This window comes from Polyodon spathula, chromosome 49, assembly GCF_017654505.1.
Source record: "Polyodon spathula isolate WHYD16114869_AA chromosome 49, ASM1765450v1, whole genome shotgun sequence".
Taxonomy (NCBI): domain Eukaryota; kingdom Metazoa; phylum Chordata; class Actinopteri; order Acipenseriformes; family Polyodontidae; genus Polyodon; species Polyodon spathula.
The window spans coordinates 1585216-1698544 of record NC_054582.1 but is presented as its reverse complement, the minus strand read 5'-3'; the positions used below and the strand labels follow the sequence as shown (position 1 = coordinate 1698544).

General features: G+C 38.8%; 1 protein-coding gene across 1 annotated transcript; it reads right to left on the bottom strand.

The window, feature by feature from the left end:
- Positions 1–15391: 15391 nt before the first annotated feature.
- dab2ipb (DAB2 interacting protein b) lies at positions 15392–106891 on the bottom strand. The gene is made up of 14 exons (XM_041238459.1): positions 106751–106891; positions 51561–51735; positions 48734–48832; positions 45806–46360; positions 34642–34786; positions 30962–31106; positions 28651–28887; positions 27379–27580; positions 26654–26832; positions 25089–25956; positions 22889–23023; positions 19042–19243; positions 18032–18104; positions 15392–17012 (listed from the first exon to the last, which is right to left on the bottom strand). Exons 2-14 carry the CDS (start codon positions 51723–51725, stop codon positions 16829–16831), a joined length of 3189 nt encoding a protein of 1062 aa, XP_041094393.1. The 5' UTR covers positions 51726–51735; positions 106751–106891; the 3' UTR covers positions 15392–16828.
- Between the last annotated feature and the right edge of the window lie 6438 nt (positions 106892–113329).

Genomic DNA, 113329 nt, shown 5'->3' with positions numbered 1-113329 from the left:
GTACAGTAAAAGTATTTTTGGTAAACAATTAGACCATAAACGGTAATGTTAGTTGCACTGGGTCAATTGCAACGAACTAAAAGGAGCGTACTAACTGGGGATGATCCCGTGGTTAGTTCGGGGGATGGTACTAAACTAGTACGCAAGTTCACACCAATTACAGCGAACAGAGTAGCTCAAAATAGTCCCCAGCTGCATATTAAAAATGGTCTCAATTGCAATGAACTCAAAGTAACTGCAGCTGCCCTCTAGAGCAGTGTTTCTCAACCCTGGTCCTGGGGGCCCACTGTGTCTGCTGGTTTTCATCCCAGCTGAGCACTCAATTACTTAACTAGACCCTTCATTGAACTGATAATTTGCTTAATTAGACCTTTTTAATTGTTTTCAGCTCTTAACAGTTGCAGATTTCAAGTTAGCTGGAAGTAACTAAAGTAATGGGAATATGTGTTCTGTGAAGTTTTTTTTTTTTCTGTATGTTAGGCCATAAAAGAGGAGTTGAGAAATGGAGCTGGGTAAGTAAAAAGATCTCAAGTTGCAACAGCAGTGCTAGCCTAATAAAAGGAAAAATAATTAACTGAAAGTTTTGCCTGTTTTTTATTTTCTTTTCTTTTTCTGTCAAACCCTTTAGAGTCAATGTCAGCACTTTGTGTTTCCCACAAAGCTAGACAATGATGACTCCAAGGTGGTCCATTGAGATTGCACAACATGTTTAGCATTCATGACCTGAATAGTGCGCTGTAGTTTAGGGTATCAGCAAGAGAAAGTAACACAGAAACAATCCATCATGCAATTGTAGCAGGGCATTGGCGTCGGCACAACAGGGACTTGCGCATTCATAAGGTCCCTCATCTGTGTTGTTAAAAAACAAATCATTGTGAGGCAGCTTGTCTCAATAGGTGCCTGCCTTTTTGCACTGCACCTGGACAAATTAACCTAATTACCAGGTGCAAGGGGGTTAAATGACATGGCTGAACAAAATAAATGATGCAGGGAAAGAGCATATGGTGCTGTGTAGATGAGTGTTTGTTTGAGGTGATTTCTTTTGGAGAGATTTCCAATATTAACTGTGTTTTGAAGTTTAAGGAGCTGTTCCATTTGGACTCCAGTGAAAAGAGCTCACAGGTAAGTTGTTTTTGATTGCATTTTGCTGTCAATATTAGGTATGTTTGTGACTGGGAGAAAGAAACTTTCTCTATTTGTTGGTTGGGAGAAAAAAAATATATATGAAAAGCCAAACTTTCCAGGTTTGTACAATAGCAAATTAGGGGATGAATGCCATTGCAAAATAAACAATCCTCTCCCTGGCATACAACTGAGAAACAAGATTTCACCATTTAAATTGTTTGGCTAGTGTGACTAATGTGATTTTATGGATGGTACCTAGTGCCATTGGCAGTCAAATCTGAATCTACAGTTTCTTTGAATTCTAATTTGGGATGCAGTGCCACTTGGTGGTCATGTGTTGTAACTACGGCAAGGATCCTAATGGCATCACACACTCCATTTAAACATCCATTAAACCTTAGTGGCAGAATGTATGCCTTGGCTAGGAGCCTTGTCATGGTTAACATTAAAAAGTGTATTATCAGTTTTACCCAGGGAACTTGAAAATACATTTGTAAACAACACAACAGTACTATAATCTTTAAGAAAAAATATCTAGATTTGTTTTATGAACAGTGCAGTATTTTACTCACTAGGTGTTCTATCTTCTTATTCTGTCTTTTTTTAGTTCATGATATTATTAGATTTTTTCAAGTAGGACAAACGAGGCCTGTGGACATACTGTAGATCGTAATAAAAAAAAAATTAATTAGAAGCTGACAAGCTAGCTAAGCTTTAGTGCAGCCAAGCTGGAAACAAGAACAACTGTAAATCATCACCTTTCAGACAAGTTACTTAATTGCATTAAACTTACATTCGTTCAGAGAATGGAGTAATTGAATCGAATCAAAGTTGAACCTTTTTAGAAATTTTGGACAAATCTCTTAATAAAAAGATGGAAACGGCATTTTGTGATTTTTTTTTTCTTCGTCTACACAACTTAAGTAAAACCAATACGTCGTTTAAGTTGCAATAGCAAAGAACTTTCATTTCAGAATCGTAGAATTGCTCACAGAAGGGTTTTTCACAGGCTGCAGATTGACTTGGAGGTTGAGACGGCACCACTGACAGCACTGCTGGAGATACTGGCATCTGGATATCAATGACATCCGTCAAAAGAGAAGACGTCAAGTCTGCAGGCCTGAGTAATAGCCAGGTATTGAAAATGAAAGTCAAATAGATATTTTCTACAGCTAATTAGAACCCGGAAGGAAGATTGACTCTTACTCTCTGACTGTCATCATCATCTTCTTTCCGGGTGACATACTCATTTGCTAAATATCCTTTTTTTTTCCACTTCACTGATTCCTGCAAAACAATGGTCCTTCAGTAACTTGCCAAGAGCTTGAAATTTATGCAGACTTAGCTCCCCCAGCTGCACAGCATAACAAGCAATCCCAAGATTAAATCAATGTTCAGCTGCAATATTAACTCCTTGGTACTTTTAAACTTTCTCTGCTCTTTTGGGATTTTTTAAATTCAATGTCGGGATCATGACTTCTTGTTTGGAGGAGTGCGGGTGATTTTAATGATTGTTGATTATTTGGTCTCTGGTCCCGCCTCTCGAAGGGAGAAGGAAGCCCCCAGCCTCTGAAAGAGGAACTCCTCAGGCGATGCCAGGTCAGCAGAACCGCGACAAAGCCATGGCCAACAGTTTTAGCATCACCTTATAGAATTAACCTGAACAAAACCTGCTGAATAATGTTACGGTAACATATTGAATTACATACCGCTTTGTAAAAAACTGAGAGCAATTGAAAAATGTGACATTTTGAAATCTAACATGAAATACTATACTACTGTTATGGCTTGCAGTAGACAATATAATTTGGTAGTTGATAACATGATGTTAAATATATACAATTATTATAATTTTCTTTAATTGTCTCAATTCTAAAATTCTTGGTAATGCAAAACATTTGGCTCTAGCTGTAGGCAATACTGTTTGTCTACTTTTAATATTTTCACATTAAATAATATTAAAGTGCTCTTAATTATGACTGGTCTTTTCAGACCAGTTCAATGCTCATGACTAGCAACAAACTCGACCCCAATTTGATTTCAATGTATAACATTAAACAAAAATAAAATTAAAAAAGCATTCCCCGACCTGCCTGGAAAGTTATAGCATGCCATTTCATTCTTTTTATGACTCGCTTGTTACTTCTAGTTTGCCTGGAGGTGGTATTAGGTACATAGTTTTTGTAGCACTTAGTCAGTGTGAGTTACTTTCTTTCAAGTACAGGCCACAATTCATAGGAGTTATTAAATGGACTATTTGTTTTACTGATAGCTCTAATAAATGTTTGTAACAAACTCCCCACTCCGGTTGTAAAAATAAAATGAGAGTTATCTGTGTCATGAATAAGTAGGTGAAAATGAGTTTCTGTACATGTAAAAACTGTAAGTGTGCCATATGGACAGACAGGTAGACATCCATATACATTACCCCAGATTCTTAGTCTCAAACTAGTGGTGAAGAATGTTGTAACTAAGTTTTATCACCACTTCTATAGATATACAGCAAGTGTGATATACAGTACATAGGGGTGGTACTGAAAGACAGAAGGACTTCCCAGATTCTGATTCCTATCTTGTGCTAACGTTCCATCATAATTGTACATGTGCTTCCCCATGCAAAACTGGAAAGCGTGGCGTAAGGACGTCTCCAAACCCTGGTGCTGGGAGATAAGGTGTATGGCACTGTATGCAGTTCAGGCTTCCATGGACTAGAATCTGACTGTGGGCTTCTTCTCAGTTGTTCTAGTGTTGGCTTCTTCGTCATGCTGCTCTGAAAAGCTGATTCAGCGCAGAGCTGTGAAACCTATTGCATTTTTTAAGAGTGATATGCAAACCATGTGTCTCACGGCTTGCATCCGTGGGCTGGCACGGCATTAACGGTGGTAGAATCTGCAGACTTACCGGGTTCTGTTGCTCTGCAGTAATACGCAGTACTGTGGAGTAAAACGTTTTTCCATTTATTTATACATAAACTGTGTGAACCATAGAAGTGGGTATTGACAGAAGCGCTGGTGTTTTGTCTAGCACTTGCACAGGAGTGAGCTTACTGGCCTTGACTGGGTGAAAATAACAGAACTACTGTAATATAACATTACCACTTTCTCAGACACACACCATAGATTCCCCCTTCCTTTTTTTTTTAATCACATCTCCGACAGCACCCGCTGAGTTTTTTCCACTTCGCCATGTGATCTCCAGTACCCATTACAATTTCTATGCACATCTACTAGTGCTCTGAGCTATGTCTCTCACACAATGCTTTGATCTGTGTTTTGAAGATTCCCTTACCTTTCCTTTGATCAATTAAACTGGAGCCATGCAACCTTTTTTTCAAATTAGCTTCACCCTACTGTGTCTTCTAGGGGAGCAAGCTAGTTTTTTAAATGTAAATGTTTATATAGGTGCTAATATATATATATATATATAGATATATATAATATATTGTTATATATATATACTATATATATTATTATATAATATATATATTATATATATATATATTATATATAATAATATATGTATATATTGGTATTATACAATCATTCAGCAATCCCAAAATATAGTTCAGTGACTTCTTATATTGTAGAACTTATATTGTAGAGTATCCTCAGTAAATGCTGTTAGAAGGCATTCTCTGTTTTCCTTCAAACCTGTACTAAAGTCTCATCTTTGGTAAGCAATAAGACAGACACTATTTAGCTTAAGGTAACCCCAGTTACTATACTGTTATAGGCTCCAGCGCATGTCAGAAGCATGGCCATATTGCTTTAATTATTATGCATATCCTGTATCACTCAGTGCATGGTGTCTAAAACAAACCTGTTATTTTGCAACAATAAAGGTCTATGTACATTACAGAAATTATTGTTTTGCACTGAAAGGCATCATGAAAAATATTGTATTCTTGTAAATAACCTGTTCACTTTGCGGAAAAGTGATTATCTGCCGTATGTATTGAATTTGGGAAATGAACCGTGCTGCTCTGCAAGGGCGGCCACTTAGAGGAGAATGACTGGGACGACAAATTAGTGTCACTTTAGGCATCAGAATTCTTTATGATCTGTTTTATGAACTGTGCTGTGAATCCTTCTCATTTTAAATTAAGGCTTCTCAGATTTATTTAAATCATGCTTTTAATGTGTGAGCTTCAGTTGTATCAAATATACACAAGCGGCATGTGTCTGCCAGCAGAAGTGCAAAGTGATGGGTGATGTTCTCAGCCGCACAGAGGCACACAGTAACTCAAAAGCCTGGTCTTTTACAGCACATTAGGAGAAGCCACAAGAACAGCTATCCTGTACTAAATACAGCTATGTAGAAAATTCAACATTTGCCCACCAGGTAGCACTGTGTGCTATGCAAAAAAAAAAAAAAAAAAAAATGTTAAAGGTGAAGTGCCCAATACAGTTTTCTTTAATTTTTCCATTTAAGAACCTTATACGCCCATGTGGATAGTATAACCTGTAAATCTACATTTAAAATTAAGGCAATTACCAAAGGTATATTTTGTGTAAAACTGAAAATGATTACGGGACACTGTAAATAAAATGAAGTGTATCTATTAAACCCAACAAAAATAATAAATATGTCTAATGTTAAATCAGATACATTCTCTTAAGCTTAATTGTCACATACACTAAAGTTATACCTTAATCATGTAATGAAATGACTCTGAAATCCCACTAGCTGCAAAGCTTCTAAGGCAAGTGATGGCTTAAATAGATTGGACGATACCCAAGGCACTCCCTTCTGTGCTCCTGGTAGGCTTGCCTTCTGGTGACTTCATTCAGACAGCACTCGGTTTTCCTGTAAGGAAACTATTTTTACACCCCAAAAAAATAGGTCTTCCCTCGCTAAAATTTCACATCACACGGGAATTGCAATGAAACAGCAACTAGGTCAGTGGAGAAAGTGGAACAGAGTGCATTATTCAATTCAGCCCTTTCCTTTCATAACAGGTTACATAGGAAGTGTACTGCATTCCATTCGTAAGTGATTCTAATTGGACTCCAGCCTCAATGAAACAAAAATACGTTAACAGTTTCTCATGTAGTAGACTCGCAATTATTGTTTTGATTGGATCTTGTAATGTTGTAGGGTTAAACGCTCAACTATTTTAAATATTAAACCCATTTACGTCAGGAGGGGCTTAAGATCAACCACCAACCAAGATGTTCATTCCTTTAATCTTGCTTGTGCAGGACATTAGAAGGCTAACTAGCTTTCCCCACTGACCCACGAGAGTGCAGAGGTCAAGGCAGCTCTCCCTGCAGACCCCCCGTCCAAGACCATGAACTGAGCTGAAGTGTCCTTATTGGACCCCTAACAACATTTCATCTAAATGCCTTCATCTGAAAAAAGGCAAAGAACAAATGATGTGTTTCTAATTAATTTTTCTCCTATACTGTATATATTTTTTTCTGTTTCCTGTGACGTCCGTGATCAGGGAATATGTTTTGGAACAAACTGACAGCGCAGCATGAGGAAGATTAATAATGAACCAGAGAGGGAGAGGCGACGCGATTGTGCGAATACCCCATGTCAGGTTTTTGATGATAATTATAAGACAGAGATGATGTACTGCGATGGAACGCTGCATGTTATTCAGCTTAAAATGTCTTAAAATGTTCGAGGTATCACATATTCTGGTGGAGAACAACAGTGCATTTAAAAGCCTTTTCAACACCTTTTAAATGATAGATTTTGTGTCAACTAACAAAGGTTATGCCCTATCAAACCTAAAGTTCAGTTATCCATCTTATGTCATATATATATCTGTCATATAGCTCTCCTAGGTTTCTGATTTAAAAAAAGTGACATGAATTATTAAACAGCACTGCTATTTGTTAATATTTTATTCAGCTTATTTTCCTGCTGTTTTGTTTTTTCCAGACATAGCTGATAAAAAGGGGTTCATTTCAAAGGGCTGGCAGTCAGCTGGCTGAGGCATGTCAATCAAAATTGGAAGCAGTATCAGGTGCCCATGGACTGAGTGCCCAGTCGGTTGAATGGTGTCTGAGTGAAATTCAACATCATGACTCCAGCTGCTGTAACCATGCTCTGGGTAACCAGCAACAAGTCAGAAATGTGTCTTCCAGAACTAACATTTTCAGCAGGGGTTGACAATAGCAACTGCTTAGCAATGTGCCACCTGGTCCCTCTATTCCGAACAGATTTAGCTCAAGAAAGAATAGGGGTCTTGTTAAAACAGGTTAAAGGTCTGCACTGTACTAGGTAGCCTGTGTATTGGCTATTGAAGCCATTAGTGCAAGTTAACTTGTCTTGTCAAGACATACTCTCCCCACTTCCTGACAGAGAGGTGGGAAGAAGAAAAGGAACCAAATTTGTTCTCCAGCTGTTGCAGATGCTTGCCGACAGAGAGCTAGATCAGTGAGGGTGAAACATGAACTAGATTGGCAGCACATGAGACAGAAGCCTTTTCTATTTATTTATCAACAGTGCCGGGATGGCACAAGCAGAGGCAATACAAGCTTCCAAACCTTGCGCCACCACGGCCTAATTACACTATCCAAACCCCAGCTCGACCATATCATAACATTCAATACCTCATCATTCAGAAAATGGGTTATTACATTTACTCTCGGTGATTTGTTTCTTCATTTAATACTTAGTAAGCAATTGAGATTATTAAATAGACAACAATTTCATTGATTTCACCACGCGACTTGTGTGATTACCCCCCCCCCCCATACATTATCAGTGACTAATTAGTCTCTCCCTCCCAGGATAAACATTGTAGGAATCCTTTCAGGGTGTAATTAGCTCAACATTATGAAAACAAACAGTTGTTTGGAGCTGAACTCATCTGTTCTAAAGAGAGGGGGGGAAAGGAACAATACTTTTATTTTAAATCTTTCTCGTCCTAGTATCAATTTGCACACCACCAAACTATTCCCCACGGAAGGTCTGGCGTGAAGCTGAAGGCTTTGCGCGCACAGATTATGTTTTATATATATATGCTGTCTAGAATCGAAGCATTAATAATGTAACCCTGTATGGCTCTGTAATATTGTGCACACTGTGCAATGTACACTGAATTACCATCTCCTCTGGAAACCTAATATTTATAAAAAGGATCAAGTTACAAAAGGGGTGTCTGACAGTATGTATCATGCTTTATACTTTTACCAAATGCAATTTATTACACTACCAAGCTGCATACATGCAATAGCCAGCTCGTTGTTCACTGTGTTTATTGTTACTGTACTAAACACATTCCTTTCCACGATAGCGATCGAACGAAAGCTTGCCCTACACTTGCACCATTGAATGCTGTCTGGTGTATCGTGATTGGTCAGTCGAGCTGACACAGTTGCACCAAAATGACGATTTATTCGCGAGACGTTGCACGCATAACGGTAAGTAGATGCAACCTCGTTATTTAAAGACAGTATATTTAGTGCAGTGATATACTTTTTAATAGACCGCTGCTTTGAGTGCACATACGGACGCGGTTACAAACAAACTACATTGACAGTCATTTGACAAAGTGTGATAAGCAGGCCCCCACCGGCGTTTGCATGTTTTTGTTTTAACTTAACAAAACACGTCGCCTAATTTGTGTTTCTGTTAAACCCCCATGCAATTCATTTGGAGCTGTTCTTGTTCTAACAGTGGCGTGCCCACAGGTAGTTTAACAGGTGCCGTATGTTCATCTAATCTATACCAAACTAAAAAAGGCCTTGTGTAGTCCTTGTTTTATGTTTTTGATAGTTTAATTTCTTTAAATAATACTTTACACATTCGTCATAGAATTTCTTACTGAAGTTTGGCTTCTACAGCTGTTATCACCATGCTTTTCACTATGACGGCATGGTTCTGTTTATAGGTCAGGTTTCCCTTATTGGATTGGAACCAGATCCCAGAATTGAAGAGCAGTGTCCAGGCCAAACACATGCAGTTATTTACAGTACATCGCCTCTGCAAAAGTTAAAAAATAACACATTTCTAAAAATGCATACCCCAAACCAAATGCATGGCGTCCCGTGGTATGATCTACATAAATAATTTATCCAATGTATTTAAACTGATGTAGGGAATGGAAAGTTTGATCAAATTCTGCAGGAGAGTTTAAGTCAAAGCCGTGAAGAACAGTGGTCAGCTCTCGACTGCTTTGCTGCAGAAGCAAGGTGGGTGATTATTAATTGTTGTACCCAGACGGAGTACCTAGTGGGTATCATTTGTAGCTTTTCTTTTGCTTCTTCCAAGAGTTGACGTGTGCTGCTACATTAGACCTGTCTGTCAGCTCTTGCTTCCGGTAATGTTCTGCATCTGCCAGCTGTTTTCAGCAGCAGCTTGCCATTGTGAAAAGACACTAGCTGTTCTGGGACTTTAAAACCTTGTCAAACTTCAGCAAGATATAAAAGTAGAGCATCATAACCTGCATCCGCTGTATGCACATGTAAAAAAGTTTGACTGTCAGCCGTCATACTTTATACCCTACATTTTGACACTCTCAAGTGAAAATCAGTTCTCTAGATACGCAGGTGAAATTCTAACGTGTGCCATGTGTACTCACATATATACTGCCTTCTCCTTTATTCCCTTGATACTGGGGATATGCATCCCTAGTGGAGAACAATAAAACCAACCACTAGAAACAGGACTGACGTATAAGGTCTAGGAGAGGAATGATAACTCTATTAAACATGGTAAGGCACATAGGGTATGCCAATATAGAACGTTAGCTTTTTCATTCGAAGACACTAGTGATACCGAGCTGTTGAAAGGATTAATGCATTGTGATGTTTCTATTATCTGTGCACTCCAACATTTGCATTTTTCTGGAACAGTGATGGATCTTTGGCTGTTGACTATCTAGTCTGACACCTTCTATCTTCAGACAGCTCCAGTCTGTGCCTCTCGCAGGAGCTCATTACAGTGCCGTTAAATGAGGCGCAGGTGGTAATTCCACATAGTGTTTAATTGATGAATGATATCTCCTGTAGTTTTTTGTGTGTGAAAAAAGTGAAATATGGATGCCAAACAAAAAAGGCAGCTGTTCAGTATAGTTTTTACCTTGCTTTCTCAGGTTTATTAATTCAAGTGCTTTATAAACGACTGCGTGGGGAGTGTGCACCTACAAACATCTGGAACAAGTGTCATGAGCATCAGACTTTATTAACTTTCTAAATTCTAAACTTTCCATATAAAACAGATTCTTTAAATAACACCTGATAAGGCTGTGTATATAGAGCCACACCATTTCCAACAACTCCTATATTCAAAACGGCCTGTAAAGTGTGGTGTTTGTCAGGCTCCAGCTTTAAAACAAGTCCCAATTTCAAAGTCTTGAAAGGAAGTTTTGCAAGAAGTTCAGAGTTTTACAACTGCAAAGTGGTAAACTTCACGTTGCTCCAGTCTATGGGTAAAAGAAGAGTCTGTGTTAGCGCCGTTTCTCTATCGCAAATGTATAATTTTTTAATATGCAGATTATGCTCTTTGGAGGCAATATCTTTCTTTATGCATAATGTGTGAGGGGGCTAGGGAGATAACTAATTGGCTTCAGAATGCACTTTGCTGAATGGTTCTTGAAGAACTGCCTTGGTTAAGAAAAAAGTCAATATAAATCCAAATTTAGTGACATTAAAAGAAAAATCCATATATTAAAGTACCTCTTTTGTATAAGTGATAAAACATTCATGGATTTCCTTTTCAAAGGGGAACAGATTTGATTTCATTCATTATTTAAATGCAATATAAATTTTTCAGAACATTACTGAAGCCGGTGAAGACGATGACTGTGTGTTTTTTTTTTTTGCTAAAGGGTATGCTGATCTCATTTCTGTAGTTGCATTTTTTACAAACAATTATTAGACCCCTTTTTTTTTTAATAAATTGTAAATTGTAGCTGCTTGAAATATCTGGATGATGTTAGGTTGTGATGATGCTTGCTCCTGTTTAACTTATCTGCAGGAAACATGGGTTTCCCTTGATGGAGAAAAATTTCGATTCTGTTTCAAAAATAGGGGCAACCACTTGTCTGGTTTTGTTATGTGTTGTGATATAATTTTCTATTCATTCGAGATAGTCTATGGGGGTAGAACAAGGGCATTAACTGGACCACAGCAGCCGAATACTTCTCTACCTGCTGAGGGGCTGTAGCAGCCAACTGCTTGGAACACAAGGCAATCTAATGACAGCTCGGACGGGGGCATAGCCGTCTTCAAAATATGTTTCAGCCTGCATATCAGCTGTCCATTTCCCCATCTTTTTCTGCAGAGCAAAAGCGTCGAGAGTGCTTTATTCCAGTTGCATCTATTAGCAGAGATTTTTTTTTTTTCTAAAAAGCACATTTTGTCTGTATTGCAGCTGTGTAGTTGTTAAGTCTATCTGCCTAGTCTGTGATTAATAACTTGATTATCTTTTGTATTGATCTTTGAGTACCACATTAATACGTAGAAATAGGTTGCTCTTGTGGGGGGTAATTGCTTTTGTTGGGAGCTGTGTGTATTTAAAAAGAGCATGTGTTCATTAAAGGGTGGTATAGCTTTTAGATTTGCCTATGATGCAAGTACCGTGTGAAATGGCAGCTACTAAAGAATGCAGAATAATCTTTTCAAGGTGAGAATAAACCATCTATGACAACCATGAGTAAGCTGCTAGGTACCTAGGAGGCTGCTAGGCTATAGAGGAGATTAGGGCCAGATAGCAAGAGTAGCCCAGTGGAGCTTGATATTCATGAACAGGTTTTTATCCAGGGTAGGCTCACCAATATCATGTTTCAAGATCATTTGTTCATGCTGAGGATATGTGTGTAACAGTGGTGCAGATGTTCAGAAAACAGGAGAAATGGCACAAAGCAGAAACTTGAAATAGCTAAATAAAACTTTAATAATTCTAGCTGCAAATGTACATAAATTGCACAGCCACGTCTTTTTTTAAACACAAACAACTTTCTCTGTACATTATAACGTGTTCTTTTTCTTTTTTATGTAAACTGAAGCAAATACAGCGAAATACTTTAATTCATTTTAACATACTTACAAAAGAGATTATAAAACATACAACAACAGCTTTTCAAAAACAAGTTATGCATAACACCAGGAGCAAGGGAGAGAGGTATATCTCATGACACAGTGATGAATGTGTGTTTCTATCTAGCCAAATTTTATATATAATTTTTTTTTTTAATAGTGGAGCACTACAGTACTGTGAATCCTAAACTACAGTATACGTGAATGCCATTTACTTGGGTCTGTCCAATAGAATTCCTCACTCTACCCCAGCTTTTTAACTACATCCTTTTATTTTTTGAAAGGCTTAATATTTATATTTTTTTGATAGACTTCGCATGGGAAGACGAATGCAAAACATCCTAACCTTTAGGCAGAAATATCGTTCTTTTTAAAGCTGTACATTTGAAAACCTCCCCAGTGGGAAGAAAATAGGCAGAAAGATATTTCCAGAACTGTACAAGCCATGAGAGGGTAGTGAAACGTGACTTTCCTATAGATCTACAGTGCTCCCTCGTTTTGTTTTTGGAATCCGACATGCATGCCCAAAAACTGTGATCTACTAAAAACTAGTACGAAATTAGTACATGGACAGTATCATTTAATGTCTAAGTGGCCGAACCAGAAATGAACTGCATTCAAGAATTATCGTATTGTGAAATAATGAGGCAGCACTGTAGAGCCTTTTATTCATATTCAATTTCTTAACTTTCTTTGGATTTTTTTTTTTTGTGTGTGTGGTAAATTCAGTTTCACAAATCACAAGTCCAGTGTAATCTACAGCTAGCTGCAGTACTAGTCAGTAATGCAACTAGATGGCATCCTTATATCAGGCACAACAGCCAATCAGCAATAAAACAGCCAGTTTCAGCTTCCTCAAGCCAAGCTCGTAATCCAGTCTACTAACTGTTAGATATACCATCTCCTGAAATGGCTGGTTACAGTCAGTCTTTTGGGATTTACAGAACCTTATCATCCCGAACATTCTTTTTTTATTTTTGGACACAGAGGGCAGAAGCACAGATGCAGTCACATCTCTGTCTATAGTAGTGGTTTTGTTTGCTTGTCACCAGTATGTGGTATTCCTTCTTCGAAGCAAAACACTGAAACCTTCCGGGTTATTGGAATTCTTAATCGAGTTCTTGTGCTCAGCCCCGGTACTGATTGTTCAGGGAATATAATATCTAGATCCAAGTCCACAGCAATGGCCAAGAGTTTTGCATCACCTGCAATTTTAGGACTGAGAGATAATAAAAAAAAAAAGGAAAACAACATGAACGTAATTTAGATAGTTTATTTAACTTCGTGTAATCAGAGAAACTACAAAATAACACAAACTAGTCTCCTGGAAGCCATAATAGCAGTATAGTATTTCCTGTTTAATTTTTTTCAATATAAAAGTATATGGAAAACTGCAAAGCAGTGTGTAATTCAACGTGTTAACATTATTCAGCAGGTTTCATTCGACTTTATGAAGCAAAATTTGTTTATTCTATAGGGTGATGCTAAAACTGCTGGCCACAGCTGAGTACTTACAACTAACCTGCTTGTAACCTCACTGCATTTACAATGTGATGCAAAGCACTTGGCCACAGCTGTAGAGCAGTATCACAAACCCTACAGGCTGGAGTGAAGAGGACTTAGATGACCATATGCACAGTTAAATAGGTAGGATTATTTATAATATTAATCGTGCAGATATGTGACTATAGGGGGTACGTGTTTATATGGGACAGGGAAAATATAATATGAATACAGGGGAATCTAGTATTTGTTATTGCATTTACTTATATACCTTACATGTGCTTTTCTTTTTTGCTCTCCCCAGAAGATTCCGTTATTGATCTCAATTGTATAATTAGAACGATTTTTTAAATCTAAAAATCGATCAGTGTTTTGCTTTAAAAAATGGGTACCTGCATATCAAAAAAGACCTAAAAAAAAAAAAAACAGCAGAAGAAATGCAATTGAAACGGTCTCAATAAGCAGCATTAGAAATAACTATTTTACTATTTACAATACTTCTGTGAAATAGGTACAGTAGAAAGAAGCACAGGGAATTAGGAGTTAGGTAAAAATATTGTGGTTTTTTTTTTGTTGTTTGCTTTACATCATTCAGTTTTTTTTTCATTTGTTATATTTAGGCACATACAAAGTATGCCGCAAATTATATAGTGGTAGCTTTTCCTTCCTCACAGTTGGTAACAGAAGCTAAACCTACAGTATGACTGCCTGTAACACTGGCAAAAAAAAAAATGCATTAAAAATAAAAAATACAAAAATATAGGCGGCTGAAATGTTTGGCGTTGGTGCATTGGGAGGGGAATTGAAATGATGAAGTGAGAGAACTTTTTTTGCATTTCCAGCTTGCGTTTCAGACTGGCACTCAGTGCTAAAGTGGATAAAGAAATGTAAGTATGGATTTTGCAGCACTTCACCTCTGCTACATGAGGAGTGTTGGACAAGATTTTGTTAAACGGTGGCTCTTTCCTTTTTCTAAAGATCCATACAAGCACAAGTGCAAAATAAATCTGCTAGAAGCCCTATTCTTGATTATTACTGGATTAGCTAAACGCTCCATTCCTCTGAATGTGATCCCTGAATCTGAATCCCTTTATTTTTAAAATCCGGATGCAAACAGGGTCATCTGTTTACATAGCAGGATTGGGTGTGTCTTAAAGCAACCATGCCACTCGCAAGACAAAGAAAAAAAAGCAAATTCCACCTAAAGGAAGACAGAAATACCAGAGGCCCTTGGTCCCAGTGGCATGATGATTGTATTAATGATCTACATTCACTGCTTCTTAATTTCTCAGAGATACAACTTTGTGCCGTCTTCGCTGTAGTTGTTCAAATCTCAACTCCATTCAAATATAAAATGGCTTGCACCACACCACAAATCTTCCAGCCCCCATGTTCTGTGCGGTTTCTGTTTTAATTTACTTTTAAACAGTTGTTTGGATAAAAAGCTTTTCTGTTAAACAAAAGGTTTTGGAGCGGCAAAAGAGTGTAGAGTTTATTACAAGTGCATTAGGGCACTTAGTTATGTAAAGAGCTATAAAAGGCAGTGCTTTAAACTTTCTAATTGCACAACCACAAGCTCTGCACTGCAATATCCTCTCAGACAGGATGTCTGCAAGTGTGTCGGACGTTTTATAAAAAAATTACAAGTGTTTCTTTTTTTCATTTACAGAATATAATTATTACAGTTATGATCCATCAATAAATCAATTAAATTATATACACACTATATATATATATATATATATATATATATATATATATATATATATATATATATATATATATATGTGCACATATAACCACGTAGATCATGTTTGGCAAATGCAGTTGAAATGGATTTGAGAATCAGCTCAACCATGAATTTAAACACAATCATTAAATTAAAACTATAAGAAACTGAATTCATGTTGACAAACACTGAAGACTTCATTTGCCAAAATGTGGCTTTGCTTGAGTTTGTGTCTTTTGATTTTGCCTGTAAGAATCAGTAACCTGTTCTGTGGGCATGCTCAGAAATTCATGCTCTCCTGTGCCTTTTTTGAAGATTAACATGACAGAAAGAATGAGAATAAATAAATATTAATAACAATATGTGGCTCCTAACCCTTCACATTTCCCTTGAGCAGCATGGAGACACAGCTGAGCTTTCCCTTTTGGTTTTTCCCAGATGCAATTCATCAGCTTTTTGCACAGCTGAGAAAAATCCTAGCAAGTCCAATCCCTCGCTCACAGCACTGTTTCAATTCCGACTCGCAACTAAATGCTGTTTACACTTTCATATCATAATGCACTCAACAGCTGTAGAAAATGACAAGCAGAGACCGATAACTTCCTTAATGAAGAAAGATGGGCCGGGCTCACAGCTTTGGAACTGTTCAATTTGGCCTACAATGCATGAAGGGCTGTCCTGTAAAGATGTAAATCTGTCTGATGAGCCAAAGCCTTGTATCAAGCGAATTACAGTGTAAAACACATCAAAAAGGAGTGGCTTTCTAGCCTTAGCTGAATCAGGACTTCATTACTGCGCTCTGGATCGAGAGGCCTAAAACGCTGACGGCAACTCGGCACAATATAAAAACTCTGAGCTCTTCAAACCTCCAGCGCTACTCTTTACTCTTAAAGTTAGAAAATCCTCCAGCACTTAAGTATTACCTGGCAACCCAGTTCTGGAGCTGACACTAGGAATGGCTTATTACAGGCAGCTTATTACAAGACTTAACACTACCTACTCCTCAAAAGTAAATCTAGTACAAACTAGAACCGGTGGACTTACTTATACACAATATAGTGGTTCTTGACAAGCAGGTATTAGCATAGGTGTTCAGCTTTCGTTATATGCAGAAAGTCCTTGCTGCTTGTTCCAGGTGAATTTTCAAACCAAGCTACAGGAGGTTTATCAGTTCTATCAGCTTGTTTTCTTCTCCACCTGAAAGCATTTAGGTCCTTGATTAAAAGCCACAAATATTAAAATTAATATTTCCATTGAAAATAATGGAAATGTATATAGTTTTAGGTCAAGATTAGAATTTTTTTTTTTTTTAATCCAGGCTATTAAAATGCTATTGGCATGTTTGTTTTTTTTGCCCCCTCTGTGTATAACATGTAGCTGTTAGCAGTTCTCCGTTTTTGTTGTGTAATGTCCCATAATGCTTGGCAAAGTTTTCTTTCATTTTTTTTTTTCTTTCCCTTTGTTTGCTTGGTTATTAACAGTTGCTGCTGTTCCTAAACTCTCCGTTTTCTGTGATTTGCAGTTTCGTGGGGTTTGTTGGCGAGATCCCATTGCGAGTCTGCATGCTGTACCGCTCCTTTAGCTGTGTAAGTGCGCTCATTAACCTTGCATTTGCCGCGTCCAGAGAGGCAATGCGTTTTTCCTGCAGATAAATGAGAAACAGATGCAGGGTCAATGTGTTTAATGGTGTTTCCAAAGCAACATGTAGAGCAGATAGACTTGGCTTTGCCTCATGCTGCATCATGATCTTACGTCTGTGGTCATCATAACCATACACCCGGTAGAGCTTGTATAACCTACTCTGCCCCAGATCCAGTAAAGGTTTATCTCTTTGTGAATTAATTCTTTAGAGGACTTAAATTTCCCAAAATTAACAAGTATGATTTATGCATCTTTTTTTTTTTTAGAAGCTTTAATAGTTAGATTTGATATTTAGGCTGATATTTTTAGAAGCTACAGGAGTTTATTCAAAGCTTGTTCTTCAACCTGTATATTTTTCCTATTCATATGTAAATTCAGGGGTTGTAAATATATTCAGTTGTAAACATTTATTTTAAGATCAGAGACTTGTCTTGCCTTGAAAATGCATTTTTTTCCCATATTTTACTAATCCTTAAACTGTACTTCAGAAGCATTTTACTTTATAATTGACCTGAATTAACATTTAGAGTCAAAAATTAATTAAATTTAAAAGCATTTTGTTGCATGTCTATAAATTAGCTGTAATTCTACTTGTCTCCAAATAACCTTTTAAGTTTAATTTAATAATGTCTAATCTTACATCTGTTCAAACAGCCTTCCATGCCATGAATTAAAATACATTCATGCAGCATTTCACTTGATACAGCCACAGTGCTAAACACTTTGCAAGTCAGCATTAAACATGGTACAATGTTATGTAAATAACACAATAGAGGTTCAACAGATTAGCACTTTGTCTTGCTATTCCTCTGCATATTACACCTTGATCTGAAGAAAAGGGCTTGCTTGTACTGCACAAATATGCGGTTTTCACTGAGGTTTTATTTTTTAGACAACAATTCAAACATCCTCCCACTAGAGGGAGCTGTGTAACTGGACTTCAGTAGGGGGGGGTAGACTGTAAATATGAACATAAGAGTTCATTATTCCATAGAGAGACATACGGGTATACGACCAACCCTAGGGACAAAACTAAGTTTTTAGGGAATCCACTACAGCCTGCATTTCTGAATGATCTTTCTTTAATTCTTCTTCTACGGACATTAACCAAAAAAAACAAACAAAAAAAAAAAAAAAACACAAATTCTTAGCTGTTAAAAAGCTTCATGTTCCATTGATGTGAACAGGAACATTTAGTCCTTAAAAGTCGTGGCGGTAGCGTAATTGTAAAGTTGTTAATGTCAGTGTGCTTATTACTGAAGTTAATGAAATTGTCTCACTACTTGCACTTTGCAAATGTAAATGTGCTGCTCATTACACAACTGTTCTGATCATGCCTGGCTGTTGTCTACCAAAAAAGCACTTGGGCTTAATTTATGGTTTTACATATTCTGTAATGAAGTGTCTTCTGGGGTAGGGTCAATTCATTCATACACTGAGTAGCTACTGGATCATGGACTCACAGAGCTTGCTCTGTCTATGCAGTATATTATAGGGTGAACTACTTTGGAAATACCCCTGCACTAAGCCTCTCTCAATTTCTGCAAGCTTTGTTCTGTCTGACCATGCTGCTTGCTTTTTTTCACCGATGTCCTTAATTTAGTTTTACTCATGAAACCATTTTTGGGAATGGCATTTCCTTGCTCTGGAAGTTGCTATAATCCTGATATTTGGTAGGTGAACTCAAATGAATGAGCAGGGTCAGGGTCAATTCCTGTTTTCAAATTCTAATTCCATTTCCAATTCATCTTTTAAAATCAATTCCCATTCCCTTTTAACCAGTTCCAACACACCATTGATCGCAATTACAATTAGCAGTATTCTGTTAAAATGAGCTTCTCTCACTGGCAACAAGCTACTTCAATTGAAGTCACTGTTAATGTCAATTAAATTGGCTTCAAATGAAAGCAGAGGCACACTCACTACACTTCTTATGTCCCTAAAATATCAATTCCAATTCTTCCGAAGGAATTGAAACTAGGAGTTGATTATAAAATGGAATTGGAGTTGAGAAATGGGACCCTGACCCTCGCTCAGCGCTATACCTGCTGATGATGCCTTTCATCTGGAGCTCCTTGTCCTCCTGCTGTCTCCGGAGCCTCTCCTCCCCCTCCTCCAGCCTGGCCTGGTACTCCAGCATCATCTTCTGGGCCTGCTCCTCCTGGCTCTTCAGCCTGGACTCGTACTCCTCCTGCTTCTTGCTTGACAGTCGCAGCTTGTCCTGCAATATCGCCACCTCCTGCTGGTACTTTAAATACAAAATGCAAACCAACAGAAATTAACATTTTGCAACAATATCAACCCCAGGCTTCATAAGGCACACAAGAGAAACCTCTACATTTTCAAGTCCTAATAATTCAAACTTTCTATCTCTTCTTAATTTGTTTTTATATTTGGTGCAGAGGAATAGATTACTTTTTTACTTGGGAGGGCAATAGTGTTGGCTCCCAGTGATCTGAATCCTGATGTGTTTTCTTGTGCATAAGGTTATGGATAACAGCATTTATTGGAATCATTGGATGCAATGTAATACATGAAGAATACAAACTCCCAGTTGTGTTCTGATGAGATCCGCAGTGATACAGAAATCATACTTTTTGTCTTGATCATAACTAGGTCACTGTTGGTATCTAAAAGGTAAGGTTAGGAGTTGTTTTTTTTTTCCCCCTGTGGAAAAGAGGGGGCCTCAGTTAACCCCACAAAATCTGTTTACTGCAGAACCAAAGGCAGATGGTTAGCTTTGCATACAAATCAGGTATTGCAGTTACTGAAGCCGGTCAAGTCTGTTCATTCTCAGAATTGGAGATGGTGTTGGGGATGTAAATAAAGGAAACCTTGTAGATATAAGAACAGTACCGTTAGCCATAGCTCAAGGCATTTGGATGGAAGAACAGGAAGTAATATGTCAGCCAAAATTACATTTTGTCTTTAAAAGCTTAAAGAAAATGTTGGTCAAGAAAGCATTGCACATAAAATGTACAGCATAAACACCAACGGTTTATAGAGTCAATAAAAATAAAACTGCGCTCCAGAGGAGATTTCTCCCAGTGAAAGTGATTTTGAACCATGTCATTATTTCTTCCACTCTGCACTGCACTGCTCAGCCCTGGTTACACCTGCTCCTGGGGAATCTCACAAAAACACTTTAATAATATCTCCTTTTTTTTAAATTTAGTAATCGCCAATTGATTTTACCAGGCTTTTTTCCCCAATTTGAAATGTCCAGTTGTATTTTTAGGCTCCGCTCACCACCCCTGCGCTGACTCGGGAGCAGCTGAAACAAACACACACTGTCCTCCGTAGCGTGTGCTGTCAGCCGACCGCTTCTTTTCACTCTGCAGGCCCACCATGCAGCCATGTGAAGGATAATACATATGATTTACTTTTCAGCTAAAACCTACAAAATCATGTATCATGTTACTTGCTCCTAGTGTTGCAGCTTATGAGGCTTTCTTTGTTTAGTAAATTTGAGAATAACATTTATTTTTTGTTCTATACAAATGATGGTACTTGACATTTTGAGACAGTTTGGCTTTTTTTATACAAGATGCACCAATTTGAAACAGATTGCAACCTGTACGACTAACTTGCACTGCAGTAGAGTCTACAGAAGTAACCCAAGCCTATCGGTGATAATGTACAGTGGTTCTACCTATCAGAAAGTGCTTCAGGCACAATGCAATCATCCTTGTTGTGAGCTACTGTAATATACTGTATAGCTCTAAGCAGTAGCTGAATTGGCCAATGAATAACACTGACTGACTGTTCATTTGGTGGCTGTAAAAATAATTCCATGTTTCTGCCTTGATGAGTTTTCCTCATTTAAAACACACTTCGATATACATTAGACCATAATCCGTGGTTTACTACTTTCACATTTCTCAAGGAATCTTTTCCCCATTGGAAATAATGGACTGTACCATGTTGTGTGCTGTCTGCAATTGTTGAAAAACCCTCCATCATTCTATGAGGGGGGGGGGTACTGCAGGCAGAGAGTTTTGCATAGGGGAGTAGTATATTTGCACCTGGTAAAAAGTTGGATGCGAAATTTTGGAGGTGAGTATTGTTGGGCTGTGTTATTTGCCCTTTTTGTCACAGATGTAGTATGAAGATGAGTAGGAGACTAGAACAGCCAGATGACAGTAAAATGACGCCGCAATTTCACTACCAAATTCAAGATTTGTCTGGCTTGAGGGGTTTTGCCAAGTAAGCCAAAGGTGGTGGTGGTAGGGAAGCAATGCACAGGTAAACTATGTGTTCTCTTCTAGCTAAAATCGGATGAAAAAGACGTGTAAAATATAGAAGGATCAGCAAAAAAATGGAAAGGATAACAACCCAGCATGGCAATCTACACTGCCTGGCAAACAACACAATCAGGCCAGCAGCGCTGGCTGTAAGCAAAAAGGGACAGAAATATGTAGAACTAATGCAGTGATCCACACAGCCAATGCAGATAACGAGATAGCAAGAGATGCTATAGTATGGGGTGGCTAAGAAAATGGGAATTATCATCTTGATGAAGTTAGGAAAGTTTCCACCAATAAATGAAAACACTTGAGTGTTACTGTTTGGAGCAGTCTGATTTTCTTACTGGGCCGACCTGCTTTTCCCAAAGTGTCAGTTCATATTGAAGTTCAGTTGTTTGTTGGCTTGGGAGGTTAGGGTATACCCTGTCCCCTGTCTTTGTTTACAGGAATAGGTGGGAGTGTTTTGTGAGGACTGCAAACACATACTGTTGATCCAGAGATAGACGAAATGGACACTTGATTGTTTTTATTGAATTATCCAGTAGATCATTTAGGTCATGATTTGTGTTGACCTGTGTTGGCACAGTGCTCCTGGACACTATCATCATTCTGGCACTGCTGCTGCTCAATAGTTTCCATTGCAAGCACTAGCCAAGCTCAGACCTGATTAGCGTCAGATGGCGTAATTAGTCTCCAGGTGTCTCATTTTATACTGCTGGTTTTCTTTTTAATTTGATTCAATATTGAGTGTTAAATGACTGCTGGCATAATAATAAGTTAATAACTCCCATGAGAAACACATGCCTATGGTATGTGATGAATATCTGCAGTCTGCATATACAAATATTCTTTTCCACCCCCACATCATTGCAAGTCTGTACAGTACTTCTTCACATAAGTTGCTTTCTGAAGAATAACCTTATCTGTACATTGGTAAACAGGAGTATGGAATTCACAGCTGGCAGCATTGAGATGGCTTTTAAAGAACACCCCTGTGGCAGGGATTATTACTGTTTTGCTTTGTAGTTTTATGTAACCCTCTGCATTCTGTATCCCACACACCTCTCTCCTTAAAAGCTAAAAATTAATTGAATACATCAACTCCTTTCCGGCAAATGCAAGATACCCTTGGAACAGTTTTACATAGACAGTGGTACTGTATGTCCAGCATCTCATGTTCATACATTAAGACAGCCCTTGATCTTGGTGTTGCAAGAATGAATGAATGAATAAATGAATACAAATACATAAAATGTGGGAGATGTGTAAACCAGGACGACCATTACCTATAGTTTCTACATGGTACGAATCTACACTAGTAGTAGACAATCCTTATTAGGTGTCCTTATGGACAATCTGTTACATTGCAATGTATAAACGTGTAATACAGTGCACTTATTTGAGGCAAATCACTTAATCCTTACCTGGCCATATAACATCCTTTATAGAAATACCAGTTGGGTTGTATAATTAAATTCAGCAGCATACTAGCATTTGGCACTGATGCACATCCTCTTAAGTTTTATATCCCTATTTATTTTTTCATGATTTTTTTTTTTCTTTTTGAAAGCAGCATATTTCTATTTAGCTAACTGTTTATTTGGAGATCTCTCTTAACAGAAAGCATGTGTGTTGGTGTTTGTTACCTTGTCAGTGTGAGTGAGCTCCTCTCTGAGTTTGGAATCTGGGTCAGTCCCTTCGTGTTCTATATACTGCACATTCATATTCAAGAGCCAGGCTGCAGTGCGGTCCAGAGCATTGGGATTCACAGGGGAGGGGGCCTAGTGAGAGCAACACAACAAATACATGATGTCGCGAGAAACTGGCAAAGTAAAATAATACTGAAGAAGAGACTGGCTGTGGAATTGCTGCCCAGTACTGACAACGGCTTTAACAAACTGGTTTAGAAAAAAAAAAAAACTGTAGCTTCACAGTTTGCATTAAATCTAGGGAATATTTAATCCTGGGTACAGTCTCTGATTCTGTATGTGCAGCTTGGGGCATTTAATTGACCGCCTGGTAATTTAATGCAAAATAAACAATAGTACTTTAATAAAAGATAAAATAAAGGAAATTATATATTGAATTGCATTTTCACTTCCATACTGTGCTCTGTAAGGGCCAGGATGCAGTTGCAACTTTCCAGGACAATTGTTGCCGGCTGTGCGTTTGGTATGAAGGACTAGGGACAACCTGGCATTGCAACTTTTCTGTACGCTATTGCATGTACAGGCTGCTCGCCGGCAACCATTGCTCTAAGAAGCTGCTAACTCTTGCACCTGGACAGACCTTACAGCCCCTTTCACACTGGCTCTCCTACCAGGTCCCAACCCGGGTTCTGGCTACCCGGGTCACAATCCCGCGTAGTGTAAAACCACATACCTGGGTCGTACCGGGTCGAGCGAGACAAAATGCATGACGGCCGTTTGCAAGCCGACGAGGTAACAAACAGCCACGCCTGCGTGAAGGTATCGCTTCCGCAAGGAACACTTCTGTTTAGTATGTTTAGCCATTTCTTGTTGATTGAGACACGCCATGAGCCAGATTGCAGCAGGGATGAAGAAACATTTGCTTTAATCAACATTTGGGCTGATGGTTCAATCCAGAGAAGCTTGGATGGAAGTGTCAGTAACAAGCTGCTTCCGGGGCATTGATAGGCGCATTGTGCACTTGCACCTGTCACCCAGGTCAACCCTGCTTTATCAAAAGCAGTGTGAAATCTCGTAGCCGACCCGCATGACAGCGGGTAATGACCCAGGTAGGTTCTGACCCGGGCAGAGCATGTAAGTGTGAAAGGGGCTTTTGTTTCATAAATCCAGCCGTTAGTACTGAAATCTGTTCTAGGTTCCTAGACTACTTTATTTCTGAAATTCATCCAATCTAACTTTACATCTATTGAATATATAATAGACCAACACTGTTGTAAGGTTTCATTCTTTTAGGTGTGTAACTAAGGTTAAATGTGTGCAGAATGCTGTACAATCTGTCTTTCAGCGAATGCAATGTTCCCCTCTATACGTCATCTTAAACGTGTAAAAATGTGTAAAACAGAAAATTATCTCAAACGCCTATGCATTTTGTTTTGTGTTGTAAAGTTGTGTGCAAGGTGGCTGTGTAAAAAAAAAAAAAAAAAAAAAAAAAAAAAAATATATATATATATATATATATATATATTATATATGTGGAATTATTCCAGCTGTTTTCAAACCTTATGAATTCACTTCCTATGGAGCACTAAAAAAAAAAACACTCCCTGATGCTTGCTGTAATACAGTCTCTGAAATAGTGTGTGCGCCCTCTATTTCATGCGGCATGTGCACTCTATGTGAAACTGCCACATGCTGAGATCCACACTGATCAATGCAGAGCAAGATCTTGCTTGCTTTGCTATGTCTGAATGCTCTGCACTGCAAGCAGCAGTAGCTATTAAAGCCAATCTCACCCAAAACACAGAGCAGAATCATTTAGGAAATATTCTGTTTTTATTGAAAAGTAAAAGAATGTTAATTGTACTTTTTTTTTTTTTTTTTTTTTTTTTTTTTTTTACTTTTTTCATCTTATTTTGCACCAGGTTAGTCCATCAGCTTTTGAGAAAGGTTCGGATGAAATTAAAAAATGTTGAATGTAAACATGAAATGAGCATACTTAAAAGCTTAATGGCACCCATGGTCAAATGTGTTATTGACTGGGCAATAATTAACTGCAATTATGAGCACAATGAAGTGTAACCAAGCTTGTAACCCTTTTAAGATACACCAGAGAAAAAAGGTGGTGAGTAGTTGGAGCTTTGCTGGGGTTATAAACAATTATTGGGTGGGAAAAAAAAGCTATTCATCACAACCCCACCTGTTTGTGGATCGTCCGCTGCTTGGTCTCAGGACTGTCTCCCTTGGAGGAAGAGGACTGCTGACGCAATCTGGCTCCGCTGCCTGGCCAGTCTGGAGACGAGGACATCATGCTGCCGCTTGATGGCCTCTGATAGGGAGCCGTGTTTAACAGGCTGGGAGGAGTCCGCCCTCTAGTGACCGGAGGTGGCGGCTGGTCTATTCGACGCTGGGGGCCGGAGCTGTTCTGTCTGGGCACAGTTGGCTGGTGTGGGTTTTCCGTCAGAGAGAGCTGCCTTCGGTTGAACTCCCCGGTGCGCCTGGCAAAGTCTTCGTTATTCCCGGGGTTGAGGAAGTGTTTGTTGGCCCCCAGTTCGTCGTTGTTACTCTGGGAGCTGACAGAACTGTGACACTCTGATCCGGAGTCGGCTAGTCCCCGTGGCGACACTGGCAACCCGGCTGCCATCTGATAGACCGGGTTCTGAAATGACAGCGGTGCTAAGAGCTGTGGCCTACCCGGGATGTTCTCCGAGTTGGGGGTGGTGGGAGTCTGGCCTGCCCTCCTAATGGTCGTCCCGGCTGCTGCCGCATTGCTCTGCAGCGTCCGCGCTGACCACGCCCCACCCTGTACCTGTCCAATAGACGACTGGCTCATGTTGAGGCAGTCCCCAGAGCCGGAAGCATTGGGCCCGCTCTCTGAGCTACGGTTATCTTGTAAGTCCACCATGGAAAGGCTCTTGCTGCCATTTGGAATTTGCACATCAGGCTCATTGGCTTCCGAGTAACTGGAGCTGCGTGCGGGCGAAGACTGCACTCCCGAATTCTTTGTGACAAAAAATAGGTCCTTGTTCTCCGCGGTCGGGGAAGGTAACCGTGTGAAATCTACCAGACTGGTAAGGAAAAGAAAGGGAAAAGGAGTTTGAGAATGTAAGGAAGAATGCACAGCAAGTAAATAAGATTAACTTTATACATTATTTGTTTATTTTAGAAACTTCAAAGCGCCCAGTCTTATAAACATCGGGATTTCTTTTTTTGCTGAAACCATGTCCCACACAAGTTGCATATTGTGGAAAGCAGCTCCTTGGCCAACATGATGGGCGGGCGAATTACATGCCATGCTCTAGAAGTTTCACTGTTGCTTGTCCTTTTTAATCATATTTAAGTGCAACCCGAGTGGCATTTACAATTCCTTCTGTAGATCTGCGCAGAGCCCCTTCAAAGCTAGTTGATGAAGAGGTGGCAGGCAGTGGTTGTCAATGAAGACAATGGGAGAGAAGTTAATTAGTGTATCTGTATTGATCGCATACAACTGCTGTGCAAAAAAAAAAAAACGAACACCGTGTCAATGGATTAACAATAAAAAAAAAACTCAAATGACGATTTAACAACGATAACACATTGAGAGACTGGCAATTTATTGAAAGCAAGCTGTTGTTGCTAAGGGCAAAACAAAAAAAAAAACCTTGTAATAGAACTTGCTAAATATTCACCGTACTAATACAGGGCATCGAAAACCCTTTTTGAAAGGAACATTTCTGTCAGTTTCTAGTTACTGAACATACAGCAGATGTGTTCAGTGGCCCTTACCCAGATAAATCATTCTCAATGACCATCTTCTGCAGTCCTGTGGAGATGCTGCAGCCAGCGCTGGGAGTGGAGGCGGGGCGCTCGGAGCAGACAGATACCTGGACGCTCGAAGGGTTAGTAAGTGCTGTGTTCACGTCCCTCAGGATGCGTGGCAAGGGTCCAAGCTTGGCAGCGGTGCCCTTGGCAAAGGCAAGACAATGAAATCTTGTTAAGAGAGCTGAGCACCGTAATCTGTCCACAGTATCACCCTCATGAATTGTGATTCTAAAGATAATTAGAAACACCACATCACGTTTTGTTTTATACTGGAAACTAACATTAAGCAAACAGTTGCATGTCTCTTAGTCCTCATTTCTTTGATTGGGATGGCTACATGTTGTTTAGTTTTATACTTCTGAAGTATGTTGTTTATTAATTAGGCTCTACACGTACTCAACATGACAGCTGGGAGACGACGGAAACAAAAACAAAATGTGCTGCGTATCACAGTCTACAAAGTTAATTGCTGGAACTTTGCTTTGCAGCCAGACTTTTCTTGCTTAATCACTTATGATGTAATCTTTAGCGTTCCTTATCAACTGACCATTCAAAGGCTTTTCTAAATCATAATGCTGGGAAAAGGCAAGCCAATTGGCCACACTTTGCGTGCCCAGGTTCAGGTGTTCTCAGTGCAATGCTGGTTCATGAGAGCTGCTCAGTCAGTGTTGTCTCGCTTGCTTGTTTACCTGCTCGAGCTGTGACACCACCTCAGATAGGAGTGAGTGCAGAGTGGAGAGCTCCCGGCCCAGGTCGATATAGCCTTCAAACCCGGCTGTGTTGGAGATGGTCTCTGGGTTGGAGATCTCCAGCAGGAACCTCTGCATGTTGGTCCACTCGTGTTCCAGGAACTGGTTCATAAAGGACATGTATTCCTCCTTGTTGCCAAACCTGCCATGAGGAACTGCAGGTCAGTTCCTCTGTTTTGTACAGATACACATTAGAGCAAATCTGTAGCATGAAAAAGTAAATCACCTTGATTTACATCTGCCATGTATAAAAATGCAAAGAGGAACATACAAATATGATCAGCTTTACATCCCCCAGATTAAGATACTCTCAATCACTTGTGCTAAAGAATGTCCTTGTCACACAAGGGGCACAAGGTAGTTTAGTCTCCATGCCAATCTAGTCAGTGGCTTCTATAAAACACTGCTAAGACCACTCCACTCAATATAGACACCGTACACACTTCCTGTGTGTAGTATTTACTCAACTTATGGAATAGAACACTTATTTTAGAATGTATAAACAAAGGATCCTGGTTCATTTCTAAAACGTACATGTCGCTACTAACTTTAATTTACCTGTAAATCTTTAGAAAGAAGAGACAGCAAAGGCACATTGTCTAACAATCAGTCTATTAGCTAAGGATGACTACACCTTTATGGTAAACCTGTTTGTCCAGCTGAACTGGCATTAGTTGTTCGCTGTAATCAGTTTCAAGTGTCTAAATATACAGACTCATTGAAATGATCTCATGACATGAGGAGAGCTAGCCCTGTTTATGAGTGTTTCCTATTGCAGTTACTGAGTGTGCTGTGAAAGTAGTTTTATATGTGGCCTGCCAACGATGTAGCAAGGCTCCATCTGTCAGTGTCTTTTGCGTTTCTGGCAATTCATAACTGCACTAACCAATGCTGGTAATTAATAATATAAAGACACTTCGGCAGGATGAGCTTAAGTAAAATGGGTCTAGAACTGAAGAGAAGCCCTGAACCTCAGAACCAGAATGTTTAACTTTTCCACACTTTAACATCACTTCATTATCCAGACAGTAGAGATGGAATAAATAATCAAACTATACGATTGTTAGAACCATACAATACCCTTGCAGATTGGTGAAATAGAGGCAGTGTTGCGTTAGCTTTTAAAACCACAGGTATGTCCATATCACAAAAACAGCATGACGTATTAAAATGCAACAACACCGTCCTCCTCCTCCCCAGCTTCACACTTACTTGGCGAAGTTGGCTAAGTTTTGGGTGACCTTGGCAATGAGGGTCAAAGTGCGTGCCGTGCGGTCGTCCGGGTACTCCTGCAGGAGGCTGAAGAGCGAGGGGGACATGATGGCGGGACAGAGGAAGCGCAGGAAGAGGGAGGCACTGATGAGTCTCTCGCTGATATCAGGTCGCCTGCGGTTGCTGCACTCTTGTCTCCACGAAGCAAACACCTCCTTCAGCTCACGAGGAAACACGCTGCGGGGGGGAGCACAGCAGAGAGTCACAAACCAGTTCGAGAACAGAACAGGGTTTCATACACAGTAGACTTTTTTTTTTTTTTTAGATTTCAGAAAGTGAAAATATCACACGTGTTTTCTTTAAAGTGTTACCAGTATTGCTGAAACACCATTTGGGGTGAGCGGTTGGACTTTTCAAGGGATATCTGCTGACAGCCGTTAAATCACCTTTCTTTGCTTTCTGGTGTGGAAGAATACAGCAAGAAGACTAAAAGGAATCAATGCAGCTGCACTGCATTATCACAGACCTACCATTTTGTATGTTCCTGTTAGCGGTGTTTGATTACCGGGTTTGTCGATTCCAACATACCTGTTTAACGTAATATTCCTTTGGGTTGGCAAGCAGAATCTTGGGTTCAGTATTACCAACCTACAGCTAAACTACAAGCCCATGAAGTAGCAGCCACAATGCCTTTTACTTTCACCACAGAGACTGCTTTCCAAACAAAGGAATTGAATTATGTGAAACCGTACAGTATTTACTACATTTGTACACAGTTTAACTTCAGTGACCAATTAAATACACTACAACAAAATATGCTTTTTTTTTTTTTTTTTTTTTTTTAAACCTTTAGGGGGAACAGAAACCTTATCTTTAGAATGTGTTTGTTCAGGCATGGTTAACTGCAGATTCTTGCCTGTATCTTTTGAGGTTTGACACATTTCTGAAATCAGGATTTTTTTTATCCATTTCTACTCTTCACCTCCTTATCCTCATTCCCAAAATACAACAAAAGAGCAGCAGACAAGTCCATTTCTAACAATGACTGCTTCATATGTGTTGATTGCAGTATTCTTCCATCGTTCACCCTGCTGTGCATTTAACTATTGTGGTCTTATTTAAAGAAAAAAACACTTTCAGAAGCATATGGGACATTGCGCCTGTAAAATGCAAGCTTTCCATCACTACCAATATTAATGCACAACACAATGCCATATTAATGACGGGGCTGTCGGTAGATGTATGCGATCTGCAGAATGGGAGGTATGCATTTTTCAACACTAGGTAATTGGTTTTTCAAATCCGCACAGCAGGCAAGACAGGCAGCACCTTCTTTAATCCTCTGACGTCAGCTTGGGGACTGGCGCGTCTCAAACTAGTGCTTGTTTTCGTTGCCATGTGAAATCTAGGTTGCAATCTGAAAGGTAACATTCTCACCCAGTATAGCTGTAACAGCACTGTGCTGTCAGTAAATGGAATGTGTCATGGTTTGATTTTTTTTCTCCACCAGCACGAAGCCAGCTATTGACCTGATTTTGAAAGCTGATGTGTACTGAGCCACCAATGATGACAAATATACCAGTTAAAGTACAATAGCACTACTCAGGGCTGGCTGTCTATTAACTATCTGTCCCCTTGTACTTTCTAAGTTTATTTTTCACTGCGGAGCGGCCTGTACTGCCCCTCGAGTGAAATCAATTGCAAAACCATCTCTTCTCATCAGAAAGGTTAATATTTCCACAGCTGAGGGAGAGATCCCTGATACGTTTCAGCTTTTCCTTTACTTTAATTAGTATCCGACAAAGAAATGCATTCTGAAACACTGATGCCTTTCTGACTTTCATTCTCAAAACGAGGCAACACCACCACTCGCCACGCTGCCCAGAGTTCATCATGCATCAGCCTGCCACTCGTTCATTCCAGGGGGAATCGGTCACAGAGTAGAAGGGATATCTCCCCTTAACTTTACATGATAAATTTAAATGTTTTAGACAAATACTGTAATACTAAGATGCTCTAGTTTTATTTTTAAAACTAATAATAATAATAGTCTTATTTATACAGTGTCCTACTCTAGTACAATTTGTTTTTCCTCAGCTGACCCCAGGACACTTTTCTCCCCTGCTTGTTTACAGTTTTCTTAGCGTCTGCATTCATCATGAGGCTCCTAGTGTCAGTTTTGTTTAGCGTCGGTCCCTCTTTTGTGGAAAGTGTGCATGTCTGCAATTTCTGCAGTCCCTGTGTGCGGGAAGAAGGAGCGTCTCTGTGAGCGTTCGCTTGCAAGACGTGTTTCTGAATAGACAGTAGCTACCAGTAGGAGTTGATGATCTTGCAGAAGGCCAGCTCGCAGCACATCTTCAGGTTGCTCTGGTGCTCAGGGAGATCCCCGGAGGAGCATTTGCTGGGGTCCACCTCACAGTTCTCGTCTGATTCGTACAGGGCCTTGATGAACTCACCTTAATGAAAAATTAAACACACTGATGAACCTGATTAGGGTTTACATTATTCACATTATCAATACGACAGGGGGGGGGGGTGATAGCTTACCGCTATTCGATTTAATTTTTTTTTTTGCCAAATTGACGATTAATATCGACGTTTATTTTTTTAAAGAATTTACCGGATCTTTATTTTTCCATTCAAGCAGAGAATGGGTGAATTCGACCGTTATGCTTTAAAACAAACAAAAAAAACATAGACTTTTTATGCCATTAAGAAACGTCTTATTTAGCGAAACCCCTTTATCATATTCAACATGCAACAAAACCATAGTTACCAATATTCTAATTGAAATGACGTTTGGTCACAGCAGAGCTATACCTTGATATAGATCCTACACATATTTATATTATCTGATTCTTTGACGCAAAGAGTTCACTACATATGGCTAGAATCCATACTACTCACGTACTGTAAGAAGACAGCGGGCTTCTTGATTCAAGTGCCCCCCTTGAAAATGGGATGCATTCCTCAAGGGTTCTATCCTGCTTAAATACATTTAAATTCAGGGGCGCTGGAACTAGGGGTGCTGGGGGTGCGAAAGCTTTGCACGGCTTCCATCATATACAAGGGTTACAGTTTTGTTCAATGGCTTTCAGCACCCCCACTTTAAAAATTGTTCCAGTGCCACTGTTTAAATTTGAAAAGTGATCCGCTACCCTCACCACACACTATTGGTGACAACGAGAACAACTGATTTTGCCCGAGTCAGTCTCTGTCTGGTTTAATACCGGGTGACTGGCAGACATTAAGGACTGCACAGCATTTCCCTGTAAAGAAACTTTCTACAAGGCACTCGGGGGACCTAGAAGAGGACAGAAGAACATAAAACAAAACCAAAAAAATTGAATAAAAATCAATACAAGTATAACGAAAGTGATGAAATGCTAGTCACAAATATCAGTCAATCTTGGAGCTTGACTCGCTTAAATTATTCAAAATCTCATTTCAAAAGGTGCTAATTCTTTAGAGTACATGTATTAAATATGTATGCTTCCAGCATCAATATTCTTCTCACTCCAGTGATATCGTTTGTAGAAGGAGGAATGTCAGATCGGGTCACACCGTAAAGTGCGATTCAATTTGCAGAAGGTTACGTGGGTACCAAAGTGGTAAGATGGTATAATGTGAGGGTGATCTCCTATTGTATGAAAGGTCTGGAAAGCGCTGGCATTCCCTTAGGAACAGATGTTCCGCAGTGATGTTTATCATATTTGCCAAACAACAACCAAAAAAAAAAAAAAAAGTTTAGGAATTTCAAATATTAAGAAGCAACAAATCGTGGGGTTTACAAGAACACTTTACTTTCATGTAATTATTATTATTTTTTTTTTTACTTGAAATGGAATAAAAAGCTAATAAATGCAAATCCTTGTAAATCTCAAGGGAAATGCTTGATGCTTGTAGATCTTATCAGCATCTATCCAAACATATATTTGGGTGATCTTTTGGAGTCCCCCCCACGCAAGTTATTACAGCCTAAACTTGGTATGAATAGCAAAAATAAAAATTTCAAGGGAGTCTATATTGCACCCAGGGTGATTTTTTTCAGGTCAAGGTCCCTTTCTCACTTTAGGTTGACCTTTGCAAGGTCACGGGTCGATGGGGACATTTAAAAAAAATAAATAATGGCTATCATTCTGAACTCAGCATGTCAGAAAACCCCCAGGTGAATTTTTCTAGGAAAAGACAATCAATGGAATGTCCCTTTTCTGGTTGAGTTGGCGTGGAATGACCCAAATCAAACTTAATCTAATTACATTTGCTGTTATGAATGATCAAATTCTGCCTCAACATCACAAGAAGTGTCCTAAGATCCATAGTAAAGGATCAGCCCCAACCCTCCACCCCGCTCCAAACAAACCTTATTTATGGTATGCAGCAGAACTTCAGCTTCAGTCAGAAGAAGAAATATATTTAAAAACGTTCTTCTTAACTGATCCTATATTCTTGTATAATCTATTCTCAAGCATGCGACTTTAATCAAAAAAATATAACATTGTACTTCCCAGGCCCCTCTTTAATCATCCTCTTGACACACTCATTCAGAATATATAATAAGGGGTTCAAATAAACCTAACACCGATGATTAAACCATCACATCCCAGATCGGCGGTATCAGAGGGACTAATCAGAGACCTAAGTAACTCCAGTGTTCCACATCATGATCAAGAGCACACGCTGTCTGGGAGTGCAGAAGGGGAGTCTGATTATATGACGAGGCTACAGCGATCCCGCATTGAGTGATTTTGATATGTTTTCTATTTACGTTTCTGTTTTGCAAGTCTTCCAGATCTACTGTCGATCCCAGGCTCTTGACATTGTGCTGGCCCAGCACAATGAAACACGCCAGGCTGAAGGACAGGCAAGCCTCTCCCCTCCCCTCCCCTCCCGCTTTCAATAAATACAAACATGTTCAGTTCCGGTAGCGCTACAGCACGTGGGATAATGTATTCCTACAGAGCAAAATTATTTGGGTCACCGCTTAATCTTTTGTAAATGGTTACAGGGAAACCAGCCAATTGAGCGGCGCCTCCTGGGAACTCCTGTCCACAGTTGGCTGTGGAATGGCCCAGACTCGAACCAGCGATATCCAGGCTATAGGGTGCATCCTGCACTCACGCACAGCGCTTTTACTGGACGCGCCACTTGGGAGCCCTTATCAGCTCATAATTTTGAGTCAAGTTATACAACTTCTCCATAGTTATAGGTCTTTCACACATCCCTTTTTTCTCCTGTTTTTTTTGCATGCTGGCTTTTTACATTAGTCATACAACTGCTCTCTCCCACAATAGAGGGAAGGCTTAAATAAAGTCAATTATCAAAACAGACTGTATACAGGAGTAGGGAAGAACACATCTTATTGATAAAACATTTCCACTAAAAAACATAATAAAACCACTAATAATACTGATGTGTGTTTGAACCCTTGTCACTGTGTGACATTTCAAAAAGCAAAGTGAAATGAGAATAGACTTTAACCACAATTAGATGGTTTATCTCTATGAAATTAATCTTTTCGGGGTTGCCCGGAGTTGTAAATGTACGCATGTATTTAAAGTACCCCCATCAGGCTATTTAGCTTGTATTTGTTCTTAGGGTGAAGGGACTTCTGGGTATTGAGTTAGAGGAGAACAACTATAATACTCCATCCTCAAGGACTGACGAGACTCCTGGGAGTAAGCAACCTAAAAATAAATTCAAATTACAAAAAGAAAAAGAAAAAGGGCAGCCAGACCACTGCTAGTTTGTTCTATGACACTCGGAAGAATTTATTATTGTTTTTCTACAACATTAACCTCCAGGGCTATCTTCAAATGTCACCACGTACAAAGGCAGGAAAAGATTAAATCATAATCTCCGTCTGCAGAAGAGTCTGTCTGTTTACGACTGGTCTTTTTTATCTACGATTTCCATTTCTCCTTCAGCGCAGTGGCTTTTAAAAGATCGCTGTATTTTATTTGACAGGGTCTGTGTTCTGCCGGTACATACCAAGTGCGTCTTGTAGGTATTTCTGTCCAACCAGTTTGAGATACTCTTCGATGGCTTTGGTGGCGAGGGTGTTCTCTCTGAATATGAGATGCTCGTTGTCACCGCAGCGATCGACCTCAGACATCATCAGATCTGTCAGGAAGTCCTGCAAACGGAATTGAAACAGAGCAATGGATAAGAATTCCTGCTTTTTTCTTGCACCTTAAACTCAATGCATTTAACAAAAAACATGCCTCTCCAACATTGTAAACTCCAGATCCTACTGCATCCAACCACGTTGTGTATCAATTAACCCCGATGATTGTATTAACGGGCTACTTGGGACTACTGCTCATTATTGGGTATTCCTGATGTTTGGGTAACAACCTGTAAGTATCATAAAAAGGGAATTCCTAAAGTACTGTAGCATTGCTGCTTTACAATGTACAATAATTTTTTGTTTCAATTGGAATACCATATACAGTAGGTTGACAATAACCCTAAAAAAAATAAAAAGTTAAATAATTTGCAAGAGCATGCAGATTAAAACTGCATTACATGACAAACTAGATTAGACAGTAGCAATGGATGGAACATAAGGGAAGGAATCTGGTACTACATTCCCCATTAATCGCATTCACTTTTAACTTTTTACATCACACACGCGGGTTGGCAAGCAAATATAGAACACATACACATTTCAGAGAAGACACCATGGGGGGGCTGAAAAACCCTACCGAATGTTTTAGCTAAACAATTTACCAACATCTGCCGTTTCATATACTTGGTTGAAGCCTGCATCCCAGTTAAAAGCCCTTGCCAATTATAATGACAGATGATTAGCACTAGCTGTCCGTTCCATTTCTTAAATACCAAAAGATGAAGAATCAAATTTAAAAAAAAAATCGATGGCACGTTTTTTTGTTCTAGGTATCCAAATGGGAAACTATATAAAAAAAAAAAAATTGTATACATTATGAAAGAATTGCAAAAGAATAAAACAAATTAAACATACAGTACAGCAGCAATATAATTGAACCTGTGTTAATAGTATGTACTGCTGCCTACCTTCAAACTTTCCCACTCCCATACCATGCCAAACAAACAACCCCACTGACCTGGCCCCCCTTGTTATCCCATTGCTCAGAAACACGACAGCAGGGGGCAGGCTCAGCACACTGGGGCAATGTCAAGCAAGACAGATTGCAGAGAGAACTGAAACGGCAATGTTGCAGAGGTGACTGAAGAAGACAGAGGTATTGAATCAGAGCACACACATACAGAGGGTCCAGCTAATCTCCCCAATAGGAAAAGGAAACACAAACACATTTGTTTAACAAAATCAGCAGTAGATCGGATCATACCCAAACGCGATCCGGAGGGTGCAGAAGAGGCTGGAAGGCTATGCTAAAAGTTTGCAGAAGAAAATGAACATTGTATGTGTTCACCATATAGTGTGTGAGAGACAAAGAGACAGACAGACAGACAGATGGACACGGGGCCGCGCTTTAAATATAAGACGTGCTGCTTGCACAGAGATGGAAAGATATGAAATATAAATGTGTTTGCATTTAGCAGGACTCTTGCAAGTGATTTACAGCAAAGTACTGTAAACCAGCTGGTACACATTGAATACTGAAATTGATATGAATAACTAAATACATAAATACAGGATGTGTCATGAAAAACCATGACATTCGGTATTTATGTCACGGGCGGACACAGTGATAACAAACGAGCCATTGGTTAACCATGTTTTCAAATGATTTATTTAAAGATTAGTTTTAATGGATATTTCCATACTATATTCTGTAATCTATTCTAATACTGAGCTTTTCATTTCAATCAACAATCTGAAATAGTTTTTCATAAATAAGCACGATGTTTAGCACGATCAGTTGTGCATCTTTACGGGTAAAAGCTAACCTGTTCTCCATGCCAGGAGTTCACTTGGTCCCAACGAGACTAGACCTTTCGTTGATTGTTTTGCATGTGTATCGTAATTAGGTCGGTTTTGCACATGTTGGTAAAAATGTTCCAGTGATAATGTCAGACCAATTATACAATATTTCAAAGCCAATGATGTCATTGTTGGATGTCCTTATCATTTGGAACTGTGTGCCAAGGAGAACTGGAAACACAGTTCCAGTGCCAACAAACAGCAGCCATTTAAAAAGTAATGGCACAAGAGGGACCGCTCAGTACGCTCCTCCCAACATAATGGCATAAATGTCCTGTACAATCAAACTGGAAATGGGGCAATGCAATAGACCTGTATGGAGAAATCCTAGATTGCAGCTGTGCACCAACTGTAAAGACACAATATCAAGTATGTAGCCGCCTGGAAGGATTTGTGACCGTTCCTCATCTTCAGGGAAGTTGCATGCAAGTCTGTTATATAAAGAGTCATCACAGATGCACCCTCTAACCAAGCACCTACCATCTGGCTTAGTCTGCCATATATAAAATCTTGCCCATTGTGACAAAAACTCACTTGCAATAGCAGCTTATATATAGCATAATTATGTTTACACAGCAGTGCCTGCCACGGTCCAAACCCCGGATATATTTCAACAAGCTGTTGACAAATAGAAACTTACATTGTCTTTATTTGATGAACAGACGGTAGATAATTTAAGACCGCTGCTTACAATGTTTGTTCATAATACTCTGTGCTAATAAAACCCCAACAATTTCCACATTAATGTCAAGTCTTGTAAACAAAATGATCCATAACTGTTACTCAGTTACAGAAAAGCAAGTTTCAGCTGAGAGAGGAATGAAAAAAAAAGTCAACAAAAACAGAACATCCCAGGGGTTCACCTAACAGCGAAAACTCATAAGCTTGTGTACATGTTATTGAATTAAATTTAAAATGAAATAAAACGCACCGACCTCGAGGCAGGCAGAGGCTTTCTAATTTTACCAGTCTTCAAGCTGTTGCCTTCAGATCCAACGCTAGTTCTAACAGATCACAAGAGTTACAGAATATATAGGGCTGAAAACTCTTGTCAGTTAATGTTTTAATATGCGTGTTCACAGCGACAGGCTGAAAAGAGCCATTTGTAAGGCTATTAGAAATATCCCAAGAGGCAATAAGTGGGACCCCAGGTAGGGGACAGAACATTACACCACGCTAAGATGTCTTTAAACTAGTTTGAATGTTTTAATTAATGTTTAGCAGATTCTACAACAGGAAAAATATAAATGCTGACTTAAAGCACAGCATCTGTCAAAAGCTATGTCTCTTAATTTCCATTTTGTATAACGGCATTAAACCTTGCAAAGCAGCAGGTGACTCATACAGTATATTCAAATTGCGTTAAAAGTCTAATCTGGGAATAATTTAAAAGAAATTCCATCGTGGGTAAAAATTAGCACAGAATCATATGGTATTACATTATATTTTAATAAAATTAAAAAATATTGCTGCAATTAAAAATAATAATGCATTTACAGGATTTGGTGTTTTATGACTTCTGCTAGTATGTTTAAACAGCTGTTTCATACATAGTTCTGCATTTGAATACACTTTGCTATGAAAAAACTAACAAAAAAAAAACAACTTCTCATTCGTGTACCTTGTATTTGCCTTCAGTCTTCAAAACGGAAAACGCTACCTCACAACCCAAACCCCACAACGTCTATAAATACATTTCAGCATGATGTGTCTGCACTACATCTATATTTTATAGCTCATTTCCTGCAACGAACATGTCTGTTGCATTGACTGTGTATCTTTATAACTCTGTTCACTGCTTTCCCCAGCTAGCTCTCTTCACAGCCCAGCGGTGTGGCAGTGTCTCCTAATTAGAAGCTGCTGACCTTGGCTTATACTGGTTTCCAAGCAGCCTCATTATAGCAAGAGAACAGAATTCACGCCTCTTCATTACCTAGAGCCTTGCTAATGGCTTCCCATGATGAATTCCATTACCAATTTGCATCGCTTGAAACATACAACACTACTTAGGTACAGCTTTATTTCTTATTACACAACTGGAAGACAGAAAACGCACCGCGTTCCAGTTTTAAAAGCTGGATTAAGAACACAGGATCTGTGTTTGGTAATTAAATCCAGTGCAATAATGTTGAATTAAGGAAGACTGGTATGGAATAATGAAATAGTCTTCTTAGTACTGTATAATTAGAACGTTATCCCTTCTTTGCTATGCCCTGTTACCTCAGCAGTGGGAGGTGGCTTTGTGCTACGTGCTCATGTGTTTTAATGTGACATTGCAGTTTGAAAATGTCCTCTCGCATCGGATGTTCAAATGTCATTTACAGAACTGCAAAGCAGCATCCATTGAAGATTTAAGTAGGAAAGTGTTATACTGTGGAATCGGTGCATTCATTGATTTTGTTCCTATGGAGGAGCATTCTGTAGCCTTCAGACTAGGCTTCCATTCGAAAAGCCCATGGGCGCATTACACCACCAAAATCTGTATGGGAATCTGCAGCATCTGTGTTACTTCTCAGTCTTCTTGTATGAGATATTTCAAAAACAATCAATTATTTCTTTTACGGCATTAAAATCTGCCCTTTTATTGGTCCTGTCTTCTCTAATGCACCCTGGAGTAGGCTATAATTGGCTTTTTGAAGTAGAAAGGTTAAGGATTGCCAAGGGATTGTCTTTATCAATACAGAAGAGTGGTCACTTTCATGTACAGGGGGGTTAACTCCAGTCCAGACTGAAAGAGCCTGATAAACAGAGGATACTTCGTGAAGGTTCGAGAAGTAGTTATTCCGCTAATACGAACTGCAGAATTACCGACTAGCTCCTAAAGGGACAAGTGGGTTGTTTACTGCAATCCTCACGACGGAAATAAACACAGCATGAAGTATTCGGTTTATTTAATAAACAGCTCTTCGCGACATTGCAGTGCGTCCAGTCATTTGGATTCTTTGTTCTAAACAGGGTAAAAGGATCATATATAGCATTAGGCACAGCATCTTAGATTTGTTTTTAAACATATCAGGAAGTCAGTAGCTTCTGCTGCATTTCGCTTTTAAACCTTGTAGACAGAGAGTTCAGTGGTGTAGGAAATGGATGGAAAATTACATTACAAAAAGAGTCTATTCCTGGGCAGCGTCACACTCTGTAAACTATCAAATCAAATCTATATAAAAAAAAGCCAATTACTCGGGCACCTTACCCTAAAGGCAACGCTTTCCCCTGAATGATGCCTCATAGCGTTTAAACCTCACCCTGCACTAGAGACTTTAAAACGTATTAAGACCGACAAACCAAGCAGGAGCTGTGTTCTGCTTCCTGACTCAATAAGGGTTGTCTGATGCATTGGGCTGGTTTAACGCTCCCTTTTTTCCAATTTTAACAACAACCATTCTATTGTGGTCCTGTGTATCACAACTTCCCTGACTGGGCTACAGAAGACAGAACATGTCAGTCAGATCTTTGAAAATCTGGAGGGGAAACCCATACTGTATGTCTTTGAGAAACGTCACCTTAATAATACCCTCAAAAATACTGGGCTGGATTCTCAAAATTGGCATTCTGATCATGGGTATTTTTTCAGAAAGGAAAAAATGAATTTAATAAAGTTACCAAACCAGCAATACAATGAAAATGTTCTGTCTGGAGATTCTTTAACATATATATATTTTTTTTTTTCGAATTTTCATCAACGTAAAGAGATGCTTACAAAGATTACATAATATAGCCTTGTTGCGTCTGTAAATCACATGCACAGACTAAACTATTTTGTTGCAGAGAGATGTCTACACAGCTGAAGCTAAAGTTTGTTTTTTATATATATATATATATATATATATATACACACACACACACACACACACACACACATATATATATATTACCAGCAACCTGCTGAAGCAAGCGAACAATTCAGAAATTGTTTGTGCAAAAATGCCAACCAGTGCTTACGCTGAATGTTATAAAGAGTACAGAATGTATTACTGTCTCTGTATTTTTTATTATTGTTCAGATTTCCTTTTTGCCCTCATAGGCACTCTCTGCTCTGAAACAGTAAAAGTATTTCAGTGTACCTGCTTGGGTTCTACTAGTGTCTCCTTCAATACTCTGCTGGATAGGTTCACATCTATAGGGAAAATATTTCACGTCTTCCATTATATTGCACCATATATTAATAGTATTGAATTAGCCTTTACATTGATATTATTAAAACTGCTGTGCGATTAATGTTTTTCTTTCTCAGGATTTGAAGTTAATGAAGTGCTTTAAAACTGTTTTTGAGATTAACGTTAAGAGGATCGATCTGTTGACTATAATCTACTTACCAAGGGATCATTAGCGCAAATCTGCTTCCACGCAGGTTTTATGTTATTTCTTCTTCTTTCAAGTCAATGACCTCGGCACAAATGCAGTTGCTAATGAAATATTTCCTCGTTAGGAAAACGCAATCTTAACACGAAACAAAGATATTCTCTTATTATTACCAAAGAATGAAACAACTAAGCAGATTTTAATTTGTGAGAAATGTGTAAATTGAATGTTATGTGCTTATCCATTTAGTACAAAAGTGAATCTTATTAGACCTAACAAGAACACAAGAAGCCAGACCACTCCGATCACGGTACCCAAGAGCAGTGGGACTTGGTCAGTACCGGGATGGCTCACTTGTGAGGTGAAGTCCATTTACTCCCGAGGGTACAGCACATATCACACAACCTTGTGATCGCAACCTGCTGCCTCTCTCTCTCAATGCTCCACTCCCAGCTGGAAGCCAATAACTGGCAAATAAGAACATACCACAGTTAGCTTTAAAAAAAACAAAAAAAAACACCAGCAGTCCGTGATATTTTTTGTTGATCATTACATATTATTGTGATTAAAAAAATAAACCGCTATGTTGTGAATATTTAATACCAATCGCCTCAAGCTGCTGAATTAACATGTGTAAGACCTCCACTACTTATTACAATACATTTGTCTTCCTACAATATGATTAAAATGAGAAATAATTGTGGATCTTTCGGAAGACGTGTAATTATATTTTGCGGAAAGAGATTGTGATTATTAATCACTAGTGAGTCAATGAGAAAAACAGTGACTCCGTTTCCTGTAATTAGTTAACACTGGTCCAATTATGTGCATCGTGGTATAGTTTGAGACTGCGTGCTGCAAACTGCATATTGCATGTTAAACAAACACTAACACAGCTTTTAATGCTTGCCATGGAAGAAGGCTGTGCAATGTAGGAAGCATTCTAGCAAACATGGGTTGTATTGGGATGTAATTATTTATTTGACGTTGTGATCTTCCACAGTTTTCATTAGCAAGCAGGATATTAACTCGGCTTTCGTTTTTTCAGCACATGTCAATTTCAAATTACATTTTACACTTTCATTCCAATTTAAAGCTAGGATATTGTGGGATGCTTCAAAAGTTAGTCAGAGGTTCCTATGTATCGTAAATACAATGACTCGCTCGCTAAACCATTCAAATAAATGAAATGCATGCTCTTAGAAGAAAGGTTTATCTAGTGGGTACTGTGCTAACTCAGTAGCTGGGTATACTGTCATCTATGCTTTTAGTATTTTGCTCAAGGGCTTCTGTATGAGATATTAAGTATTTAATATCCTGTAGGCTGACTGGAAATATGAGAGACCTTGGGGTTAAAAAAGCACTACATTTGTTTTTTCTTTTTTTTGAAATAGTGAATTCATGGCAAACATTTGCTGCATATCTTTTGTACTGAAAAAAATGTGCTCATTTCATGTGAACCTCTGAAGGAGTAATTCAAATCTGAAGAGCGGAGCTAAACATTTCTGACATTCCACTGGAAGTCAATGTCAAAACGACCTCACCTCTGAACGGGCCTAGTCAACCAGCATAGCTGCTTACAACTCATTAGAGGCTGGAGCGACAAGAGGAGATTCTTTTACCAACATTGTGAATATGTGAGAAGGAAAGGCAAGGTCACCTCATAGTGAAACTAAACTGGGATTGAATATGTATCAGGCTGCAAATAGACACATTTTAAGGTATTTTATGTAATTACTAAAGTAGTTAAGAGCCCTACTCAACATATAGGCCGCCGTTTCGGCTAGTGTCTTCCATCAGTGTAATTTTTTTAAGCTATCCAAGCTGTTCACAGATGATAACAAAAATCTTGTTTCTCGCCTCTTCATAGTTCAACACACAAGCTTATTCGGAAAAGTAAACCCTTGCTTCTGATGTGAATAACACATTCGAGTTGCCATTACTATCCTGACAAAACCGACACTGGATAAGCAACGGACGCAATATTAATTTCAAATGCGTTTCCTTTCTTATGTTTGGCTGTTTGATACTGTGTTAATGAAATCGTTGAACCAGCAAAAGTATTGCACGCGGCTGTTTGGAAATTCTTTCTCATCAAAATAAATTCATTAAATCGACCAATCAGTCAGTCTTCAACTGTTACAACTGTGGAGTTTTTTCATACACCGAAGCACATGAAGAGCTTTACATAGCAAAGGGATGACAGTACAAAAGGTGTCAGGTCTAGCAAGATGCAACATGCATGCATGGATGTGTGCAGTAGTTTATATAATATCTATTTAACAGAATGCTTAAGCCCTGTTTCCAAACGTTTGATTGTTAAGGGCCCCAAGCCCCTCAACACACCTACATATCGTCTAGCTGTGACATTAAGGATGCCCGATTTTATTTCAAATCTCAAACCTGTCAGGGCTTTTATTACAGGAATATGTTTCAAAGGGAAAAAAAAAAAACATTATTTTTGTGAGGGTATTTGCACAGCTTCAGTTCAGTAAAGACTGAAGTGTTGAGGAGCTCCTGGATGGAATACTAATATCTGTGAGATAAACTCGATTAGTCTGAAGGAGCTTTAATGGAATATAAGTAATCAACACTGGAACATTGAAAACCACATTACAGCTTAGAATAGAAGACCCCATTAAACCACGCTGGGACAGACGTGCGGCAGGCAGGGTTTAGTTCCATGTCTGGATCTGAAGTCAAGATTGGAGCGCTTGAACGTTTGTAGGTTTTTATCTGAGTCTAATTAGCCACTCCAACAAGCCTTTGTGCTGTTGTGTTATTTATTAATCATAACAAAACCTAGTTATGCAAATCTTATTTCAATCTCAGGTCCTAGAGGAGCCTGCCAGAGTCCAATACAAGTACATATCCACTGCACCACCAAGACAGAAAATCCATCCTCCAATCTACAATAGAATATGACGATTCCTCAACACGAATGAAGTAGTCAAATTACCTTAGATGTAATACAATAAATAAACAACAGAGCTTTGATTTCTATTATGGTCAACAAAATACGACAAAAACAAAAAAAAACCCGCATGAACAAAGGGTAACTGCTGAAGAGCTACAGGAAATTAACAAAACCATCAATAACCTCCATGCTGGGTGATAGCCCTTCTTCACCCCACTGCATGATAGGCTGTTGTATTCAGCAACTTCCAGCTACCTTAATTAAAGCCCTGCAGTGCAAGCTAAATATCTCAATCAGCAAAATGAATCAATGACCTATTCATTGTAAGTCTGTTCTTCAGATATAAGTGGGAATTTAAAGAAACAGGTGTTACTTGCATTGACAATTCTTTCGATACGCAAATCTTAACAATGACACCTGGTTTTATTCCTTCAAATATCCACTTACACTTCTGATGTCTTGAAAGCCAGCGTTTGTATATCAAACTGATTTCTACAAATCCAATAGGCATTCGCTTGGTTACATAGCAGTCTACAGCTAAATTAGCACCGCCTAAACATATCCAGTTTTCTGCTGTTTAAGAAGGATGCAAATTCTTCTTCAGTGATCAGGTTTCTGAGCAGTTTAGAAGATGGAAAAGGGTGGATGGGAACACCACTTAATAACCACGAGCTATCAGTGACAGAGTAGGGTTTGTATTACATACAGCATGGCATTGTTATTAAGTCAGCTTTTTGAACCTATCATTAATATACCGCTATCTGCCTACTACACATTTGCTATTAAAATGATGGTCTTGTAAGGCATTCTCATCTGAGAAATGACTATATCCTTGGCTTTAAACATGCTATCAGATGTTCCCACAAATAATCTGTGGAGACCCATAGGACATTCCGCACCTTACAAATTGAATTTTGATCACCGTGCTTTAGCATGCAGAATGGTTCAGCCTGGAACGACCTTCTGATTGTCCTTACTGTAAATTGCCATACGTGTCAATACATCAGCGGATGCAGGCTGTCATTGTGTTTGAGAAGCTGCGGGTTGACTCTCACCTGGCAAAGGCATCCCCGTAGCTCTCATTAAAAGTTCTTGCTCTTTAATTCCTGGTAATGCCCTCTGTGTCAGCTTATTGCTCATGTAGAATTACTCAATGCTGCTGCTGCATGGAGTGATGAAGCCTGTCTAAGATAATTTATCCTTGTATAATACTTGAACAGAATGAAGCATTTGAAAGCCACATAACAATCCTTAGACACAAGGACGCTTTTATGACCCCACTTATTTTAGATGTTTAGGCAGCTTGTTGGTGTTTCCTGTTGATTTCTGGGGTGGGGGAGCAGGCTGGCACCTAGACAGTTTTTTTTTTCTCCCTATGCAGCTAGCTCCTGCCAAGTAAATGATTAATTCCCTTATATGGGAATCGCTGAATGGAAACTAATTTTCTACTAGCACAAGCGTGCTGTGTATAAACGCAGGGTATTGATGGAGTATTGTCCAAAAGATGAGGAAACCTTTTCATTGAGTGAGGTGGCTCCCTCATAGCACCGCATTACCCTTGATTAGACAAATATGATTACCTGGGGGAAAAGGCATACACACCAGAGCTGACCAGCTAATAGTACAGATATTGAGTTTTTAGAAATGTAACATATCCCATGAAAAAGAATTTTTTTTTTCTGAAATAGTGTGATTTCTAACAGCTCTCAAATACAAATACAATAACAATACATCTCTCAGAATTACATATAAAACATATATTTCTGGTGACTTTAAAATGTAATTTCTACTGTAATATGAAAAAGATAGCTCATGTACATGTTGCATATCTAGCTAGGCAAACAAATACCGTACACTCAAACATATGCAACATATTTGTTTTAAACTGTAAGCAGGCATCCACTACATTTTCATGCTATCATTGTCCTGCACACACACAGCCTACTGTAATATTTTTACACATTAATGAGGGATTTTAAAAACAGCTGCTTTGCTACTGAGCTCACCTTGGCTTTCCCAGTGCTCTGCAGGATATGCACCAGCGCGGAAGCCATCTCCTCCTTGTTCTTCACACTGAGCGCGGGCTCCAGCAGGGCACACAGCACCATGTAATTGTTGGTGATGTACTCTGCAAACTCCTTGTACAGCTCCATGGGTAGGATGCTCATGCTCTGATAACGAGACTTGATGCGGATCATGGGCCCGGCCGACTTGCCCTTGTTGGAGTTGGGAGTGCTCACTGGGTACCATTTCTCCATGAACTGCCGGCCCGTTACCGCGACGATGGGAATGTTCACCAGCCCCACGTAGTTGTTCTTGTCCTTCTTTTTCTTTTTGTCCGTCTCCTTGTACAAGTGCACAGTGATGCTTTTGACCGAGGGCAGGTTGTTGAACTCAAAGTGTTCACCCCAGAAGACGTTATCCGTTTTCAGCTTGCAAGTAGTCCGTGCATAAAGTGTGTCGTCCAGGCACAGTTCGCAGAAGTATTTCTTCTTGGCAGGCAGGTCCTTGGCTTCGATGATCCACAGCTTCAGCATGTTCTCCACGCGTCTGCTGTTGTCCTGGCGGGGGGGACACGACAAAAGAATAAATATTCATGTTTAAAAAAAAACACAATTCAGAGAGATTATGGAACCAACAAAACACCAAATTTAAAGGAGCATTCATCAATGCTTTCAAATCTGTTACTTACTTACTTACTTACTTATTAGGAGTGGATATGCCACAGCAACAACATCTAAAATGCGCCACAGTGACTATCTGCCCTGCCTACTTTATTATTTCAATAAAATGTAAATCTTTAGTCTTTTTCCTTTCATTGGAAACTTTTGAAAACCAAAGAGCCTGACATGATGTCCGATCAAAGCTCTTGGATTAACAAGGAAAAAACTTTTTGGTAGAATGTACTATCATATTATAGACAGAGAGAATGGAGTGCAATTTTAACTTAGATTGGAGTAATGCATCATCCATGACATGTTAATTCAATCATAACAAATCACTTCCCCACACTTTTTCTCTGTATGTGGCATTACTTTTTATTTCATTAACTTTTTTTTTTACTCAAAAAACATTTTTTCCAAACTTAAAACTGAACAATTTTTTTTTTTTGTTTGCATACTTTTGTTAAAACCCAAAACAGTAGTATTACCGTACAGTAAATATGGACTGCAATAGAAATACTCCTCAGTTAGAAGGAGATTGAGATGCAGAGTTGTAGGGAGCTGTGGCATTTTCATTGTGGTTAAGTAGCACAAACTATGAATCTGTGTCATTCTGTCACACAGGCCACTCATACAAACCTATGCTATTGGCTTTTTCAGTGACAGTATGGACAAGGCAAGCCACGACACCTTCACAGTATGACACAGTCCAAAGAGTTATGGGTTATTTTCATCAACTTATCTGTAACCTTGTCATCAAAATATCACCCTTTAATGGTGCTTTACTGTCAAACGGTCCCATTTATTTTCAGATAGAAACAGTGATGCACTTTTTCCTAGAGACCTTTTTTGTTATTTATGTTTTTTTTTTATTACATGTAGATATCCCAGCAGTTATATTAGATTCTTGGATCAGGCATTCAAACAGTATATGCTATTAAGCATGAGTGACTCCATATGCTTGGTAGTGAATGATAATTACTTCTAAAGACCCAAACGGTTATCTTGAGGAGAAGAAAAAAAAAAAAAAAAAAACGGATTTCTGCAGAGATTTTTGCAGATCATGGAAACTATAATAACCTAGAAAATGGAATCCTCTTTTAATTAGCCTGAAAGATGAGAGATGAAAAAAATTCTTCCGACTTAATAGCCTGAATTTAATTTCTTTTTCTAAGAGCAGGCAGTCCAAATATGACAGCATCTCCAGTCTCGATGATCTGGTCTGTCTGTCTGTCCGTTTTATATATTTACTAATTGTTTCACTGGAATATAAACGTTTGCTCTGAAAACGCTTTGATTTGTGCACTACAGGGTCTGCTATAAAAAGCTGTCATGCGGTCAAGGGCAGGCAGGATCACGCAGGGCCAGTAAAAAGCATTCAAAGCCGGTGCGGCCAACAGACTGAGATAAATTGCTCACTTTCCTTATCATATTCGGCATCATGAGATTCTTTTAAAGTAAATAGACCCATAACTTTTTAAAAGGCTGAGTATTGAGAGCACTTATAAATTGTGTAAGTCAACACTGCTACAAACTGAGGAAGGATAGGCGGTGGTATGGGAAATGTAAGCCTTGTCACCATGCAGCTCTCAAAAGCTCCCTATAAAACTCTCCAAACCGGAGATTACAACACACCTCATACTCAGAACTTGATAAAAGGATTTGTTTTTATAACCGCATAAAATCAGTTTAACCCATTAAGAATGCTCAATGAGAAATGGTTGCATACCAGTGTATGTTATACATGCCATTTGTGTTCAAAAGCTTTGATAGGTCTTTAGCTATCTGGCTGGTTTCTGCTGACCTCTCTAGTCTTATATAGAAGGACAGCTCCATTGTGAATGGCTTCATGTACAGAAAAATCAAAATCAAAAGATGTATACGGTGCTTTAAAATTTCTCGACACGGTGTAAGCCAAGGTAAGCGTAAAAGAATGCATGAATAAACCTGAAATATTCCATTAGAACCTCTTGCTGCTGCTAGTTTTTTTAAATACTGTGAACTTTCTAAAATATGTTCTCCGTTTACAGGGCAGCGAGAATATGGAGTGCGTTAATGAATAAATCTTCTCTCCTAATTGATTAGGCGAACCGTTCCAGTGGTAATTGGTCTATTAATATACAAGTGAGATTGGGAAACTTAGTTCATCGCAAGAGAGAGGCTTCATTCAATTTATGAATTTTTATCCCTTGAAAATAATAAAGGTTGCAAATAGAATTGAGAGGCACATCAAAAACCAGCTCGTTTTAATGAGCTCCTGCTTCACAGTACCTTGTTTGGGTGCACAGCCCTTCTCAGGTTTTCCATCCATTTATCCCGCTCTGCTGCAGATCGACAGGAAAAGCACTTGCTTCCTGTAGAGGTTGACACCTGTACATGGAAAAAATGAATCGTCATTGCTGACCAACTGTTTGGGAAAGCTTTGTGTATTGTACATTTTTTTTGTTTGCCATATGAGTTTTGCAGCATTTGCACTAAACAATGGGTATGTCTCATCAGATCGAATGGCTTGTGATGAAGTTAAATGGAAAAGTGAGAAAGATCAGCATCGTCGTGCATCATGCACAGAGGTTAAAACCAATGTGGCAGCAAGAACGGTGATTGAACTTGGAGAGAATCACAACTTTGCAAATATATACAAGCTCCCTTCACAGGAATGCAGAAAAACAAAACCAAAAAAACACACACACAATTTATGTTTACTTTATGACTGCATCCCATACTGTAAAGTAGGTACAGTCAGTCAGAAACATCAACCTGTTTTTTGTTTTCTCAATTTAAAAAATTAGAAACTTCTCAAGTGCTTGCATTGATGGATTCGGCTACAGGTACTACACAGCACAGACAACAGGGTGCTCTGGTCTCAATTTACAGCACTGTGAATCACAGCACCGAACCCATCTGGCAACTGGCTTTACTTTACTAGTTTCCTAAATCTCACCCAATATAACTTTCTAGGGGTGAGGAATTTCCTACTTTAAGTTCACAAAGATATACCTTGATTTCAGTCAAGCAGTAAATGGAGTTCTTGACGAGACTCAAAACAGAGTACAGGATCTGACTGTTCAGAGCGAAAAGTGTAGAACTTGATTTCTGATTTTTTTTCCTGAGCAATTCAAGCTCTGGTTGAGCTTGCAAGGGGTTTGACCCTATATTTCAGCAGATCATTTCGATTTCCAAAGCTCACGGTATGTAACTAAATCCCCTGGGACGCAGTAGAGAATGTGATGTGCCACTGTTAAACTGCAGAGCAGACTCTTATACCCAGTGGCCCGATAAATAATCGGATGACTTTGAAATGGTTTTTGTTTCTTCTAGCAAGGCATGTTGAACTGAGGGAGCCCAAATCAGTACAGCAGAATGGCTACAGTCTTTAAATTCCCTCACAGTCAGGTACTTTCGCCTTATCACCGAGTGGGCTCTTCAATCCTTCTGTTTGGAGTATTTCAAGCTTGTTGCTGTTTTATCAGAAGCATGTTATCTCTTAACCCTAGTTTAACAAATCCATGGCAGGTGTCCTGATTATTCCGACTGTGATGAATGGTTAATTATTAGCTTAACATCTCAATCACTACGACAGATCCCATTAAAAAGCTCCCGTGGTTAGTTTGACCCTATCTGTGGTTACCCATGTAACCACACTGAAGTTTAACTGCCTTTGATTCTCAAGGACATGCAAGCAGTTAACTTATTTATGCTTTTGCAATGTAATAATACACACAAGTAAAGATTCGGATAGTTGGCAAAGCTTAACAATCATTTATTTGAAGATTTAGACATCATTTAAAACTACATGAACATAATTTAGATATTTTATTGAACACAATGTAACCAAAGAAACTACAAAATAAAACCGCACAAGTCTACCAGAAGCCATAATAGTAGTACAGTATTTCATGTTAGATTTTGAAATGTCATTATTCAGCAGGTTTCAGATATAATTATTTAAGATGATGCAAAACTTTTGGCCATAGCTGTACACCTGTTTGTTTATTTGTAGTTACATCACAAGTACATGCTGGGCTGACAGCTATGTGGCGTTGTCTTGTTGCAAAGCTATTTTGCATGTCTGTTTATTATTTCGCCCCAGTCTTAACAGGAGGGCGAAACTCATTTATGTTGTTCTCCTCATGGGACTTTGCCACAGCTCTGCGCTGTAGATTTGCTTTAATGTGTTTCTGTGGAGAATCCCAGTGATTAAGTCTCTGCCAAACAATGTGCTGAAATGCTTTACAGAACCACAAAAGAGAAAGAAAATAAGATGCAGTAGAAAGATTACAAGGGAAGCATTGCTGGAATATAATACTATACGTTCAGTTGCTATACTAAATACATTTTTATAAACCTTTTTTTTTTTGTGTGTGTGTGTCTTCATAACTAAAGCCTTGACAGTAAAACAAACCGATAATTTGCCTTGCTGTACTGTATGCTGATAAATGCATTGCTGTCAAAGTCATTACTGGTAACCAGCTCTATGAATATGGTCTTAATTGTCACTAACTTTAAAACAAATACATTATTTAAATGAAGCTTTGTTTGTCTGTGGAGGCTTGTATTGCTGTAATGGGGTTCTAGGGCCTTTACCTACAGAACTACACACAGCAGATGTACTGAAACTCACAGCTGCTGCAGGTATTAAGATGTGTATGTTATTCATTTGTTTAAATACATGTAAATACTGTACTTCTAATTATGTTTCTCTGGCTAATTAAATGAAACTATATCACTGTCCATCCTTTTCTTATGATGCAAATCTTTATTTTACTGCATGATTGTATGTGTTTTAACCTTTAGTGTTATATTTGAAATGTATGCAAATGACTTGTTTGCCATTTGCTTTAACCTGCTGTCGCTTAGGACCACCTTCAGAAAGAATCAGACTTACTGCAACTGTAAAGAGAGTTCTAGACTGAAAGGCTTGTCTCCAGACCCCCCCCCCGAGAGAAATGAACCTCATTCATGCTGCTGCATTAGCCATGGCCTTCCTCAAAACAACATTTTCAAAGACTCAGGTTCACACTGGCTTACCTCAAAGAAACGCCTACTCTTTCTCCTCTTCTCTTCTTGAAGTTAACTTGAGTAAGTACGACGACGTAACTCGGTACCGGAAGGGTAAGGTTTTGTTGAAGTAGTCCTGTCCCAGAATACTGCTGTGCACAGGTTTGATTACAACCTCCTCCTCCATACTGAGATCCAGGGCTTCTACAGCACTGCTGGGGCTGAGCAATGACTCGTGGGACCGTGATTCCTTCAGCCTCGGCATTAGATGTGATCTGAACAAAGCAAAACAAAAAACAGATTGGAAATAATGGAATGAGTGCTCTTATCCCTTGTCACACATGTACAGTGTTTCACACACTACGAGTCTGGTATTGTAATGAATCCTGTAAATATATCAGGGAAATACTGGATGTTGTGAATTAACTTATAAATAACAATTATACAGAAATGTAATATGTACAGGTGATCTTAGACCTATTTGTAATGTCCAGCTTCAAACTGAAACATATGTAACTGGCATCAGCCCCTAGTTTGGTATTAGAATAAGTTTTGCAGCCAGGTTTCATGGTGCAGATAGAAGTGTGGCATTTGATACTGTATAACTAGTGCAGAGCAGATGGGTTGTTTTCAGAAGCTAATGCAGCTAGGATGCAAGTTGATAATGTGAAGTCGCTTAGAAACTGGCTGTAGGAGGCTCCTGACTGGCGCTTCCAGTAAAGGCAGGCCTGCCTGTGAGCAATTCAGAACTGCGTGGCCCTCTGATGCTGTAGTTCTGTAACGGCTTCACGGCAGGCTTGCAGAGTGAAAAAAAGTGATGGCACTCCCTTCGGAGGACGAGAGTGCTCGTCTTCATCTGCTGAGTTACTGCAGCTCATCCAAGATAATGACATGTCACCATCTATCTATCTGTTGTGTACAAAATGCATAGTTTGTCTCTCATCATCGACCGCTTCACTCCAAGGTTGTAATCAAAGACCTAGACAGTGACTCCTACTGTGCATTGCAGCCCCAAACAGATTGATTACAGTAATGGTCATATTAGACTGACCTGATGATATATATTGTTCTACACTAAACAGAAATTATATAATATTTAGATTTTAATAAACATTATAAACCGATTCTGAACTGCAAAATGACTGTTATTTCTAGATAGCCTCGCACTGTTTTAGTTTTATTGATTGATTTTACAGAGTACAATACCTACATTACAGAAAGGCTTTTTAAAAGAAGCAATATGTATGTAAATCAGGTACGGTATGGTACTTTTAGGGCTTTACAGTTTTTAACTGAAAATGGCATGAAGTCTTTGGAAATGCACTTCAATTGCCGTATTGTCAGACTGTATTTTCTCATTTGCAAGCAAACAAACCGTGCAGAGAATCCCGGGTGAGAGTCTACAGTTGATGGAAATGACAATTCTCTTTCCCACTTAGTTTGAATTTGTCATACTCTCAAGATCAAACAGCTAAAACAACATTTCTTTTGATAAAAGTGTCAGTCTAAACTTTTAACTCAGCAGTCTATCTATTTAACTGAACAAATCAAACTATGCTGAAAGGCTTCCCCTTTACCCATAATGCTTGCTACATATAATAACATTAGTCTGATTTCTTTTTTAAATATTAAAACATGTTTTACATTTTTTCTATGCAGCCAACTTTAATTTTTTATTTTATTTTATTTGATCTAGTCCCAGACTCCCTGCAGGCTGCTACATGTGTAAATATTCAAAGTTTTCAACAGACAAAGATGGGATTCTTGGAACTAAGGGACAATCCCAGCACAGTGGCTGCTCCACACTCTCTAGCTGTTCACAGACCAATATCTACTGCAGACTTATCTTCCTACTTTCTTAGTTTGTCAGTCGTACCTCCTGTTTTTAATTCACACGCACAAGACCTGTGATCAATAATGGATTTACAGTATGGAAAACATCAATATCCAAACTCTAATTAAATACATTGTGAGTTGTCTCAAATCGGATGTTGAATTTAGCTGGACTTTTTCCCACTGGCAAACATAAGCTTAGAATGTTACTGTCAGTTTCGATTTAAAAAAAAAAAAAAAAAAAAAAAAACCCTAACCTAACCAAATCTAAAGAACGTGAACTGTTTCCCGTTTCTGTACATCCCCAGTTCTGCAACATAGAAAATGCAATGAACCAGTTTAAGAACTAATCTCTGTTGATGCTACTGCAGCACAAATAATTAATTAAAGACATCCTATTTTCTCAAGGTTTATTTTTTTATTATACAGAAAGGAAAAAATAACCTAGTGTACTATTTTTGGTTTTAAAACCCTAAGAGGCAGCTTTAGAACCGAGACCACATTGTAGTTTAATAATGACATACGGTACTCTACAGCCAGAAAGCCATTCCCTGCATTGGAATGTGAGTATATGGAGGAAAACAGCAGGGATTTCAAAATGATCAAGACAGCCATGTGCTGAAACTCTCTGTTTCAATTAAAAAATAGCCATGTTGCAAGGCTAACACTTTGTAAATGTTACAATTACAATCCAACGGGAAGATAAAACGAGAAAAACAAACCGCCCTCGCCATTCTTGATAACCATTTCGATCTTTTAGTCTTACAGAAAAATCTCATGTTAAATGTTCAAAACTGCAGAATCCGTATAGCTTGTATTAAACAGTTTTGTACATTTGCCTACGCTGTCAATGTGGTATGTAGAGTAAATGAATAAGCCATGCAATATAGACACATAAAATACATATTCCAACTTCAACTTATATTTCTGTCCAGTCATAAAAACAGCACTAAGAGCAACTAGAAATAGGTTCAACATGCAAGCCTATGAGAGAAATTCGTAACTGCATTGGAAAGCATCTGCTTTAACTGCTGTTTGAAAGCTGACAGAAACTGCACTTGCTTTTAGGTTGTGAACAGTTCTTTTTTTATTTTTTTTCCCCAACTGGTTAAACCTTTAAGTGTAAAAGGTTAACTCGGGAATTACTCTAACAAGCATAATCAAGTGCCAAGGCAGTGGAAGCAGCCATTTAACTAAACTCAAGTGTGGCTGATGAGTTGAAAATGACTACATTTCTACAGCCTCCTTCATTTTCAAGCATCACTTTGCGATAAGAACAGAAGAGAGCAGGCAAGATTGAACAAATGCCCTTATAGTCAAATTCCAATTGTTTAAACACTTTCAAATAGGCTGAGCAAGGGCATAGTATAAGAAATCAAGGGTCTAAATCCCACATGAAGGTGCATATTGGGGACCGAGCAAGATTTGTAAATTCTGCACTAAAAACACATCTGCTGGGGGTCTTCTTTTAAAAGTAATATACTGTACATTTGAAAGTTGCCTCCCTCAGGAAATGTCTGGAGAACAGGAAACACTTATAAAGGTGGTTCTTAAGCCTAATCAATTTTTCTTTCTTTCTCTATTTTTATTACATTGCTTGGCTGCTGACCTCATCTCCCTCCCCAGTTCTTGTAAATTCTCTTGTATTAATTAACCCTGAAGCAAAGAACAGCAGTAGCTAGTTTACAAACAGCATAGCCCAAAAATAAGCTTGCTCTTTGAGAAGACAGTCTCTGAACGCAAGAAACAACACTCTACCAGCAGAGGAAAGGACTAGAATTGAGAAAGTGTCAGAACCGCAGCGAGAAGGATCTTTCTCGTTCTTTTAATATATATATTTTTCACAGAGTGCCACGATAGCTATTTTGCCCTCATATATTCATGTGACTGCAATCCATTTGAAGTATCACAAGCCCAGCCTTAAAGTATCACCATCGCAAATTAACATTTTCACACATCATCTTACACCATGCACTGTAAAAACAGATGTTTGTGAATTCAACATAAAGCTTAGACAGATTAACAAAATAAGCATTGCTATGTGTAGTATAAAACCACTGAAATTGGTTTAATTTATAAATATCAATGAACAGTAGTACTAGCTAATACGTTGACGACTAGAAGTCTGTATTAACTAGTGATCAGTTTTATTCGAGTGCATTTCACACCTATGTTTTGCAGTACTTTTGAGAGCTCCTCTGCCAAATTCGAAGGCCTGTGGGAGGCTGCTGGGAATCCAATAATAACAGGATATTGAATAAAACCAGGGAGGAAAAACAGCAAAAAATGAGGCTAAATAAACAACAATCCAACATATTCATGTTACTGGTTTATCAAAATGGAAATGCTGTATGCTCACAAGACAGTTGTTTACAGTTTGCTGTCAAAAAACAAACAAAAAAAAAAGAAGTAGAACAACTTGTTTTATAGCTGGAAGGCAGTACTTTGAAGCATACGCATCAATACATGCCAGGCTGTAAAAGCACCACACCCACACTGTACAGCCACTGTGTTTTACAGGCAAATTCTCTGCTAATCCATGGTACTGCAGCTGTGTCGCATGCAAAGCTGCAAACTGGTCAAGGTAATTAGATGCATCTGAAAAAGTAATTTTTGAATCACTCTTCTGTATTATTTTTTATATATATATATATAATTTATTCGTAATGCAAGATTTTACATCTTCATTGATTCTGAATTCCTGCACTGCTGTATTTTAATTACACTGTAATTTTAATTACAGTGTCACAAATCTCATACAGTAGGTCACTTCTCCTACTTTACAAGCTTCCGAATCCAGCGCTTGTCTGCCTCTTCAGAAGAACTGAACCACAGATTCCGAGTCTTGGTCAGAGGGTTGAAAGTTCATCAGCAAACGGCTCATTAGTTGTCCGTCTCCCCCTCCACTTACTGTGTAGGCAGGAGTGAGATGTGGCTAATTTGCACTGGATTTGCAGGGAGGGGAAAGCGTTTCACCACCAGCTGTGATGTGACCTGCTGAGTCATGTTTACTTTTATCGTCGGCTGCGTGTTTATGTTGTATAATTAAAATTAATTAAAGCTGTACTAACCCTTGAAAACAGTCGAGTCATTTATAACACAGGTTTTATTTTATTTTCGGAGTGGACCAGCTGCAAGGTATGCCTGAAGCCAGGTACAGTTCTGTGTACTGTAAATCACAATGAACAACAATCCTTCTACAACGATGTCACAGGCTGGGTGACCTGGATGCAGCCAAGCACCTTAAACTCGCATTTGCTGCTCAAGTGATTTGCACAGCATCCTAAATACGTTCAATTCACATTAATGGACACAACAGCTTGGCAAAGCCCAGAGGAAGTAAACAGTAAAATAATTATATAATTATCTATCTATCTATCTACCTATCTATCTATCTCTATCTATCTATCTATCTATCTATCTATCTATCTATTTTTTAATTTCTTTTTTTTTGGATGTACACAAAAGGTTTAAATGATTAAAACATATTTTATTTCAGGACGTTTCAGACAAAAGCCTTATTTATTTTTTTTTTTTTTAAAGATTCATATTGTAGCTACAATGCTACAAAAATATGCTATTGTCCAAGTAACAAATCACAATGTGATGTCGCTGAAATTCACATAAATTGTGTGGTTGGAAGATACTCACACAATAAATAAAATGTACCTGACCTGCACGTTCTCTCTAGTTACTGCACTGTTTCACAGTTTAGACGTCTCCAAAAAGCAGGTTGATTCTACCCAGCTGGCTTCAGGATGTATGTCTGCCGGGAACCAAAACGGTTTTGCTTGTTTTGTTACACAAGTAAGATTTTACAGGGACATGTCTAAATAATAATAATTGCATTTGAAATATCGCAATATACAGTAAATATAAATATAAAAGTCCTGGGTAGCCGTGTTACAAGTGTCTGAGGGACAGACGCTGACGAGAGAAATGCAATCTACTGTACCACCAGCAGTGCCCTGACCTAGCCAGCAGTCACACTTCCTCATCATCGCCTCGGCACATCTAATTAAATTGGACTTATCATCACAATCCATAAACCTCAGGTTTGAGTAGAGTGGAGCCGACTGCACAGATCTCTCTGCCTCATCCTGACCTCGCTTCTCTCAGCTGCTCGGAAAAACCTCATGTTTTTATCAAGGTGGGAGAGTCTATTGTAGGGGGGGGGGTGGCTTTGAACCACTGTGACTGCTCGGGCTGTTAATTAAACAAACAAGTTTCTGAAGACAAGGGCACTGCCTTCAGGGAGTGATGGCAATAAGGCAGTGAAGTATGACCCAGATGTATAAGGACAAGCTAGATGCAGCATAAAGACTGAATGGGAATTTTTAACTTATTATTATTATTATTATTTAGTTTATTTGGCAGATGGCTTTATCCAAGGCGACTTACAGGTATTACAGGGCAATACAAGACTACAGTGCAAAAAACAATATTTAAATACAGTATAGTTTACAGTAAGTGCAAATACTACTAGAATATAATCTGAGATAAGAAGTAATAAATTAGGATTAAAACTATTTGTATCATTGTGTTTGTGACACCGGGTCGGCAAATGTCATATGACAACGTTTAATGTTTTGTTTTGTTTTTTGGTTGGTTTTAATTTTATCAGCATCACACTTAAACTAGCTCTAGAAAAATCTGAGGAATGATATACTTGTCCATAAGCATTTTCTGATCATTGGAACAACTAGCATTTAAAATTTTAGTAATACAACTATTCCTTTGCTAGCTAAAAACCGGTAAACCCACACTGGCATTCACACTAAACGAATCGTGTCTTACTGAACTGCGTGATTAGAACGTCTCCCTTGAGTTCGTATTGTCAGAACACATGATTCAAGCTTAGAAGTGACCAGACCTTTTATGCTACCTTTCAGTAGCAATACGAGAGTGAGCCAACTTGATTCAAAATCCCATGTGTATTGCAACCAATCGTTTTAAGTGTGCTCAGCGGCAGAAGAATCCAAATCGATGCAGACTGTCCAACAACAAAAGGGGGTGTTTCTTCTCATGGGGGTTACACTTTGTAATGGCTGAGTGATCTGAAACGTGACAGCCAGCTATTGCCAGTGGATGTGCTGCCGTTTACTCTATTCATTGAATCTCGCGCAGCAGCGGATCGCACTTTTAGAAAATAACAGAAAGGAGAAATTAATTCCGAGCAAGCATGTACACAAACACACCCGCGGAGCTACAGAAACCACACTGTGCGCCTTGTAGTGGATTCCCTGAACGCCTACAATATATTATACTTATGGTCTCTCAAGCATACTCTATTGTAAACAGGTTGACCGTCATGGAAAGAATGCTTCCTACAGTATTGCAACCCATTGAAATAATACAAAAACATCTCAAACTTATATATATATATATACACACACAAACAGCAATGTCTCTGTGTGGTGGAATATTGGCACTAGTAGAAATGACTGAACCAAAGGTGAAAGCCAAAGTCTGTTTAAGCTGTACGATTGTCAATATAACCTATTCACAGACACTCAAGGTGCTATAAATCTATTATATACTGATGTATTATTAATTTACAAGTTACCTGCCTTTATTATTTCATTGATAAGAGGGAAAAGGTTAGTACGCTGATTTACGCGGTGGGTTGTGATACCACCGTTTTGAACAGACTTTGCAGTTGAATGGAATTCAGAGAGGTGTCTCAGGTCTGCTTTTTTAAAGCAGGTCAACTCTGCTGATATGGAAAATAAAGCTGGTAAAAACTGAAGGGGTGAGGCTGATGTCATGAATAGGGTTTCTCCATGGTGTGTCGTGGAATACAGAAGACATGCGCTCTGATTGGCTCAGAGATTCTGAACAGTCTAGAATTAACAATAAGGACCACCCACTTAGTTGTGATGACTGCTTAAATGTCCATGTTTGGTCCTCACATCACATTGCTAAAAATACAGTTCTGGATGTCTACTGCAGCATTCTAAATAGATGTATGAGAACACTATTTTATATGTCTTGGCGTCAGCTAAAACCACTGCTGATGTCATACACTATGAAAACATCAACGCATTTCTTCGTTTTCCGGTAAGGCTTTAATGAAAATACGATTAGCCCAGTGCAAGCTCTATTTGCTAATATAATTATAGACGAAAGTGCTGAATCCACTCTAGGATTGATCTATTGTATCATAGACACCAAATCAATGCTACGTTTTTCAGATTTGATAAGATGTTGAAATGGGTAATACGCCTGTTGCTGTAGTATATATTGCATTCCTGACTGTTCTGTAAATGACTGCATGTCAATAAAGAAAAGGGCTCATTTCAAAAATAAGAGTCATCATCTTGTTACAGATGTGCATTCAACAAAGAGTTGGTAATAATAAAAAATGATTAAACAAAACAGAGCATTATTTTATATGTTAATCAGTTTAGATGACATCCTTTAATGTGTTTTAAAAAGGACACAATGGAGTAAATAGCTCTGCCAATCCAGCCCAAATCGTCATTAGCATGTTTTTTCTTCAGATTGCAAAAGAAATGCACCCCATACAGCTACCAAACCAGCAAGAAACACCATTTAACGTAAGGGCTTGAGAGTCGCCTAAAAGCGATTTATCCTGTGAATAAGACATGTAAATAGTTTTCCATTCAGACAGAGATTGTGCTAATGACAGTTTGCAGTAAATAGCTTTGAGAAACAGTATGCTTATGAAAAGCGTTGGGGTCCTTTGTTAGAATATTCAATTCAGATAAGTATTATTAATAGACTATAAAAATATAGTACACTGCACCAAGACAGAGGTATACTGTATTTGTATGATTACCATTGTTTTATTTTTTACACACTTCTACCAACTGGAACTACACTGTACTATATAAGAACACAGATAATCAAACTGGGGTAAATTAATATATATCATATGCTGTGCTAGGAGTATCTGCTCTACCTACATATTTCAATATTGTATCCATTCACTTCTGTTGTTTCCTTCCTTCAGGGAAATACAAGCTACTTCTTTCAGACCTGATCGACTGGACAAGCGGGTTGATGTTACCTTCAAATTACAGGCTTTTTCACTTGCACGCTAGACAATGGAGTCCCTGATGTAGAACATCAGTTTTTAATTAGAGCTACCTTCCACCAGTGCAGATCATTGATTCCATATCTTGTGTTGTCCAACAAAACACCTTCTCTCTCTCTCTCTCTCTCTCAACTGCACACCGAAGGGCAATTTCCAAATGTTATAAAAATTGCGGGAGAACAACAATCCCAGCCACGGTCCATTTATTATATTGTTAAATTGTGCCTGCTGTAGTCAGGAGCCGCTGTATTTGACGCTGACCCCAGTCGACAGAATCTATTTCAGATGCCTGGAGTCGCTGCAGGCTGTTTAGTATCTTATTCTTACAAAGCGTGGAATGGAAGAGGATTTGGAGAGGCGAGGTGCTGTTGCAATGTCTGCGTTTCAGGCCAGACTGATGTATGATACAGATGTGATATAATTTCATACAATACCCACGCAAAAAAATTATTTTCCCAGGGAAAGCACAAGCAAGCTTTGTACGATAATGTACTTCTGTAGTACAGCTTCCTGCAAATTTCTTAATTAAAGAATGCACTTTAACCAAAATATCACGACAAGAATCCAGAATCTTTCTGACTTTTTAATACAGGACTGGGTAGCAAGCTTGCAACAATCTTATTCTTGGAATAGTCTGATGACACTCCCTTGTAACAAAACTGCATCCGTCGTAAACAGTTAATTATGCATATCACTCTGAGCTAGACTAATAAAACATAGCATCAAAAATGCTCTAGTTTTAATGCTTTTCAGAGATCAATAAGCAACTCACAACTGTGATACAATCCAAAGCCCTCAGCATTATCTATAGATAATGACCTTGTAGAGTCTATGTAGTGCCCTTGCTTCTGAATGGGATGCTGAAGTGCCCCAGTGCAGTCGTTACCTAAGGAAATAACCTTGCTTTTGGATTTTACTGCTAAAGAGATAACACTCTAATCAGGTGGACATTATGAACCTGTCTGCTGGGTGCAGAAGATCGTATCTGTTGGTGCTCAGATTATTCTGGCTTCTAGTAGGAACTGATTTCCTACAGTCTTTAAATAAATCAGACTTTTGTGAAAGGGGAAAAAAAAAATACCAGTTCCGCAAAACCAGACACATTGAAAATATCTAAAAAAAAAATACTAAGAATGCACATGCACAGATCTTTGTCTGAATCCATAATCTATAACAATATATGATCAAACCTACAATATTAATGACCTTAAAATGCAGCCATGCTTTGGTTTGGAGGCAAGGAGTGGTGGTGAGCAGTTTTTATGTAATCGTCTTTATTTGCAGGATAGTACCCTGCCATATGGAAACAAACTGCAGTCTGGGATGCCAATAAGCTGTATTTTGACCAAAGCTGTTTTGCATGTAACTTGCAATTATTTTATTTGCAAATACAGATCTGCAATGTGCCTTCTTCCTTTACGCATTAGCTTTGCTGATGGCAGGAAGAGTACCGTTGGCTTTCACACGACCCATAACAGTGTGTAGTGCCTCTGCCGATGTTGGCTGCAGTGATTATTCAGCTGCTATGCATGTCTATTAAAAAGTTTAATATCAAGAGTGCCAACTATAGAGAATTAAAAGTACTGAAAGATTAAAAAAATACCTAAAGCAATTAGAAAGGATTTAACGTTGCAGCAATCTGCTTGTGCGCATCAAAAAGAGCAGATGGGATTGCAAAACACAGCAAAGGTCTGTGCGAAACATCAAGTTTAATTTAATGAATCTCAGAGGAATTGAGAAGCTCACAGCAAAGTTGCCCCCCGCCCCCCAAAAAGTAAAGATATTTAAGTTTTCCGGGATGTTCTTTCCTTCAAGCTGTATGTGCATCTGCCAGCTGTCAATTAAAGTGATTCTCCTGCACAGCAGGACTAATCAAACTACTTTCTAACATCAGTTACAGCTGAACAGAATACAGAGACAAACCTCTTCTAGTAAAGTACAATATGATATGCGTTTCACCTCCCTTCAATATAACTCCTTAATAAGATTTGTCAGAATTCTTTCCTTCTTGCAATATTATTAAAAAAAAAAAGGCCAAGCTAACGAGTACTTAAAAACACATGCTGTATCCAATAAGTGATATATTTCTTATACACCAGCACGGTCACAATCACAACCAATCAGTGTGCTTGACCCCAGATGGGTTGTGAAAACCTGTAATCTGTCCTGGAAGAATGGGAAACAGATAGAAAATGCTTACAAAATAGTAGAGAAAAGATGGAAACTAAATGAAGGGATAAGTTGCTGATGTATGGATGACAGTGATCATGGATTGGAGAATGGGGTTTTAGCAAACATTAGCTGTCTTAGCTGTCTATTTTCCAGGAAGACTTTCATCCAACATCAGATGGGTATGACTATATTCCAATTATGTCTTTTGGACAGAGTGTAAATGCATAGTTTGATAAGTAAGGGGGTGAACGCATGGTGATCCCGGCTGAGTCGCCTTACAGTCATGGTGGGAGGAATATCACTTCTCCCCCTTGTGCCTCGGGTCCTGCAAGCTGTAATTTTGACTAAACTCAAGCAGAAACCAACTTCAAAGCAAAACAATACATTTCTGTCTCCTGCCAGTGTGCTTGTCACTTTGGAGTTTGTGGTGGCTGTCAAAAGCATAAAGAAAAGACATTGAAGACACTTGATGAATTAGACTAATGAGCATTCCAAGACTCTGATACTAGTTATAGGGAGCTGACTAATGTACAAAGAGGTAAGAAAAACTAAATAGCAAATCCATTAAGTCACTTACAGTTAAAAACAGATGGCCTGACAAAAGCAGGCAACGCTATTTTAAATGTTATATTCACGTACAGTGCAGTGCTAATTCACACCAGCAGGATTCTTTAGAGACAGCTCATGTTGCCAGACACTGACGGAAATGTTTCTAACCAAACCGGTACATAGCAGCAGTCAGCTCAGTGACATGTACTGTTCTGTTCACCATCGGAGTGATCTGCCAACTACAAATAACTTTGTTTTCAATATCACACAGTCATTCAACAGCCTCATTTTCCATGGATTTTAATGAGGAGGGTTGGAGGGGGGTACTTTGAACATTTTGGAACACATTTATCCTACATATATATTACTGCACACAACTACACTGCTCCAATAAGACATATTATAAGGGGCTGTATTATTACTCCTTAACATGTTTCAACATTATCACACATCAGTAGATGCACTGAATTGGGGAAGTGGTGTTTTACATGTACGAGAATCATCTAGAACTCTAAAAGTGTGCACTGGAAAAATTCAATTACTGGAAATAATTTCCATGGCTGCTTATTATTATTTTGGAAGATAGAGGTTTACTACTGCCTTGTGAAAGGAAAAAGGTGCTTTTAAACATTGTGAAGTACTCTGTCGCATTTTAATGGGGGCAGGAACTGAGTAACGTATATAATTCCAAAAGTCCAGTGTAAATCATTTCTCTTCAACCTTGAAAAGCTTCTCTCAAAAGAAGCCCCACAGGACAAGGACAATTTTTCACTAATCAAATGTTCTTTTAAAAAGCAGAAACATCAATGCACAGGCTCTCCTAGATTGTTACACAGAGCTAATATTAAACCTCATTCACAGTTTCTCTTTAAATACCTCATTCAAACAAAGAAATAATGAAGGAATTACCCAAGCATACAACAATAGCGAGAATTAAATTAGGAGAAAGTATTGGTTGAATCATTTTCAGAAATTTGCTGGAGATGTCATTATGTATTATCAGCAAAGCAAATACCTGACATGCCATTTATATTGGAAACCAATTATCAGAGGGCTTTTTTTATTTCTCAAATCATGCATTTGCTCAATGCTGGTATGCCTAACATCGGACGTACTGCATTGTCTTTCTGCTAAGAACCAGTATTGACTTAATGAATGTGCATGCACAGCAACTGCAAACAATGGAAGTGCCATTAGCCAGGACTGGCAGATTCTACAATGTGCCGATCTATATTGTACACTAAAGCTATCCTGTCAAACGTGCATCATGGAAAATTTCTGGGGCTGTAAGAAACGCTTCATAAGGGATGTTGCATTGCCCTGTGGATTCAGCGCTGTGCGAGTCACAGACAGAGACACATAAGCAATCTAAGGATGAGCGGACAGAGTTAATCATCTCTAGTCTTCAGTCCGGCTGAATTTCACCATGCCAGCAGAGGCAGAGAGCAGAAAGAGTGTGAGTGTGCGGAACAGTGTGGGCCCTAATAGAACCGATATAGAGTTTTCAGGGTCTTGCAGAGGGCTTCCCTGCCCTGGTCCTGGGTACGCCCATGTGTCCTCTACTTTTCATTTCAACTGCGCTCTCAATGACGTTACTGTAGCTATAGCATTTTATAAGTAACTTGAACTCTGCAACTTTTTAGGAGCTGAGAACAATTAAAAAGGCAGAATTAAGCAAAGTATTCATTCAGTTAAGGGTCTAGCTGAGTAATTGAGAGCTCAGTTGGAATGTAAACCAGAAGACACAGGGGGTCCCCCAGGACCAGGGTTGGGAAGCCCTGGTCTAGCAGCTAAAGGGATGATGAGAATATTGGGGCACCAGGGTGGAAACTGAGCTCAGGAGCCCTCCAAGTTCTTTTTTTTAAAGTAACATTTTAGTATAATTTTATAATGATCAAGTTTACTTTAGATTGAAACAAAGTGGCATTATGTATGATATGATATTAAATTATATAACAGTATACAGTATATCCCTGGGATTTAATATATTTTTTTTTAAATCACCCATAACTATAAACACTAAACGCTAGATACTGTACAGTGTATGTAGTAATACTGGTATATATAGTTTTATTTATTCTACAATTCTATGAAAGACGCTATTATTAGAATGATGCTATGATGGTTCTAGTTTTTATTACTGACAATTGAAACCCTACCTGGGCAATAATTATCAGTTCAGGGTTAGGAGAGAATGGCAGCACAAGGATAAACCGTTGGGATTGTGATAATTGATTTTTTGTTCTGTATTTACATTTGAATTGCTTTTTTTTCCCCCAGCTCTCTCGTCTCCATTTTCGATGTTCCATTTAATCATTTCTTTTAAATACACCGCTTAAACAAACATGACTAGAATGGCTGAGCATTCCTAGCACTGTCAAACTCCCAACATCAAAAACAAAAGAACTGTGGGGGAAAAGCGATTTCCAGAGGAGAAACACTGACTTTCTTTTTAAAAGCAGTGGCCAAGTGTGGAAACAATACCCTGCCTGCTCTACACTTTTGCAATTGTAATGCTTTTCACTTCCTGTTCGTTTGCATGCACTATAGCTTGTTTTAATTTGGCCATGCTGAGAGGATATAGGCTAGTTCTCCCTCCGGATCTGGTTGACATTACTGGCCATATAGACTCCCTGAGAGTGGCCTCACTCTTTGGTCGCTTCTAAAAACAAGAGGTCTCCTGCCAGCTTTTCAAATTGACACAAATCACATCCCAGATCTGAATAGACAGCCACACCGAGGAGCACGTTCACTGAGATTGTGATCAAAGACCGCTCCACTTTGTTTTACCTCGTTGACAAACAGATTTAGTTTTTGCAAGGCAGCAACTTTAACCCTCCCCCATAAGGATATCTTTTGACCTTTGTCGGATCTCAACCAAAATGGAGGTTTTACCACATGACCAATCAACAGGATATAGCAACCTGATTTCTCTAGAGAATGCTGTGATTTTTACATGTTTGCTAGTATAGTATGTGCAGAAATGTGGACAGTGTGGCTAAAATAGCTTCTCCTTTAAGGTATTTTTTTATTTACTTTTTTGAGTGCCATTTAACTGCTAATACAATATAACTGCTGAATTTTACTATATGGGCTGAAAGCCAAACTTGCTTATTGAGAGGGACTTCATTGTTAAAAGGCTGAAAGCTTGACAAACAATGGGTGTGTTGCAAACAGTGGTTTATTATTTACTACACAGAAGCCAGGGTTATTTTGATAACCTCATCTTCTGGAATAAAACCATACTGAAATGTGTTATTTTCAATGTCAAGGACCTTCAAGGGAAGTGCTGTACCATGCCCGAACCCTTCTCTGGAGTGGAATCAGGTCTGGAAAGTTCTGTCTACATCCCTTCATAGCCCCTCCAGCCACTCTTTATCTGCAGGGCTGGAAATAATTAGCGAGGGCAGAACAAAACAGAAAAAATATCAAAAATGTTGGTGACCTGTGTTAACCGGTAACACGTTTTCAGTTCCTGATAGCAGCTTTTAGGAACGTAACAAGAGAACAAAGACAAAACAAAACTCTTATTCTGAAAAGCGTGATCACCACAACGCATTTCACGTTGACAGCTTTTAATGCTGTCGATCAACTGACATTAATTTCAATCTCTGATTCGGCTTATCCTGAACTTCTAATGTATTCTGGGTTTTTTTGTGAACCTGTGCTGTATTTTCAAACCTCCTGTGGGGGGTTGGGGGGGATCAAAGCTGTAACAGAAGCAGACTACAGTCTATATGAAAATGAAATGCAATGTTCAACTGTGTGCAGACTTAGGAAGATGCCAAGTCTGATATCAGTGCTCACATTGCATGAAGTCATTTTCTTTTAAATAAAATTGCTTCTATTCTCTCAGTCGAAAACAGCACGATATGCTTTTCATGTTTCCTATTTCTAGCAGCTGTTTGTTAAATAATAATCTGACAGAAAGTGGTTTATTTAGCAACCACTTTGAACTCTCAGCCAAGTCAAAATGATCAACAGCAGATGAAACATGCGCCCTGAATAGAACTGGTTCACTACTTACCATTTCCCAGTGTGGTGTAGCTCGGTTTCAGTCCTTTGCCCTGAAGACAAAGCCAACACATTCCAAAGCACATTTCTCTTCAACTGCTTGTTCTGTTCTGAATGTCTGAGATCTAACAGCTAATGACTGGCCTACAGTCCTGGACAGTTCTGGCTTCTGACAGTCCCTCAGCCGAGCTACACCCCTGGGAACAACCAGCCTTGTTTTACTGTAGCACACACCCTCCATTCCAAGCTTGAACAGCTCATTCTTAAAGAGACAGTGCTCTTTTAAAGTAACTTCCACTTTTTTGCTCATAATGTGAAAATATGTTTGGACTTCATCTTTGGAAGTCTATTGGAAACAGAATGCCAGTAATATGTAATTACAACTATCACCACTGATAAAGTATAACCCAAAAATATATACAGTATTAGCATACGTTATTCTGTTATACTTTAGTCATCATCTACAAATTGAAAAGAACAGACAGAATGATCGTAATGGTGGGCTGGTTACATGACAAAGATTACTTATAATCAGTAACTTTACTTACTACATAATATAGCCTTTTATCAAATAGTACAAATGCAAACCCATGCTTCTAAGTACAATAATCCTAACTCCTGGCAGTACTTTCCATGTTTTATTATCCTCCACTGTGGATACATTAATACAGTTGGAGGCCGGGAGATATACAGTACAGTACATGCTTATGTCTCAGTAGTCTGTTGATTTGGAGAGACGCTTGCCCAGTTATGTTGAAACTTGTTGAGGATATTCTTAAGCACATGCATTGATGGTATAAACATCTGGAGGTAGAGGCTGTCGTGTGCCAAATTTAATATGTCCGCTAGTGCAGTTTTGATGACCCTTGCTAAGGACATTCTTTAGCACAAGTTACTGACTGCATCATAATATCAAAGATATATGGAAGGTGAACAAGCTGTTTGTCTGTCTATATGTGCACACAGTGCATGGTGATATTGCAGAACGCGGACATGCTTGTTTTAAGAGTATGGGAGGTACATGTGTTTAGTAGCACTTTCCAGACACTTCCCAATAAATTCCTTTCCTCCAGCTTCTTATCACGGTCCACCGCACTACATGTTTCCCGGTCAATAATTAGCAAAAATAGCCACAGACATTTAAAAATGGAAAAGAGATTACCGTAGGAATTACCACCTTTCAGCTGGAATTACGGGATATTTCTAAATGTGGGTCAGACTTCCTTTTCTAATGCCTGTGAGCCTTTTGGGAAAGTTTTTAGGCCTCCAGAAGTTGCACATGTGCTGCACTGCTGACGGAACTGGCCCGGCCTTTCTTTTCAACAAGGAAACTTGGCTGTTGAGCTTGCAATAGATCTCGTACAGTGAGCAAGAGCAGGGCATAAACAAAAGACGTGGTGCTCACTCAGCTATTTGACTCAATAAGGAAGCCACTGCTTTGTATTATTTCAATCCCAGCAAGCACTAGGCTTACTTACTTACTCTCCTGCACTTCATGTGAAAACACCAGTTGTGTCAACAACTCCAGGGTCGCAATTGGGTCCCTGTCCCAATTGGGGAGGGGTCTGTGACAGGAATGAAGGTTTACTAATGTAATAAAAACTCAAAATTGGGGACTGGGAATGGAAAAAGAGTGTAGAGTTGCCTTAATTACAGCAGTACGGGATACAACAATTTTTTTGATATTAAAGGGTTTATTAATAAGGACAGTGTGATATTCTGAGCCATATATTATTTTATTTGTATTTACTTTGTGAATAGGCAGGCTGGTACATTTACTGTATTTTACAATAACAACACCATCTATTTACAGTAAGTGTTCATCCAGTAATACATGCCTGCATTTCCCAATGAAGCGGCAACAACACACCACTCTATAACAAGTGAAGTGACTTGCTGATTGTAATCTAGATAAGGCGTCAGTTAGGGAGTTCCACCCACTTGTGTGATCAGCCCTCAAGTGGACATTAGTGCGGAGATTATGGCAAGGGCAAGAGGGAGAACATTATCAGTTCATCAGGAGACATTGGTGTTCTCATTGCTGAAGTCATTTACTGAGAGAAGCTTTTCTTTTCACCCCCTTGTGAAAACATAGTGGGGTTAAACAAGCATGTTGCTGATTACCTCCTTCCTAGAAATTATGATAAGCTCAATATTTGCAGTCCTGATAGACGGCCAGACTGTGGTTGCAAAAGCACCAGAGGTATTTCCTATTGAAGTTCTCTATAAATATTGTCAACTAGCAATGAGAGAAATAGAAGGGTGATGAGGGGATAGGACGGGGGACGGGAGGGCATTTTACAACCAAACTTTAAAAACTTTCATCTTACAATATAAACTAAAAAGAAACACACAGCTAATGTTCATGTCAAGATATAAACGGTGTATGGGAAGCGACTGCTAACCACTATTGGTGAAATCACTATTGTTTTAAAATAAATGTGTTGTGCACTAAAAACAGGACACATCAAGCCTCCTGGTCCACAGTGAAGGTTTTGGCGTCTGCTGTTTGTTCCTGTACAGGAACCACTATTCTATAAAAAGCTATAGCTGGCGACTAGAATGGAAAATAAATAGCTCAGTGTGTATTGGAGGGTTCCTGTATGAACAGAATAAAATGATGAACAGTACTTGGTTGCTTCCAGTGTTTCTGCGATATCTCTATTCTACAAAGCACAAATGAACTTGTAGTGACTGAACATTTTATCTTCTTTTTCTCCCCCAAGGGAAATCTTCAAATTAAGGGACTTGCATAAAGTGGTCTGTAGTGTAAGCTGGAAGCAAGGAGTTTATTGTAGATTAAACTTAGCATGCTGTCCTCCTATGGCTGGGACATCTGACTGAAAACAGACAGGGAAATAAAGTCGGTGTTTATTTAATTATTTTTAATAGATATATTTTTCTTTTCACCATGTAACCACGGCAACTACGGTTCACAGACTCAGCCGATGCTGTATTTTCATCACAGATTGTGTGATGTACGAGTACGATTAACACTTGAAAATTAATGAGAGAAAAAAAGAACCCCATTGTGTTAAGGAACAGTACATCACTGCTTTCGTTTTCACAGCTGAGACATGCCTCTCTGTTGCGCCTAACAACACTTTCAAAAGGAGAATGTTAGCTGGGAAATGGTAATTGTCCCTATCATGTACTAATTTGTCCTTTGAGTATTTATAATGCTGATCCCCATGAAGCCTTCAAAATGCTGTGCACTTTCAACGCCCCTTACTATGCTGTCTTTTGCTGTGGCTCTGTCAATGGCAACAGCGTTCCGTCTTCTTGTTGCTTCCCACACTCGGCCTGGCTTTGCCTTGAAACTAACAGGAAGCTAAAGTCTCACAGGAGCGTGAGTCAACAGGAAACAATGGTCTTGACTCCATATGAGGAAAGGAAGAAATCTGCACAGATTACAAGTACAAAAAAAAAACCTGTAAAAACAAAAAATCACCCCATATGTATCCCTTATTTGTTCTTTAAACAAAAAAAAAAAAAAAAAAAAAAAACAGGTATCTCTGGTACTAGGGGACTAGGAAAAGTTTCCCCAACTTTTTTCACCAAATAGCTTTTTATCAGGGGGAGATTTCCATGAGATGATACAGAAAGAACTCTACTGCCTGGGCTGCCACCAATAGCACTCACATATACTGTTAGTAAGGCTATAACGAAGTAAGCAATGCTATGCAAAGTTGCAGAACACCTTGATAGGGTTATATCATGAACCATCGAGTACCGCAGCTTTACAGATTAACCCGCTTTTAATCAGGATTGCTGTGCAGGCGTACATTGTGATATAAAGTTGGTTTCACGTTTGCCTATGAGTGTGAGACAAAAAGAAAGAACAGTAAACAATGAATTAAAGAGCAGTGCTTTAATACTGTACGTTTAGTCGCTCTTTACATTTAAACACACGCACAGAGTTTACTACAGGACAAATACGTTCTGTATCATTAACTGGAACCAGACAGTTTGTGTCATTATCTAAAAAAAGGCATTCATTGTCGACTGCTGAGAGCTATTAATCAGGCGTTGCACTTGGTGGTTTTATTTTGTGAATGTTAATTGTTAAAAAAAGAAAAATTTGGTGACGTTGGTGTTTTGTAACCGAACTGGATCCCGTTAAGCCCGCCCACACAGCATTTGACAGGCTGCACAAAATGTCAGTTTATCAGCCGACATGATTATTGGTTGTTAGCTGCGCTGGAAATTAATTCTATCCTGTGGTTACGTAGTAAAGCCCAGCCACGCAGCATTTGACAGGCTGCACAAAACGTGACAATAAGCGGGTTTGTGAGATGATATTAAGAGAGGTCATTTTTCAAAGAACCCGTGGTGCATGGCGAGTGGTTTTTGAAATAATCGTGATAATAAACGGGGCATGATATTAAGGGAGGTGATACAAAACGGGTTCATCTGTATATCAAGTATCATTTTACAAATGTTAAAAGCACATCTGTTTGCTACATACAGCTTGCATGGATAATAGTATTCTATATAGCATACTTCTTTGTTATTCACTGTTGTTTAAAATACACAAGAGATTCCTGTTTTACGGTGGATGTAACTCAAGGCAGTTACTGATGCCCGGTACATTCTAAAGATTAGTGTATGAAACCAAAACCTAGTTTGAAAGAAGCATGATTGTAGGTCAACATTTGTATCCCAGACTGCAACAGGGAAAGGACCCCAGTATCACATGACTCCAATTCAGTAATAACAAAACAACAAGAGTACAGTCTTTGCTGACAAGCTCACAGCTGGCTGTCCTCACTAAACCCTAGATGCGTCTGCTCCTCAAATCCTCAAATCCGGTGGGCCACAGGGCTAAAACTAAGACCAGGCCAGAATGCACAGGCTACTGCCCTCTGTGTCTCAGTGCGGGTAACACGTTCTGTTCAGAACCGTTAAAAGCGAGAAACGCACAGTGCTTCTACGCCTCTTCCAGCTATTACAAATTGCTTAGCTGCTTGCGAACGATCTTGTGCTTTTTGTATTCTTTTGGTGTACGGGTCTTTTTGTGTATTTGGTAAAGTATTGCAATCGGTGCAACCAAAACACGTGTTCATTTGTGTGAAGACCATAATTTGAAAACACGAGAAGGAAAAGAAACATTCCAATTGCACTTCAAAACGCAAATATCAAATTGAATCTTGTGTATTTTATGCTTTTTCTGCTGACCTATTATCTCAGTCTTGTTGCTATTGCTTGGTTTTTACACTGATTAAGTTAACCTGTAGTAAAGAAGACAGAGTTTGGTCTTCACTCGAGTGGTGAGGACTGCCGTGAAAATATGCTAGAAATAATTAAACAAGTTATAGTAAAAAAAAAAAAAAGAGATGGCACCGTGATATGATTGTGAACCATGACAGACTGCTGATAAGCCATCAAACCCATCTCTGCTTATCCAGCTCTCAGCAGCTTCCATGATTTTCGCACAGATGGCTGGGCAGTCACATTTTTGGGTCAATCAGACCCTGTTATTGCAACACAAGTCCAACACAGCACTGTTCTCATCATATCAATAAACACTGAGATATGCAGATACCAAGCGTGATGGGGAGATTAGCCAAATATACCAGTACTGATAGACTTGCCACCCTGACAGAACTCTGAAGCTACCCATATGTGACCACATCAGGCATTGCAGTGAGGTGGATGCTGGAGTTTAGGGACCCAATTTGCTATCTATTTGGATCCACACTGCTGGTTACTCACAACATGCATAGCACCGACCCAGTAATTAAACTAAACTCACACAAAAAACAAAGTGATGACACACCAAGAGATTGCAGCACAGACGGTAATTTTCTGAAAACACAACAGCGGAGTGGCACTCTCTAGTTTTGCTACCCGTCTAGGTTTTGCCAGGACAGTACAGAAACTCTAAATAGTTTGTCCTGCATCCAGGCTAATGGACAGGGTTGAATCTCTCGCCACCACCTCTCTTCTGTGTCTGGTCACGGACCATTCTGAGGAGACGTTTCCTCTGTTTGTAAAGGGAATGGTGTTTAAGGGAAATGTATAGACTGGTGAGGGAACATTGTAATCATCACCTTTTAGCAGCTGAAACACTGAGCATTTCTGACAGTGTGTACTAGTGGGAAGATTGTTGAAAAGTGTTGAATCTGCAGTCTGTGTGTGTTGTCGGGAATCCAGCAAAAACACAGCTTTAAAATTAGGATACTTTACTATTTGATAACAATACATTTTACCGGCATACCTGTTTGACTTTGTGTGAATTCAATTCTTTTTTTTTTCGTGGTGCAGTATATATGGCATATATTTTCATATGTAAAAACATTTCAGTCTGCTGTAATTTCATTTGTCAAACTGAAAAAAAAGTGTTTTAGAAACTACTGTGTTTTCATTGTCTACAGTCCTCACAAATCTGTCAGGAGAACATTAAAGAGAATACAAACAGTGCCTATTTTACTCTGAGGCACAGTCTTAGAAATACGTGAATACACAGACACTTATGAGCTCTCTATTAACTGAACCTGTGAGCGATTCATAAACCCATATAGAAAGCCAGGCAGCTCCTTTATCAAATACCTTTAAAAAAAACACCTGAACTATACAAATGTTAAACTGACGTTAACGACACAGCCACTAGCACACAGACATTCACGCCCGCACTGCAGGAATATATTAATTGGGGGGGGGGGGAGTGAAAACTTTGTACACAAATCATGTACGATTTCAAAATTGGCAAGGAGTACAGAGAGACACAGAGCACACACAAACACACTCACAGACTCACGCCGGTACACCTTTCAAAGTGCAACATACAATTCACACTCATTTTGTTTCTATTAAAACAAGATCTGTGTGCGTGAGCGTTTGTCTACTGCCAACACAACAAGGAATACACAGTTACAGGCACATACAGTACAGCAGATGGTGCCAGGAAAACAAATAGATCACTGTGTACTGATAGCTCAGTGAATCTGATTAGTATAAGATGACTTTGAGTAACGATGTTAATACATGAAGCTGCTCACTGCAATGTATTCGCAGTTGGTCAAGGTGCACTAATGGTTACTGGGCTGGTAGGGATATTTTCTACTCATTAGCTGGAATAGATGTATAGAAATAGCTGCATTTCTAAATCATTTCCGATTTCATTTTAAAGAAGGTCTCTTTCCATGTTTTTTTTCATGTGCAACATCATTACACAAATGAGCCCATTCCATTTCAAGCAGCACAAGTTAAAGTTATAAGGCAATATTAGTAATTGCTTTTAATGTTTCCCATCGGTATTTCAAACCACAGTAACTTACAATAGCCCTTTACTAAAAGTTTTCGTTGAATTATGTTTTTAAAGATAAACACTTTCTATTATGACTAACTAAAGAGAGAGGTTTATGCTGGAGGCTTTTGAAAACCTGTAAATTCTGTTGCCGTTGACTTTTTACGACTGTTTATAATATTAAAATCAATATTTAGCTTGGAACAGTTGCAAAGCAATACAGAACAATATTTCCTGGGTTTTTCCATTGCTTGGCAACAGAAAATAAAACGGTAAGCAAATCAGCAAATGAAACACACGCGCAAACACACTGTGGAATTGTTCTGAACTCGTTCACACGCTGGAAAAAGCAGCAGCAAATGTTTTATGTTTTTTAGGAGCCATGTTGTGCAGTAATCACGTTTGCCCACAATGGAAAGTTTACAGCAACTGCAGACAAAAATAGAGCCCAGCATAATTTCCCAGGAATTCTGTTTGGGTATGAAAGATGCCTTTTTTCTACAAATCAATACACAGTGACTCAAATCTAAAACATGCTATGGACTGCACACCAAAGAAAAGGGCAGCGTGTCTAAGGATTGTTTTACTGCACAATTTTTACTTATAGTATTAGAACGCAGATGGTATCTTCCACATATATTTTCTCCAATCGCAAACCCTTTAAATCCCTGCTGTCGAGCTGAATATTGTGTGGGGGAATTGAAACACGAGGCAGATGCAAGGATCCCCAGTGAAGCTGTGAACCAGTGCCTGCTTACGAAAGGAGGCACTGCAAAGCCTCACAGGAGCTCATCTCTCACAACCAGCAGCAACAACCACCAAATCACTAATCTGCTGCTGCCAGTTAGCCTCCCCGCCACAAATCAGACTATTTTACCATCTGGCCTGCTTAAAAAAACCACAAAGAACCCATCCCTGGCTGAGACACTTTCTTCCAAGAGAAATCCACAGCAAGCAGCAAAGGCCCACCCACGGTGTCAGTCTGCACCCCACAAGCAAAATGTCTGATTGTGTTTTTAATTATTGATTTACTGTGTGCTTGATATGGTTTATTCTTTTAAAAATAAATAAATTAAATAAATTAACAAATAAAAGCCAAATCAGCAACAATCAATGCATGTAAACTGTCATAGCTTCACAATCACTGCACTGAAGCAAGTCTTAACTGAGACACATTCCAGCCACTGACTTATTAGTTTTTAACATACTCTGCTGTACTGGAGTGATTCACTACATGCCTCTTCTGCATCATGTGGGTACTGCAGATTACCACACGAGCACGTGACAGATGCATGCCCCCCCCCCCCGAGACAACTCAGTTAAAATGAACAGTCTGTTAATAAGAACACATTTGGCTGCCCCCTGAAGAGTCAAGCCTCCCCCCATCTCTCTTCTGTAACAAATGGGGAGAACACTTGATTGCACATACCTTACAAACTCTATAATATGCATCTGCACAATGATTAATGGGGTTATGGATTCTTCCTGCAGTAAATCGGGTTGGTTCAGTTTCATCACATCTTTTTTAAAAGGAGAGGGCCCTACGGCTCATTATGCCAGATTCACTCTGTCCACAGGCTCCCTGCCCTTATGGGGCTGTGCCAGCCAATGCCAGCTCTGCAATGGCAGCTAGCAAGCCCTGTAACAGGAAGGGTCTGTGGTATTTTCTTTATCCTAGACACAACAAGTAGGATCCCATCTTCAATGCAGCATAACGAACCTTGCTGAATCGTAAAGCTGGGTTGTACTAGCAGTCTCACAAAAACCTGGGCTATAATGATTTTATGTTTGGATTTAAAAGATCACGATTCAAATAGCATCCCGAGCAAGGGTCATGCTGGAATAAAGGCATGAATCCAAGTTAAAGCAAGAGCTATTCAAGGATAAGGATGCCTTGCAAGGGTTACGCTTTGATGCATGGATCATACAAGGGATTAGCCAAAAAATGAAGCACGTTTTGTGCACGGCATGCACTTGTTTGCTTGATCTGAGCATAAACATTGTTATTTTTTTTTTTGGTACAGGATGAGAATTTATCCGGAACTAATTGGTTTAAACAAAGCTTGAATCGTAAGGACTCAGATACATGCAACTGGATGATCTGAGATCTGTAAAAAGCGAAGTCCCTGGAAACAATACCATGACCAATGTGGCTTGCCTTATCCCAAACTCCTCAACAATGAAAGTAACATCATATTTACAATCCCCATGACGAAAAAAAAACTAATTTTCATTGGCACACTTGACACACACAGTATTTTATGATACACATTCATATCTTATTACACACATTTGTAGAATTATAATCTCTAAAGGCAAGAGAGTGTGCGAGTGAGGGGAATAGTGAAGTAGGATAGAAAACCCAGCCGAGCCTGTCTCCCCCCCCAGTGAGAACGGGTGCCAACCTTGCAGCAGATGGGACTTTGTGAAAATGACTTACTGCTTTCTCACAGCACTTTCCCTTACCTGACCGACACTGCCTCCAGCGGCAAATCTTAATGTGTCACTTCACACTTAAACAGTAGTCCCGAGACAGAGGGGGCTGGGAACAAAATACAGCACAGCCCCCTATCCCCTTACAAAGCTAACAGAACTTAGAAAAAACAACAACGAAGTCCATCTGGAAAGGGAGGTGTTTGTTTTCTTCTGCTACAGCAGAGATACAAAACCAGGTTATTCTAGTATATACAATGCATTTATTGTGTTTAAAGTAAACAAAACTTGGTTTCTTGCTACTAAAGGGATGCTTACTTGGAACTGTAGTCTAAATTTAGTTTCTTTATCAGTACCACTAAATACCTTTTTATATGGGTAAAGGTAATATTGTGAGAAGGATTCTGTTGGAGCTTGAATGCCACATTCAAGCTTCTTAACATGTTTTTTTCTTCAGTAACAACCTCTATATTCTGTCGGGAACACTGTCATACTTTTTCTCTGATAAGTGCATGGTAGATTTAACTGAACTGGATGGTTATAAAAAAAAGGAAACCTGAGGGTCTGTGTCCACGAAAAGAGATCAGGGAGCAGATCCGGTACTGTTTGTTTAATCTAAGTAATCCTCATCTGGAACTGCTGCCCACATGGAATTACAGACAAGCAGTGACAACGGTAGAAAGAAGGAATGTTTTAACTACAGACTGATTATGACCATTATGACAGCAAAACAGTTTTGGCTTGTTTTAATGCACAGATTTGCAATGGTTTCGGATTTGCTTTGAACATGAGATGCAAACAGAAGTGGATCCTCCTGGATTTACTTTAGCAGAGGCAGCTCAGTAATGCACTAACTTCAATATATTGTGCTGCTTGCAGTCATGTTGAATCCGGGAATGCTTTATTACATCCATAGAAAAGCCCATATTTACAGGAATGCTTAGAATGAAAGCACTGCTCGGAATGGGCTGTATTACAAGGGGATTCTCTTTTGTGGCTCCTGGAAGATATTAGAAGACATGCTGTATATTAGATATTCTCTTGCATGTTCTCTTTGAGTGGTGAACAGTGATTAAACAGCAATGGTAATATAATACTGTTACACGAAGCTAGCTGCCTCTGTTCTGTATCCTGCAGTTTATTTCAAATAGTAAAATGCATCAGCCATAGCGAACAGGAAGCTTAAAATAGCTATGAAATAACTAATTTCTCTAAATTTAGCAAACTACATTTAGCAGCCAGATATAGTGCCGGTAAATTGAACCATATTTTAATTATGCATGAAATGAAACATTCCTTATAAATATTTCACCTGCAGCACGAAACAACAACAACAAATACAAAATAAAAATCACCAACCTGTGATTGATCAACTTTCAAAACCTGTTTAGCCTGAATTAAGGCACTTGAAATGAAAATTATAGTGGCCGGTCCTTCTGTGACTTAACACACACTTAATAACTGTACTTTGTGGTTTAGATCACTGAGCACAGAGAACATTCAGAGACAACTGTATAGCTTACCTCCCAAATTAAGACAGTCAGATCACTTTTTGTTTTATATTTAAAAAGTTAGTTCACCCGTGCTGGTGGATACAAGTATAGAAGTTATGCTTAATATATTTATGAATACATAAATGCATGCATACATATATATATATATATATATATATATATATATATATATATATATATATATATATATATATATAAACAGCTAAAATACAAAAGTTTTGACCAGAAAAACCTTATCCACTGCCTTCTCTCTGCCCAAGACTGATACATCCAGAACCCCCATGGACATGAACAGAATGTCTTCATTTGTTTTCCGCACATGCCATAATCACAGAAACACTTACCAGGCATTCCTTCTGACTCCGCTAAACAAATGAACAGCGCACAGTGTGTATTCTAGTTCAGTGGCAACGGAAGAAAAAGAAGGGGTATATCAGCTCAGAGCTTCATTTTCTGCCTGATGTATGCCTCTCCACTCCAGTGCCGTTTATTCAGGAATCCTGGAGTAATTTAGCTGGTACTTGAAGCGAGCCTCTTAACCACGTTCCGCCTTTTTGACTGTAGGAGAAGGGAGGCTGCCCTACTTCTCTCTCCTGCCGAGGGATAAGGGAAGTGGGCCAAGGCTCTCTCTCACTCCCCCTCTCTCTCTGTCTTCTTCTTTAACTGTATACAAAGGGCTGGATTTGTTCTCTGTGTTATTATCTTATCCTCTCTCAGTCCGTGTTCTGAGCAGACCCCAGGCAGGCAGACAGGCAGGAGGAGAGAACAGGCGATTGTAAGAAGCCCGGCCCCTTGCCTGGGAGTGTGTGGTCTTTGTCCTGTCTGGTTTATCAGGTGTTGGCTCCAGCTCAGACAGCAGTTTCATGTGGCTGCAGCCGCCCAGGCAGCTCAGTCTATCAGTGTGCAACAACAAGCTTTTTATAATGCAATGCTAGAAACAATTAGCCTCAGGCCGACAGGGGAGGGGGGTTGGAAATGTTATAACCAGATGTATTCTGCTCAACTGACAAAAGAAAACAAACATATATATATATATGGTATCTGCCTACTTTTAACTGTAGGAGAATTTTTGATTACATACTGTACCGTGTCATCATTTTACCTGTTCTGAACGCCAAGGGCTTATAATTTTGTTGCCTTAATGGCACCTGTCGTTTCAGATTATTATCAAATTGATTTGTTTTTCCAGTTTGTTACACTAGACTAGAAATGTACGAGCATGTCTTCTGGGACCTCAGCTAAGGTTAATTAATTTGTTACTGAACTGCCATTACAAATTGGGGCTTTCCCTCACTGTATCGTGAATTTGTGTCCCCAATTTAACACTCATGTGTTGCAATTCGGTTTGACGTCTTACTATTGTGGGGGTTGTAGGCCTGTGTAATTATGAACGAGCTTCATGCACACTCTCTCTCATTCAAGTTCCCTTCTGTTTGTCATCTGCAGTTCACTCTTAAATGCCCCACACTACAGCAAGTGTCATGGCCAAGCACATTAACTTCCTTCCTGGATCATCTGAATTTAGTACAGACTGATTGCACTAGCTGCTGTAGTAATGCTGAGAAGAATATAAAAACATATGGCAATCTCTTTCATGATAACATGTTTGCCTTGCCCTTTACATGTCTTAAGGCGAGTATATGTGAGTCTGCCACACAAGCTGCTGCAGCATGAAACCGTTTACTATTGAACTGCAAACTCAATGCATCACTTAAACAGCTGCTACTGTAACTCCAAAATACATATGAGTGCATTTGCTATGGCTGTTTGCAACCTTTCTGAGTGTCTTTTATTGCAATAACTCAGCTTGATTGACCTTACATGTTTTGATAACGTCTTTGTTAAGCTGATTTGACTTGTAGTTCACCAGTTACTCTTCAGTTCTTGTTTCCTGCCACAGACATGTGTAATGCAGTCTAGATCAGGGTCTTTATATTGAGAAAACACCAGCGCCATCTACTGCACAGGTGTGTATTGCCAGAATACAAATAAAAACACTGTACAGTACCACTGCACGTGAATTAATAAGGTGCAATTCCCTGTGCTCACATAATATTACATTACCTGCACGTGAAGTGCTGTGCAATCCTCGTGCCTAAATACAAATATACACTTTATAACACTCGTGCTCGTAACCCATATTTATTTGTGTATTTTATATATAAACACCAACAATAACACACTACATACAACATAAAACATTAATAAACACAAAGGGGAGGGATACGAGCGAGATTTATATATACGAGCCATCGCCTGCTATGGAAAATTCATGCAATTACAGGGGATACCAAAAACAATAAGAGAAAAATATCTCACACCAGAGCATTGTACCATAAAGGTGTTCAATAGCTATGCTGACTTTCAGCTTACCCTGTCCAGCTTCTGTTGTAGTCTTTAAATGATCAATCAATATGTACCTTCATTAGCTTTAACCAATATTTGCGCAAAGTAATGTATTGTAGTTTCTATTGTACCATGACCACCCCCCCCAAGTGGTTCGTTGTTATATAAGTCTAATGAAATATAGTCATATAGAGTAAGCAGCTGGGTTCCTAAAAATATTGCGTTACACGTCCCACGTGGTGCTACAACTGTTTAAATAACTTGCCTGTAATTAATGTTTTAATTGTTAACATCCTGACAACTTTTTACACTTACAACTAAAGTCCGTCTCAAAGCTCTTTTCACAATGTCCGCTCTAGTGCACTGATAGTGTAAGGACTATTGCCTACATTGTCAAACAGAACAGAAAAGCCAGAGCAGTGATTCAGCGGACAGATCTCAGACCCCCGTGCACTAGAGCAGACACTTTGAAAAGATCTTTGAAAATAAAACTTACAGGTACATTACTTAAACAGGGGGGCGTATAACGCTGTATTTTTCCGAACCCCGCTACTCTTTAATATCCACATACTGTATAGCACCTTTATGCTGGTCTTTTTGGGAAACTAAAAGGGACTGTGGATGCCAAAGACGAGCAAGACATTTGTCATTTCCTCTTATTGAGGGTCTAAGACCAGTCCACTGGAAAGACAAGTTTACTATACTGAGACAAGCACAAGCAACTACGACAGTGTTTAGTGACTTTAGCGGGTCGGAGATACCTTAGGTAACTTTGCTTTAAGCTGACAACACAATACAGCCTAGTAGTTAAAGCAAGCCCTGCTGCTGTGTCCAATGGAACCCATATGGTAACTAATACACATTGCACAAGTTTGCAACTTTCTGACAGATATCTGTTCAGACAGTCCGGCCTGCCGGTCACCATTTTCAAATGTGACAGGGGCTGGATTTGCATTTTCCGCACACCAGAAAACTATTTCAGTGTGAAACGCTGGTATGATAACAAGGTGGCCCATGGCAGATTTCTGGAAGTAACAGCTTAAATGATCTGTTTACCATCTTCAACCTGAAGCATTATCAGGAGGAGACACCAATGTGAAATTAACTGGTATCCAGCTATACCATGAGATCCAAAGGGCATAAAACAAACACAGAAAAGAATAATCTTTGACCCATTTTTTCTCCTTTGTGTAGGAAGGGGGAAAAAAAAACTAAACAATTGTACCGTATATCAGTTAAATGTTTTAAAACTGTTCCCTGCAACCCCAGACTGCCATGTCGGACTAACCGAGAACAAGCTAAGCACTAATAAGTCGTCTTTCCAGGCATCTACACCAGGTCAGTACACAGGTCACTGATAATTAGCCAAGAGGAAACAGCTCATTAATAATAATGTATGTAAGTAAGGAGCTGACCTAGATGCCTCTGTTGGAAATTCCAGCACTTCTTGTAAAATATTATTTCAGAATAGGGAAATATTTCAAATATGGTGCTATAGGTAACTGATGCAGCCTTGGTCCACAAAGTCTGGTTGTAGCATTTTACTGTGAGTTTAATCAGGCTATACACAATTAGCTATACACTGGTTCTGATCAAGCTCATATCAAAACCAGGAACGGATGAAAATGCCGTGCAATAGGGGCCTTTTACCAACCTTGTAATGAGGGATGAAAATGACTGTTAGCTAGCACTCCATTAATGATAATAAATAAATAAATAAATACAATCATTATTTGAGAGTATACAGTACTAAGCAACGGCTGACTGAATTTTAATTCTGGTATTTCAAACAGGCGTTTTATTTAATAACACAATAAAAAGGTCTCCTCTAATTAGGTGAATGAGGATATAGGAAACAGTTCTATCATCCTAGAGACGGTAAAAGCAAAGTGATAATCACTAGACCTGGAAGCAAACAGAAAACACATTCTGTCTGTTTTCTTAATTTCTTATCTGCTAATGACTAAATGTCTAATATTTTCTTGGAAGTCAAAAAAGGTCCATAATGATATAAATCTTTCAGGCATTTTCTTTATTATTATTATTATTATTATTATTATTATTATTATTATTATACTGTATTAGAATTTCCTAACAAGGCGTTCTAAAAGAAAATCCATTGATCTGTTGATGGCTAATCAATCCTGAGCCTTATTTACTGGTGTTCTCTATTTTCAAAATTAGAAGGAAATTGTCTGGTCTGTAGTACTGTCTGAGCAACCAGCACGCTGAATCTGAAAATAAAATATCACTTATTCTCTGATCAAATCATATGACCAGTCCGCCTGCAATGTGCAAGTCTTGGGGAAATTGCTTGATTGGCTGTGGCTCTGAGTTAGTGTGAGGAAGCTGCTGCACGCTGCTCCAGCTGACTCTCCTGACGCTAGTTTCTAATGATATTTAATCACAGACTCCCCACCTGAAGGGCACAACAAGAGTAACTCTTACACAATGCTGCTCCATACAAAAACCTCATGGAACAAAAGGGATAAGCCAGGGAAACACACACACACACACACACACACAAACAGACACTAGGTCCCCTGCTTAGAGATCTAATTTCTCATCGGGAGAGAAAGAGGTGGATCATGGCTTTATAAATATGCATCAGGCAATATGACAGGAACACAGCTCCCAGGTGAGCTTCACTTCCAGAATGCAATTTGGGATTATAGCTGCTTGCCAGTGATATCGTACCCTTTCTAGTTGGTATTCCACGCTCATACTCTCCTTTTAATGTTCTATTAGGAGTATTGAAATGGTTGAACTAGGCCTGTAGATATGCATTACAGGCTAAGAGTCCACATGTTTAATCTTGTGGACCTTCCAGAAACAAACTCCTTGAGACAGCCCTGTACATAACAAGTCCCTGACCGACAAATAGATTTGAATGCATGGCTGCCTGCAAACATTACAACAGCCTTCCGAAAGGATTTTTGTGGTTTTGAGTGGAGGTTTTAAAAGTTTTCTGACTCCATCCTTTAACTAGGGCTACTGTAGGCTATTTTAGGCCCCCTCACAGTAAACACCTTGTTTCTTTCCTTTCAATTTGCCAATCTTGAAGGAGAAGACATTCATTTTGTTGCAAATACTTGCGGCTGCCTAACTATCCCTTTGTAATGTAAAATATTTCTCAGCAAGAACAGAGTCAACACAAAAAGAAAAAAAAAAGAGATTGAATTCCGTGCGCCTCTGATAAGATGCTCAAAACTAGATGACAATTTGAGGCTATTTCGAAATGGGTGGCTGTTTGAGAGATGGGGTTGGCCTGTGTGAAAATTACTCAATTAACCTGTTAAAAAAAAAAAAAAACTCAAGAGAACAAAATTGGAGTTCTCTGTTTGTCGCCTGCTATGAAAATGAAAATATCAGTGTAGCACTCCATTTAGAGATTTAGCAGAACACATACCTTGTACCTGTTCATTAAAATAATACACTTAAACTACTACAGAGTTAAAGCCAGGGTACGAGGCCACTGCTAACCCAGTAGATTCAAGTTTTCTTTTTTCTTTTCCTTACTGTGTGTATGTATATGTGTATGTGTGTATATATATATATTCAGAATCAGGGAAAAAAAGCAATATGTCACAGCTTCAAGTTGGGATATTTCTAAACCATTCTGGGATCTTATTAACCCAAGTGTGCTGTAATCCTATTGGTAGCTAAAGCCCCGTCTTTACATATCCCACAACGTGTACAACCGTCACCCTTTAATGTCCTTTCTTTTCGACTGATTAATGCTTCAGCCCTACTGGGAAACATGTGCACAGCAAATTGTGACTACAGTCTGCACATCGTACAGCAATATATATTGCCAGCTTTTCTCAAGGAGAGGCACATCTCACATTTCACCCAGCTTCTGCCTCGTTTTCTGATAGCTTTGCAATTTAACTAATCCCAGCAGACCATTTCATAATGTAATGAATCCACCATATACTCATTAGATGCTCTGCAAAACCACAAAAGTCCACAACTCAGTTTATTCCCAGTTGCACCATCTAAGTCGAGTTGACTCATTGCATGCATCACATTAGCATACATTTCTGGGTCTTATAATACTTACCAAGCCATTGTAATCTTATGGGGCTTGTAAATAATATGGCCAGCTCCGGAGCAACCCAGCATTATACTGTAACAGTAATAACATAATATCCTTTATTAGTTTCATTCATTTTAAAACTACATTCTGTAATTTACAGATTGGATTAATATCCTACTGTAGCAAATACTGTACTATCTAGTCCTACACTGTTAAGACTGTAGCAACGCAAGACACTGCTGAGAGAGAGAGAGAGAGAGCGAGAGAGCGAGAGAATGAAAAAAGATGATGTTTATTATCTTCCCCGCTCATTAGCCCTCGGAATAGTACTTTAATTGCAGCAATATTCCTACTCGCTAGAAGCAGTTTTTTGGTATTATTAAACACATCTTCTTGGTTTACGGCATGATCTGATTTGATGAGGAACAGGAGCAGAACTCCACCATGCATTTCTCCAGTGTGTTGCTATATCCTGTTCAGGAATGTCATTAAAAATGATCACATGAACTCACTAGTCAACTTGCTCTTAACAGCCAGATTTCCACTACCTTTGTGACCAGTTCATACAAGTTTCACAGTACCCTACCCAAAAAAAGAACAAACACCCTGATTGCCCCTGGAAGCTTCCGACTGGAAAACAGATTTGCTTACAATCCATCTCTTTTTCATACTGTCACTAGCAACACACTGCAATCCACAATTTTCCAACGGTGCACCTATCCTATGAGATATTGATCACTCCAAGGCGTCTGAATGTTTAAATGAAATGCAAGGCAAAGCATTGATCTAAAGACAACTGCATAGAATGTTGCAATATTAAATTAAATGAACATATTGAACCCTAAATATTATTATACTATCTCCACTCCAGTCAATACCCCCCAATAGTAGCCCACCACTATATACAGTACACTTGACCCAAAGTCATTTTGGCCATACAGTACTTTATTCATCTTATTCTTTGAAATCCAATTTTTGTCTCAGGGACATTGGATCTGGTATTGTATATACTAAAGTAACAATTATTTAGTAGAGGTTAGACTAATCCTGTTTTCCAGTAGGCGATACACACCATGCACAAATGTATTTCTATAATCAATTGATAAAGCTATACTGGTTAAAACAGAGAGGCTGAACTGATGATAAAATGGATAGTTGGAGACTCCCTGGAGAGCTTTTGATTACAAAAAGCGACGCACTTTTAATTAGTTTTAATAACAGCTTGTTTCAGTTTCAATTCCATACCCCTGCATTGTGTCTGCAGTGTTTCAATGTAAGTGGGTGCTTTTTAATATGGAGTAATAAGCACATGTTTGCAAAGGGCCATGCAAAGTCCAATCAGCTGACTTATTAAGGGATCCTTAAGGAGATAACAGAGGCCTAATGCAAGGAAGATGGATGGCACCTTAGCTGCTGTAAAACAACAGCGGCTAAACAAACAACATAACAACTGTCTTGATTGCAGCTCGTGCACATTCATCCAAAAGGGTGCTGCATTATTTTCTGCTTGTTTAATCTCACAGTGAGTGGCTCCAGAAAAATACAAATACATTCACTGATTTATTTGCCTAGATGTTTCCTGGCTTGTTGCTGGAGTCAGGCGCTGCCAGTAGCATCAACCCGACACAAGCTGGGTACATACAGTAGCTGGCACTTGAAGTTGAAAGGAACCATGCTCTTAAGTATTGTCTTTGGAGACCAATGAATCTGTTAACTTCGGCCCAGGAGAGTGATTAGAAATCTTGGTAGCTCAGGCATTGGAGAAGAACAATTGACCAATTGCAATTGCAGCGGTCAGGAAAGCCTGTACAGCACTTGTCTATTCTGTGTACATTCTGTGGCTAAATACATGTCTGCCAAGCTTATACGATGTTCAATAGTAATCGCTTTACTTTGAACACATTCAGGATCTGCAAGCAATACTGTGCCACTGTGCTGATTTAGACCAAGTCACCTATTAGCAATATTACAAAACATTTAAAAAAGGGTTCACATTTCAAAAACAACAAGCATATCATTCTGCAAATGCAATAATCAATCAGACGAAATGGCAAAACATTAAGATTAAAATAAGGAGGTCGATTTCAGTGTGAGTGTTAGCCCCATAAACCGAAGCCTAGCACACTGCTGTATGATTTACTACATCGGGCTGCCTCCACACATGCTATAGATGTCTTAAATCCAGCAAAAAACATTAAATGTCATGGATTACAATGGATTAACATAGACATATCTCAAGCAATACAATAACTGCTAATAGGTTTACAGGGTAATTGCATGGACAATATTACGCATAGTATATTGCTGGAAATCCTTTGAAATGCCAAGCAATTTGTAAGTAACTTGAACATATTTTGTTTACTGCTAAATGTGACAGCAACTGATAATTAAGTGTTTTACATGATCAGTAACCATGTGGGCAGCAGGGATGATTTAATTATATGTGCACTAATAAAAAATAAAAACATTTAATATTAATCATACATGAACATGTCTCAGAAAGTTCTTAATATCACACAGGAATCTTTGTCTTGAATACCATCTGTCTGTAGAGATGCAGAGGTAATGGAACACCCTCCTAGATTTTAGAATTGCAAACATTTATAAAGTTTTAGATTGCAGTTTGCAAAAAGCAAACATGCAAGGCACAGTAGCAACAGAGTGTCACACATCATTAGGAAGTGGCAAATGCCCCAGAAGACTTATGATCTGGCTGCGCCTGGCTGGGAGCGACTGGTGACAGATAAGAGAATATAAGATTGTAACATGGGTAAGGCATTAATCAATACACATAGTAACCCAAACACTCAATGCAGGAAGTAATCGAGCTGCATCGACCACAGCAGCACACAAGAGTTGCACAAGATGGATGTGCACCAATTAATGGGGGTGTTCTGAATAAATGGACCACGTCCAATACAGTACCTACACTATGCTATTAAATTAGTATACACCTGCACCTCACTCTTAACAACAGCTTACCAGCCAGTACTGCCACAATGTGTCCACTATTTAACAGTTAACAATGTACAGTACACTGGGAGGTAAAAGATTACATTACATTTGATTAGTCAGATCAATCTGGCACACCTGCCACATAAACATAAATACGGGGGAATTAGCAATGCACCTAACCCCAGCTGCCTGTTCTACAGGATATTATTTCAGTTTTCATAATGCAAGAAAAGCTTTTCTGAACCTGGTAAGTGCATGACTCACTGGCCAGCTTGCAGTTAGCCGTGTGAATTCCCTGGAAGTTGAGAAGACAATACGCTACTGCGAGTCTAGCAGAGACTGTCACTGCCATGACAGCAACCTTCAGGCAGCTTGGATCATTCCTTCTTATTCCCAGCGGTAGCGGCGCGCCTGAATTATTCATCTGGTGCTCTGTTCATGGTTTCAGTGAACCCTCAAGCACACAGCAAGAGCGCACTGCTGTAAACCTCTGCCATGTCTATAAGAGATTCCAGCGAAAAACAAAAAGAAATGTGCTGAGCTACCTGTGTCCATGTACATAGTATATATGAGAGTCATAAAAGTGTGGTTAACTATAGGGGTTGACTTGCTTGGTCCAGGATACACAGTGCTGATCGACAACTTCTAATCATTCCATGCACAACTTCACATGAGAACATCCATTACCATGTACAGTACATTAGTTTTTATTATACTAGATTTAACAGATGGAGCCAAAACTGGAAAATATACCCACCATTTCTTATTTATGCAGTGTTTGTTCTATCCTTTAAAGTCTAGTTTGTATTGCAATTAATAATGCACTAAAAAAAAAATCTACTGTAGCTACCCTTTACATATATAACTGCAGTATGTAGTCATTCCAATCCTGAAATTGTATTCACTGAGTGCTTCATCCATTTCCAGGACAGTGAGGTTCTACCTCGAACTTGGCTGTAACACTCCCTAACAAATCAGTCAGGTCACTTTGCTACTTCTTGAGGAGTTGCCAATGCAGTACAATGAACTCATAGGCGAGCATGTCTACCTGGTGTCTGGATTCCATCGCACTGAATGGCTGTGACATGAACCGAACAGTCCTGCAAAGAACCAGAAAGCAACGTCTCCTTAGCAGCTATTAAAAGTAACTGTGCAAATATGCTGGCCTCTAGCTGATTGCATGCCTAGTCGTCTACAGGCTTTGATCTAGTCCTAGAGTTCCAATGTCTGCTTGCCCAATTTCCTCCCGATGTTTCATGTGGAAACAGCTGTGGTATATTATTTCTATCGTAAGACGGAAAAATGAGCATCTACAAAACGTAAAACAAGTTTAAGCACCAAAATAAATGAGATTGAAAGATACCAGCCTAATTACGTTGGTTTCTTCCATACCAAATCATCTGATAATTTTTATTAAATTATCATGGATTATAATTCCAAGCTATAATCCCCAAAATTGCATTAATTTTTTTCATGGATATGGAGGTGTCACTGTATGTACTGTGAGTGTTTATATAAGTATGACCATTATGGGTAGGAACCCAATTGTGATGAAGTGCAACATTATCTGGGTACTGATTATTTCTCAAGTTCATTATGACATCATAATGTAGCAGCCTGACAGGTATTTAATAATTCAAGGCCAACAAGGCTCCCATTTCCAATATTTTATTTCCAGTCTACTCTGAACTGCAGAAATGTGAGCATATCATTACTCTACAATGTCCACTCCTCACATACTCTAGCAGTCAACAGCTAAACAACTCCCAATCAATGATATTGAATTCCCAGCAGCAGTTTCGAAGTGTGGAGTTTCGCTAAAATCAAAGATGCGCTCTTGTCCTCTGTGTGTCCCTCATGTCCTCTCCGTTCTCCTTTCTAAGGCTATTCCCTGTTTGTCTTTCACGGCTTTTCTTTAAAATGAATATATACTTTACGCATGTAACTGTTTGCGTGGTGTGGACATCAGCTTATTATAGCATGTCTACAAACTTATCATCGCAGCAGCAATACTCAATGGAAAATAAAGCGTTACTCCATTTTCAGACTCAACAGAAGGAACTGAATACTCTATGTACCATTGTGATTTAAACTAAATGGTATTCATTTGTCATCACCAGGACCCTGGTTCCACACGTGGTGGTCAATGGTTTACTGGTTTTATTCTCACCTTTGTTCATTAGTTTTCCTTCGGTATAAAGACCGTGGCGATCTGGCTTACAGCACCCAGGAGGCGTGTCAGCGGGACACGCCCACCTGCTGCTTAGTGGTCTATCTCCAGCAGCTTTATCCCGCAGAGAAACTCAGCAGGTAGCGATCTCCAGACGGGGCGTCCAACTCTCGTCTGAGAAGCCAGTTAAGAGACGCTGCCCCTGTCCCAACAGGATACGCCCTGTAAATATTTCCCAAAAATATATTCTGGGTTTAAAGAAAAGCAGTATCTACGACAACACTGACAGATGTTATCTAAACCCACAAAACATAAAACCATGTGATGCAACTGTTTTTTTTTTTTTTTTTTTTTACCTGTTAATACACAGGCTGCACTACATCAGTAGATCAAACGAGTGGAACAAGAAGAGGCCTGTTAATATTACACCTGATTTCCAGCCATTCTGAATGTGCTCTGCCATTAAAGCCAGGCTGAACTGTTACAACTAACAAACACTAGTGAGAAGTCATGTACTGAAGCTATTTAGTCATAAAAGAATGGTTACCTTGTGAGGCACTAAGCAGAGAAAAATCTAATTAAACATTCCACAAAAAAATGCAAACAGACGCCGTTTGCTTCAGTGGAGTTTATCAATGCCTGGTACTGCCTGTCTTCTTGGCAAGCAGCAATGTTAGTTACCTAGAGCTTTACCCTGTTTAAACACCATTATCTGACTGAAAAATGTAAGGCGATGCAATGCACTTTGTTAGTTTTCAAGAGAAATCATTGCAATTACTTAGGCACCAACCTCACAAGCTTTAAATTAATGAGTTTACCTGTGATAGATAATGCACTGTGACTCATTTCAACTACTCCTGTATACATTTTGCACTTCATTTTAGACAGCGCTATTTTTTGTTCTGTAAATTACAGTAAACAAGGAATCACAGCACCACAAATGTGTATCCACTTCATAGTGAGTGCTTCACCAATACAGAACACACACACACACACACACACACACACACACACACACACACACACACTGCATTATATATTCCAGATCCATATGAAAATAAATTGAGTTCCGCACTGAACTAACGAAGCGCTGTGTTCAGGGAAATGCCTGAGAATTTGCAGCCCTACGGCACTTGTTGAGCACTGATACTCTGAACCCAGCTGGTAGTCAGTAACTTCGAACAGGAATAACAAAATTCAACAGGGAGCCAAATGAAATCAATGAGACAATCTGTCACCAGAAACAGGAAGGATGACAAAGTACTGCAGCATTCATAACAGTAGGAAGTGACTACAGAATGAGAAGTTTGTAATAAACCACAATGAGAGTTTGTCGTCTATTATTGCAGGCAACAAGGACTCTGTGACTGAGTGAGTCCCTTTTCAAACAGCATGCTTAAAAATGCAAATGCACAATTTGGTTTTCTAATATTTGAATTGCCCCCTGCTGCTAAGACCTGTCTGAGACACTGTGTATTTATTATGACAAACTCAAAGAATTAACACAGCTATGCAAATGTGTTGGGGCTGTTTAGACAACTCAGACTGGAGACACAGGCAAAAGAACATTCTACCTCATTAGAATGAAAGTTTAACAGTACCCCCAAGAAAGCTAGATTTGGCACATTACTCGTTTTTTTGTCAAATTCAATGACAAAAGTTTCGACTGTAAGGCTGTCTCAATGCCTTCATATTTGCACAATTTAACTTGAGTTGTATGTAGTTATTATAGTTGTCGTTGTTAAGGCTGTAAATACACATAATAGAGGACAAATGTAAATGTTTTGTCTTCACGGTTGCTTATTGTTAAAACTACCAGAAGGTTTTGGGTTGAAACAATAGGAAAAGGTTAAGCAGCTGTACTTGCAGAAGCCTTAACACTGGTACTTTCAGGTTTCCTAGAACACAACTAATACTATAGGGAGTGCATTCTCAAAGCCTGAGGGCATAAGCAAACAGCATTCCAATATTAGCACAACCCTCAGAGTAACCCTGTTAAAAGTCACAGCATTCACATATTGATCCGTTAAAAATAAAAAATAAATGATTATAAAAAAATCTTATTAACAATACATATTATATCTCCAAAGATTTACTCCGTGAAAAATGTGCAGATTTCATTTTTTTCACCGCAACTGCATCACAATACTGTCCCGCTGTTTTGTTTTTTAATAATACAAGCTGAATTGCTTGAAGCCATTCAGAAGAGAATAAACATAATGAAGACTGGTCAACAATAAGGTTTGTATGGGTTCTCTGTCACACAAACAAAACCTATATGTATATTTTATTGACACCAGCTCTAAAAATACTTACAAGTACAGTACCTATGGACTTACTCTGAAGGATTAGTGCCGTTCATTTGTCAGATTTCTCGGAGATAACTAAGTTATTCCCTACAGACCATTTTAGCAACTCGGCAGAACATTTGCATTTTTTCATTGAAAAGAAAACTTGCAATACACAGTTTATCCTGTTTCATAAGGTACAGAATCTGACACCCACAGCAACAGAGGATAAGCTTTACAGATTTTAAAAGCTGATGGACATTCAGCCTGCTCACCTGAACTGCAGATCAACAAGGCGCAACAGAGCTCGGCTTTCCAACTTTATGGCTTTGTCATCCTACAAGGGCCTCACAGAGTTTACTAAAACTTCACTCAGTAGTAGCAACTACACTAAGACAGATCTTTACATAGTTCTCCTTTAATTGCATTCTTACCACTTCCCAACACTTCAGAGTACAGATCCCCTTGCAGCCTGTTCAAACCCATTACATACTACTAATGAGCAATATTAGTAGTGCAGTGAGTCATATACATGTACTGTATGGCTCGTGAGCCATTAATGCCCTGCTATAAAGTACTTTATGAAGAGGTGTTGGGGATTCAGTTATCCAGGTTAGGCACACGTGGCTCAAGACATCCCTAGAAACAGGTTGTTAGCATCACTGTGGATTTAACTACTACAAAGCACTACCTTCTGTGTACAATATAACATTTCCATTAGTGCCTCTATTCTCTGACCTCAGAAGCTTCTACTGTAAAACTCCCACCATTCTAGTTTCAGAACAGCTTCCAATGCGCCAGTGTCCTCCAACAATAAACGTCCTGTTCAAGCCAATGATGATTTATGAGTGAGGCGACCAGTCTTTGTAACTCACATAATCATGCAAGTCCCATCTGTGGATTGCTGCAGATATCTGTAAATACCCGTGTTGAATGCTGTTGCATTCATTCGCATTAAGCAATGGCAGAATCTCTGGCAGACTGGATTTTGATAGCTGCCCATTGGTTATTTTAAAAGACAAAGCTGATTAAGATTAACCTCCATTTTAAAGAGCTTGGTGACCCCCAGATAAATGAAGTACCTAATTACCGTAACTAGAAACTAACTGAACCAAATACATATTTTTGGGACTATGGTGCGTCCTTTATAGTTAATTCATGGTACTGTGCTTGACCGCCTCCAAGTCAGTTTTATTTGTATTTAATTAAAATACCTGCACTGTTTATATTACCAATCAAAAGTCTTTGCTACTGTTGCTTCTGGGTCAGAACATTATTATAACATGAAGAAATTAGTTTTTTTTCCACAGCTTCTTGTTAGTCTGCATGTGTAAAACGTGGTTATTTGTTCACGGTAAAAAACAACTTCTGTGGCCTGATTGTTCTATATATTACAACAATGCCGGAAAAGACTCTGAGATTTACTGTATGGGGGTTCCATGATCCTATCTGCCTTGCTCATGAATTTTAATGATGTTGTACAGAGACAAATTCATAACCTCAAATCAAAACTCAAGGTGGTTTTGCTTTTGAATTGATATTCTTAGAAACATTAATAGCAATATACTCAGGGCGACCAGATCAATGGTAGCCTGGAACTAGGGAAACAACTTTAATTTTGTGTTATACCCTGCCTGTTTAGGGATTTGGTATTTACTGATTTCTGCAGTTGCCAAGTCAAGGGAACTGTGTCAGAATCTATTTACTTTAACTGCAGCTAAACAAAATGACCCAACGCATACAAATGCCTCCCACAGTGTGCTTTTCAAATAAGCATCAATGATTAGGCTTAGGAAGGTTATCTCTCAGCTGAGCTAGGAGCTCAGAATATTGACCCTTTGGACAATGCAGCAGCCCTGGGATGTAGCTGTATGGCTCTTGCAAACTGCATGGCTGACAATCCAATAACCTTGCCTGACTTTCCAATTAAGGTGCTTTCCAAGGGATAATGCCACTTGGCAAACACTCCCTCCTGCCACTACTACTTGAAATGAATATCTTAAGCTGAGTAAATTCACCACTGGTGCGTTTTTTTATTTCTAAAGGTTTCAATGAAGAACTAGGGAAGGATCACCTTGTTCAATTCTCTTTCCATGTTTACCATAAAACTGTACAAGAAGTTAGTTGTGGATTTCTCTGCTTTAGGCACCACTGGGCAGTGTTATTTGTGCTCCACGTCTTTTAGGGTCATGGCTTCTATTTAGTTTGAATGTTTCTTTAATTCTGTTGCGGTACATCGGATGTGTTCTGAAATTGCCCTACACATTAAACATTTGAACCGGGAAACCCACTGAAATGGTACCGGCCTCAATGTTACCAGCCTCCATGTTACCAGGATGAAACAGTTAAAGAAAGGCTATTGCCCTGCAAAATATGCAGTAACTGATTTGGTTCCACAGTCCCACGTATTATGCCCATGGTCTTATTATAGAAGCCGGGAAATTAGCTGCAGTATTTCCCTTGTGCGTGGAATTGAGTCCTTTGAGAAAAAAGAATTAAGAATGAACAGTGTTAACGGTTTTACTGTTCTCACAAGAAATGCCTATTCGCTTGGGTTGGATTCTTATAGCCAATTACCATTGTTACTCACTGGAGGTCTCCAAAGTGGTTATGTTTATTCTGTAAAAAAAGAAACAGCTGCTAGTAGTACCTCCCCACTCCCCCCACCACCTTTACCATCCAGTTTAAACATACAATATAGATACAAACAGGTGTCTTGAGCATATCATAAACATTGCACTCCACTCAGCTAAAAGCACAGACCAGATTAAAAGGATAAAGGTCAATACCAGTGGCACTGCTGGATTTAGGAGTCAAAGTCATTTACAGTTACTCCATTCCCACAATCAACTGCATCCTTCCCAGCAGTGTTTGATTAAGAAGAATTAGAGCAAAGTCTGAACAATCTCTCTGTAAATCCAAGTAGTATTTGCAAGACACCTCCAGCCGAGAGCAGGAGAAGAGTTTATGACTCTGCACTAAATAACCGCCCTGCGCTGCGGCTGGGGCTGTGGAGGCGAAACACTGTTTCAAAAAATAAACAGAAGGAGGAATGGCAGCGGTTTGCTTTACACTCTGCATTCTACCACCCACCTGAACCGAATGAGCCCTGACACGTGTCATAAGAGATTACTTAAAGAACACAAAGCCCTTCGGCAGTAGAGCTTGGACACCCAGTCCCACTAATACAAAAGTTGCTGTTATAAAGGGAAAGAAAAGCACTACTTTGTTGCAAGATGAACAGTGGCCCAGTGAATCTAGCTACCAATTACAGAACGTGTCCTTGCTTTGTACAGGTTGCTAATACTACTCCTGTTGTAAAATCCCTGTAAAAATAGGTTGTGAAAAAAGAACGGCACCTGTAGATTATAATAAAGTACTGTATTAGGAAACATTGCCATGACATACTCATAGTTTGAATTTAGTAGAAGACACCCAGCAGTTCTATACATGCCTTCAAAACAAGTTAACACAATGTGTAATATTCCCGGGAATGTATTAGGATCGCCAGTGTCTGTGTTTGGGGCTTGTAATATTGTTTTAAATAGCAAACAGCAAGTCTTTAAAAGCAGCTGTTGTATTCAATGTAAAACACTGTGTGGTTACTAACCAGTGTTATGATTACAGTAAAGGCTCAAGTGCCTGCATGTCTCAAGAGCAGATTGCTCAAACTCATCCTCTGCCTTTCACCTGCACTGGTACCTAATGACAGGAACCAACCAGATGGAAAAAGACACAGTTTGAGCTTAAATCTCTACATCGCGTTCCCCCCCCATATCATATATAGCACAGACTAGCGTTTTACAGGCTTGAAAAATGCTGCACAGTCAAATTTCAACCTGGAATCAACCCAACCTTGCTGCCCTTTGCACCTTAATCTTGGGATAGTTAATATAAATGCAGGGTATAATTCAATTATACAGGTCCATGCATGCAGTGCAGTGCTTGACAAGATGGCCCTGTCTATCAATTGAATACCTTTCAACTCACAACACAATATTAATGACACTGACAGCTCCAATCCCCATGGTCCCTCTGGAAACCTGACCTCCCTCAATAAAATGCAATTATGATGCATAAATAATACATATCTGGAACTGATTCACACTCTGTGTAAAGAAGAGTGTAGAGAACACCTACAGGCTACTGTAGTGGAAGATGAAATATATGAGCTATTTGGGTTAATAAAGTGCTATACACATAAACTGGGTACTACTGTTTTATTTTAACAACTGAACAATAAGGATCGCTTTCTTGTATAATGATCCCAGAGCATTTTTGATTTTGGCAAAAATAGTTTTCGATTTCAACCAAGGCTAGCAGTTTTACTGGAATGTATAAAAGTGGTTTGTTTGATTTGAAGCAACCTGCAATGCAGTACAGTGTGTAGTATCAGGGTTAATACCAGATAACACAAAGTGCATCTTTGTCTCTACCATCCTGATTACAGCATTGGCCAAAAGTTTTGTGTCACTGTACAGAATTAACAAATATTGGTCATATAGTTGTTGTTTTTGTTTTTGTTTTAATTATGCCTCAATCCTAAAATTCTAGATGATGCAAAACATGTGGTCATAGCTGGAAGTTGGAGGACATAAAATTGATGTATATGAAGACAGTATCTCAAATGGTTTCACAGATATAATGTCGGATTTAAAACTATCACACAGAACAACTGCTAGGAAACTTGTAAGAAAGAACCTGAAATCCTTCCTTTTTAAAAATAAGAAATGAACACCACTGAGATATCCCTACTGCTTACGAAACCACATACAGGAATGCAAACCCGGGTGATTTTCTTCAGGCATTACCGGACAACACACATTAGAAAATTTTTAATGCATTTTAATGCATTAATGTTTAATGCATCTTATGTAACTGTAATTGTGAATTCATACATTTTCATGGGTTTGCACACCCCAAAATGAAACGCCCTGTGTTTGTGAGTTTCTGAGTACGTCATTCACTGACTCTGTAATATGTTTCAGCGACAACTTTTCGTGATGAACAGTGGCAGCTAATGATTTCTTGCAGACACAACAGAGATGGGCATTATTAGTCAGCGATATCAATGACAAGAAAACAGGTAGCATGTCATTTCTGGTAAAAGGGAGTGAAAACATTCTGACAGTGTAGAAGTCTAAAGGAGATGAAATTGAAACCTGTACGGTATTTCCGGGGTAAAATCATTTTCAGGCTGCAAATCCCCCCATACCCCTCCCCCCACACTCTCCTCTCTCTCTTACTCCCCTCCAATTTCATCAGCATTTGTACATTTCATCTATTCCCCCAATTGCCAATGACCTTCAAGCACTCGCTCTCTACAGGCAAAACTGCAACACAGTCCCTGAGATTACTTGCCCATCGTTCTGTATGTTTGCCTTTAGGATGAAAATAGGGCTTTCTTCCCAGACAGCAGTCATCCTCTTAAGCTAGATAAAATGAAAGCTCTCACGTGTGCCTCCAGTTGCAGTCATTTGGTAAATTCAAATAACCAATCAAAGAAAAATAATGTTGGGGATGTTGATTTTTATTGAAAGAACTGTTACGGGAGCAGTCCAGACTTGGTTTCGTACAAGGTAACCAAACCTGAGGGCAATTACATAAGTTATTTTGATTGTGGATCATTTTTCCACATAAAATATCATCAACAGTCAACAAAAAAATTAATTAGCCTCAAAAGCTTACCTGTTTTCATCAAACACAGAGCCCTACTCCATGAGAATGATACAACATCCACTGCTGCCTGTTTATAGTCTTTCCAAGACCTGTACAGCTCTATAAATTATTAATGTTGCAGTTGGTTATTCAGATCACTGACTTATCTGCAGTGCCGTGTGTCAAACAGAGGTTTCCCCTGCTAGAAAGAACCAAAAAGCAGGGAATTTGAATTTGGGTTGGTTTATTTTCTGCATGCCTCAAAGGAGACGAGATATCTTCAAATAATACAGCCCTCTGCTCCTGGGGTCGGTTTATATTTTCACTCAAGGCAACTGAATGGCGATAAACCCACTGAAAAAGGCAGCCATATAATGGAATGGTGGTTCATGAATACCGAATAGGGGATTGTCATGGACTTGCTAGCGGATTTTGGATTAAGTGTCTACAGTTTGTATAACACAGTTTTTGTTTTAATATTGCAGTTTTACTGTGTGTGTTTTGGGACTAATAGATGGCTTAGCTGTCTAGTTTAGTAGGTTAGATCCTGAAAAGGTTTAGTTAGCACTCCTAGGTGGAGTTAGGCTTTAGTTTTTGTTTTGTGTTTGTAAATAAAAGTGCGCAGGAAAGCGCTAAACTACACTTTCTGTGTCTGGGTCAACTATTTAAAGGGCGTAAACCAGCCTTGGCTTGGGGCTTTGTCACTAATATATATATATATATATATATATATATATATATATATATATATATATATATATATATATATATATATAAAAAGCTATTTTTAAAACATACAAATTTTGTTTGCATTGTAATGCTTCAAAACTTACCTATATTGTTATTTTTATTTCTGGCCCTCTAGCTCAATGAAAATTTGCTCTTGAAACTTTACCATAACGCATAGAGTATGCAGCTGGTATCAAAGACCTGATTACCATGAATCTTGGACTACCTTTCAGAAGATAACAATACCTACATTTCATATATAAATTATATTTCTTGCACAGAAAATCATCTGCCATTGGGAAACAATTAAGCAGTATTTTCCCATGCTACTGGACTGTAACAGAGAGATTAGTAGCTGATTGAAATTTATTATGCCTTTACCAAAAAGGGTCAGCACTACCATCTGTAATGGAGTGTGTCACATGACCTGCCAGTACAGCTTGAATAATGAATGGTAATGCATGTCACAGGGTACTGCCAGAAAAAAATACAATTGAAAAATAACCAAAATCAAAAAAAAAAAAAAAGGAATCTATATTTAAAAAAATAAATAAATAAAGGTATTTTAATGTGTTCAGTAAAAAAAGGAGTGTATGATTTATTGAGTATAATCCATCTCTGGTAGAGCTGTACTCAATAACCTTCAGGGTGTTTCAGATCATTTCCTTAAGACTTCATTAGATTAGAAATACTGGAGGAAATGAACCAAAAACATGCAAAATGCATTCCCTGAATAATAGTGAAGATCACAGGGCTAACTCTACCACGTGCACAGTCATGGAGCAGCCCATGCCTGTGTCAGCAAGCTCGGACGCTGTTTCCAGCATTGCACTGTGAGACAATAATGTTTCAATATTATTATCTTCATTTCAGATTGCTTTATTGTCTCCAGGCAGTCTGTGAATAAAATAATACGAAATTAAAATATATTAAAAAAAAAAAAAAACTGTGAACTATATATTAATATATCTTAATTAGCTGCTACTGTGCCTTACAATGGAGCGCTCTGATTACAAATGTCAAAAAGACAGAGCATGAAATGTCCCTGTCTTTAATCAGCGGCTGCACTGCAGTGTGGCTTCATGCTGCAATAATCTGATGCCCCCAGCACAGAATCCTGCCATTACAATGTCTCATCGAATTAGTGGCACAGATACAGGGCAGGCATCTATTTCTTAACCATGCTGTATGTTTTGTTATTAAGTAGGACATGGAATGAAATACTGCCCACAGCAGTCTATACAGATGACCTGGAAGCAATGCTTTGCTTAGCTAGCTGTACAAATAGGAGCTTGATTCATAAGAACAGTCTCAATGCAAATCTAAAGCACTCACTCTCTGTCTGCCTTGCATAGCCTATAGAAATAGTGAAGGCTTGTTCCAAAATCTGTAGATTTGAGTTTTTGTGTAACAGGAGATCAGACTGGGATAAAATCCATTCTGGTAAAAGTGTTCGCCTCTGGCAAGCACTAAACAATTAATTTGAACCTTGATTTTAATGTATACACACACGCAAAACAGCTGCACTAAAATATGATGACACTGAAAGATACAAATCCTACTGATTTAATACATCTGATTTAGATGGGGAAGTTGCTAGAGATGAGTTAGTTAGGTAAAGTCCAAGGAAAGTGCCAGCCACTTTTTATTGAACAATTATTTGTGCCAATATAACTCATGTCTTCAGTGGGTCCTATCAGCAGCATCTTCTGTACATTTACTGTCAACTTCTGATGTTGTGGTCCCTACATAAAAAGAATGCACAATACAGCTAATGTATTTGTGGCAAGGAGACTGTTATCCCACAATCACATGCTACTATAAGATTGATTAATGATTAGTGGATGCATTGTATGGGGACACAGTACCTTTCACAACACGCAGCAACACGTTCTTGAGTTGAATAGGTCTTGCAATTTAAAAGGAAGAAAATGTGGCAACACTTAAAACACAGGCGTGCAAATCAGTTAAAGCTCATGTCAATACTGATGATCTAAGCTACTTTCTAATGGTGAAATAACCATTACACGACTGCATTTGTTAGCTGAATAATGTAAGTAATACGAGATGTATGGAGGCAGTGCTACAGCTATACTGTACCTTAAAGGGTACATAATGACCTTTTTATTTTATTGTGTTACATGTTCCCATGTGTTGCTACAACTGTTTATGTGAGGATGTGTATAGTTTAATTATTATTTTTTTGCATTTTGACCACTTTGTTAACTTTTAAATTGCATTCTCGGCCTCAAGATGGCTTCACGTGTACCCGCATGGACCGCTTAGAACTACATTTCCCATCATCCACCTGCTCACATACGTAACTGAGATGGATTTACCAGTGAGCAGGAGGATGATGGGAAATGTAGTTCTGAGAGGTCCATGCAGGTACATGTGAAGCCATCTTGAGGCAATGTAAAAAAAACAATACACACTCCATACGTAAACAGTCCTTATGCACCCTTTCACCCTCCTAAAGGCTGTAGTTAATCACCAATAAGTACTGTAGAAAGCCATATCTGCCACTTTTCATATCCTGTACCTGCATGCTTACAGTATGTGAACACCACTCTACTCGTTTTGTACATTTAGTACATGTGGCCTGATTCCTACATTATTTCCACACTAAAAACTGCTTTCTTTCTCACTGTTCTAAACTGTAAAATCAGAAAGGACTGAATAATAATCATTCATGCTCACACAATGCCAATACTCTTAACCCATTTACTTGCACTCTGAGAACAGCTCTGTGCATTCAAATCTGAAAAAGAAACCACAATATAGCACCGGTTTTCCAAGATGCGTGATCTAATCCAGTTTGATCTTTTGACTCACAGTAAATAGTGTACAGCAGTGCATGCCTTTTCACATTGCTGCCTCAGTTGTATGGGACGATCACAGCACCGCACACTGTACAACGTTGGCCTTTATCAGGCTTTGACACTTTGAAAATGGAAAGGCTTCCAAAGGCAAAAATAAACACGCCTTGTTTTTTTTGTTGAAACTCCCCCTGGGCATCCCAACCACTTCAAATACATTTTCCACACAAAGCAACGCCCTGTCATGCATCATCTTAGAGCTTAAACTGTCAGTCTGTAAGGCGGTAAACATTCTGTGGATGGCATCGTTCCATATATGTATTAGGGAATTCGATGCAGCTCCAGGTTTTTTGTTGCTGTATCCTGTGGTGCTGATTAACATTGGATCTCCCTAAATGTTCAAGTAATTCTTTACATAGTTGTGTGTTGACTAAATGTTCCCATGCTTTAGCGCCTGAATAAGATTAACTGTTTAGAGATAACTTGTTAGTGCAAGATTAAAGCTCTAGATTACTGGGATTTGGGTATGACAACATAGTGGGCACAGAGAGTAGCCCAACCCACACTACAGACTGCAGCAAGCAGTGATCAGCCAAGATATATAGGCCTAGTAACCTATTGAAAAATAGACCTGTTTGAAACATTTTATTTTATGTTAAAACTAGCATAAAGAGATACTATATTTCAACCCCATTTCATGCACTGAGTAAAGTGAAGCACATAGACGTAAGCATCAGTTGGAATGACAGCTGAAGAATCACATTTAGAGCTTCTGTGTCATCCTTTGACTGAACTGGTGTCTCGCGACAATGGGGAACGCAATGATTTTTATTTAAGCATTTGTCTCATTTTAATTATACCTGTCTTATGAATTATACTTAAATGAAATTTAAAATGCAAGCCTTGATTATATTATGCAAATACTGCACAGACACAAACTTATTTTATGACATTATAAAGTATGCAAAACAAAGCGTCAATATTCAAATCTTTCTGATCCAGTTAAATAGAACTTTACAGGGAGCTAGAGTTTATCTATAGATGCCTACCATTAAGATGAGAAAGGGCAAGCTTCCAGGAGCACCAAAACCTAATCCTAACCTTAAATCACAATTTTACCCCAAACATTTAATTTAATCCTAACCATAAAGTCAATATGAGATTGTAAAATTGTTATTCCTCAGTGGATGGTTGAAAGATTATTCTCTACAACAGATGCTATTCAAAATGAGGATGGAATTAAAAGCAGTTTTGTATCTTTTGTAATAGACTGCACTGCCAGCCCTGTTATTTGGGTAGCCCGCACTTGGTCAACTTAATGTAATACTGCAGACCTATATAAGGTACAGGTTCAGGACAGACTCTTCACTCAAAACCGCACACCACTCTAGTAGTATTGTAAAGATGGTATAGATAGTAATATATCTCTGCAGATTGGTATTTATTTTTTAGCAGAATTCACAAACTATTGCGCATGTTCTGCTAAGTTAGTCTTTCAGTGAAGATTCATCGTTTATCCTAGCCAGAATCTCAGAAGGTGATCCAGAAACACGCTGTTGTCTCTGTGCCTCAGCTCTCTGCCAAACTCAGCAAGCAGACAATCTCACTTCTCAACGGGTGATGCCAAGAGTAGGCACGTGAGGGCAGGAAACATATCGAGCCACTGGAGGCAGCAAGCAGAAAAGGGATTTCAGAAGACTGAACATTCGATAACATGAACGCAGCACACATGCACCAATTTACCACTTTACACTGGGCAGGGTACATGGTTAACACTCTGACTCTACGTTTTATTTATGGCTATAAAATCAGGCATATCTGAGGGAGATCCACTAATATCAAAAGCAACTGCATCAATACACCTGGATTCTCTTTACACCTCCCTGCATTTCCTTTTATATACATTTTTTATGTACTGTACTGTCGGCACCTGAGTCCACTGTCCCGTACAGAAAGCCCAGCTGCTGCCACTCACAGAAACGGACGTTTTTTTTTAAAGGCAGTCACCAGACGAGCCTGGCTGTCAGCGGAGTGTGAGCCTGGCTGTTTTATGATCTCCAGTTGGACAGATTTGTCCTCGGATGACCGATGACCACCCCGCCAGCGCTCTTCTGGCACCACACATGAATAGTCATGAAGTGACCGAGACCATCTCCTGTTGCAGCTAGCTTCAGCATACACAGTCCCAACCATGGTGAGACAGGCCCCACTGCAATCCTCCTAGTATTATGAACAGCCATTAACCAACACAGGTCGACATCTGCTTTATTCCACCCCCTGCTGTTCACATCAGTGCCATTAGTCACTTTCACAGGAGGCTTTCTTCACTGAGTCATGCAGCACTTACTGTTGGGTGAAATAATACGATAACACCAATTTTCTTGTTTGTAAAGACAACCAATAGTTTTCAAGTTATAAAGGGATTTAATTACTAAAATTCCTTCAGAGTATGCCCATGTGCTACAATTGAAAACAACACAACAAGTTTCTGGATCAGGTGACTCTGTGTGCAATGCAGAAATTGCATGATATTCTAAATTCTGTTTGCTAATTCTGAGAAGAACGCCTACAGCATAGTGAAGAAAGCGTCTTAAAAATCTAATTATGTGAGAGAAAAAAAAACACACACACACACAGAAGCCTTGCAGTTAACTAGAAGTTTAGAACATATTAATTAATGGGTATTATCAGTTCAACTGCAATTAGTGTAAATTGGCAGTTGTGTGTGACAGTGTGAGCAGTCGAGCCATTCGCATCACTGTGTACCTCTCACAGGCTCTATAACTTCCCATGCAACGTGTTTTGACTTCAGTAATGGCATACACAACAAACGGCACTGTACTGTTTTTTCATCTTCACTGCATATTGAACAGCCTGTATGGCTGTCTTTCATTTAACTTTGAGGATGGTTGACTTGACAGAGAGTTAACACACTGTGTTTCTATGAGCACTCTATTGTACATTGAGGCTCAGAAAGACAGGCTTTATTTCACTCAGCTTAAACACTCCATTAGATGCGTCTTTACGGTTTAAAGTAGAAAGCGTAAACATTTTTTGAATACAAAACAAATGCATATTCAGTGGCATTCACTAATAAGCTGAACAGACTCTCATAACCTATAATATAATATAAAGAAAAACTGTGAAGGACAGTGTTTGGAGATGAGATCTAGGAACTTGGAGGAATGTGTGTTTAAATCCCTCAGCCTGACTGACTCCCTCACTGTGTGTGACCCTGGGTGACTCATCCAGCCTCACAATCTACTTTAGCTGTCATACAGCCTCTTCACAAAACCACTGTTTGCATCTTATTGTGGCAGAAACCCTGGATTATTTTGAGATTTTCTTTTCGTTCTTCGAATGAATTACCGTGGCGCTAATACCTTTATTACTGTATTTTACATCAGCTTACATCATTTGCCTCACATTTGCATGAATATTATATTTTAGCCAAGCAGAACATACCAGGTTTGATTTTAAACCTAGCACGGAATATACTGGAGTATCAAAACATTTCAAAACATTTCACACTGTAAAATTAAAAACTGACACGCATTACAATTCTACAAAAAACAAAAAAACACAACAACAATATTCTACCGTGTTCCACGTACGAATCCCATAGGAATGTCATTTCAAAATAAGGCAATGAAATAACACCTTAAAAAGTCATTTAAGCCACAATATTCACATTTCATTTCCACACCTATAAAAACATAGACTGCAGATCTGAGACTGGTCATCTAGCACACCTCAATTGATTGGACATGCTCAATGTACTGCTAACGCTAGGAGAGCCCAATCCTGGCGTCTCATTTTCTTTCCAAGACATTGTTTATACAGTAGACCATAAGAACAAAATCAAACAAAAGACAAACGATCTAGACCCTGTTCAACAAGGGGAGTCTTTAAGTGAGCTGGATATTGAACCCCCAACTCTTAGCTCCAAACCATTAAGACATGCTGATGCCCAAGAAGTAATCAATTGGATTGATGAAGTCATTATTATCCCCACCACCGAAAACATGCAGCCAACTACAGGTATATATGAAGCTATGTGAATCCAGCCGTCCAGCATTACCAGCTGCTCTACCTGATTAGAAAAACATATACAGCAATCTTCCGTTTTTTGTATATATAAATAAACCAATATTTTAAAAAAGAAAACTACAATGTATTTCCATTTGCTTGCATTTAGGGAGTTGTAATGAGCAAATACAGTACATATGAGCTAATTTCACACAGTGAGGGTGTATAAAGGTCTTGATATAAATAGTACATCACATGCCTTTACGAATTTAAAAGACATTAATAAGAAAAAACAGTGACTAATATACAAGATTATGTTGCTATGGAAAGCTCGACTCCCTAGCTGATTTGAAGGACAAATACATGACTGGAGCAATAACAGTACAACCTAATTTTGTTAATTGCATTGATGTAGCCAAAGTGATTCTCTGAATCAACATTTTTATTTGCATGCACTGTGTTGAGTAACATCGGTCATTTCCAATAATTACATTTGCTTGTAGATCAAAGGGCTTTCAAATATCAACAGAAGTTGATGTACTAGCTACCAAAAAAACCCAAACAAACAAGCACATAATGCCATCCAAACAGCAAATCAGTCCTGGTTACGGTCAGGGGCTTTCAGCTTTCAGATTTGAAGAGATCACGCTATCATGACTTACAGTGCCTGGGGGAACCAGGCAATGAGATCAGATGAGAGCTGCATCCTAAAGACTTCCGACAACTGCTCAGACCAATTGAGAGTGAAAACAATCAAATAATTGGGGCTTGCAAGATGGGTGGCAAACTTGGCAAGCAAAAAGAAAATACAACACTCTTGAATACCAGGCAGTAATCTGCACGGGTAAAGGAAAAAAAATAACTTTCTTAATAATAAACAATCCCAAAATAATGATCATAACAGAAGCAGACCTAAATACCACCATTCTAATATTTAAAAAATATTCACACACCTAATTTCCCTGTATCTGTATTGCATGTAAAATGTTAGTAAGTGGGGACTAATAATGATCTAAAACCCAAGCTGCATTGATATAGATTTAAAGAGTACTGGCACTAAGATCCACCCTGGTTTAGATCATTACAATAGACCCCCATGTGATCAGCTTATGCCCAAACCAAACACTTTCTGCACAAACCATGCTTTAAATATGCACTACAAAAGCAAAGGATGGTTCTTCTAATAGGCTTGCTGATTGTTCACGATCCAGCCCGAAATTTGACCTCTATCATTAAATGCAAGCTCCCTGTAACAAGTACTTGCAATGCCAGGGGAACTTCAACACAATGTTCACTTGCGTGCAGACATGACAGAGCCCATTCCTGCACAAGCACCCTGTTAGTTTTCTAAAGCGTAGCCCCGCCCCCTCCCCCCCGGGATGACCCTTGTGGATGGCAATGGGTCGATCTCCCCAGAGCAATGATTCCCTTACCTCTCATTGTCCACGCTCCTGAATCCAGGTAAGATGTGCCTGAAGCTGCTGTTTCTGTCGAGCTTGGGCTGGCTCTTTGTCCTTTTGATGGATCCTTTTAGCCGACGGCTCAGAAACCCCTGTAGGGAGGTCGGGATGAGAGAATAATTAACACACAGCAAAAGAGCTGTCCTGCACTAGCTAACACTATGTCAATTTTTGTGTGTTCCCTTCATCTGTGACTGCTGGAAGCAATGTGTACTATTGTCAGCCCAGCTCTGAAGATTCCACATCTGCTCCTGCTGCTCAACGAGCTAAGTCAGCTACGTCGATGTGAGACTTCCCTAAGCCCTGGTTGCCATGGAAACAATTGCCTGGCATTAAAAAAAAAAAAAAAAAAAAAAAAACCTGTCTGCAAGACAAGGCTGGCATATATACACCATACACTCCAAGTTCTGAGAAATGCATCTGTGCTGCTTTTAATTTTAGTTTTGTGTGTGTGTGTGTGTGTTTTTTTTTTTTTTTTTTTTTTTTTTGCATTCTAAAGCAGTAATGGCTTGATCAGAGACTGTGCACAAACAGATTCCACACATTGCTCTTTCTCATGTGAGACAACGGAAAGATGCCAACACCATAATGGTGACTCTGCTGTAATAAAACAACACTTCATGCCTGAAATCAGCGTGCTTTTGTAATCAGCACATATTGACAGCGATATGGTATAATTCCAGCAATCATTTTAATAAGGGCAATTTTAAGCCGGCATGCATTGCAGAATCCCATAAAGTGTTGTGTACCCACCTCATGCACATTCAGCGCCCTGTGGAATACATTTATACGCACTGGCTTTCTTTGCATGAAATGGTTTGAATCGTTATGTAGATTTTTGACTTCTTGGTGGTTTAATGTTTGTTCTGTCCCTCCATGTAATGAATTCTAGAATCTCAATTTGGTTTATTCCGGTTTAAGTAATGCTGATTTAATAAATGAAAGAAGAAAAAAAAAAAAAAACGCCCTCAGAGTTCTATTAAATGTGGATGCAGCTTTCCAAGGCAGGGTTATGTGATTAATGGATAATTAATAAACCAGCACAATATTTTATGCAGATCATTTGGTATAATTAAAATAACACTCCTAGTTTAAATTCCAATGGGACGGTTGCTATCAATTTGATATTTCACTGAAGCGGGAAAACATAAAAAAATTGATTCAGCTATTATTAGTTTAACAATTCAGGTTGAGTACAGTTAAGGCTGCAAATGTATTCATATGTATATATTTGTACACGCTGTTTACTTCATGTAGCATTTATAGTCATCTTTACTGTGTATTATACTTTTTACATTTACAATTTTACATTGGTTTTGCCTTGCACAGCATTTACTTTCAGTGGTTCACAATGCATGAAGATACTGAAATAAATTGAAAATCAACGCAGGATTCTCGTATCACAGTATATTTTCAGTGAAAGGATTAGTAAATGACTCTGTTGTAGAGGATGTTTAGTTTGGTTTGCTCTTTACAGCACAACAGTTTGACATCATAATTCAAGACTTCATAAAAAAAAGGTTTTGCTCGCTAGCATACACATTTATTTTTTCTGCATAACATGGGGCTGAATTCTATCTGTGCTGGAGAGTTGCAATATGTCAACTACAAAGGACCAGGGCCAGAGGCCACTTGTCCACAACTTAGCATAACTGGCAAGAACCTGGGGACGGGGGCTATTTAAGGGAAGAATATTTGAACACTGGGAAAATTATGCTAACCACTGTAAGAAAAGAAATGAGCTCACAATGTAATCTCTCTAATGACTGGCATCAAGCTATTGATAACAGCAGAGAAATACTGGGTGGAAGGAAGGGGGAAGGCAGGCTCTGATTAGCACATCTTTGATATGGATACTGAATACATGATTTACGATCAAGGCTGCAGGATTAATAAATGATGCGTAAAAAATGAATGTATAAGCGACGCCAGTCTGCATCTTCAGCTGATGCACAGTAATGAATCTGCTGTATCACACTATATATCTACAGTCGGATCAAGCAGTCATCCCATGGATGATGCCTGGACTTCTTTCCCCCTCTTTCTCCAAAGCGTCGATGCTGCCATGCTGCTGCTGGAAATGCAATGCTCATCCTTCACTTCTAGCTCTCAGTTCTCATGCAATCCTTCCAAGCTGTGCACCCGCTAATGAATTAGAAAAGTAGGGGATGTTCTCTACTCCTTGTGCGATTGATGGGTTTATTGATGAAACCCTCCCTTTCTCTCCACACTGTTTGCATGCATTCATCATTCATGCATCACATCTCCAGATAGTGCTCTGAGAGCAAAGTGCACTTCAGAGCTGACGCTATGCGATTCGGTATTGTACAGCACGGGTTTCAGATATTCACAAGCAGAGGACCCAAGAGCATTCTTAGCTTTGTTCCTAATGTAAGGGTCCCCATGGCAACTAAAAACAAACCACATGTTACATTGAGGGGTGGATTTCATATACATTAAAAAAAAAGAAAAACTAGGAGTTTATGACATGTATTATTATTATTATTATTATTATTATTATTATTATTATTATTATTATTATTCACCCCTTAGTGCAGTATCATTGCTCACATTGATTTCTCATACCAGTAGTAAAATAGAGACCAACAAAAACATGTGTGTTTATGTTTCAGTTCATATGATTCCATCTCTGGTTCCAGAACTCTGAGGAGTGAGTTCATGTCACCTTCCTATTTAAACCCCACACTCTCTGCAGCCACTGCCTGTTTACCCTAACTCCTCCCACCTGCCATTCAAATCCCCTGCGGTAATGACATCACTGTCCTTCACGACCTCTGGGGTTCATCACCAAGGTAAGGTAAAAAATTGGCCTGTTCTACAGTATTTAAGGCCTAAAAATAAGTATGTCAAGATATTTCACGACTAAACATTTCAAGCAGAAAAAAATAGCGTTGTCACGTTCAAAATCATTTTCTCTAGCATTATTATACAACAGATATATATGTTAGTTACCTGAAAAACTGTAAATGCTAAATTGTATATATTTTTTTGGATGTCCACCTTATAAAGACATTCTATTTTCACCACCAGTGAATTACCAAACAACTTAAATAAACTGAAGTCCAGCAACAGGAAATCCAGTTGGTAAGAATTGCAGCACGTAATATAACATATGAATGTATTTCAGCTGTCAGCATTCATTCAGATTTCATTTAATTGCATTCCCTGCAGATTTAAATTATTACCACAACAATCTAAAGTAAATGAAGAAAAAAAAAAACAATTTTAATAAGATGACCTCATCCCTGAGTGAAGTCAAACAATAAAACACCCCACCTTTCAATGGAGTGGTTTGCATTGAACGTTTCCCTGTTTCCTGTTTGAAACACACAGCAGAGAGAAGACACTGCGGCTGGCTGGAGGGAAGCAGTGAAGGCAGCAGCAAGCTTTAAGAAACAAACAACGCCATAGATTAAATGACCTTGAAAATAAAATGCCAGTTGTGTGTATAAAGGTTGTATGTGTAGAAAAGCTACACAAATCAGACAGCCTTCCACTAATAATAAAAAGCACTTACTTTTAGTCGCAAAGAAATAACTAATAATAGGGCTAATGCATAATAGGAAAATCAGAAAGCGCTTCAACAGTGCGAGTCAAACCAAGCTTTTTAAATCATCTTGCTAGAAAATGGCATCAGAGGAGGGAACGAGTGAGTGTAACAGTGCATCTTCAAAGAAGAGAAATAGCTATTTCTAAATGTAACTGGTTACATTGTTTTCAAAGTAACACGCAACTGTAACTAGTACAATATCTTGAACCAGTAATACATTAATTTTTAAAATGTAACTTCCTCAACACATGTATATGTCTGCAACAGCCAACTGCTGTATCATTTACAATAAAACGTGTACACAAATCTTATTGATTCTTGTAGGACCGGTTTTGAATCGATTTTTAAATGATACAGCTGATCAAGTTGCACATGGAAGACCAATTTAGTGGGTTAACTTTAATCCCATTGAATTCAAGGCAGTAGTGTTCTAATTAGATTTAAGGCAAGGTCAAATAACAAAGCAAGATCTTCACACAATGCATATGCCTCCGATATTGTATTAAAAGCTGTGTGTGTGTGTGTAGATTAGTGGTTAACAACACTCTTACTCCCAATACTTGTAGTTTTAATCACATAACTGGGAAAGAAAACCAGACACAAAGCAAAAGCCTTAGGATGCCATGCTTAAAATTACCACACAGGGGGATGAAGCTAACTTGTCTATTCTCATGCTTTCCCTCTATTACTCAGTAGCTACAGCAGCGCTTTCACCATTTTCTGCTAAATCTATAAAACCATTACATAGAGAAACTCCTGAAACAAAAGGAGATGAGACAAAAGATGGGAAACAAGGTCCAATGTCGCAATTGGAAAAAAACAACAAAAAAAAACATGTAGTGGTTTAATTTCATGGTAAGAAAAAACCTTTAGGTTCATCTGAAGTGAGAAAATGCTGGCACTGGTTTTCATTGAAAATCTAAAGTTTATTCTTCCCAACCGTATGCAAGGGACTAAAATGACCCCAAGTGTGGTTCTATCCCAAGCTACCCTACATGGGGAAACAGGGGTGACGAAATTGGAAATGCAGGTGATTTAATAAACAAGAAGATGACACTGATGGCTTCAATATTAAACAACTCTCCAGCTCAGATGGTTCAGGAAATACAAGGTTAACATGGGGGAGGGATAGGGCTCATCTTGCAAATAGACAGCTGAAATGTGTGAGCACGCCAGCGCCCACTTTTCTAGATTTGATGAAATGCCCCTTTAAACTGTGACAAAGGGATGTCATTATTAACTGCATTCAATACTTCTGTTGTGCATTTCAATTGAGAATGTATCTGGTATGCTAACACTACTAGTAAGCTAACACAAATACTAGGTAACATGTTTCACAGTATTATATACCAATTCAATTCTAATTCAAGCTCACTAGAATGTTTTAGTAAGGAGCCAGAGGCTTTCTTTATATGTTCTAATCATTTTAAAGGGGAGCCAATACTTTATTAAAAAGTGCTGTGTTTGGAATAATATAAAACACACTGAAGGTTTGTCTCAGCACCTCAGTTGCACAAAAGCAATGTACATTTCCAGCACATATGGAGGCACAAACATGCCATTAACTTTTTATTTTCTTTCTGGTATGCAGTGTTTATTTATCCTTGAAGTAAAAATGCAGCCTAGTGCTGCTGCTGCTGAAAGATTCATTTAAAAAATATTCCTGGAGTGGTTTATAGATCTGCCTTTTTTACTAACTATTTTACCAAGATGAAAAGCCCATTCACATATTCAATCATTCAAACAATGACATCACTGCAAATATGACATTTTGCCACCAGATCCTGAAAAGATGCTCTTTAAGTCTGACTTGCCTGCCATACAATAAATTGCCCCCTGCATTTAACTATCCCTATTGTATAATTGCACACCGTTTCTGCAAAACCAAGCATGTGAGTGCCTTACAAACTACTTTGCTTACTTCAGTCTTTTTATATAGAGACATGATAATTACACTTTCAAGCATAACCATTCCACCCTGTTAGAAGCTGCTCAAGTGCTCCCCTCAGATAAAACAGCTGTTCACAGGCAGGTTAAAAGCATCAGAAACTATTTTTTCAGGCTGATGTGTAATGCTAGCAGAATTCACATCGATTCACAGATTGTGAAAGGTCCTTATTATGGGTTGCAGGCTGGAGCGTGAAAGAGCAACTTGTCTAAATTAGAAATATCAATGCATGTTCTTTCCTACTGCACATCTTTTCCTTTGCCTTATATCTCCATATAGTCATAAAAAAACACATTGTTAATTAAAGCTCATCTTTCTGCTAATATCTATGATGAAGGAACTTTATTGGGTATTATCTTGTCAAGGGTTTTGTTGGAAGTACGCCACTGGCAATGAAAATGTTTTTAATGTAGTGTATTTAATATCACAAAATGTCTTATGACAGAGTGTGTAACTTGCAAGTTATGTGAAAGCACCAGTAAGATGAATAACTAGAACTGACATTTATTTCAGTGGACAGGTACATCAGGAATTGCTCTGACTCTGCTAAACATCTTGCTGGGTATTTTTTGTTTAGAAATTTGTGTAAAAACTAGAGGGTGTATGCCAAACACAGCAAATACTAGGAAGGTGGAGATCAAATACGCTTTGTTCTTCCACAATTACAGAGGCGTATCATTTTCAATACAAATTAATTCACAATTTTAACCCTTTGAGTCTTAGCGCCATATGCTGGAACCTCATGGACTCCAATATTTGTAAAAAATAAATAAATAAATAAACTGTTATCCTATTCTCATGTACACTCAATAAAGGAGCTGAAAGGGTTAAAAAAAAAAAATCACATGCCATAGAAAGAAACATCTTTCCATTCAGGTGAGAATTAGGCCACAGTGTGTGGGCTCATACCAGTGAAAGGGTTTGTGATGAAGTAAGCTTTCTTAACTCAGTTCAAAGTAATCCATTGTTGATTACTACCTGTAATGGAAATTGAAGCTGCATGTGAGCACTTCTAGCATACATGCATTATATA

Bases quoted from the DNA above. Each gene is read 5' to 3' on its own strand.
- dab2ipb (XM_041238459.1), bottom strand. From the start codon at position 51,725: ATGCCGAGGCTGAAGGAATCACGGTCCCACGAGTCATTGCTCAGCCCC. The intron at 28,888-30,961 runs GTAGCTACTGTC...TCCCCCCCGCAG, and splicing joins AAGATCATCAACTCCTACTG to CGTGTTTCCTCGTGAGCTGA. The intron at 27,581-28,650 runs GTAAGTGTGAAG...TCCTCATGGCAG, and splicing joins AACTTAGCCAACTTCGCCAA to GTTTGGCAACAAGGAGGAAT.